This window comes from Doryrhamphus excisus, chromosome 15 (assembly GCF_030265055.1).
Source record: "Doryrhamphus excisus isolate RoL2022-K1 chromosome 15, RoL_Dexc_1.0, whole genome shotgun sequence".
NCBI classification, from domain to species: domain Eukaryota; kingdom Metazoa; phylum Chordata; class Actinopteri; order Syngnathiformes; family Syngnathidae; genus Doryrhamphus; species Doryrhamphus excisus.
The window spans coordinates 4,872,606-5,016,784 of NC_080480.1; the positions used below are offsets into that span (position 1 = coordinate 4,872,606).

Here is a 144,179-nt window from a genome sequence, read left to right on the forward strand (position 1 = left end):
ATTTTTTATGTGCACTCATGTCTTGTTGTGGGTGCTCCTCAGCAGGTGTTTATTTAATTTTTATTTTTATTTTTATTTTTATTTTTATTTTTATTTTTATTTTTATTTTTATTTTTATTTTTATTTTTATTTTTATTTTTATTTTTATTTTTATTTTTATTTTTATTTTTATTTTTATTTTTATTTTTATTTTTATTTTTATTTTTATTTTTATTTTTATTTTTATTTTTATTTTTATTTTTATTTTTATTTTTATTTAGCTCTGGGACTTTGGTTGTAGATGTGAAGGAGTATTAGAGCCATTTCAGGGAAGAAAAAAAAAACAAGATGCCAAAAGTCAGATTATTATGTGAAAAAAATTATAATTTCAAGAGAATGATCTCCTAATATTATGAAAATATTTACTCATATCGGTATACAAATAATCACAATTTTACTAAAAAAAATCTAAATTAATCTAGTTGTATTATTAAGAAAATGAAGTACTAGTATTATGAAAAAAATCATTTTATGAGGGGAAAATGAGCATCATTTTACTGGAGGAAAATAGTCAATTTACTCTAATAATGATTATTAAAAATAATTATTAATAATTGTTTTATTATGATTATAATTTACAGGAAAAAAACATGTAATCTAATAAACTTGATATTCTCGGGCTAAACGAAGTTGTATTATTTCACGAATTAAGTTATTTATTCATTCATTTTCTACCGCTTATCCTCCCGAGGATCGTGGGGGGGGGGGGTGCTGGAACCTATCCCAGCTGTCTTGGCGCGAGAGGCGGGGTACACCCTGGACTGGTGGCCAGCCAATCACAGGGCACATATAGACAAACAACCATTCACACTCACATTCATACTTATTGACAAAAAGTTTTTCAGCAAATACGGAAAATTACGGAAAAGTAAAAAAAAATATTTTAAAAAAGAGAAAAAAAATGCTAATATTGCAAAAAAAAGTAAAGAAAAATTGGTAATTTTATGAGGAAAAAATTTGAATATTCCAAGGAGAATTTACTTTAATTCATTCATTTTCTACCGCTTTTTCCTCATGAGGGTCGCGGGGGTGCTGGAGCCTATCCCAGCTGTCTTCGGGGCGAGACCCTGGACTGGTGGCCATCCAATCACAGAGCACATATAGACAAACAACCATTCACACTCACATTCATACCTATGGACAAAAAGTTTGAATGTGCAGTTTTCAGCAAATATGGAAAATTTGTATTATTACCAAAAGTAAAAAAAAGAGAAAAAAATTAAAGAAAAATTGGTAATTTTATGAGAAAAAAAATCTGAATATTCCAAGGAGAATTAACATTGACACAACTAATTACAAGACAAAAAGCAACTTTATTCCTGGAATTTTTTTTTCTAAAAATAAATTAATAATTTTTTTAAAATCTTGAAAAATTTGCACTTTTTCCACCAGATTTCACAATTTTTTCCGATCTTTCCATGTGGCCCTAACACTCCTTCTATGAATACGGTATGTCTTTGGAATAAAGTCACTCAAGGGGGGCACCATTGCAATTTCTCTTTTTGTTTTGTGTGTGTGTGTGTGTGTGTGTGTGTGTGTGTGTGTGTGTGTGTGTATATGACAGAGTTTCCCGTGCTGCTACAGTACATTGCGTGATTAATGCATCATATTTTTCATCCTGTTGACGTGCTGTGAAAATGGATGCTTTTATTTGTTTGGGCAATAATTCCAAAATAAGAGGGGATAGACGGCAGCACTTGTTGGCTTTTTTTTTTTTTTTTTCTTAAACTTTGTAAACAGTTGTCCGCGAACAGGTGTGTGTGTTCAAAGGTATCAAATGCAAAGGTGATATTCATGATAATAATGTCTTTTTTTTCTGTATGGGTTGTACTTTGTACTTTGTATGAGAAGGGACAATAGTTCATTGTATTTATAAATTAAATTATTGTACTTTTGCAATCTGTAGATAAGTCCTATGTATTGGTGTATATATATACATATATATAGTATATGTGTATGTATATATACATATATATATATATTTCAACAGTCACACGTGTGGATTTAAACGTGAGGTGTCTAAGTTATTGATGTATATATTGTATGTTTGTTGATACAGCTTACTTTATTTTCTATAAGATCAATAAAATGTTTAAAAAAAAATGGGGTGACCCGGTTTGATTCTGGTACAAATAAAGTTTTTTTTTTAATTTAAATGCATTTTTTTTTACGATACAGCCATCATTTAGCTGGCATCGATTCTTTTCCTGTGATCCAAAAAAAGGCGACCCACTTGGGCGAACCTCGGCGGACGTATTCCTGGCGACTAAACCATGAGAGTCATGAAGGATGTCGAACCGGCGCGCTTGTCCTAGATTAGCGGCAGCGGTGAGTTAGTTAGTCATCCAACAACGCCACCGTGCAGGTCCTTGCCGTGACATCCTTCCAGCGCTCCTCCCAGCCAGATGGCCTCTGAGGAGTTGATTGATTTGGCAGATCGGGTTAAGGTGAGCGCCGTGGGCAAATCTAGGACGGCATCCTTCATCTTCACCCACTTCCTGCAAGCGCCTGCCTGCCTGCTTGCCCCACTTCCCTGAAGCCAGCCTGCTCTGTCGCCGAGCAATTTATGTCGGCATCCTGCTCGTTTAACACACCCGTCCGTGGCGATGGAGGCCATGGCACACATTCGCCACCGCTACTAGCACTACTTGGGTGGGTGTCGGCTTTAGTATCTTCTTACACTGGACATCTAATATCCAAATATAGTAGTCATAACAGAAAACTATTGATAATTAATATATAATATAGACTCACAGGTTGGGATGCTTCCTAATTGTTTTTACTTCCTGGTTTGTGCAGTACTTCCTCTTTCTGCAATGGCTATTGTCTCATTAATGTAACATTACTGACACCTAGTGACCAGTGTTGAATACTACAACGCCTCCTTATTTGTATTTTATAGTTCATTTTGCCATTTTTAGGTTGGAAAATGCCTAAATATAATACATAAAATTTGCTTTAAAACACTAAAAGTGATTATCCTATTTAATATATATTTTTATTATTTTTTAAATAAATATTATTTAAAATATTTTTTAAAAAGTATTAAAAATTAATATTATTTTTATTTTTATATTTAACAAATGAATTTATATTCTAATAATTTATCAGAATTGAGTATATATTATAAATGACCCCCCCCCAAAAAAATACACTGCTTTTTAATTACCTTTAAAAAAACTTTAATCGTGATTAATCACACAAAAATATAAGGAATGGTGATTAAGGTTAGTGATAATAAAGATACAGTAAATAGAGAAGATAGATGGAATCATTCATTCATTCATTCATTTTCTACCGCTTTTCCTCACAATATAATAATAATAATAATAATAATAATAACAAAAATGTAGAGAATATGAAATACAAAATATTAAGTATTTAAACTAGCAAGAAAAACAAAGCTGCTGTGTTGACAACAGCGCTATTACGCCCTCTGCTGGTATTAAAGTGTAATGACCACCTAAGCAGACCTAAAAGGATTCCCCCTTGTCGTAATGTTTATATATTTGCTGTTTATATATTTATAGTGTTTGATTTTTCTTTGAAACCTTTAATGTTTTTATCTGCATCGTAAAGCACTTTCACTTTCATGCATTAGTAGTAATAGTAAATAAATATCATAATATAAAGTTATTGGTGTCGTCATTGTTATTACGTCATTCTTTTTCTTATTATTACATCATTTCATTTTTTTTCATTCATCGAACTGTGTAAAATCGCAGTTAAAGACACCTGACTAAACAGGATTATGTATTTAAATTATGTATTTAAAAAAATATTTTGAAAAATGTAACAGTTAGCGTTTGTGCTAAGCTAATTAAACACGGAACAGCGTCATTATGTAACAACACCACAGCTCATCGCGTGATTTGACCGGTGTAAAGCTACCTAATAATACACCACATTTCCTAATGAAGCCTTTTCAAAATAAAAGCAACCAGATGAGTTACAGGGTAAAAGGCATTTATGACTGGTGCTCGTTTCCCTTTCGCGACCGTGCTTCTTCAAGGTGGCTTGACACAGCCATATAGCAGCTGCTTGGACCGGTGGAAGCACGGAGGCGTTGACGCAGCCTACTGCCGCTGCTGGACACAACACAACCCGACGTCGGTTACTTTCGCTACCCTCATACCCGGTTGTCACGACCCCACGGAAGCGGGGCGAAGCGCGGGGCTTTTATCGTGGAGAATCCTGCTTCAAAATATGATCAAAAACGGACACCACAACCACAACCATAGGCACCCCCACCAGGTGAGCACGCCGGCCGGGAAGGACGTGGGCTCGACACCGGGAGCTGAAGCGTGTAGTCCCGAGAAGAGGAGACGGAGGGTCCGGGTGTGGTGCGATGGCTGGTGAGTGTTTTACCCGAAGACATGGTGGAATACGTACACTTATTTTTGACCATTTGACGGTGACATGTCGTGACATTAAAAAAAGGGGAGGGGGGGAAGCTTGGTGCAGTCTAGCTCAATTGTAGCCTCTTTGGCCACTTGATTAGGTACACCTGCATCATCCAATGCAACATCTGCAGCCATGCTGTTTCTCATCACAACAATAGGAAAATACTGTCAATTACATTGTTGTTGTGACACTACACAATAGGCCAATGGGTGGCCAACATGCAGCTCGGGGGTCATATACGGCCCACTGAGGGTGTTTCAACGCTCCTAACGTGCAAATGTAACCCGCAAATGCATACATGTGTAATATGTCATGTTAATAATCTTATACATATAGTGGATTGTTTCAGTTGTTTTCTTAAATATTCTTAGTAAATATTCTTTTTGTAATATTTTGGCTTTATTTTCATAACATTCAAACTTTTTTTCCCAAAAATTTCAACTTCATTTTTTATTTATTTATTTTGGGAACATACCAATTGTATTTCGACTAAAATTACATTATTTGTCCATGATGTTACAATTTTAGTCTCTAAAATGGATACCGTTTTCTTGTTAGAATACGTTATTCCAACCTAATTATTTTTTTGGTTGTTTTTTCAAACTTTTTTTCCACTAATTTAAAAAGAAATTCTCCTAATATAATATTATTATAAAAATACCTTCTTTTTGTAAACATACCAATTGTATTTCTACTAAAATGGCATAATTTGCCCCTAATATTAGTATAAGTTTATTCTCAGAAAATTGCTATATTTTTCTTCTTAGAAGACGTTATTCTAACCTAATTATTGTTTTGGTTGTTTTTTCCTTTAATATTTCAGCTTTATGCTGAAATAAGACGTTATTTTTCATGTAAAATTGCGCTTTACATCAGTTTTATTCTTAATATTTTGACTTTATTGTCATTTTTGCAATGGGCCGATAAAAAACTATCCCCGGGGCTGGATTGTTTCAGTTGTTTTCTTAAATATTCTCTGTAAATGTTCTTTTTTTAATATTTTGACTTTATTTTCATAACATTCAAACTTTTTTCCACTTATTTTTTAATTTTTTTCTCGTAATATAATATTATTATTTAAAAAAAATCTTCTTTTCGTGAACATACCAATAGTATTTCTACTAAAATGACATTATTTGTCCCTAATATTACAAGTTTATTCTCAGAAAATTGCTAAATTTTTCTTCTTAGAAGACGTTATTCCAACCTAATTATTGTTTTAGTTGTTTTTTTCCTTTAATATTTCAGCTTTATGCTGAAATAAGATGTTATTTTTCTTGTAAAATTGCGACTTACACCGGTTTTATTCTTAATATTTTGACTTTATTTTCATTTTTGCAATGGGCCAATAAAAAACTATCCCCGGGGCTGTACCCGGTCTCTAAATTTGTTACAGTTTTCTTGTTAGAAGACGTTATTCCAACCTAATTATTGTTTTAGTTGTTTTTTTTCCTTTAATATTTCAGCTTTATGCTGAAATAAGATGTTATTTTTCTTGTAAAATTGCGACTTACATCAGTTTTATTCTTAATATTTTGACTTTATTGTCAGTTTTGCAACGGGCCAATAAAAAACTATCCCCGGGGCTATACCCGGTCTCTAAATTTGTTACCGTTTTCTTGTTAGAAGATGTTATTCCAACCTAATTATTGTTTTGGTTGTTTTTTCCTTTAATATTTCAGCTTTATGCTGAAATAAGATGTTATTTTTCTTGGAAAATTGCGACTTACACCAGTTTTATTCTTAATATTTTGACTTTATTGTCAGTTTTGCAACGGGCCAATAAAAAACTATCCCCGGGGCTGCTATATTTCATTAGTTCCACCTTTCTTACTGCAGTATTTTACAAAATTAGGCAAGAATATGGAAATTGAAGGTAATGATTAATATTGAATTATTATTAATTATTAATTATCGCCACATGTTTTGCTTCTTATCCCCATCAGTTGTCTCTTTTATAGTTTTTGATGTTATCTGCGGAGTAGATAAGATCATGACTTTCAATAGGAAGTGATGCATTCGCTGTCATCAGTGTGTCGACCGCCATGGTTGTTACATCATCAACACAACGTTCACGATGACCCTTTAAGTTGCACGCCGGTTCTGCTCCGTGGCACAGCAGCAAAAGTCACTGTTTTGATTTTACGCGTGCGAAGGCCCGGGATTCCGGCGCCTTTTCACGCTTGGAATTGTTGTTATGTACGCGCGGCTTTGGAGCTGCTCTTTAGCGGAATGTTTCAGAATGTTTGGGATGCCAGAATATTAACCGCTGGGGTGAGCATGCAAAGAGAGCCAATGTCAACACGGCTCACGCTGTTCACAACTCAACTCAACCGGCCGACCACCTGCACCTGCCTCGCCACCGTGCAAACCCCCCCCCCCCCACGAAGCGGGACGGGTCTTTAGCGTTGTCAGCAGCATTCCAAGGAGAGAGCACACAATCGCGGCATCTGTCGAGGACGCTGCCGCCTTCTCTCCGCTCGCATTGGTCATGTGGGACTGTGGGGGGGTCAAAGGTCACTTGTCGGAGAAACATCAGCAAGGGGGGGTAAAGTCCTCCTCCATGCTGTCTTCTGCTGAGGTGGCATCAGTGCACACAGTCACTCACCTGATGCTTTAATGTGATATTTTTTTTATATATCAAACTGAATATTCTATTATATTTCTTAAATGTGCTATTATGGGGATTATTATTATCTTCATATTGTTTGATATCAAACATTCTATTTCTATTTTTTTATATATTTTTTTCAGTTATTTCTAATGAAATGAATGAAATCCCTCTCTTTTATAATGTGCAAAAATGTACATAAATAAACATAAAATAATGATTTTAATACAATAATATTACATTTTAAATTCTCAATAAATTAATGATGGATGACTGTTTTTTTATGCATAAAATGTATTTCTTATAATGGCCAGATAAGATAAAAATAAATACAAAAATATACAATTCCGTAAAAATCAGTAAATAAACCCATTAAATTATGAAATAGTGTTGTATTTTAAGTAAAAATAACTTTTTATATTCAACCATTTTAATATTAGAAATACATCAATCAAAAGGGGATGTTATCAAAATAAAATTACATTTTTTTTATAGTGGGTAAAAATTGACATAACTCATAAACATAATGTCAAATATTTAGTATTTTATTAAAATTAAAATGCAATTTGGATTTTTTTATGTATTCTAAAAAAATAAATGTATGTATGAGCAAATAAATATAAAGTGGACATAATTAAAATTCTAAATAAAAAAATAAACATTTTTTTTTTAAATCCTGTCTTTAATAATGGGTCAAAATGTAAACAAATACATACACATTTCACCTAATAAATATAGTATAAATAGTTCGAACTAAATATGTAGTATTTTATTAAAAGTACAATGCAATTTGGATTTTTTATGTATTCTAAATACATAAATAAATGTATGTATAAGCAAATAAATATAAAGTGGACATAATTAAAATTCTAAATAAAAAAATAAACATTTTTTTTTAAAATCCTGTCTTTAATAATGGGTCAAAATGTAAACAAATACATACACATTTCACCTAATAAATATAGTATAAATAGTTCGAACTAAATATGTAGTATTTTATTAAAAGTACAATGCAATTTGGATTTTTTATGTATTCTAAATACATAAATAAATGTATGTATAAGCAAATAAATATAAAGTGGACATAATTAAAATTCTAAATAATTATTTTTTAAATCCTGTCTTTAATAATGGGTCAGAATGTAAACAAATGCATACACATTTCACATTATAAATAAAGTATAAATAGTTTGAACTGAGAGGAACTCCTTGTGTATGGGCCAATAAATATGATATTAAAAAAAGAAGACAATATAATATATCAGGGCGTTGAGGAAGTGCTTTTGTTATCTTGAGTAGCTCAGGCCACGTCCGTCTGGGTGTCCACTGACAGGCCTGTTCATAAATAATTCATCATCTCACTGTGACCCGGTCACACTGTGTTGGCTGCTGGAAGAAAAGGACATGGGTGGACTTTTTCTTTCCCGTGTGTTTGTTTGTTTGTTTGTGTCCGTGGTCTTAAGTAAGACCACGTGGTTCTCATGGAGACTCGTCGTCTTCCTTCATTCACAGACAAATGGCTTTTTGACCATTGTTGTTAGATACTGTCGAGTTTCCTACATCAGCACAAGTTGAGTTCAGTGTGTGTGTGTGTGTGTGGGGGGGGGGGGGTTACGCTTGTAAAATTACAGCTGTTGTTTTGCTTTTCTGCTGGTTTTTTTCTATTTTTATTGTAATTTTTTTGGTACCATTTTCTGCAGCCTAATTTTCCCAAAATTACAACTTTATTCATTGTTATTTTTGTTTTTAATGATATTTAACGACATTTTGTTGACACTACAATTACATTTTTCATCTAAAAATGTGACTTTATTCTTGTAAAATTACAGCTGTTGTTTTGCATTTCTGCTGGGTTTTTTTTTTTACTATTTTTATTTTTAATTTTTTGGGAACATTTTCTGCAGCCTAATTTTCCCAAAATTACAACTTTATTCATTATTAATAATATAATATTAATATTAAATAATATTCTTTATTTATTTTTTTACATATATTTTATTATTGCGTTTTAAATATTAAATATATATTAAATATATATTATAATATTTATGTTAAATATATATTAAATATATTATAATATTTATTTTAAATATATATGTAAAATAAAATGTTTTCTCAGAACTAACTCTCCAAAAAAAATAGTTTGATGTACAATGACAGTAATAATATTTTAAATCTATGCAACTAAAATTACTCATTACTTTACTCATAATATTATGCATTTATTCTCCTAAAATTGTGGCTTTTTTCCACATTAGAATAGGACTTTTTCTTAATATTTCGGACTTTATGCTTGTAAAATTACAGCTGTTGTTTTGCATTTCTGCTGTTTTTTTATTTTTATTTAAACTTTTTTGGTTACATTTCCTGTAGCCTAATTTCCCCAAAATTACAACTTTATTCATTGTTATTTTTGTTTTTAATGGTATATATATATATATAGGTATGAAGGTATGAATATATATAGGTATGAACGCTGATTGTATTGTGTTGTGTCTCCCAGCTATGACATGGTCCACTACGGTCACTCCAACCAGCTGCGGCAGGCCAAGGCCATGGGGGATTACCTCATCGTGGGCGTGCACACGGACGGTAAGGACAACGTGTCACTGTGACTGGTTGTTGGGGGGACGGGGGGGGGGGGGGTTCTAAATAGAAGCCCCAGTGGTTGCAAAATAGGGCATTTTGCTTTTTTTTTTAGTGCTTTTACGCTAAAAAAATGTACACATTACATTATAGTATATTCCAATATTCCATGAATAAATAGGAAGTCAATAATAGTCTTCTTTTCTATTATTCAGTCTACTGTATTGGATAATAGGAATGTCAAGATGACTATAGGGGTGTTATTTCATATCTAGAGGGCTCTAACAAGGTTAAAAAAAAACATTTAGAAACCAAAACCAAACCAATTTTCTATGCTCTAACTATGAAAATATTCCATGAATAAACAGGAAGTCAATAATAGTTTTCTTTTCTGTTATTCAATCTACTGTATTGGATAATAGGAATGCAAAGATGACTATAGGGGTGTTATTTCATGTCTAGAGGGCTCTAACAAGGTAAAAAAACCATTTTGAAACCAGTTTTCTGTGCTCTAACTATGAAAATATTCCATGAATAAATAAGGAATTCTACCTGGCGGGATTTCACCTGGAAGTGATTAAACGCATGAAGTAATTAAGGGTCATGTGACGAGACTACAGCTCGTACGCCCGGAATTGTTCTGACGATGTCGTTTGGGTTTTCCAGGCGAGATCACGAAGCACAAGGGCCCGCCCGTTTTCACTCAGGAGGAGCGCTACAAGATGGTGCGGGCCATCAAATGGGTGGACGAGGTGGTGGAGGGAGCGCCCTACGTCACCACGCTGGAGACCATGGACAAGCACAACTGCGACTTCTGCGTGCACGGAGGTACGGCGTCCGCGGACACACTTCTCATCAGGGGCACGCTTCTCATTTGCCGGCTCTCTTGTTTGTTCGCAGACGACTTAACGCTGACGGTCGACGGCAGGGACACGTACGAGGAAGTGAAAGAGTCCGGACGCTACAGGTACGGCTCTCGCCTTTTGTCATGGCGATACAGAGCGAAAGAGCGAAAGTGAAAGAATGAGCGCCACATTGTAGCAATCTCTTGGAGGAATTGTTCTTTGAGCCGCGACCTTGGGAGGCCAAAAATGCAGATTAGACCGTTTCGGGGTTTGGACGCGTACCGACATTCCACACGCCTCGCTACTCTGTTTGGCCATTCTGGCTCAAGGCGCCTTTTGATGCTTTCCTTGTTGTGATTCACGGTCCGACGCCACGCCACGCCACGCCACGGCAATCATGGCTGTTCAGCTGTCGGGGCCACATTCCCTCCGTCTTACGAATTCAGCGATACATCAGGGGGCGGTCCTTAATCCAATCAGGAACAGACGTGTTACCACGCTTCCTTCCGAATAGGTAGATGTCTTCGATGTCCGCCACGGAAAGAAGAATCGCCAGGCTCACGACCTTCTACTACCCCCCTAAAAAAAAAAAATGTTTAAATATTAAATATATGCTATAATATTTATATTAAATATATATTAAATATATTATAATATTTGAATAAAATATTATTTAATATTTATAAATATAAATAATATTTATTAAATATATGTAAAATAAAATATGTGTTCTTATAACTAATTCTCCAAAAATGAAAATATTTTGATGTACAATGACAGTAAAAATATTTAATTCATTCAACTAAAATAATATTATTTTTACTCATAATATTCTCAGTTTATTCTCCTAAAATTGTGGCTTTTTTCACGTTAGAATAGGACTTTTTCTTAATATTTCGGACTTTATGCTTGTAAAATTACAGCTGTTGTTTTGCATTTCTGCTGGTTTTTTTCTATTTTTATTTTTAAAAATTTGGTAACATTTTCTGCAGCGTAATTTTCCCCCAAATTACAACTTTATTCATTGTTATTTTTGTTTTTAATGATATTTCACGACATTGGCAAATTCACTGCTGTGTTTTTGTGCAATGACAATAAAGGATGTCTAGCTATCCATCCATCCATTTATTACTACTTAAAAAAAACATTTCTTTAATATTTCAACTGCATGTCACTACAATAGCATTTTTCATCTAAAAATGTTTTTTTTTAGTTTGACTTTATTCTTGTAAAATTACAGCTGTTGTTTTGCATTTCTGCTGTTTTTTTCTATTTTAATTTTAATTTTTTGTAACATTTTCTGCAGCCTAATTTCCCCAAAATTACAACTTTATTCATTGTTATTTTTATTTTTAATGATATTAACAACATTTCGTTGGCAAATTCACTGCTGTGTTTTTGTGCCGTAACAAGATTAAAAAAAACCTTTCTTTAATATTTCAACTGCATGTCACTACAATGAAATTTTTCCATCTAAAAATGTTTTTTATTTTGACTTTATTTTGATTTTATTTATCTATATTTTTATATCTATATATCTATATTATTATATCTATATATGATTTTCTATATCTATATATCGGGCATCTCTGTGTGGAGTTTGCATGTTCTCCCCGTGCATGCGTGGGTTTTCTCCGGGTACTCCGGTTTCCTCCCACATTCCAAAAACATGCTAGGTTAATTGGCGACTCCAAATTGTCCATAGGTATGAATGTGAGTGTGAATGGTTGTTTGTCTATATGTGCCCTGTGATTGGCTGGCGACCAGTCCAGGGTGTACCCCGCCTTACACCCGAAGACAGCTGGGATAGGCTCCAGCACCCCCCGCGACCCTCGTGAGGAAAAGCGGTAGAAAATGAATGAATGAATGAATTATTAAAATGTATTATTATTATTATTATTATTATTATTATTATTATTATTATTATTATTATTATTATTATTATTATTATAAAATTACAGCTGTTGTTTTGCATTTTTTTCTATTTTAATTTATTTTTTTTTGGTAACATTTTCTGCAGCCTAATTTCCAAAATTACAACTTTATTCATTGTTATTTTTGTTTTTAATGATACTAACAACATTTCGTTGGCAAATTCACTGCTGTGTTTTTGTGCAATGACAATAAAGGACGTCTATCTATCCATCCATCCATTTATTACTACTTAAAAAAAATATTTTGACTTTATTCTTGTAAAATTACTGCATATTTTTCGGTCTAAACTCGCGATTTATACATGCAGACCAGAAGGTGGCGCCAAACTCATTCACCTTGTCGTTGCAGAGAATGTAAGAGAACACAGGGAGTTTCAACCACCGACCTGGTTGGCAGGATGCTTCTCATGACAAAAGCACACCACAGCAACATCGTGAGTACATTGGCTCTCGTGTGGTACGTTGGTAGACCTCTAAGAACTCCTGTCCACCTCTTCTAGGACGCCTCCAACTACCAGCAGCACCCAGACAGCTTTGGGAAGGTTGGTATGGATTGTCACCATGTGATCATGTAGATGTGTCCGAGACCAAGTCACTTATCTGTACTGTGGCGTGTCTGTTTTGGATTACGGGACTCCAATGGTCAGAAGAACCACAGTCCCTGGACGGGGGTCTCTCAGTTCCTGCAGACCTCCCAAAAGATCATCCAGTTCGCTTCGGGCCGGGAGCCGCAGCCTGGCGACACCATCATCTACGTGGCCGGGTCCTTTGACCTCTTCCGTATCTTTCACAGCGGACAGCGAGACATTCAGGGACCTCTCTTCGTTATCGAATCTTTAATGAAGTCTGTAGGTTTATCATATACGTGACATATAGCCAAATATTTATTTTAAATATTTAAGTTATATTATAGTAGTAATATATAGTAATATTTAATATTTTAAGTATTTAAATAAAATAGTAAATGAAAAATATACATTTTTTTAATATACAAGCTAACTGCTTATTAATTGTATAGGAAAAATTCATTTAAATATTGTAAAATATACTCCAATATTTAATATAGTCAAGTTATTTTTCTATAATTAATTATATCAACACATTTTGTGTTTTTGATTAGTTTTTTCACTGTTGGTGTTTTCTTCATATTGATTTGGTCCGTTAAGGGCAGGAGGTGTTCAAAGTGCAGTTTGCGGCTCACAAATGTTTTTTAAATTTTATCGTGGCACATTTAAAAAATGTTGTTTTCCAAGAAAAACACCAATAACAAAAGCCAAAATGGAAAAAGTCGTCAGTAATCTTACAAGAATAACGTCCAAATTTGAAGAGAAAAACATAACGAGTGAATGGTTGTTTGTCTATATGTGCCCTGTGATTGGCTGGCCACCAGTCCAGGGTGAAAGGTAGGACAAAAATTGTGAAATCAGGTGAAAAAGTGCGAAAATTTTCGAGATTTTTAAAATTATTATTTTATTTTTAGAAAAAAAATTCCAGGAATAAAATAGCTTTTTGTCTTGTAATTAGTTGTGTCAATGTAAATTCTCCTTGGAATATTCAGATTTTTTCCTCATAAAATTACCAATTTTTCTTTACTTTTTTTTTGCAATATTAGCATTTTTTTCCCTCTCTTTTTTGCAATAATGCAAATTTTCCGTATTTGCTGAAAATGTGTTTTTATCACATTCAAACTTTTTGTCCATAGGTATGAATGTGAGTGTGAATGGTTGTTTGTCTATATGTGCCCTGTGATTGGCTGGCCACCAGTCCAGGGTGTACCCCGCCTCTCGCCCGAAGACAGCTGGGATAGGCTCCAGCACCGCCGCCACTGCGACCCTTGTGAGGATAAGCAGTAGAAAATGAATGAATGAGTTTCATCTCAATCAACTAAGAACATATTAGTTATGACATGACCCTTGACCCCTGCCAGACATCGGCCATGTGGACTTCCTGCGGGCGGTGCACCAGCTGGCGGAGAAGCCGTACATCATCGTGGGTCTGCACTTCGACCAAGTGAGTGTCGCTTAGACTTCACCGAGTGAATATGGCGCACTCTCTCCTCACGTCTTCTTTCGCTTTGGCAGGAAGTGAATCGCTACAAAGGGAAGAACTACCCCATCATGAACGTCCACGAGAGGACGCTCAGCGTCCTGGCTTGTCGAGTGCGTTTCCCACACGCTTGCACTGTGACTCGTTTACAAAGCCGACCTCCTTTTAAGCGTTTTGTCTTTATAGTACGTCTTCGAGGTGGTGATCGGCGCTCCGTTTGCGGTCACAAAAGATCTGCTGGATCATTTGAAGGTACGAGTGGATCCATTATCATTCTCTGCATGCTCCGAGTCTGCTCTCACCTGAATAGCGACCATGCCTTATTCCGTAGGTGGACCTTGTATGCCACGGAAAGACGCATATATACCCAAGCAAAGATGGATCCGACCCCTATGCCGTAAGAACGTAATCCGTAGATGTTGTACCTGAAGATGGCGAGGCTGTGATGTCATCCTCTTACCCTGCAGGCACAATGACACGTTGTCACGTGCAGTGATGAATATAGAGCATTTCAGCATGGAATATTTATATATTTTTCCTCTCTTTGTATTCAGGTGCCCAGAAAGCAAGGGATCTTGCGCACCGTCGACAGCGGGAACGTCCTCACCACAGACGCCATTGTGCAGAGAATAACTAAAAACAGGTGATCTGCTCTCCCATGTATTTTTCAATAGTTGGACTGATCCTGCAACTTATATATGTCCAAATACGTACAGTAAATGGTAATGGTTTTATGTCATTTGAACATGCATCAGATTACAATTGAATGCATCCCATAATCAGTTCACAGTTCCACATGTCCAAAAGGAGTAGGAAGAAGCAAAGCTTATTAAATCCTACCCCTCCATCTGGTACTTTTACAATCAGTAACTGTTACATTTGTTCACTTCCTGCTTTCCATAATGCAGTTTAAGTTTTTTTTTTGTTTTGTTTTTTTTAAATAATGTACCTCGTACCGAAGTATGAGGTGATATGACCATCCAATGACATAATGTGTACCATAGTAAGTGTCAATATAGTGATATATATAGCACATCATGACTGGTTCAAGACTCTTCATCCTTGTATTTAGCAAACATCAACTGCTTGTATTGTTTCTTGAATTGGCTCATCGTTGTGCATTGTTTGAGTTCCTTACTCAATCCATTCCGTAGTTTGATTCCACGTACTGAAATGCTATGGCTTTTTAACATAGTTTTTGCTGTACATTTAGCGAAAGCAGGAAGTGAACAAATGTAACAGTTACTGATTGTAAAAGTACCAGATGGAGGGGTAGGATTTAATGACCTTTGCTTCTTCCTACTCCTTTTGGACATGTGGAACTGTGAACTGATTATGGGATGAATTTAATTGTAATCTGATGCATGTTCAAATGAAATAAAAACATTACCATTGCCATAAGTTCTTCACATATCTACATGGGTTGGTTCAATAAATGTCAACTATCAAAGTAGCCCCGACATCCTTGTACATTATTTCCAGTATATGGCCCTCGGTAGCGAAACTACAGACACCCCTGCGTGGTATAATTTTTTTTTTTATGATTAAAAACAATTTTATGTGTGCATTCAGGCTGCTTTTCCAAGCCAGGAACCAGAAGAAGGAGGCCAAAGAGATCGCCGTGATCGAGGCCATGCAGCGACACCAAGTAGCGGACCAGTGATGGAGGCCAGGCTGTGTTGTGGATACGGAATGAATCGAAAGTCATGGAGAGAAAAAGAAAAGCGGGATGGAATCATGTGCAGTAGATCCTGCTGCCTGTTTTCCTTCGTCTCGTCTATAGCTCATGTATAGACAAGAAAATGTTTCAAATGCTTCTATATTTTTCTTGCCTGCCGATTATGATTTCAAAGTGTTTTAAGATGGGATTCGGACTTGCAAGGGGCAAGAGGGGGAGGACTTTTAATTGCGGGACTGAACCGTAGCAAGGCAGGGATGTACTTGCAACAAGAAGCTCTGATGGACCTCATGGGATCCTCCGTATCGGACTACACTGACATTTCACTCACCCTCTTCCCTGTTGGAGTTTATTTCCCTGAAACTAAAACCACTACCACTACAACTCCACTGTGGAGAGTTGACGTTTCACTTTCAGGGAACACTTTTTCCCCATCAGGGGTCATTTTAGTGTGTATCAACTCCTCCCGTGGGTCATAATACATTTATGAAAAGGACACATAATGCTCTGATGGTTTTACAATTTTCCCCCAGTATGAAATGGGAGTGAATATTTTATTTTTGGTAGTATATTATACTCATTATCTATCTCGCTGTATGACTTAATGTATATATGTGTACATTAAAAACCGAATAACATGCCTGTATATCCATTTGGGATGTGTAGGCAATAATGTCATACAAACTGGACTGCAGTATATATTTACTGTTGACAATAACAACATGATTTCATCAACTTATCATTTGTGGGACTTTGTTTTATTATTATGTTATGACCTTTAGTCAGGGGCGGTACGTGGCTGAGATTGTGCTCAAGAACAAGTACGAGTCTCAAACACAAACGCACACACAGAAAACGGAATTAAATGAAATTGGTTACTTTCCACCACTGTTTTTGGTTAGTTTTAACCCAAATCTATTTTTATTTCTACTGTTTTGCGTCTCCCTAGCTAGTTTTCTATTTGTTTGTTTTTCAACACCACAGCCAGCTTTACGGCACTTGGTTAGTTTTAACCCAAATCTATTTTACTTCTACTTTTTTGCGTCTCCCTAGCTAGTTGTCTATTTGTTTGTTTTTCAACACCACGGCCAGCTTTACGACACTTGGTTAGTTTAAACCCAAATCTATTTTTACTTCTACTTTTTTGCGTCTCCCTAGCCAGTTTTCTATTTGTTTGTTTTTCAACACCACGGCCAGCTTTACGGCACTTAAAGTGGCGCCCAGGTGCTCCCATTTAACCAAATGAGCATCTCATCATTGAGGAGGTTTTTGCGGTTTGGCTGGAAAACTAAAGTAAACTTTGGCACGCCAGAACGAAATTAAAACCATGTTTTGTTGTGTGAACATACTACCGGCTCCACTACAGGTAGTAAACTACTTCATTAAGTTAATTACCATAATTTCTTGTAATGACATGAATTGAAAAGCCACCGCATTGTTTACTTAACGTTGCACTAAGGGTGTAGCTACAAATTAATCATATTTGTTGCATTAATGTTCATTTAATGGATATATTTTAGTAGTAAACGTGTTGATAACTTAATTACTTCCGTTTCAAAGCAAATAACTTGAAAAGCCATGTAATTGTGTTACTTCCGGTCACGCCAACATGCTAAAGCCAAACCATACTACCTGTACAGTATGTCGCCTTTTATTAGTCGCTTTAGTTTACATACAGGTTTATTTAATGAACACAATTTAAGCCACATAATTAAAAGAAAATACACTATATCAATACGGTGGCTGAATAGAATCAGCAGTGGCCTAAACCTACCCCATTAGGTGTGCATGGGACTGTGCCTCCAGCAAGACATCACAGAGGACGACAAAAAGGCCAAACTGCAGAACTCCAAAATAGAGCAAGACCTTTCTGAACAGGCCAGGATGGAGACTAACGTCGTCAAAATCCTTCTGCTGGGTAAGCTTGAGGTGTATTGAATCTGTTGGTGTGGGGCTAAAGGTTTTATTGTTGTTTTTAGGAGCTGCAGAGAGCGGGAAGAGCACACTCATCAAGCAGATCAAGATCATCCACAGTCATGGCTTCTCCAAACAAGAGCTCATCAGCTTCAAGGTGCATCTATTTCTTTTTTTTTTCTTTTTTTGTGTTTTTTTATATATAATTTTGATCTTTCTGTGTCAACTTCTCTTGACAGCCTGCAGTCCTCGACAACCTTCTCACCTCCATGAAGTTTGTCCTCCGAGGAATGGGAATGCTGAGGATAAACCTGGCAAGCAAAAAGAACAAGGTGTGTTGATTTCACCTCACTGTGTCAACTTCCGTTTTCCCTGTTTGGTTGCAGTACCTTCTTGTAACACAAGATGTCGTCATTTAGCTCTGTGGTGTATGAAGGTTTATTTGTAGAATATTATATTAGATATAAGCACAACATGTTTGAATGTGTTTTCTGAATACTTTATATATGTATTTTACTTTATATATATTTTATATATGTATTTATATTTATTTATATATGTGTTTTACTTCACTTGGCCATTATTATGCCCGAGAATGCTTTATGTAGGCAAAAAAAATGCTTAAATATGCACAGGCCTCAGAGTGAAGATGTGAAATTTGTAATCAATATAAAATAAAATATACAAATATAACCACTGTCCTACATGTTGATTTATATACTATTTATACTAGTGATAATTAGTATAAGGCATTTTTCTGACATTTTTTTTCATCAGATTATTATGTTTTTGTGTTTTTAGAGTCACGCCCGTGCCATCCTGTCCTGTCGTCGGTGTTTGGGGGACGACCACGAACTGCTTCCCTTTGTGGCTCACGCTTTCTGTGCACTTTGGGCAGACCTGGGGGTCCGAGCGGCTGCAGCCAGAGGTTTTGAGTTCGAGCTGAACGACTCTGCACTCTAGTGAGTATGATAGTTTCTTCCAGGGGGTGTAAAAGTCCTGGTATAGAAACCATTCCCTTACACACACTGTGATACGACCTCCAAAGGTGAAATATTGGTGAGACAACACCTTATTGTGGGTATTATTACTTATTCTGTGGGCAAGTCAGACCTGACATTTTTAAAGCTGGCATTCATGGGTCAGTTTAAAAAGAAAGTGGTTGCTAAATATTCATCTTTCAACCCAAAAAGGACAAGCTATACTGTGCAAAGAGTTGTCAAGACTATAATATGGAAATTACTTATGATATCCAATATGTCAGCTATTTATTTATCATAATACATTAAATGTAATGCAGTAATTCCTTGTTTATTCCGGTAAATTGGTTCCAGACTTGACCGTGATAAGTGAATTTTGTAGGGTTGAATATTAATTCCTTATTTATAAATGGAATGTTTTGGTAGAGCGTAGAAAACCCATTTACAACCTTTTATATGCAGTTTTTAACATTGGAGCCGGAGAAAACCCACGCATGCACGGGAAGAACATGCAAACTCCACACAGAGATAGCCGAGGGTGGAATTCAACCCTGGTCTCGTATTTTCCTATCATTAAAGATATTGATGAAGCATAATAAGGAATTTCGTTTGCATTACTGGAGGTCCATATCCGGTTTACATGTGCCCAGACTGTGATGATGTGTCATTTCCATTATTGGAACTGGGAGGATGATACCAAAGCTAATCTAGCAGTCTTCAGTCTGCGGGGGCTCCACAACAATTTCTCCCCTGGAAATTGTTGAATCCGACAATGTCGTGACACCCTCGACTTGACAAGGAGCCGAGCGTGTACCTCTTTGTGCAAGAGGAAATGTGGGACATTAGCTTTGTCACGGACTGCCATCTGTACACGGGAAGTACACTGCCTGGCCAAAAGGTCTCGCTCTTACACACACACACACACACACACACACACACACACACACTTCCTTTGATTACATGTCTGCTATGGCATCCTTTTATGAAGGATTCTGGGCTGTCACATTTTATTTTTCAGATCTCTCTAAAAAAATGTTTTTCTAAGCTATAACTACGATAATATTCCATTTCTAAACAAGGAATGGTACTTTGGGGAAATTCAGTGATCACCACCGGGAATGGAACCGATTCACCAGTTGATAACCACCACTCTAAACTACGTCAGAGTTTCATGTCTATCTTCTCTAATGTGTTTTCGCCGCCCGGTGATGCTTGTGATGCTTTCTCTGCTCAGCTTCTTCGAGAACATAAGTCGAATCATCGCTCCCAACTACGTCCCCACTGAGAGAGATGTTCTCAGAGTGAGAGTAAGGACCTGCGGAATCATGGAGACGCAGTTCCAAGTTAATGATGTCATATTCCGGTAAGGCTCTGAGAAGACGTATCGATTAATTGGTGGCTTGACTTGCTGTTGTAGCAGGAACTTCCATTTTCTATTCCACTTATCCTCCTCTGGAGCCTATCCCAGCTGGCAGTAGGCGATATCACTCTACATCCCTGGAGTGATTAAGTTACTGATAAAGTTGTTACGATAACAATATAGGAAGACATTTTACAAAACAGCTACACGGCGGTCGAGTGGTTAGCGTGCAGGCCACACAACTAGGAGACCACTGTTCGATTCCACCCTCTGCTATCTCTGTGTGGAGTTGGCATGTTCTCCCTGTGCATGCGTGGGTTTTTTCCGGGTACTCCGGTTTCCTCCTACATTCCAAAAAAAAACATGCTAGGTTAATTCTCCATAGGTATGAATTTGAGTGTGAATGGTTGTTTGTCTATATGTGCCCTGTGATTGGCTGGCCACCAGTCCAGGGTGAAAGGTAGGACAAAAATTGTGAAATCAGGTGAAAGTGCTAAATCTTTGAGATTTTTTAAAATTAATTTATTTTTAGAAAAAAAATTCCAGGAATAAAGTTGCTTTTTGTCTTGTAATTAGATGTCAATGTAAATTCTCCTTGGAATATTCAAATTTTTCCTCATAAAATTACTTTTTTTTTCCTTTTTTTTTTTTTGCAATATTAGCATTTTTTTCTTTTTTTTCCACTTGTGGTGAAAATGTGTTTTTTATCACATTCTAACGTTTTGTCCATAGGCATAGGTATGAATGTGAGTGTGAATGGTTGTTTGTCTATATGTGCCCTGTGATTGGCTGGCCACCAGTCCAGGGTGTACCCCGCCTCTTGCCTCAAAGACAGCTGGGATAGGCTCCAGCACCCCCGCGACCCTCGTGAGGATAAGTGGTAGAAAATGAATGAATGTGCACTTGGGGGGGGGGCAAAACAGGAATAATTCTATTACATTTTCCATACAAAGTACAAAAATGTGTCTCGCACACAATAAAACTAAAATAAAGTAAAATTATTCCAACAACATGCATGCTAGGTTAATTGCAGACTCCAAATTGTCCATAGGTATGAATGTGAGTGTGAATGGTTGTTTGTCTATATGTGCCCTGTGATTGGCTGGCCACCAGTCCAGGGTGTACCCCGCCTCTTGCCTCGAAGACAGCTGGGATAGGCTCCAGCACCTCACCCTCGTGAGAATAAGCAGTAGAAAATGAATGAATTTACAAAACCAGCAGGAGAAATGGGGAAAAAAGGCCATAAATTGTAATATAACGAAAAACAATATTATGAAAGAAAAAATACGTTTAAATACACACTGGCAGTATGATTTGAAGTTGTATGACATCCCCATCAGCCTCGTACATCAACAGTGACTGTAACTAGCCACAAGTCCAAGGGAAGTCACGGATAAACAGTAACTCCGGTCATAAATCCGCCAAATGGAAGCGGAACGTACAATAATGTAACATCCTGCCGCGGTCACATAGTCTAGTCCACACTAGAGAGGACATCTTGGACCGCTGCTCTGCTGTTGTCTGTGACAACCTGCTGATGTCACACGTCGATTGGAAGGCTCATTCGTTCTAGCTTGACGCTCGACCCGCTGGATAAATGCCCTGGAAGGTGCTTTGACCTGAAAGGAAACCATTACAGACATTATTTTTTTTTTTTATGTTGTTCAGCCGCCTTGTCAGAGAGGCATCATGGGTAGTTTAATTTATTAATAATGCTGTGGTACAGTGAACACTTATAATATAAACAATTATCGCTTTCAACAGCTTGTACGATGTTTGCGGGCAGCGGAGCGAGAGGAGAAGATGGCTGAGCTGTTTTGACTGCATCCAAGTCGTGCTGTTCCTCGTGGCCCTGAGTAGTTACGACATGTCGCTCCCGGAAGAGCCGACAGTGGTACGTAGTGATTAAAAAAAAAAGATACCGCCATCAGTCGACTGGCGAGCAAACTGTTACCCGCTTCCATTCACTTTTTTTTTTTTGTTTCTCCCACCACTCCTGGAAACGTCTAAGAATCGGCTGCAGGAAAGTCTGGAGTTTTTCACATCGGTCTGCGCTAACCCTGTCTTCAAGAGCACCTCAGTGGTAGGTGGGGGGGGGGGTTTGGAGACACTTTTCATATTATTTAATGGTAATGGTTTTATTTCATTTGAACATGCATCAGATTACAATTGAATGCATCCCATAATCCGTTCACAGTTCCACATGTCCAAAAGGAGTAGGAAGAAGCAAAGCTTATTAAATCCTACCCCTCCATTTGGTACTTCTACAATCAGTAACTGTTACATTTGTTCACTTCCTGCTTTCCTAATATAATTTAAGTTTTTTTAATTCATTTTTATTTTGTTTTATTTTTACTTTAAAAAAAATTTATTTATTTTTTTCACTTTTTTGTCATTTTTTGTGATATGACCATCCAATGACATAATGGGTACCATAGTAAGTGTCAATATAGTGATATATCACATAATCAGTTCACAGTTGCACATGTCCAAAAGGAGTAGGAAGAAGCAAAGCTTATTAAATCCTACCCCTCCATCTGGTACTTTTACAATCAGTAACTGTTACATTTGTTCACTTCCTGCTTTCATAATACAGTTTAAGTTTTGTTTTTTTTTTTTTTTCAAAATAATGTACCGTAGTACGAGGTGATATGACCATCCAATGACATAATGTGTACCATAGTAAGTGTCAATATAGTGATATATATAGCACATCATGACTGGTTCAAGACTCTTCATCCTTGTATTTAGCAAACATCAACTGCTTGTATTGTTTCTTGAATTGGCTCATCGTTGTGCATTGTTTGAGTTCCTTACTCAATCCATTCCATAGTTTGATTCCACGTACTGAAATGCTATGGCTTTTTAACGTAGTCCTAGCATATAAGTGTTTCAAATGTAGTTTTTCCCTGAGATCATATTTCTTGTATCTCTTATAGAGAAGTATTGGATGACATTTTTAGCTAATTGGTTATTTTTAGCTTTATGCATTATTTTAGCTGTTTGAAGATGAACTATATCAAGCAATTTGAAGTATTTGTGATTTTAGAAATAAGGAGTTAGTATGTTCTCTGTAGGCGGCATTATGAATTATCCTTACTGACCTTTTTTGCAGTACATTTAGCAAGTGAAGATTGCTTTTATAGTTATTACCCCATATTTCCACACAATAAGTAAGATATGGTAGAACCAGAGAGCAATAAAGAGTGTGGAGTGAATGACAACACTTTTGACAGACAGGGAAATATAAGTGTCATGGCGGCACTCCCATACGTACAACCTTAATGACTGGAATAAGTCACATTTTTTTAAAGTATACAAATACAATAAAAAAAATCATGTGGGGGTGGGTCGACTGGCTCCATCTGGCCATCCACCCACAGTCGTACATTTTAAGAATCCTTTGTGTGCGGGTTTCGTTTGTAGCCCTCCAAATGATCGTAACGCTTGTTGGTTCCTGTTTGGGACCATGATTGCATTCTGACGTGTTTTTAATTTGCAGCTGAGAGCTGGTGATTTCTGTTAAGTGTGCTGGCTGGCAGCTATTTCTAACCCCCCCCCAAATGAACAACATTTGTACAACAATTTACGCAAGTGCGAGTGACTCACTCTCTCCGTGTGCGGGTTTGGATGACGGACTGTTGCCATGCAGCCTTTTCAAGTGACTTTATGCTTTTATTTTGTAGGGATATTAGGATAATAATGAGAATGAAAGTCTGAACAATCTACCTTTTTAGAGATGGAAAAAGTAATTAACACAGATTATATTTCAATTACTTGAATATCTGCTGCATATAGATCATATAATAAGCTTAAACAAGTGAATGGACTGCTCTTCCCCAGACTATATTTCTCAATGATTCCTCCACCTCCAGATTCTGTTCATGAACAAAACGGACCTTTTCCAAGAGAAGATCCTCCATTCCGGAAGACACCTGAGACTGTACATGGCCAGTTTTAAAGGTACGCTTGGAAAAGTGTTACACCCGCAAACGTAATCCAAATCTGCAGCTTTGAATGTTATAATATCGCAAATGTAATAAATTTCCCACAAACTTCATAAAATGTGCCCACTGTAAACATAATACTGAATTTCCTCCAAATGTAATAACTATTACATTTGCAGGAAATTATTACATATGTGGGAAAGTGAAAATCTGTAAATGTAATAACTTCCCACAAATGTAATATGCGACAAAACAATGATGTTTTGGGTTGTTGTTGTTGTTTGTTCTTTCTTCTTTTAATGAAGGAGAAGGTGTAGATGTCATTTTGAGGATTTTAACAACATAATTCTATTTTTGTGGAAAAAATATTATTCAAAGAGTATCATTTGAATACATTAAAGGAATCTTAAATAATCTTAATTATATTAAATTATAATTTATTTTAAAATAAAAAGATAACATTGTGATAATTTAATAAAATTATTGTTCCTATTATTATATTATTTCTTTTGGGCGGCATAGTGATCGAGTGGTTAGTGCGCAGACCTCACAGCTAAGAGACCAGGGTTCAATTCCACCCTCTGCCATCTCTGTGTGGAGTTTGCATGTTCTCCCCGTGCATGCGTGGGTTTTCTCCGGGTACTCCGGTTTCCTCCCACATTCCAAAAACATGCTAGGTTAATTGGCGACTCCAAATTGTCCATAGGTATGAATGTGAGTGTGAATGGTTGTTTGTCTGTATGTGCCCTGTGATTGGCTGGCGACCAGTCCAGGGTATACCCCGCCTCTCGCCCCAAAGACAGCTGTGATAGGCTCCAGCACCCCCTCCCCCCCCCGCGACCCTCGTGAGGAAAAGCGGTAGAAAATGATTTCTTTTGATTATTTCTTCCCCATATACACACAAAATGTAATAATTTCAAAGAAATTCAGTATTACGTTTGCAGTGTGGCCAAATTTTATTACGTTTGTGGGAAATTTGTTACATTTGTGGGATTATTACATTCAAAGCTGCAGATTTGTATTACGTTTGTGGGCAGTTATTACGTTTGCGGGTGTAACAGAGAGGAACATGGCATGTTTACCCTTTGCAGTAACATTTTGAATAAGTTCATTTTTGGGATTCTACTGACACTTGGAATGGAACCTTGGTTAGTGTTATGAATCCGTTGGAGTGTTAGAGTAGGATTTTGCTCCAAACACTCATAACATAATAGAAAATCAACGTCACTTGCTGAGCACTTGAATGAAGAGCTACCTTTTCTGTCGTCGTCTGAATGATGCTCTCATTGTTCATCTATCTGACTCACGTATCCACGCCTCAACCCCCAGGAGCAGATGCCGATGTGGACGCCGCAGCTCAGCACATCACTTCCATGTTCTCAGCTTCCAACGGCAGAGTGGACCAACCCGTGTTCCATCACTACACCACAGCCACGGACACCGCCAGCGTCCGGGTGGTCTTTCAGATGCTCATCGACCAGATCATTAGGAAGAACCTCGCAGATGCTCAGCTACTCTGATTTTAAATAACACAAGTTCAACTGCCATGTTTTCAATCATTTTTAAATAAAATATTTATTTGTTAATAATGACTTTTGGATCATTGAAGAGGGATTTTTTTTATATTGTGTATTGAGCTTGATTGATCAAAAATAGGACTGAGGTCGCTTATTTTGATTTATTTTTCTGCAGCACAAAAAAAAAAACATAAGACACAATGTGTGGTTGGCTGATGCCGCTCAGTAGTCTGCACAGTCTGACAAATCCACAGAAAGAAAGATGTCCGCTTTGCACTTCAGTGCTGCCTTGTCGCCGGGGAAGAGCTCACAACTTGGCAGGTTGGGCGTGATGTCTGTGATACAGATGGCCTGTTTCATGAGGAATACATTACAATTTAGTCATTTGGCATGCTTTTTTAATTAAAAAATATATATTTTCATCACATTAGTACAGGGTTGTTAACCTGGAATTGACGTTAGACCATCCCATAAATTCTAACGTTTCAATTTCTTAACCTTAAAGCATGTTTAATGAGTTTTTTTTTTTTTGCAGCACAGCACTCCTGTCACATTGACTATAGTGTTTTTGCAGTACACATTGAAAAACACTAGTTTTGAACATAAAGGATCTTTGAATGTTTTTTTTTTCCAGTAGGTCCTTAAAAGCAACAGAGTGGTCCTGTGTTCATTTATGAAGGAAAAAGGTAAACAAAATATTGCATTAATATACTGTATAAAAATATAACTGTAAAACATTTTGATTTAAAGTGAACTGCTGGCTTTATGTAATATTTTTATGTCAATGTTGTACATGCATTATTCTGGTAGTGTATATAATTATAATTTATAAAAATCCACGTTTTGAAAAATTAATATAAAATTGTAAAATCATTTAAAAAATAGATTTTTTTCCAGTAGGTCCTTAAAAGCAACAGAGTGGTCCTGTGTTCATTTATGAAGGAAAAACGTAAACAAAGTATTAAATTAATATACTGTATCAAAAAATAACCGTCAGAGCTGGCTTTATGTAATATTTTGATGTCAATGTTGTACATGCACTATTCTGGTAGTGTATATAATTATAATTAATAAAAATCCACGTTTCGAAAAATTTATATAATATTGTAAAATCATTTTTAAAAATGAAGAAAATTTTAAATTATAGACAAACCATTGTCTTCAGGTTAAAACGCTGCGGTTTGTTTGCAGACGTCTCCATTTCGGCTCTCTTGATGTACGGTGACCTCCGGATACCGGACAGCAAGCCGGACGCCCTGCCCACCGAGTAGTAGCTTGGACCGGCCACCTGCTTGTACCACGCCTCCGTGGGGCAGCGGACCACCAGGGCGGAGATGACTGCTATGGGGAACAGAAGGTTCGCCGTCATGTCGTCGTCGTTGTTGTTGTTGTTGCCACTCGGGACTTCCACTTGTGAGCTTCCTGTGGGCACTTTAGCCTTCTTATAAACCCCTCGTGACCATGTTTCGTCAGTACACACTGTCCCACGGTGGGCAATTTACACACATCTTTGCAAAGAAATGACACCTAAGTGCATCCGTAGATCCTTTTTTGGAGTTCCGGGTACCCAATTCGCCGCCGTCAAATACAAAAATAGGAGTCATTATATTTCTACGTTCTAAAAATGTCTTGTACAACGTCCATAATGTATTATATAGCTAATACTACTAGTCCCATAATGCATTGCTCTTCTCACCCGCCCGTCACTGCAATATGTAAATATCTAATTCCAGTTTAAAAGAAGTAATTTAATGACACATAAGGAGCCGGTCTTTACTTGTGTAGTAGTGATGGGATTTTTGGCTCTTTGAAGGGAGTCGGATATTGGTGAGCAGTTCATTTCAAAGAGCCGTTCAAAAAACTGGCTCATTTGGCTAATTTATTAAGTTTTAAGAAGCCAGCCTGGCCTTAACTCGTTTTTATCTTGGAAATAATCACTGGGAGGAATTAATTTAGATATTCCAACAAAATATGAGTTTGAATTATTCTGAAATAGTGACTATAACATTTTAAAGTCTGATCTGGATTCATTGTAAATATTCCACAGGGTGGTTGATACACCGCTGCTGCTGCTGCTGCGACTCGGTTCCCATCGTTCATGTTAATGAGCCGTTCAAAAGAATATGAGTTTGAATTATTCTGAAATAGTGATTATAACCTTTTAAAGTCTGATCTGGATTCATTGTAAATATTCCACAGAGTGGTGTTACACCGCAGCTGCTGCGACTCGGTTCCCATCGTTCATGTTAATGAGCCGTTCAAAAGAACCGGTTCGTTCGTGAACGTCAAAACACACCTGCAAGGTGGACACTGTTAGCACATTTAGCTATTCTGATGACACAGCACAGAATTATTAATTTTATTACATTTGGGGGGCGGGGGGGGGCGACACCTTTTCCAGTCACAATTTAGTCACGCCCCTGGTTGAGGAGAGTTCCATATCAAACGCCCATTTCTGTGAAAACGCAAGTGAAAGTATAACCTATCCGGTCCCACAGCCTCTCTGGAAAATACCATAATCCATTGCAGCTGACTGAGGAACGGACGTGTACTTGCGGTGCAGGTAAAATAAATATTATAAGTTAAATATTGAAATAATACATTTAATTATTCCCAAGGGTGTCTATTTCGAGAGCAAAGTCGACTGAATTGTTGCTAGCTTACAGTGCTGCAAGAACAGCTTGCTAAAACGTCTCGACAGTTGTCGCCAGGCGTTACTAAGCTCCTACTGAAAGCTCTAAAAGTGGAGTGACATGCTTGGTGACATGTCACATTATTATTATTATTATTAAAATAAAGGCGGCCATTTATTCCCGCTCAAGCTTGCTAGTGCTGGAAGAGTTTTTCGAAACCGGAAGTGACACGCCTTGTCGAAATATATACAACATTCAAGCTAGGACTCCTGTCAGCGTTGTTTATAATCTGTAAATTCATTTTATTATTTTTTCCCAGCATATAATATATGGTTTGCTGTTGTTGCAAGTGTAATTGAGTCAATATCAATAATCTTTATACTAAATACTGTATTTATATAAGGTTACTGGTAGAAATGGGATTTATGGCTCTCTTAGGGTGAGTCGTTCCTTTCGAAGAGCCCTTCAAAAAGAAATGACTCATTTGGCTCATTTTTTAAAATTAAGTTTTGAGAATCCAGCCTTCACTTTTATCTTGGAAATAGATATCCCACCAATATGAGTTAGAATTGTTCTGAAATATTGATTATAATCTTGACATGTGTGGATTAAATTTGAAGTTTGATGGGGATTCATTGTAAATGTTCCACAGAGTGGCGCCATATCATTGTGCTTTGACAGTACCGTGTCTATTTTGAATTACCCTTTGTACCATACTGTGTATGGGTGTAAAACATGGACTTGGACACGTGTAAACATTCAAAAAACAAAACAATGATTTTTTTGTTGTTGCGGGAAACAGCACAGCTTTTAGTGCAAAGCTTTCCACACAAAAATATTGTTAATAATACAGAACAACAAAACTCATCTCTGAATGACTCTCCTCCTCATTTAGGCTGCTGCTGCTCCTGCCCTCCAAGGTAGGGGACATTTGTATGTTTATATTTTTTATTTTGTTTTTGTTTTGTTCCTGTGGAACCGAATAATACACAACCTGAGTAGTATGCCAGTCAAAATACTGTAGCCACATAGTGTTCATTATCAGTGATGGGAATAACGGCGTTTTTTTCAGTAACGGGTAATCTAACTAATTACCTATTAACTATTACTAATTACTTTTACTGTCAGTATAACGCTGTTACCATTTTCGACTGCACGTTACTGAAGCCGCCTAAAAATATAAAATAATAAAGGTCAATAGTTACTTTTACTGGTAACAAGTTACTTTTGTAGTGGAGTAACTCAGTTACTTTTTGAGAAGTAACTATAAAAAAGGATTATGCTAAAGACAATTCAGCCGAAGTCAAGTCACTATAATAAAAACCCCAGTTCAGTTTCAGTTTTGCAAAATGGAAAGTGAAAAAAAAATCTGCCTGGTTGGAACCAGGGTGAGTCATTTCATTTGATGAAATCTGTATTTGTGCTTATTTGTTTTTTTTTTATACTGAAGTCTTAAAGATGAAGTGTTCAAGTTGTGGCCACATTTGTCGGAAGACGGACAAGTTCTGCAGCGACTGTGGCACAAAGTTGTCTCTCCAGTCTGCCGACAGCCAAGGTAAGAGACATTCTGCTCACATCAGGGGTGGGCAAACTACAGCCCAGGGGCCACATGCGGCCCGCTAAGCGTTTGAATCCGGCCCGCCAGTTGCTTCCAAAGTATTTAAACCTTCAACATACAAGCTGGCAACATGACTTTCAAGTAGTCAAAGTCATGTTGTAGTCAGGGATGTTCTATATACTCTTTAATAGTCGGTGTTTTATTGTAATTCTATTTCGTTATTTGATGGGGTCTGATGTTTAAAGTGCTCCTGAAAAAAAGGGGACAGAATGTATGACACTTTTACGGATAAATTATTCATGGTGGACTCTTAGAATTACAAACGTGAAACAGTTGGCATGTATCAAATATAGAATCTGGCCCCTGGACAATTTTGTTAACGAGTCAAAAAGTTTGCCCAACCTTGGCTCACATAGTATGATCCATATTTGCACAATTTGATAATATTGACTTCACATGTGTAAGTTATAAGCCTGGACTACTCTTATGTAACACCTCATGAAGCTATACTGTATTTATAGTGTATAGAGCCACTAATGCAAGGCGGTGTTGAGTTCATTTTGTTGCAATGACACTTCCTCGATCATCGCCAAGAACTTTGAACCTCCTTGTTTCATCCACATGAAGGAAATGAACCAAAGTCCTTGGTGGCAGATATGGAAGAAAGAACTGGTAAATCACAGCAACTCACCAACGAGTCCTCCATCGGGCCAGATGATGATAGAACTGGCAACTCCAAGAAAAAGGTGAAAACCTGCAACATTTCTTTTCAAAAACAGTTTTCTTAAATAATTAAATAATTAAAAAAAAATCCCCCCTGATTAGGTACAACTGGTGAGAAACATTTCAATATTGAACAAAGCAAAATTTGTTCTCAAGTAGAAATCACTCCACACTCTCTTATTGCTCTCTGGTTCTACCATATCTAACTTATTGTGTAGAAATATGGGATAATAAATATAAAAGCAATCTTCACTCGCTAAATGTACTGCAAAAAAGGTCAGTAAGGATAATTCACAATGCTGCCTATAAAGAACATACTAACTCCTTATTTCTAAAATCACAAATACGTAAACTTGCTGATATAAGGCTAAAAATAACCATTCATTCATTCATTTTCTACCGCTTATCCCCGTACTGGAGCCTATCCCAGCTGTCTTTAGGGCGAGAGACGGGGTACACCCTAGACTGGTGGCCAGCCAATCACAGGGCACATATAGACAAACAACCATTCACACTCACATTCATACCTATGGACAATTTGGAGTCGCTAATTAACCTAGCATGCATGTTGTTGGAATAATTTTACTTTATTTTAGTTTTATTGTGTGAGAGACACATTTTTGTACTTTGTATGGAAAATGTTGTAATAGAATTATTCCTGTTTTGTACCCCCCCCCCCCCCCCCCCCCAAGTGCACATTCATTCATTTTCTACCGCTTATCCTCACGAAGGTTGCGGGGACTGCTGGAGCCTATCCCAGCTGTCTTTAGGGCGAGAGACGGGGTACACCCTGGACTGGTGGCCAGCCAATCACAGAGCACATATAGACAAACAACCATTCACACTCACATTCATACCTATGGACAATTTGGAGTGGCCAATTAACCTAGCATGCATGTTGTTGGAATAATTTTACTTTATTTTAGTTTTATTGTGTGAGAGACACATTTTTGTACTTTGTATGGAAAATGTTGAAATAGAATTATTCCTGTTTTTTGCTTTTGTAGAAAAAAAAGAAAAGTAAAAGCAAACAGACTAAGCGTGGCATCTTCCCACCATCGGACAAAGAGCAATGCCTTTCCTCGGAAAGCGTCATGAATTCCCTTCAATCTGGGTTCCCATCACAAGAAAGCTTGTCAGCTTCCTCAGCCGATTTTCACAACATTCCTGCCCAGGATGCTAACATTCAGAGCGAAACGGCAGAGACAAGTCCAATGAACAAATCTGAAGCCGCTTCAGAAGAACGTCTCTCTGAAGAGTGCGATGCACAAAAACTGGGTCAGGATTCAGCGGTACCGACCCTGGACTCTACCTCCAAGGACAGCACCAGTTTGGATGCAATCACAGGGACCACGGCCAGCAGCAACACACCTCAAACCTCTAAAAGAGACAACTTGAAGGCCAAAAATACACAAGTCACCTCAACTAAAAAGGGGCAAAACCAGAAGCGGGCTGGTATTCAAGATGGCCCTCACACCCCTTTCAAGGTAACGCTTAAAGCACCGCGAATATAAGCAGTTAGGATCACATGATCTGTCTGTTTTTATTCCAAGGCATATGCTGAGAACATCGGCTCCAGCGTGGACGCGGTGGAGCACACCGAGATCCAGACGTCCGCTGCACAAACCGCAGATGATGCAGAGTCCAACCGGCTGCTTGAACTGCGGCACGAAAGGTTAGCAATTTTTCAGTCGGCTACGTCTGATCACATGTAATAGAAATGAAAACATCATACTAACAATAATCATTCGCTCTTTTGCTTTTAGGAACGCCAGGAGCACAAACATCACTTCCAAAAACAGAACAACGATTTACTTCCATGCTGTCCTCTCAAAGGATTTCAATCTTGACCCGAATCAAGACAGTGTCTTCATCATAGCCGGTTCTCATATAGGAACATGGGATCACGTTGCAGTTCCACTAAGTGTGACCAGGTACTCAAAGTGGATATAGTGTAGTGGTGGGCAAAACCGTTCATTCAGTAAAAAGATCCGTTCATTTTAGTCATTCCGTTCAATTGGTCGTTAGCCTGTGATCTCCCCACGTGTGCATCGGACCCGGTCAGCCGAGTCGAGTCAATCCGTTCATTCATGATCACGTTCGTTCGTTCGTTCCGACTCAACAGCACAACAACACGTGATGACGTACCTTGAAATCTGAAGTATTATGACAGCTCTCCGGATCCGAGCGCCTTAGCTCCCTGGTCCGGCGTTATTTTTTAAATAAAATATTTTTATATGTAAAATATTATGTATATATTTTTATAAATATTTATAAAAATAATTAATATAAAATTATAATAAGAATAACCAAAAAAATAAGTTTTTTAATGTTTTTTAAAACCACCCCCCGATACAACACTGCAATCCGCTCCACTCAAAATTAATTTTATAAAATTAATTTTTAAATCAAATATTTTTTTATGTAAAATATTATATAATTTATTTCTTTATAAAAATATATTTAAAGAATTAACATATGAAAAAATATTTATTAAAAAAATAATATTTATCAAAAACTTAATTAGTATAAAATTATAGTAAGAATAACCAAAAAAAATGTTTTTTATGGTTTTACTATCTTAACTATACATCTGGTGAGGCTAAGCGGCATAGAAAATTGATTTATTTTTTACTGTACATGTATGAATCAAAGAATAATAGGATGGAGTTTTATGCCAGGGCTAGATAAGCAGCGATCGCAGCTCACTGGTTTTGTATTTTGCTTTGTGCATAGATAGATAGATAGCTAATTAAATAATAATGATATAATAATATAATAGTAATATAATATAATAGTAATATAATATAATAATAATATAATATAATACAAAATAATAAAAACAATAAAATGAAATAATTAAAATAATTTTGAATAAATAATAATATAAGATAGATAGATAAATAGATAATTAAATAATAATAATATAATTATAATATAATAGTAATATAATATAATAATAATAATATAATATAATAGAAATAATAAAAAAGAAATAATTTAAATAATTTTGAATAAATAATAATAATAAGATAGATAGATAAATAGAAAATTAAATAATAATAATATAATTGTAATATAATAATGTAATAATAATATAATATAATAACAAATAATATAAATAATAAATAATTTAAATAATTTTGAATAAATAATAATAATAATATATCTGTCGGTGTCGCTTCCTCACAGGCAAATAAACATACATCTGGACAATTTTTTATATCCGCCGTTCAGAATCGCCACCGGTTTTCTCACACTGACTAAACCACTTCAAGTCTCATTGTCCTCTTTTCTGTTTGTATCCTTTTTGTATAGGGATCTCAAGGAGCATGGGTATTTGGTCGAAGGCAGTGTTGAGACAACTAAAACAGACGTACTATCTGTGTCAGTACCATACAAATATGTTGTCTTCAAGAAAAAAAAGAACAAACATGAGTTTGAGTACATCTACAAAGCAGATTCGACGCAGCACACCAACAGATGCTTGTTTGTCAAAGAGCACCTCCTCAATAAAGAAGGTATGCAACATGTTTTACACATCATTCTCTGCACTTGGAAAATCCTAACAAATTCCCGTTTGTGTTTTTTTTTTTAAAAAAAAGGGGACTGGCATCAATATGATGACATTGTCTGTGTTGAGCCGCCATCAGGCTTAAACTGGAAGACTGTGAAAAACAATGTGACAGAGTTTTTCGGCGGAAAGAAATCATTTATTGAAGGACGAGACATCGCTGGGACAATAATGCTGGAGACTATATTTACTCTTCTCAGTACGTGGAATGATGTCAACTTGACTAGTTTTTTAGTCCAGCTGAAGCAGTTCTTTGAGGTTTATGGAAACCCATTTGTTTACGAGGACAAACCTCTGAGATGGGATTCCTCAAACTACGGAAAGGATGACGTAAGTTCACTCGCTGTGTCGACATTCCGAGTCCTTTTCAATCAAATTTTGATGTGATCATTCAGGTGAAGAAGATGATGAAGGAATTCCTGCTGAGAAATGTGGCTCCTTGGTTAAGGAAGGATGGAAATGAAGGAAGTACGTACGTTAAAGATGGTCTACGAGCGGCTGTGATTATGCTCCACGTGTGCAGAGAACATGCTATCAAACTGGACCATACCGAGCTCCTCCATCTGTGCCTCGGTCTCTGTTTACCCACACTAAACCGAGGTGACTTCCTCCAGTACTGGGACAAGTTTTCACGGGATGTCGCTCTTCTTAAAAAGTAAGTATGAACCTCTTCAACTTACAGCAGTTATGTTTCCTGTTCGTCATTCCTCCACATTGTTGTCCATATTGTAGGCTGCCAGGCATGTTGTTGTTCCTTATAAACACTGTGAAGCAACACGGAGACCCCCAATGGATGATGGTCCTACCGCTCTTTCACCTCCTCGAAGGCTCCATAAAACCCTTTGAGACGCCAACGTCGGAAAACTTGAAATATGACTCGTCCTGGGCAGGTCTGCAAGGACTCGGATTGAATACGCATCGGGAATATACAATGATGAGCAAACAGGACGTCAAGTAAGAAAAAACCCCAACTTTACGTACACATCTTACTGATGAGAATGCAAACCGAGGTAAAACACGCTAACCAGAACGAACGAACGCTAACCGAGGTTCCACTCTATTCTCCATCTGTGGATGACTTGCCCCTCCTTGCAATCTTCAGTGCAGCTGTAGTTTGGAGCGTTTAATAGTAAGTTTGCTCTCGTACTCCCAAAATGAGCGGACGAGTCAGCGTATTTTGATATGAAGGCAAAAAAAATAGTATATCCACTCAGAACTTTTTTCTTTTTAGGGATATATTTATAGGTATGGATTTTAGGGGTGTGTATTGGCAAGAATCTGGCGATACGATACGTATCACGATACGATATATCACGATACTGTTAACAAGGCGATATTTTTTTTTTGTTTTTCTTGTAGTTAAAGATTATTTCCTGGAAAAAACTGAATTACACCAACAATATGCACTTACTAAACACGTTTTTATTCGATTAGAACAGTATGTTATGCTGTATCACAAACTTTCCTCTGTAAAAACTTCAAGTGTAGCATTTGGATAAATAAAGCTTTAACATCCAGCTTAAAATTTACAAAAAGAAAAACAACATAAAAAACAAATTAAATTATGTCTCAAGATCCTGCTGTGAAAAAATGCAGAGTATACAGTCCCTGACTTATCCACCATCAGAACAGTATTTTTGTGGAACAAAGTAACTAATATCAGTAAAAAGTCCTTTTAGGATGCTTGAAATAACCATTATTTAACAAAGTAGTGATATCAATTTAAAAAACAAAATACCTGCAATATCACAGTACTACTTTTGCTAGCATTGCTTGCTAGCGGCAGGTCCTCATGGTGTCCCGTTAAGTGGACTCGCAGATTTGTCGTGTTTGAATAAATACCATATACAGTCTATGATAAATGCCTAAAAATATCCATATCATACTTTTAAATATCGATACAGTATTGTGGAACGAAGATATATCGATATATCGCCAAAATTATATTTTCTTACACCCCTAGTATGGGTAGCCCACCTACCTCATAAGTTGTCTTTTTTTCGTGTAAAATATAAAAAATATATAATTAATATAAAAAATAATTAATATAAAATTATAGTAAGAATAACCAAAAAAATAAGTTTTTTAATGGTTTTTAAAACCACCCCCCCGATACAACACTGCAATCCGCTGCACTCAAAATTAATATTATAAAATTAATTTTTAAATGAAATATTTTTAGATGTAAAATTTTATATTTATTTTTTTATTTATAAAAATATATTTTATAAAAAATATATTTTTTATAAAAAATAATATTTATAAAAAACCTAATTAATATAAAATCATAGTAAGAATAACCAAAAAATAAGTTTTTTAATGGTTTTTAAAACCACCCCCACGATACAACACTGCAATCCGCTGCACTCAAAATTAATTTTATAAAATAATTTTTTAAATAAAATATTTGTATATGTAAAATTTTATATTTATTTTTTATTTATAAAAATATATTCTATAAAAATATATTTATAAAATATATATTATTTATAAAAGATAATATTTATAAAAAACTTCATTAATATAAAATCATAGTAAGAATAACCAAAAACATAAGTTTTTTTATGGTTTTTAACCCCCCCCCCCCGATACAACACTGCAATCCACTGCACTCAAAATTAATTTTATAAAATTAATTTTTAAATAAAATATTTTTATATGTAAAATTTTATATTTATTTTTTTATTTATAAAAATATATTTTATAAAAAATATATGTATAAAAAATATATTATTTATAAAAAATATATTATTTATAAAAAATAATATTTATAAAAAACTTCATTAATATAAAATCATAGTAAGAATAACCAAAAAAATATGTTTTTTTATACTATCTTAAGGTGCATTAAAAACAACAAGTCTATGATAAATGCCTAAAAATATCCATATTCATACCAACTTTTCAGAGCTGTGATTAACACGATGAAAAAACATCGCCACTTGATGGAGGTGGATGCGCTTGCAGTGCGGTCTTGTTTGTACCTGATGTCTGTCAGTGATCTGAAGGAACACAGCTTCATGAACGTCCAACTTTTGGACATTCTACTTGCCTTTACCAACAAGGCACCTCAGGAGATCAGCTACATCAACTACGAGGTATGTCCCGTTAACGGTTGCATCCTTTTGCTACAGTATGGAATACCAAGCTAGCATACAAGCCGTCACTTATTTCCAGTGACGGACACGGGTTTCGTATACATTTTTGTCTTTAATAATCTTGATCCTGGCGGCACGGCGGTCGAGTGGTTAGCGCACAGACCTCACAGCTAGGAGACCAGGGTTCAATTCCACCCTCTGCCATCTCTGTGTGGAGTTTGCATGTTCTCCCCGTGCATGCGTGGGTTTTCTCCTGGTACTCCGGTTTCCTCCCACATTCAAAAATCATGCAAGGTTAATTGGCCACTCCAAATTGTTTTTAGAAAAAAAATTCCAGGAATAAAGTTTATTTTTGTCTTAGTTGTGTCAATGTAAATTCTCCTTGGAATATTCAGATTTTTTTCATCATAAAATTACCAATTTTTCTTTCCTTTTTTTTTTTTTTTACAATATTAGCATTTTTTTATTTTTTTATTTTTTTTTACTTGTGGTAATAATTTTCCGTATTTACTGAAATTGTGTTTTTATCACATTCAAACTTTTGAATGTGCTCTTGGGGGTGGGGGGGGGGTGTACAGCAATGAATCTCACACACAATAAAACTAAAATAAAGTAAAATTATTCCAACAACATGCATGCTAGGTTAATTGGCGACTCCAAATTGTCCACAGGTATGAATGTGAGTGTGAATGGTTGTTTGTCTATATGTGCCCTGTCATTGGCTGGCGACCGCCTCTTGCCCGAAGACAGCTGGGATAGGCTCCAGCGACCCTCGTGAAGAAAAGCGGTAGAAAATGAATGAATGAATGAATAATATTGATCCTGATTTTCATTTTAGGATATATCCAGCATTCTTATACAGATCACAGAGAATCTCCTTGGGAAAAAATACAGGTATTTTATTTTCATTTCAGCTTACAATGGTAATGTTTTGCATCAATCAAACCAATGTGTTCAGTAACCATCCTGTCTTTTAAAAAAGAAATATATCTTCTTTGGTAGTTGTTTTTCACAGGACTATGCAAAATCATGCATGGCAGAGGGGTTGAACCTCTTGGAGAAGATTTGCAAAGGAGTCAAGTCAGCATCATCCTTTAGTAATATTCCTATCCTGTGCATGAAGCTGGTTGCTTCAGTGTTTGACTTTGTCGCTTCCCAGGTATGCAAAGTGGTCCTCGTGCATCTATAGGTGGGTCGTGGAGCTCAAGGACAGTTCTTTTTTTTCAGGAAACTCACAGAGATGGACAACACAAGAAGGAAAAAGACTTGGTGATCTCAAAGTCAGTGGCCACAGTGAGAAACTGGATGAGTTCACGCTTCAAGGGGAGACTGTTCTCCATGGGGTTTGCCTCTTACAAGATTCAGCCCTCAGAGGAGATGAAAGTGAGCATTTTTGTGTTTGGAACTTAATATTAACGCTAGGATAAAATACTGGGGTGCTGATTCCGGTTTCCTCCCACATTCCAAAAACATGCTAGGTTAATTAACGACTCCAAATTGTCCATATGAATGTCTTTGTCAAGACAATAGTGGACCAATTCAGAACTCCTGACATTTGTGGATAATAGCTCTCACCGTGGTTTGCTGGAGTCCTAAAGCTTTTCCAGACTGATAGATCTCAATTAATCAAATTATGTTTTGATGTAGGGCGGCACGGTGGTCTAGGGGTTAGCGTGCAGACCTCACAGCTAGGAGACCAGGGTTCAATTCCACCCTCGGGCATCTCTGTGTGGAGTTTGCATGTTCTCCCCGTGCATGCGTGGGTTTTCTCCGGGTACTCCGGTTTCCTCCCACATTCCAAAAACATGCTAGGTTAATTAGCGACTCCAAATTGTCCATAGGTATGAATGTGAGTGTGAATGGTTGTTTGTCTATATGTGCCCTGTGATTGGCTGGCAACCAGTCTAGGGTGTACCCCGCCTTACGCCCGAAGACAGCTGGGATAGGCTCCAGCACCCCCGCGACCCTCGTGAGGAAAAGCGGTAGAAAATGAATGAATGTTTTGATGTTATGTGCAAACATGGCTGCACGGCGAACGAGTGGTTAGCGCGCAGGCCACACCTAGGAGACCTGAGTTCGATTCCACCCTCAGGCATCTCTGTGTGGAGTTTGCATGTTCTCCCCGTGTATTAGTACTCCGGTTTCCTCCCACATTCCAAAAACATGCTAGGTTAATTAACGACTCCATAGGTCCATAGGTATGAATGTGAGTGTGAATGGTTGTTTGTCTATATGTGCCCTGTGATTGGCTGGCCACCAGTCCAGGGTGTACCACCGCCTCTCGCTCGAAGACCGCTGGGATAGGTTCCAGCATGCCTGTGACCCTTGTGAGGATAAGCGGTATAAAAAATGTATTAATGATTTTTATGTAAAATATAAAAACCCTGTCCACATGGAAACGTTCCTGGATTTATTTATTTTATTTTCTGGCGGATTGTGCTGGAATCCTGAATAGGTGCATCCATATAGGAACAGATCACTGGGCGAAAACAATGTAATACACAAGGCACACCTACGTGACACAACAAACTATAGGAGACAAAGGAACGCAATTTTGGTTCTACCTAAGTGTTTTGTTTTTTTTTTTTGAGGTGTGGAACCACATCATCGCCATCAACTTCAACGATGAGCAAAGCACACAAGAGTGGAGGCAGAAATTATCGAAGGACTTTGAGGGCAAATACAAACAGGTATCTGTCGCCGAATTGTTCATTTTGAATAATCAGTACAAAATATGTAAAATGTCTCATATGTTTGCTTGTAGGAAAGACCTGAGGATCAACTTGAATTCTATTGCGCAAAAATCGAGAAACCCGATGAGTCTCTTGAACATGTCGCGCCGACTATTGAGCATTGTGCTCTCGAGGCTGTTTCATCAGTATGCCAGGTATCAAGAATCCTATTGTGTCGCTCTCCTCATTCAAGGGTTCATGTTTACATGGGGACTGCTATAACAGATCAGACAACCCTCAATTTCGCTGTCCATGCCCCTTTTCCAGAGCAAGTCTGAAGGTCAACTTTTTGAGAAGTTCAAGATGGACGGCAAGTTCATGAAACTCGTTTCAGCCATTCTACACAATTCCTGGCCAAAGAACAGCCAGGGACGCTGTGATGACAATGAAGAGGTGGTCCTCCGGCATCTTCTTTCCTGGACTTCTGCGAGACACGTACTCCAGCTACATGGTAACCACTCGCAACTCGGAATGGCATTTTTTTTTTAATTTAGCTGATGCTGTGTTGTTATTATTTAGACCGCAAACTCGTTGAGACTGAATCAACAGCAGCTCAAGTGCACATCATGTTATGAATGATTATGCCGATCCCTCCTCAGAACCACTAATTATGACACGCCCACTCAAATCAAGTACTGTAAGGGAAGCAAGATCAGATGGTTGTACTTTGATGATCACACCTGGAAAGTTTAACATGTGATCATCCATCCATCTTCTTCATCTTATTTGAGTGCGAGCCGTGAAGGCCAGTGATGGTTCTAGCTGTGGACCTCACGGGCAATCGCCCACTGTGTCATTCTCCAGGGGGCGCCCCAGGGGTGGCATGGCAACAGCAAAACATGGAAAAGACAAACTCAAAGCCATCAGGTGCACAATTTCGAAAGAAGAGGAAGAGGAGAAACGGGTCACAGCATTGGCCAAAGCATTTAAAGGAGACCTTCATTTTTATTCATTTTCTACCGCTTATCCTCACGAGGGTCGCGGGGGGTGCTGGAGCCTATCCCAGCTGTCTTAAGGCGAGAGGCGGGGTATACCCTGGACTGGTCGCCAGCCAATCACAGGGCACATATAGACAAACAACCATTCACACTCACATTCATACCTATGGACAATTTGGAGTCGCTAATTAACCTAGCATGCATGTTGTTGGAATAATTTTACTTTATTTTAGTTTGATTGTGTTTGAATTCAAACCAAAATTTGAATGTGATAAAAACACATTTTCAGCAAATACGGAAAATTATTACCACAAGTAAAAAGAGAAAAATGCTAATATTGCAACAACAAAAAAGTAAAGAAAAATTGGTCATTTTATGAGGAAAAAATCAGAATATTCCAAGGAGAATTTACATTGACACAACTAATTACAACACAAAAAGCAACTTTATTCCTGGAATTTGACGATGAACCAACTCTCCAGCCTAGCAAAAAAAGCATTTGCAACTGAACGGGTATTTAGTCGTTCTTTTGACCCGTTCGTTCATGACCGACACACCACTAATACATTTTTCACTTGACTGTTACCGTGGACTCAGCAAAAGTTTCCAAACTTGATGATGTGGGCCGAGTGGTTATCACATAGGCCACACAGTCAGGACATCGGGAAGACCTGGGTTCGATTCTCCGACTCTGGTTTCCTCCCACATTCTAAAAACATGCTAGGTTAATTGGCTACTCCAAATTGTCCATAGGTATGAATGTGAGTGTGAATGGTAGTTTGTCTATATGTGACCTGTGATTGGCTGGCCCCCCGCGACCCTCGTGAGGATAGGAATAATTCTATTACAACATTTTCCATACAAAGTACAAAAATGTGTCTCGCACACAATAAAACTAAAATAAAGTAAAATTATTCCAAAAACATGCATGCTAGGTTAATTGGCGACTCCAAATTGTCCATAGGTATGAATGTGAGTGTGAATGGTTGTTTGTCTATATGTGCCCTGTGATTGGCTGGCCCCCCGCGATCCTCGTGAGGATAGGAATAATATTTTCCATACAAACTACAAAAATGTGTTTCGCACACAATAAAACTAAAATAAAATAAAATTATTCCAACAACATGCATGCTAGGTTAATTGGCGACTCCAAATTGTCCATAGGTATGAATGTGAGTGTGAATGGTTGTTTGTCTATACGTATGTGCATGGCATTTTTACTGTACTGTATGAATCAAAGAATAATAGGATGGAGTTTTATGCCAGGGCTAGATAAACAGCGATCGCGGCTCACTGGTTTTGTATTTTGCTTTGTGCATAGATCAGCAGATAATGACCGGTCTTGATTAAAACGCTAACGTTCCATTTGTCACATTGCAGATGCCGAGGGAAACCCTGTTGGGAAACTCACCAAGGATGCCAGAGATCGAATTGCTGTCGCCATATCAACATTTACAAGCATTAAGAATCGGTTCATTCAGGGAAACATCCCAATCAAGCTGCTGGAAATCATTTTGGGAAGTAGACACGCCTTCTTGGACCTGCTGAAGCTCGGTAATAGACTTTTTTTTGTGAAAGCTTTCTTGAGACCTGACAAGGAGATACTGACAATGCAAGGTGGAACATGTCATCTCCAGATTGTCTCTCAGAGAATGAACAGCACAAGGATTCCAGCAAAATGAGAAGGCTTCTTCAGTGCCGAGATGCAGAAGTTAAAGCTGTTTACAGTGAGAGGGAGAAAGTGGACGCCATGCTAACAATGATACACAACCTTGACGCGCACATGACAGGTAGGAGTTCATTGTGATGAAACATTTGCGTCAACTGTCTGATTTTATACTTTATTTTCTCCTTATTTCTAAAATCACAAATACTTAAACTTGCTCATATAGTTAATCTTCAAACAGCTAAAATAATGCATAAGGCTAAAAATAACCAATTACATGCTATATATATATCACTATATTGACACTTACTATGGTACACATTATGTCATTGGATGGTCATATCACCTCGTATATCCGTACGTGACAAAAAATATTTTTTTAATTAAATATAAAAAATAAAAGATTAATTTTATTTAATTTTAATTAATTAAAATTAATTAAAATTCATTCATTCATTTTCTACCGCTTTTTCCTCACGAGGGTCGCGGGGTGTGCTGGAGCCTATCCCAGCTGTCTTTGGGCGAGAGGCGGGGTACACCCTGGACTGGTCGCCAGCCAATCACAGGGCACATATAGACAAACAACCATTCACACTCACATTCATACCTATGGACAATTTGGAGTTGCCAATTAACCTAGCATGCATGTTGTTGGAATAATTTTACTTTATTTTAGTTTTATTGTGTGCGAGATTCAATGTTGTACGCCCCCCCCCAAGTGTGCACATTCCTTCATTCATTTTCTACCGCTTAGTCATGGGTATGCTGGAGCCTATCCCAGCTGTCTTCAGGCGAGAGGTGGGGTACACCCTGGACTGACTGGTGGCCAGCATGTTTTTGGAATGTGGGAGGAAACCGGAGTACCCGGAGAAAACCCACGCAAGCACGGGGGAGAACATGCAAACTCCACACAGAGACGGCAGGGTGGAATCGAACCCTGGTCCTCCCAGCTGTGAGGTATGCACGCTAACCACTAGACCACCGTGCCGCCCCCATTAATTAAAATTAATAAATAAAAAATGTGAATGGTTGACATTGACTGTACCACACTGACGCCAGATATTATGTTATTATTATTATTATATTCTTCCAGCAATGCTCCCTCCAGACCCGAGATGATGATGTGGTGTTTTGGGTCAAAATCATACCCAACCATTCAGTTTCTGTAATGTTTGTTTTGAGCTCTTTTTGCCATTAAATTAGTATTCGGCGGCACGGTGGTCTAGTGGTTAGCGCACAGACCTTACAGCTAGGAGGACCAGGGTTCAATTCCACCCTCTGCCATCTCTGTGTGGAGTTTGCATGTTATCCCCGTGCATGCGTGGGTTTTCTCCGGGTACTCCGGTTTCCTCCCACATTCCAAAAACATGCTAGGTTAATTGGCGACTCCAAATTGTCCATAGGTATGAATGTGAGTGTGAATGGTTGTTTGTCTATATGTGCCCTGTGATTGGCTAGCGACCAGTCCAGGGTGTACCCCGCCTCTCGCCCGAAGACAGCTGGGATAAGCTCCAGCACCCCTTGTGGGGATAAGCGGTAGAAAATGAATGAATAATTAGTATTCGCCTTTCCCTCCATTAAATTTTTATATCGTGTGGATACTATCTTGGTAGTTTTTGATTTGTAGGCAGACATTGCCATTTGAGATTCTGTCCTTTTTTTTTAATCCATTTTAGTTGACGTCAAAGACATGGAGCAGAGGCGTTGCGTCAACATCGAGGCCATGCCCCTGGAGCTTTTTTTGCAGGTTCACAAAATCGACCAACTTTCCTCCACGATGGGCGTCGTCACTTACTTCCAAATGGATGAAGACACCAGACAAATGTCAGAGGAGTTTCACAAGTTCAAAGACAGTTATATATTCAAACTTTGTTGGCGGGAACAAGCCACAATTGTAGCCAATGCGGAAATGGAGCGCAGCGGTTCTGTTGAGGATGATGCAGCGGCCGTCGCCGTGACAATCGATGTGCTTCATGCTGAAGTTTTCAAACCGTGCTTTGCTAAGTACAAGGACATCTACATGCGTTTGAAGGACGGCAGTATAAAGATAAAGGACGTGAACCGCCTTTTCGGCGATTATAAAGGCAAGTACGACGAGCTCGAAAAGGACTTGCATATCATGTGCAAAGTTGACATGTCGACGGAGGAGCTGTGGATCCACAGCAGGCTTCAGCAGATCGAGCAGTATCACGAGCTCCATCTTGCCGTGGCTTCGGCTCAGGTCATCATGGAGGTCAAAGAGGCACTTTGTCTTCAAGGAGACTTCAGGGTGCTGGAGACACTCGTGAAAGTTGTAAGTGTCTTGGATGGTCTCATGGGGGAACCTCCAAATGTCAAATGTTCAGATTATTTCATCATCATCATAAAAGCTCTATTACCTACTCAGACAATGTTTAAAGCAACATTGACTTCATACTGCGACTTTGCTTGCTTCAGAGTGATGCAGACTTTCAAGAGGAGGAGCTGCAACGCATCGACAATGACTTGATCGAGACAAAGAAGGATCTGGTGGACATCACAGAGTCTCGCAGACTTTGCTTAAACGAGCTGGGACGGAAGGGCCTTTTTGTAAAATGGCTGCAGGGTTCTCTTACAGGTAACCAACACTATTTCCAACCAAGTTTTAAAAGCAGACCGAGGCCTAACCGTATGATTTATTGCTCTCTGGTTTTACCATATCTTACTTATTCTGTGGAAATATGAGGTTATAACTAAAAAAGCAATCTTCACTCGTGAAATGTACTGCAAAAAAGGTCAGTAAGGATAATTCATAATGCCGCCTACAGAGAACATACTAACTCCTTATTTCTAAAATCACAAATACTTAAACTTGCTGATATAGATTTTTCAAAAACTATTGATAAATTATGTTTTTTTCATGGTTAAATACAGCCTATTATCAGTAAAACAAATATGCATATTTAAGCAAATTGTTCTTATTCATGACCTAAATCAGGCATTTCAAAACATAAAAACTACAACTACAAAGCAGAAGAAGCATTGGAATTGTGAATGTAGTATTGCACATTGGCCACTAGGTGTCAGTAATTGTTCTGTGAGTCAAGCACCAGAGCTGATCACCAGAACAGGCATTTATTTCTGAATTAAATTAAATTAAATTAAATTAAATTAAATTAAATTAAATTAAATTAAATTAAATTAAATTAAATTAAATTAAATTAAATTAAATTAAATTAAATTAAATTAAATTAAATTAAATTAAATTAAATTAAATTAAATTAAATTAAATTAAATTAAATTAAATTAAATTAATTATTGTATGATGAAAAATTGTATGGTCATATCACCTCGTACTTCGGTACGTGACAAATGAAATGAAATGGAAAAAATAAAATAAAATAAAAAATGTAAATTATTGAACCAGTCATGATGTGCTATATACATCACTATATTGACAGTTACTATGGTACCCATTATGTCATTGGATGGTCATATCACCTCGTACTTCAGTACATTATTAAAAAACAAAAAACAAAAAAAACCTTAAACTGTATTATGGAAAGCAGGAAGTGAACAAATGTAACAGTTACTGATTGTAAAAGTACCAGATGGAGGGGTAGGATTTAATAAGCTTTGCTTCTTCCTACTCCTTTTGGACATGTGGAACTGTGAACTGATTATGGGATGCATTCAATTGTAATCTGATGCATGCAAATGAAATAAAACCATTACCATTACCATTGCTAACTTATTTCAGATCTCAATGAGTTGAAGGTGTTTGTTGACTTGGCGTCCATCTCTGCGGGAGAGAACGACATGGAGGTGGATCGGGTGGCTTGTTTCCATGACGCAGTTCTTGGCTACTCTTCCATTCTGTACGAGCTCCCACCAGACTCGGGGTTTCAGGCCTTCAGAGATGTTTTAAAGAAGCTTTGGAGAGCTTTGGACAATGACAAGAACCTGCCCAAAAAACTGGTATAGAATATATTCACATCGATGTTTAACAAAGTGACATATTACTATTAATAAGATGTTATATTGTTTTTTTTTTTCAGCGTGACAGCGCATGCCATTTGGACTGGTTGAAGACCGTAAAGGACAGTCACGGATCAGTGGAGCTGTCTGCTCTCTCTCTGGCATCAGCCATCAACAGCAAAGGTGTCTACCATATCGCTGCACAAAAAGGCAAAAAGGTAAATCACAAACTTGAGCCTTCATTCCGTGGCGAGGTTGTCGGCAAGCGTAGGTTGGCTTTACAGGAACCTACAAAGATATATATGAAGAACCTTTTATGTTTCGGTTGACACTCAGGTGAGCCTGGACACCACCCTGGAAGTTGAGATTCTGGAAGAGAGTGAAGGGGCGCACGAGACACGCCGCTATTCTCTGGAAGACGTGCGGGAGCTGCAGAACAAATTGATGCTCATGTCCGGGAAAGGCGGTCGGGGACAGAAGGAAGTGAATTATTTTGCAGAGGTAACTTTCTTCCGAGGCATTTTTGTGAAATATAAGCTAAAAATTAAAATTAAAATTAAAATTAAAATTAAAATTAAAAGGTTAAGGTTACCAATGCAATGAGGCCGAGATTGGGGTGAGTGTGAATGGTTGTTTGTCTATATGTGCCCTGTGATTGGCTGGCCACCAGTCCAGGGTGTACCCCGCCTCTCGCCCAAAGACAGCTGGGATAGGCTCCAGCACACCCCCGCGACCCTCGTGAGGATAAGCGGTAGAAAATGAATGAATGTGCACTTGGGGGGTACAAAACAGGAATAATTCTATTACAACATTTTCCATACAAAGTACAAAAATGTGTCTCACACACAATAAAACTAAAATAAAGTAAAATTATTCCAACAACATGCATGCTAAGTTAATTAGCGACTCCAAATTGTCCATAGGTATGAATGTGAGTGTGAATGGTTGTTTGTCTATATGTGCCCTGTGATTGGCTGGCCACCAGTCCAGGGTGTACCCCGCCTCTCGCCCAAAGACAGCTGGGGTGAGGATAAGCGGTAGAAAATGAATGAATGTGCACTTGGGGGGGGGGGGAACCAGGAATAATTCTATTCCAACATTTTCAATACAAAGTACAAAAATCTGTCTCACACACAATAAAACTAAACTAAAGTAAAATTATTCCAAAAACATGCATGCTAGGTTAATTGGAATAAAACACTCACAAATACATCATTTGTGCTTGCAAGTGCAACTTGTAAATATCAATTCCATACCAACATTCAATATGGATTTTTTTATTTTTTTTTTATTTTCAGATATTTGCTGGCGTTCAAAGACTAGCTGAGGCTTTCATTGCCCTCTATACTGCTGGAAACCCTCTCTTCAGACAGTGGCAAGCTGAAATCCACTGCTGCTCCATTGAGAAACACAGCATCGTGATGGACTTCAACCAAGGCGACGTTTTCAATCGTGTCACCGTTGAAGGCAGAGTTGAAGAGCGCTTGCCTGAACTCTGCAGGGAAATGGAGAAATGTCTGGAGCTTTGGTTGGATTTTGTGGATGAACAGCGATCCCGGCATTACTATTTGAACTACTTTACCGCCGAACAGATTGTCTACCTATCCAACAACCTGTCTCATCAACATGTGGACAGTGTGGAGGATCAAGTCCTGATGATGCTGTCCTTCATTAAGCCAACATGCAAAGCCTCAGACATACAAGTTGTGTGGCAAAAATTTGAAAATGAAACCCTCCCCAAAGCACGAGAACAAAATGAAGAAGTTGATTTCCAGACCTCTGCTGTAGTGGGAATCTCTGACCTGCACAGAGAATCCCGAGAATTGGATTCTGTGTCCGATCTTGAGGAACAAATGAAAGGATTGCATAGCATTGATCAGATCTGGAATATTTACATGAAAGACTTGAGGCATGTTCTTCCAAATGTTCTTGATCTAAAAAGTCTCGGAAGACTTCTGGAAATACTGGCTGACCTGGAAGATGATGGGTGTGGACGTATTTTTGATAACTTCATAACTAGAAGATCTCCTACGTGCCTAGCAGACGGGAATCCAAGCCTCATCATTTGTCCTCACGAGGAGGTGTTAACCTCTTGCATCTCCATTTATATGGCCAGTGAAGATGAGGCACTCCCGACTTACGACGAGGTCCTGCTGTGCGACTCCTCGACAACGTATGAGCAGGTGGAGATATTCCTGAGACGTTGTCTCATGGCAGGTAGCAGAGATAAGAAGATCTACTGTCTTCTGTACGGGGATCTGCTTGCATATGACGTGAGCTCTAAAGTGGAGAAGTTTTTCCAGCGTAAGAAAGTCCAGAGTACGAAGGACTACAGACTTGTTATCCTTTGTAGCTCAGAAAGAGAACACGCATACCTTCCGTCAGCCTTCAGTCAGTACAGGTTGCACATAGTTCCTCAAAAACCGCTGGCCAGCATCCAAGCGTATCTCCATCGGCATTATGCGGTCCCAGCGGAACAACCCAGCGCAGCAGCTGTATTCAAAGATGGCCTCTGCGTAGGCACCGTCTCGTCTGAAAGGGCTGGTGTCGGTGAGTCGATGTCTATCTTGATGTTTCTGAATGGTGGAAAGATAACAATATTTTCTGATTATTTGTATTTAAATTCAGGTAAATCGCTCTACATCAAGAGGCTGTATGAATCCCTGAAGAAGTCCTCGACAAAGTCCTCGATGAAGAAATGCATTCGCTTGATTGAACCAAGTGTCGATGAGAACGCCATCCTTCAGTCTCTTTTGGAAGTCCTTGCAGAAAAGGCAGAGAAGAAACTGGTCGTGTTCCATTTTGACATTACATCATCGGTAAGGTCAAGGTCAAATTTATTTATATAGCACATTTCCAACAGTTAATTGCCCAAAGTGCTGTACAGCAGCCAAAGTCATAAAAATAAAAATAAAAATAAAAATAAAAATAAAAATAAAAATAAAAATAAAAATAAAAATAAAAATAAAAATAAAAATAATAATAATAATAATAATAATAATAATAATAATAATAATAATAATAATAATAATAATAATGACACTAATAAAAACAGTAAAACATTAATTAATTAATTCATTCATTTTCTACCGCTTATCCTCACAGGGAGTGCTGGAGCCTATCCCAGCTGGGCAAGAGGCGGGGTACACCCTGTACTGGTGGCCAGCCAATCACAGGGCACATATAGACAAACAACCATTCACACTCACATTCATACCAATTGACGAGTGGTTAGCACGCAGGCCTCAGAGCGAGGAGACCAGAGTTCAATTCCACCCTGTGGAGTTTGCATGTTCTCCCCGTGCATGCGTGCGTTTTCTCCGGGTACTCCGGTTTCCTCCCACATTCCAAAAACATGCTAGGTTAATTGGCGACTCCAAATTATCCATAGGTATGAATGTGAGTGTGAATGGTTGTTTGTCTATATGTGCCCTGTGATTGGCTGGCCACCAGTCCAGGGTGTACCCCGCCTCTCGTCCGAAGACAGCTGGGATAGGCTCCAGCACCCCCCGCAACCCTTGTAAGGATAAGCGGTAGAAAATGAGTGAACGAATGTAATCTGGTCACCAAATGTTTGATTTTGAAGTTTGCATTTTGAACGTTTTTATTTCTGTTTTAAAAGGTACAGAAGGGAATCCATGAGTTTCTTTTCAAGTTGCTGATTCTGCGTTATCTAATGGACTCTGAGGGAAACATGTGGAAGTGCAGTGACAGGCATTTGTATGTCATGGAGTTCTTAGAACAAACCGTCAAGCAAAACAGAAATGCTTCAGGTCAGGTAAGGGTTTTGTGAGAGCTTTCATGATGATCTAATTACACCCGTTTGCTTACCCCAGGTTTTTCTTCCTGTTATCTGCTTAGATGAAAAACCCAAAGAGTGCATTCCCTGATGTGTTCCCAAAGATTTTCTGCCGACCCCCTAAAGAGGTTCTGACACTCGAAACAAATCAACAGGAAGGCTCTAATGTGAGCGGCGACGACCCATTAATGGATGACAAAGTATTCAGGAGTGTAGCCTTCCAGCGACCGTACCAGTATCTCACACGGTTTTACAAACGCACAAATCTTGACACGTTCAGGTACACGATCATCATTGAGCCGAACAAAGTCCGTCACAGGGATGCTGAAGGGTCACACGGGGAATGTCTTCAGATGCTCCTCATGTACTGTGGCATAAACGACCCATCTTGGGCAGAACTAAGAAATTTTTCGTACTTTCTCAATATGCAGCTGGCAGACTGTGAGTCGTCACATTTCTGTGATGCCGATTTAACCGGTGATGTCCTTACGGGCTTCAAAACATTTGTGGTGGATTTCATGATACTCATGGCAAAGGACTTTGCCACTCCATCACTCAGGATCTCCGACCAGAGTGCCGGTAGGGTACAAGCGGACCTAACCGATTCCCCGGATGAAGATATTGCCCCCTTCTCAATCAGAAAGAGATGGGAAACAAAACCACACCCTTACATCTTCTTTAACGACGACCATATATCCATGACCTTCATTGGTTTCCATCTGAAACTCAATGCACAGAAGTCATTGGATGCTATCGATCACAGATCCGGAAGGGTCATTAAAGAAAACGTCATGTCGCTGGCATTGTTTCAAGGACTTAAACTTCAGGGAGTTCCTTTCAACACGGACTTTGACAACCTACCCAGAAGTAAGAAAATACAAAGAATCTGCAATGTTCTCGGAATCCGGAAGCCTCTCGATCCGGATGAAACATATGAGCTTACAACTGATAACATTCTGAAGATTCTGGCAATCCACATGCGTTTCAGATGTGGCATCCCTGTCATCATCATGGGAGAGACTGGATGCGGTAAAACGAGGCTCATTAAATATCTTTGTGAGTTGCAAAGGAGGGACACCGATGCCGAGAACATGAAACTGGTCAAAGTACACGGAGGGACAACATCCAGAATAATTTACACCAAAGTGAGAGAAGCGGAACGCATGGCTTCGGTCAACAAACAACAACACGGATTGGACTCTGTTCTTTTCTTCGATGAGGCTAACACCACGGAGGACATTAGCAGTATCAAGGAGGTACTCTGTGACAAGATGGTCGAAGGACAGCGTTTGCAACGTGGCACCGGACTACAGATCATTGCAGCATGCAACCCTTACCGTAAGCACACCGATGAGATGATCAAGAGGTTGGAATCGGCCGGTCTTGGGTACAGAGTCCGGGCTGAGGAAACTGATGAAAAGCTCGGGTCTATACCTCTCCGCCAGTTGGTCTACAGAGTTCAAGCTCTGCCACCGAGCATGATTCCTCTTGTATGGGATTTTGGACAGCTAAATGACCACACAGAAGAAGTATACATTGAGCAGATCGTGAAGAGAGTAGCGGAACAGAGAAACATCACTCAGACGTACTTCACATACATTACTCGGGCGCTATCCGCCTCGCAGAAGTACATGCGAGCGAGGAAAGATGAATGTAGCTTTGTCAGCCTGAGAGATGTGGAACGTTGCATGCAGGCTTTTGTTTGGTTCTATGACAACCATGCTGATTTTTTTGCAAAGCTTCATAATCAAAAGTGGGACAAAGAAGAACAAGATCCTATACTCTGGTCTCTAGTCATGGCCTTAGGAGTGTGCTACCATGCCTGCCTCGAACACAAGGATGAATACAGACAAAACGTTAGCAAAAGCCTACCGACAAGCTACAGGCCAGAAAAAATACGACAAGACATCACCATGATGCAGGATTTACTCCTCGGTGACGTACCGATGGCTGACACCATTGCGAGAAACGGTGCGCTCAAAGAGAATGTTTTCATGATGGTTCTCTGCATTGAGCTTAGGATTCCTCTTTTCTTAGTCGGGAAACCCGGAAGTTCAAAATCTCTGTCCAAAACACTGGTGGCAGATGCGATGCAGGGTCAAGCCGCACGATCCGATCTCTTCAAAAGGCTCAAGCAAATCCATTTGGTTTCATTCCAGTGTAGCCCTCACTCCACACCGGAAGCTATCATTAAGACATTCCGACAATGCGGACGTTTTCAGGAAGGGAAGAATCTTAATGAATACGTGTCAGTCGTTGTTCTGGATGAGATCGGGCTAGCCGAGGACTCGCCCAAGATGCCTCTTAAAATCCTTCACCCGCTGCTGGAAGAAGGATGCATTGATGATAAGCCGCTGCCGCATAAAAAAGTCGGCTTCATCGGCATTTCCAACTGGGCCTTAGACCCCGCGAAAATGAACAGAGGCATATTTGTGTCTCGAGGCGACCCTGATGAGTGCGAATTGATCGAGAGCGCAAAAGGAATTTGCTCTTCTGATGTCATGGTTTTGGAAAAGGTGACGCAATTGTTCCGCCCTTTTGCAAGCGCCTACTTGAAAATCTGCGATGAACACGGCAAAGGATTTTTCGGCCTACGAGACTATTACAGCTTGATTAAGATGATTTACGCCGTAGCCAAAACAACACAACGAGAACCGACCGACGAGGAGGTCGTCAAAGCAGTCTTGAGAAATTTTAGTGGCAAAAACCAAGTGGACGCGGTGTCGGTCTTTACCAGAAATCGTCCCATCGCGTATAACCTGGAGAACATCAACGCTATTGAGTTTGTGAGAGAGAACATACGAGCAGTTGAAGAGGAAGAATGTCGTTACTTGCTGGTGCTTACAAAAAATTACGCGGCGCTTCAGATCTTGCAACAGACCTTCTTTTCAGAGTGTGGGCAGCCGGAAATAATCTTCGGATCCAGCTTCCCAAAAGACCAGGAATACACTCAAATCTGCCGTAACATCAACAGAGTAAAGATCTGCATGGAAACAGGTCAAACGATTGTGCTTCTGAACTTGCAGAACCTCTACGAAAGTCTCTATGATGCCCTCAACCAATATTACGTCTACTTGGGAGGACAGAAATATGTGGATCTTGGACTTGGAACCCACCGTGTCAAATGTCGAGTTCACAAAGACTTCCGGCTTATTGTCATTGAGGAACGAGAGGTGGTCTACAAGCAGTTCCCGATTCCGCTCATCAATCGGCTGGAGAAACACTACCTGGACATCCACACTGTTCTGAAACCAGAACAGAAGAGGATAGTGGAAGAGTTGGAGAAATGGGTCAGGTCCTTTGTGACGGTCAAGGGTCATCATTTCGACGTCAACCGCTCATACGCGTACCTTCCGTCGGACGTCTTCATTGGCTACCATTCGGACACGTGTGCTTCTGTGACTCATCAAGTGATGGAGACGCATAAGGACAATTTGGAAATATCACAGGATAAATACAAAGTTCTCAACGAGGCTAAACTCGTACTGCTCAGGTGTGCCACACCGGATTCAGTGGTGCGCTTGGACTGCACAGATCTCCCCAAAGTGGAGACGAAAGATCTCGCACAGGTTTACTTTGAAAAGCTAAACAACAGCTGCCTGGCTGACTTCGTATCTACCCACACAAGACAGGAAGTCCATCGCTTTTCCACCTTCGCAGAGGTAATGTTCACAAAGTGATAAATGGCACGGCTCGCATAACTCATCGACTAATCGCTTTCGGAACGCGCAGGTTACAACGTTCTCCAGACTTCTCACTGCATCCGACTTGAAGCCATTGGAACAAATGTCGCAAAGTGTCGTTGAGCTTCTGTCGCTCCAGCAGTTTGACACAGAGCAATCCTTCCTGAAGAAAATCAGGTTTGTCGATTAAAATACATACAGTCATGATTTCTTTACATTCTCCTAGTGGGTCTTTATCACAGTTGATCACTGTTGGATGTTTGCACACGGCGAACCCAGCATACTATCTTACTTATTGCGTGGAAATACGGGGTAATAACTATAAAAGCAATCTTCACTCGCTAAATGTACTGCAAAAAAGGTCAGTAAGGATAATTCATAATGGCGCCTACAGAGAACATACTAACTCCTTATTTCTAAAATCACAAATACTTAAACTTACTGATATAGTTCATCTTCAAACAGCTAAAATAATGCATAAGGCTAAAAATAACCAATTACCTAAAAATGTCATCCAATACTTCTCTATAAGAGAGGAGAAATATGATCTCAGGGAAGAACTACATTTGAAACACTTATATGCTAGGACTATGTTAAAAAGCCATAGCATTTCAGTATGTGGAATCAAACTATGGAATGGATTGAGTAAGGAACTCAAACAATGCACAACGATGAGCCAATTCAAGAAACAATACAAGCAGTTGATGTTTGCTAAATACAAGGATGAAGAGTCTTGAACCAGTCATGATGTGCTATATATATCACTATATTGACACTTAATATGGTACATATTATGTACTTCGGTACATGACAAAAAATTTTAAAAATTAAAAAATATATAAAAAAATAAAAAATAATTAATTTTAATTTCATTTAATTTTAATTATTTAAAATTAATACATTTAATAGAAAACCCCAAAAAACTTAAATTATCTTAGGAAAGCAGGAAGTGAACAAATGTAACAGTTACTGATGGAGGGTCATATCACCTCGTACTTTGGTATGAGGTACATTATTAAAAAAACAATAACAAAAAACAAAAAAAAAAACTTAAACTGTATTATTGAAAGCAGGAAGTGAACAAATGAAACAGTTACTGATTGTAAAAGTACCAGATGGAGGGGTAGGATTTAATAAGCTTTGCTTCTTCTTACTCCTTTTGGACATGTGGAATTGTGAACTGATTACGTGATGCATTCAATTGTAATCTGATGCATGTTCAAATGAAATCAAACCATTACCATACTAGATATGTTAAATTCTGCTGATGTTTGGAGAGGCCCAACCTTTCTCAAAGTGTTTTCATTATTTAATGAAAGATTCGGAAGCTACTAAACTTGTAGGTCTGTGAATCTTGAGAATATGTTGCTAGTCCAATGCTTTTTTCCTGTAGAAATGTCCTCACTGTCGACAAGCGAAGCAGCTGTGGTGAAGCCTGCAACAAAGTCGTCATCATCATTCAGAGTGAATTCGCAGAGATACCTCATGGTGCCAATCTCATTGCATCTGCAAAGTAAGAATGCAACACTTCTGGCATGCATTAAAACGATATATTAATACAAAGCTTTACTGCCCCGTTGCAGGTTTTCATCCATGAATGAAATCAACAAGCTGTCCCAGGAGAATTTAGGCTACAGGGTGTTCATCTACTTCATCACCAGGCTGCGAAGGATTGAAGGAGGGACTTCTTATGTTGGATTTCATGGCGGTATGATCGATAAAAGTTGTGCTTTTCCTTGCTTATCCAGTCAACAGTCGGGACACATTTACGGTCTCATTACTGCCCGGAATGTTGACTCCACTCAGGGGTAAAAACTAAGACAAAAGAATGTCCATCCATATGAGTATTGTAGGGTGGCACGGTGGTCGAGTGGTTAGCGCGCAGACCTCACAGCTAGGAGACCAGGGTTCAATTCCACCCTTGGCCATCTCTGTGTGGAGTTTGCATGTTCTCCTTGTGCATGCGTGGGTTTTTTTGTGTTTGTGTTTTTGAACTGTTTGTGTTTTCTTCATATTGATTTGGTCCATTAAGGGCAGAAGGTGTTCAAAGTGCAGTCCGGGGGCCGTTTGCGGCTCAGAAATGTTTTTTTTTTTTTTTCAATTTCATCGTGGCACATTTTAAAAATGTTGTTTAAAAAGTCATCAGTAATCTTACAAGAATAACGTCCAAATTTGAAGAGAAAAACATAATGAGAAAAGACCAACCAGGCTGCACGGCCTCACAGCTAGGAGACCCGAGTTCAATTCCACCCATGGCCATTTCTGGGTTTTCTCTGGGTCCTCCAGTTTCCTCCCACATTCCAAAAACATGCTAGGTTAATTGGCGACTCCAAATTGTCCATAGGTATGAATGTGAGTGTGAATGGTTGTTTGTCTATATGTGCCCTGTGATTGGCTGGCCACCAGTCCAGGGTGTACCCCGCCTCTCGCTTGAAGACAGCTGGGATAGGCTCCAGCAGGAAAAAGCGGTAGAAAATGAATGAATGAATGAGTGGTGTAAAAAAAAAAAAAAAAATCACCAGCCGTCATACAAATTTTGCAAGAAATTATAGATCCTGTTCAGCCCACGACCTGAAGTGGAATTTGGCCCCTTGAGTTTGACACCAATGAGTAATATGGGGACATTTTAATATTTTCAGGCCACTGGACTTCGGTGCATATTGATGAGCTCCGTCAATCAAAACAAATGGTGTCAGACATGAAGACGTTGCAAAACATTACCATCGCTCAAGTTTTTGCAACAAAGTTGAGGTCACCTGAAGGTTAGTGGTTACTTTTTTTTCATTTTAATAGAAAATTCATCAAATCTATCTTTTGTGTTATGAAACTGAAACCAATCAAATACTTGTATTAGATGAGAAGTTGGGGGATATGGATGAAGCTTACGTGGAGGAAGAAGAATCAAGAGAGAATGTGAGTATGCAACGCTTATTTTTTTGGGTGGGGGGGTCTCACGAGACGAAATTTTAACATGGACTCATTTGTTAGCAAAGAAGTATTTATTCATTAATTCATTCATTCATTCATTCATTCATTCATTCATGCGAGAGGCGGGGTACTCCCTGGACTGGTGGCCAGCCAATCACAGGGCACATATAGACAAACAACCATTCACACTCACATTCATACCTATGGACAATTTGGAGTCGCTAATTAACCTAACATGCATGTTGTTGGAATAATTTTACTTTATTTTAGTTTTATTATGTGTGAGATTCATTGTTGTATGCCCCCCCCCCCAAGTGCACATTCATTCATTCATTCATTCATTCATTTTCTACCGCTTTTCCTCACGAGGGTCGCGGGGGGTGCTGGAGCCTATCCCAGCTGTCTTCGGGCGAGAGGCGGGGTACACCTTGTACTGGTGGCCAGCCAATCACAGGGCACATATAGACAAACAACCATTCACACTCACTATGGACAATTTGGAGTCGCCAATTAACCTAACATGCATGTTGTTGGAATAATTTTACTTTATTTTAGTTTTATTGTGTGTGAGATTCATTGTTGTCCCCCCCAAGTGCACATTAATTCATTAATTCATTCATTTTCTACCGCTTATCCTCACGAGGGTCATGGGTATGCTGGAGCCTATCCCAGCTATCTTCGGGCGAGAGGCGAGGTACACCCTGAACTGGTGGCCAGCCAATCACAGGGCACATATAGACAAACAACCATTCACACTCACATTCATACCTATGGACAATTTGGAGTCGCCAATTAACCTAGCATGTTTTTGGAATGTGGGAGGAAACCGGAGAAAACCCACGCATGCACGGGGAGAACATGCAAACTCCACACAGAGATGGCCGAGGGTGGAATTGAATCCTGGTCTCCTAGCTGTGAGGTCTGCGCGCTAACCACTCCATTTTCCATTTTGAGCAAATAACACGAATGGAATTGGATTATTTAGGTCCATGTAAACGTGGCTGATGACTCCTGTGCCACACTTTGGACACCAATGCATGTTTTGCTAGGCTAAATACAACCAAATCAGTCGTTCTGATCTTTGCCATGTTAAAATCAAGTTTAGAATTGATGTACCTTTTTCTTTACCGTGATCTCCTCATTCAGCAGTGCGAAGATGACACGACTTTGGTCATGGACACAACAGCGCTGGTGTGTAGCTGTGTGCAGAGTGCAGTAGGCATGCTCAGGGACAGGGAAGAAAGCGGTTTCCGCAGCACTCAAAGAGTTGACACCCTCCTGAAGCTTCTCAGTGACAGTGACGGAGCAACAGGTAGTATCCACCAGTTTCTCTTCACTATTTAGCCTCGGATTCCATCGGCGCCCAGCACGCTTCCCCACTTTTACCAGGTGACTTCCTCCAAATTGTAAAGACGCGTCTTCACTCAATGCTAGCCAGCGCCACCGCTTTCACATCCGCGACTGGCAACTGGGTCGTCAAGGTGGCTTCTAATACCGACGCCTTACAGGAAGGAGGTACATTCAGGTGAGTGGTCCCTCCCTCTTAATGCAACATTTCTGTTTGTTTTTGTGATGTATTCACCATTGTGGGGATGGGGGGGGGGGCGTTACAGGCGCACTTTATGGAAGAGCATTCAGACGATGGTCGTCCCCAACTTGGCTCAGCTGATTTCAGTCATCGACACAGACCGCAACCTGGACATCTTAATGGATCGAGACTGCAGCGATTCCGTGAAGAGGCTTTGGATTGATATTTTTGGCGATGAGAATTTGCTGGAAATTCCGCAGCCGAGACTCAAGTAAGTGGATGGGGGCACTGTTTGTACTTTGCATAAAAGGGGGGGCGGTGTTTCATTCCAAACAGTAAATACAGTAAATAATGATCTAGTAAAACTATTTATGACCTTTTTTTGTAGTGGTTTAATGGTGGATGACAGCAGAATGATAAATATTATGACTGGAGTATTTTCATTTTGTTATTTTGGTGACATTTTGGTGACTTTAAAGATATTATTACTGTGGTGCTTCGACCAGACGGAAGAGGATTTACGGTTTGGAGGTGCATGTCTGAGTCTCAATGATGATCATTTGGTGGCATGGAGATGTTTGTTTTTTGTCTATTATTGTTCCGGAGAGCTACCCCTCTTATTAGTTGTCAACAGTCTGCTTCAGTTCCTGAAATTTCTCTGCATTTCTTCATGGTAGTCATTTTTAAACTCCTGTATCACTCTGCATGAATTATAAAATAGGTAAATAAATGGGCCTGAACTCTATTTGCAGAAATATGGTATGATTGTTGGTAATGGTAATGGTTTAATTTCATTTGAACATGCATCAGATTACAATTGAGTGCATCACATAATCAGTTCACAGTTCCACATGACCAAAAGGAGTAGGAAGAAGCAAAGCTTATTAAATCCCACCCCTCCATCTGGTACTTTTACAATCAGTAACTGTTACATTTGTTCACTTCCTGCTTTCCATAATACAGTTTAAGTTTTTTTTTGTTTTTTTTTATAATGCACCTCCTACCGAAGTACAAAGTGATATGAGCATCCAATGACATAATGTGTACCATAGTAAGTGTCAATATAGTGATATATATAGCACATCATGACTGGTTCAAGACTCTTCATCCTTGTATTTAGCAAACATCAACTGCTTGTATTGTTTCTTGAATTGGCTCATCGTTGTGCATTGTTTGAGTTCCTTACTCAATCCATTCCATAGTTTGATTCCACATACTGAAATGCTATGGCTTTTTAACATAGTCCTAGCATATAAGTGTTTCAAATGTAGTTCTTCCCTGAGATCATATTTCTCCTCTCTTGTAGAGAAGTATTGGATGACATTTTTTAGGTAATTGGTTATTTTTAGCCTTATGCATTATTTTAGCTGTTTGAAGATTAACTCTATCAACAAGTTTAAGTATTTGTGATTTTAGAAATACAGAGTTAGTATGTTCTCTGTAGGCGGCATTATGAATTATCCTTACTGACCTTTTTTGCAGTACATTTAGCGAGTGAAGATTGCTTTTATAGTTATTAGGCCATATTTCCACACAATAAGTAAGATATGGTAGAACCAGAGAGCAATAAAGAGTGTGGAGTGATTTCTGATTGAGAACAAGTTTTGCTTTGTTCAATTCTGAAATATTTCTGGCCACCTTATGTTGTATATTTGTAATATGAGGTTTCCAGCTCATATTTATTATATCTATTGTGATGCCAGAAATTTATTTTCGTTCACCGTTTCAGTGTCCACATTGTTATTTTTTTTTTGTTTTGACCGTTTCCCCCCCAAACAGCTCAGAGATGACAACAATTCTTGTACGAAACAACTTGACCAAAGGTGGGGATCTGAGCTTGAGGATGCCTTTCAGCTGGAGGATCAAAGACTACTTAGAGGAGCTCTGGGTTCTTTCGCTTCAAAATGAAGGTAATGACCTGTTAAGCGCTGGTACCGTTCGTTACAAAGCGAGATCATCACTCCTATTTCTCTGACATTTTATGTTTTTTTTTATCATGTTAGGTCACACTCAACAAGGATTTAATGATTTCTTTTTAATGACACCACTGGGGCAACACATCGCCAAAGCCAGCCCAGAGATGCAGTTAGAGTTTTTCCAACGTTACCTTCAGGATTTTGTCTCCTTGACAATGAATGTGACCTGTCAGAAAGAAGTCGAGGTTGGTTTATTTGTAATACAATTGTTTTTAAAGCCACAAATGTTTCGAAATAGTATATGTGTGGGAGCATTTATTCACATTCAATTGCTTTTTTTTTAGCTCCTGTGTGGTGCATTAAACAGCTGCATCAACGAGCTGCGCTCGCAGTTCCCTGCCACGGACGCAGTTCCGTCGCTCCCGTGGGTTCACGCTGCATATCATCGGTTCAAGAATCGACTGCAGAACCTCTCTAGAATTGTGTGCCTTGAACCTCAAGTGACTGATGACCTCTTGAAGAGTTCTCATCTCAGCAATGGAGTTGAACTGGTGAGGGTAAAAATAAAAAAAAAAAATGTTCCCGTCGGCAGGTTTTTTTACATTAATGTTATTTCTTGTATCCAAGGTGCTCGATGTGTATGCTGCTCTTGCATGCCTGGAGTACCTGGAACCGAGACACCTGGTGACACTTGCAGAAAAACAAGCCTGGCTCAGACGAGTGAAGAAACTGAAGGTCCCAATTGAGCTGGTCTGCTCAGAAGATGGTGTGAGAAGTTATCAAGAGAGGAGCAAAACCGTTGTCTGCACGGTTCAGTAAGCCAAAATGAAACGACGCAAGGTTTTTAACAGTATAAAGATCCAAATAACTTGTTCCCTTTCTCTTTCTCAGAAATGTCTGGAATCGGATATTTTCTGTGTCCTTATTTGTGGAGCACTTTGGGGCAGTGGAGAACGAAATGACGCCTTTAATTCTGCAGTACTTGCGATTGCTCGATCAGGTTAGAGATGTTTTTTTCCCGCAGTGGAGAACTCATTTTAGTGGACAAAATTAATGAGCTGGGCTGCACGGCGATCTAGTGGTTAGCACGCAGACCTCACTGCTAGTAGACCCGAGTTCAATTCCACCCTCGGACATCTCTGTGTGGAGTTTGCATGTTCTCCGGTTTCCTCCCACATTCCAAAAACATGCTAGGTTAATTGGCGACTCCAAATTGTCCATAGGTATGAATGTGAGTGTGAGTGGTTGTTTGTCTATATGTGCCCTGTGATTGGCTAGCCACCAGTTCAGGGTGTACCCCGCCTCTCGCCCGAAGACAGCTGGGATAGGCTCCAGCGCCCCTCACGACCATGGTGAGGATAAGCTGTAGAAAATGAATGAATTAGTGAATTTAACTTAAATCAGGCTGCACAGTGGACGAGTGGTTAGAGCGCAGGCCTCACAGCTAGGAAACCCGAGTTCAATTCCACACTCTCTGCCATCTCTGAGTTTTCTGCGGGTACTCCGGTTTCCTCCCACATTCCAAAAACATGCTAGGTTAATTGGCGACTCCAAATTGTCCATAGGTATGAATGTGAGTGTGAATGGTTGTTTGTCTATATGTGCCCTGTGATTGGCTGGCCACCAGTCCAGGGTGTACCCCGCCTCTCGCCCCAAGACAGCTGGGATAGGCTCCAGCGCCCCCACGGCCATGGTGAGGATAAGCGGTAGAAAATGAATGAATTAGTGAATTTAACTTAAACCAGGCTGCACAGTGGCCGAGTGGTTAGCGCGCAGGCCTCACAGTTAGGAAACCCGAGTTCAATTCCACCCTCTCTGCCATCTCTGAGTTTTCTGCCGGTACTCCGGTTTCCTCCCACATTCCAAAAACATGCTAGGTTAATTGGCGACTCCAAATTGTCCATAGGTATGAATGTGAGTGTGAATGGTTGTTTGTCAATATGTGCCCTGTGATTGGCTGGCCACCAGTCCAGGGTGTACCCCGCCTCTCGTCCAAAGACAGCTCGGATAGGCTCCAGCAATCCTTTTGAGGATAAGTGGTAGAAAATGAATGAATTAATGAGCTTTTCTCTCTCAGATTCTGGCAAATAATTCTGACCTGAAAACACAGCACACGTTTGAGGCGGTGATCGACTTGCTGAAAAAATGCAAAAATGAAGCTGTTCAAAGGATCTTCAGGTACATTTTTGATGAGTTTGCAACTGAATTTCCCCTTTAAAACTGAGGTTTTGTTGTCATTTATTTTTTCCATCCAGGTTTGAGTCGCTTCCTTGGTGCTTGCTGTGCCACAGCGACCCGCATCATCCGGTCTGTCTGCCATGCCAGCACATGTTCTGTGGCTCATGCATTAAATCGTGGTTGGTTCCATGTCAGATGTACTGTCCTCACTGTAATCAGTCAGTCGATGATGACTTTGCAGTTGTTCCCTCTGAGGACTTAAGGTAGGTTGCAGTGTAATACATTTAAGCCCAAACATATTATCATTGTTGCTGTCACTTGTTGTTTTTGTGCAGGATTCGAATTGACCAACACGTGTCATTCAGGAATCAGTGCAACGCTTTCTTCATCGATTTAGTGTCTCTTGTGTGCTTCAAGGACAACGCCCCCCCGTGTCCGGCTGTCATTGGCCACTTGCTGTCTTTTCTCATGGTGCAAACCAGCGGTGGGAAACTTACTGGCTTCAATACGTACATACATACATAAGAGGGATGGGCATTTAGCTACACTGCCTACATTAATTGGATCGGGCGATATGAGGAATTATGACATCATACCATTTAATCCCATTACATTAAAAATAGCTCTCATAATTTGTAATAATGAATTCCAATGGGAATGGTTGTTTGTCTATATGTGCCCTGTGATTGGCTGGTCACCAGTCCAGGGTGTACCCCGCCTCTCGCCCAAAGACAGCTGGCATAGGCTCCAGCATCCCCGCGACTTTCGTGAGGATAAGCGGTAGAAAATGAATGAATTTATAATTCCAATGAGGCTGCACAGCGGACGAGTGGTTACCGCGCAGGCCACGCAGCTAGGAGACCCGAGTTCAATTCCACCCTCATCCATCTCCGGGTTTCCTCCCACATTCCAAAAACATGCTAGGTTAATTAGCGACTCCAAATTGTCCATAGGTATGAATGTGAGTGTGAATGGTTGTTTGTCTATATGTGCCCTGTGATTGGCTGGCGACCAGTCCAGGGTGTACCCCGCCTCTCGTCTGAAGACAGCTGGGATAGGCTCCAGCACCCCCGCGACCCTCGTGAGGAAAAGCGGTAGAAAATGAATGAATGAATGAATAATTCCAATGAGGCTGCACGGTGGACGAGTGGTTACCGCACAGGCCACGCAGTGAGGAGACCCACGTTCAATTCCACCCTCGGCCATCTCTTTAAGAAGTTTGCATGTTCTCCCCGTGCATGCATGGATTTTTTCCGGGTACTCCGGTTTCCTCCCACATTCCAAAAACATGCTAGGTTAATTAGCGACTCCAAATTGTCCATAGGTATGAATGTGAGTGTGAATGGTTGTTTGTCTATATGTGCCCTGTGATTGGCTGGCGACCAGTCCAGGGTGTACCCCGCCTCTCGCCCAAAGACAGCTGGGATAGGCTCCAGCACCCCCCGCGACCCTTGTGAGGAAAAAGCGGTAGAAAATGAATGAATGAATGAATGAAATATAAGGTTATGAACTATTATGACCACTAGTTGTCGCCAAAAACACCACCAGCACTCCTCTGTTACAATGCCCATCCCATATACACACACGTACTGTACATTTAATTCCCACGGTTGTTCTAAATGTTCATATCTCCTCAGCTGATCAACAAATCCAGACCAAGGTGCTTTCTCCGTTTGATGACTCGGCGGATAAAAACCCTGTAGTTCGCTCGGTGGTGCTCAAACTCCTGCTGAAGTACAGGTGAGGTGTCAGGGTGGTGAGCATCCCATTATTTAATTCATCAGTCGTGTGAGCAGCGTTCCTATTTGTGCTATGAATTTACAGTTTCGATGAAGTGAAAGAACACCTTCAGGAACACCTGCTGGCTGTCGAGCACTGCAACATTTTAGAGGAGAAGGACAAAACCAAACTCTACTGTCTGTACATGAACTGCATGCAGGTAGTGTGCATCTTTTACACTTTATTTTATTATCAGGATGCGGTTTGTCTGTTTGATTGTTTGATTTGTTTATAAATGCTATGTTCTTGTTTTAAGGATTCCATGTTTGAGAGATTTGAGTTCCGTTCCGATACTGACAGACGGGCGTGTTTGCGGCATGAAAGTGACTTCCTGAGGGAGTTTCTTCTGTCACATAATATGTCGGCTGAAAGGGCTACAGTGGAGAATCTACAGCAGCTAGCAAGAGTCCGAATGGACTTGGATGTGGCAGCGGCCATCATTGGTGCTAGTGAGTAGTTCACGATTCGACAATTTTTGCATGTTGCGTGATTAACCATACTTATGTGTTATCCCAGAACCCCAGGACGGGGGTGAGAGTAAAAACGATGACTTCATGGAGGGGGTGGTCAGGTTGTGCACCAACAGCGGGAACAACTGGTATCGTGTCTACTTGATTCGTAAGATTTGCAGCCAACACGGAGTGGAGTTTGCCATGAATCGTCTCAAAATGGAGAACATGCACTGGCTCTATCCCGAAGAAGTGCTGCAACAGGTTTGATACGTTATTTAGTGCACTATTAATCAGTGATGGCCCTTCAAAAACAAGAAAAAAGTGAATGCATTGTTATTTTCAATGATGTGGGCTGATGTTTGGATGTAGATAAACAGCACCTCCTCTGGTAGTATCCAATATTACATGCAATTTTGCCTCATTGCTTTATAGTGTTTCTCAAATAGTGGGGTGGGGCATGGGGCTTTTTAATGCTAACCTACCAACATGTACACATTTATAGTATTCAACATGCAATTTGACTCCCGAATATGCTTATATTAATAATTATATTCATTCAATCATTTTCTACCGCTTATCCTCACAGGGGTCGCGGGGGTGCTGGAGCCTATCCCAGCTGTCTTCGGGCGAGAGGCGGGGTACACCCTGGACTGGTGGCCAGCCAATCACAGGGCACATATATATAGTCAAACAACCATTCACACTCACATTCATACCTATGGACAATTTGGAGTCGCCAATTAACCTAGCATGTTTTTGGAATGTGGGAGGAAACTGGAGTACCGGTAACCACCAGTCCAGGGTGTACCCCGACTCTCGCCCGAAGACAGCTGGGATAGGCTCCAGCACCCTTGTGTGAATATAATTATATATATAATTATTAATATAAGCATATTTGGGAGTCAAATTGCATGTTGAATACTATAAATGTGTACATGTTGGTAGGTCAGCATTAAAAAGCCCCGTGCCCCACCCCACCATTTGAGAAACACTATAAAGCAATGAGGGTGGCACGGCGGTCGAGTGGTTAGACCTCACAGCTAGGAGACCAGGGTTCAATTCCACCCTCGGCCATCTCTGTGTGGAGTTTGCATGTTCTCCCCGTGCATGCGTGGGTTTTCTCCGGGTACTCCGGTTTCCTCCCACATTCCAAAAACATGCTAGGTTAATTGGCGACTCCAAATTGTCCATAGGTATGAATGTGAGTGTGAATAGTTGTTTGTCTATATGTGCCCTGTGATTGGCTGGCCATCAGTCCAGGGTGTACCCCGCCTCTCGCTTGAAGACAGCTGGGATAGGCTCCAGTACCCGCCGTGACCCTCGTGAGGAAAAGCGGTAGAAAATGAATGAATTAATGAATTGGGGAAATTGCCATTTTTGAAAAGGGTTGAAAATATCCAACTTTCTGTAAGACCTTGAATGCATCCTTGCTGAGTTCTGGTTGGATGAGTGCAAGGAAGGGAGGGGCTTACCTACATGCTTGATACTTGATTGAGTATTCTTCATACAGAGTGAAGAAGCCACCTCAGTTGATCATTATCTCGTGTGTGGAGAAAGCTACAAGACAATCAGAGATGCATGTGCAAAGGCAATTGCAGAGGGACGAATGGACGATATCGATGAGATTTGTCAGGTAACACTTTTTTTTGTGGGAGGAGTGGGGGTCAGGATGTTTTGTTTCTGTTAACTTTTTGCTTTTACGTTCCTTTCGCAGGGCTGCACAATGTCAGCAAACAGGGTGAGTGTGTACCTCCTTTTAGCACTCTACAGAGAAGTTACCATCCTCTACAGAAACACCAATGCCGGTTTACACCCAAAGCCAGAGGTACGGTCCTGAAACATTGTAAAAAGCAGTTTTCAGGCAAGTCATAACTTTAAGCTTTCCTCCCACATTCCATTAAGCTTTACTTTTTCCCAACTTCCAGGATTTCCAAAAACTACTACATTTCATCAAGACTTCCAAGGTGCTTCCCAGCCCACAGGTCAAGGTCTTTGCTGAGGCTCTGGTGGCCAACCGACTCGGGCCGCTGTCGGTCAGTCCCGGGATGACAGGGGACGATTACGTGTCTGTGACGCTGACTGTTCACCTGGCTGCCGTCTTGCTTTGCACGGACCAGACCATCGTAGCGCCTCTGCAGAAGCTGGCGACGACACCTCTTAGCATGCAGGTAAAAAATCACCTTTCTTAATGGTACAGCCATCCATCCGTTTTCTATGCTGCTTATCCTCAATTGGGGCGTGAGGGTATGCTGGAGCTTATCCCAGTTGACTTCGGTCGAGAGGCGGGGTACACCCTGGACTGGTGGCTAGCCAATCACAGGGCACATATAGACAAACAACCATTCACACTCACATTCATACCTATGGACAATTTGGAGTCGCCAATTAATCTAGCATGCATGTTGTTGGAATAATTTGACTTTATTTTAGTTTTAGTGTGTGCGAGATTCATTGTTGTACCCCCCCCCCCCCCCCCCCCCCCCCCCCCCAAGTGCACATTCATTCATTCATTCATTTTCTACTGCTTATCCTCACAAGGGTCATGGGTGTGCTGGAGCCTATCCCAGTTGACTTTGGTCAAGAAGCCGGGTACACCCTGGACTGGTGGCCAGCCAATCACAGGGCACATATAGACAAACAACCATTCACACTCACATTCATACCTATGGACAATTTGGAGTCGCCAATTACTAGCCTAGCATGTTTTTGGAATGTGGGAGGAAACCGGACTACCCGGAGAACACAGAGAGGTCAAAGTGGAGAATCAAACACAATGCTTGTGACGCCAACATGCTGACCACTCGGCTACCGTGCGGCCAAAGTTTTATGTAATCTATTACAATTATTATTTGACACACAATGGAAGCAATAACCGCTAAAGCGATGACCCGATGCAAGTGGGTATCTGGTGCTGCAGCCTCGGTAGCAACTTCCTGGATCGATAAAAATCAGCCATTAGTCCTGAGAAGAATCGATTTATCGCAAGACTAGCAACCGACTGACACTCAAGAGCCTTGGTGTTTACTGGCGAAACGATTGCGGCGCAGATTAGCATGACGATGGATGTAAACAACATTATATATGACATCATTCAGCTATTTTTTATGTTTTTCACTTTAGGCTGCCTTCTTGCCGACCATGCCACAAAACAAGTTAGCAGAGGCGATGCAAGCTCTCCCCTATTTGAGGTGGTACTGTAAGTAACAGAAAACACTCTGATTGGGAATCATGTGACTGTTTAAGATCAATTTAATACCTGCAAATCAAATGACATCATATTTATGTTCATGTTTTAGACTGTGCAAATGGTCACCCGTGTACAGTCGGTGATGTATGTTGTTTTCATTCTATTCTATTTTACACTATCTGGATATCGGTGTGTGTTTTCATATTTCAAATACCCCCCCCCCCCCTTTTTTTTTTTTTTTTGGTGACTAGTGCGGCCAGCCCATGCAAACATATCACTGCCTTGACTGTGGTGTCCTGATTGGTGGCATCGACCACAACCCTGTGGAGAATTTTAAAGTTGTTGAAACAACGTAAGTGTCCTGGTTTTCATTGATCATGTCGACCCGCTACAATTTGTTGGGTTGACTGGGAAGCGTAATCTCAGACCATACAATTCCTATTTCTGCTATTCTGTGGAGCCGAACACTGAAACTATGCTGTTTGGAATACTACATATCAACACAGTGTATTTGAATGTGTCATCTGAATGCCTTATATTAGTATACTTCATTTAAGTGGCCAAGTGGCGTACCTTAGCTGTTATTTATAAGTAATATTTATTTGTTTAATTGCTCATATTGTACTGAGCAGCCAGACCTTTCTCTGTGTTACAGTAGGACGCATTTCTGGTTCTATGGTTATCATTACATTTTTCCTCTTTAACATCAGTGACCACAGAATAGTAAAAAAAGATAACACCGGCCTCACACTAGCCACGTTTACATGGACCCAAATATTCCAATTCCATTCGGTTTATTTGCTCAAATGGAAAGAATGTAACCTTTGTATACACCTCATTCCGAAAGAAAAGTGCCAATGCGAATGAATATATAATCGGATTCACAGGGGTGGAATATTCCTTTCCCCAATCCGATTGAGGTATCTTGTAACCGCTCAATCAGAAAGTTGTCAAGGTGCGTTCTTCTTCCTGGTGTTTTTCTTCTTCTGTTGTTTATTGGCCGTTGTCAAAACAGAAGTGTGGAGTAAGTAAGTTTAGATCATCGGTAATCAAAACAGGGCAGTTTGTGTAAATAGTTGAGAAATCCTGGGGAATATGATTATCATTGATATATGATATCAAAAAGTCATTTATTGATCATTGTTTGGTTCCCTTTCAGAGGTGGCAACACTCAGCAAGGCCACATCCTGGGCGACCCTGGTCGAAGGGACAATGCGGACATGCTGGACAGCAACAATCTTTCTCCTGTTTCCTTCACAATCATCCGCATGCTTACTCACATGGCCATGCTGGTTGGAGCCTCCAAAGAATCCAAGGTAATGGTAATGGTAATGCTAATGGTTTAATTTCATTTGAACATGCATCAGATTACAATTGAATGCATCACATAATCAGTTCACAGTTCCACATGTCCAAAAGGAGTAGGAAGAAGCAAAGCTTATTAAATCCTACCCCTCCATCTGGTACTTTTACAATCAGTAACTGTTACATTTGTTCACTTCCTGCTTTCCTAATATAATTTAAGTTTTTTTTTTTTTATTAATTTTTATTTTGTTTTATTTTTATTTTTACTTTTTTAATTTGTAAAATTTTTATTTTTTTTATTTTTTGTCATGTACAGAAGTACGAAGTGATATGACCATCCAATGACATAATGTGTACCATAGTAAGTGTCAATATAGTGATATATATAGCACATCATGACTGGTTCAAGACTCTTCATCCTTGTATTTAGCAAACATCAACTGCTTGTATTGTTTCTTGAATTGGCTCATCGTTGTGCATTCTGTGTTACTTTTGTTTGTAACATTTGTTCACTTCCTGTTTTCCCAATATAGTTTAATTTTTTTTCATTTCAAATTTTTTTTGTTTTTTATTTTTGTATGTATTTTTTATTTTTTCAATAATTTTTTCTTAATTTTTGCTTATTCTTTTATTTTATTTTATTTTATTTTTTGAGGTGATATGACCATACAATGACATAATTATTATGGAAAGCAGGAAGTGAACAAATGAAACAGTTACTGATTGTAAAAGTACCAGATGGAGGGGTAGGATTTAATAAGCTTTGCTTCTTCCTACTCCTTTTGGACATGTGGAACTGTGAACTGATTATGGGATGCACTCAATTGTAATCTGATGCATGTTCAAATGAAATTACCATTACCATCATGGGTACCATTGTTTGAGTTCCTTACTCAATCCATTCCATAGTTTGATTCCACATACTGAAATGCTATGACTTTTTAACGTAGTCCTAGCATATAAGTGTTTCAGGTGGTGCCACTCACACAAAATGTTCACTTTTGAGCTGATTTGTTGAGTACCTGACTTTGGATTATTTGGACGATCCGTGATGATTTCTATGTTTTGTATCTTGTTTTCACAGGCGGTCGCTTCTATCATCAGGCCACCGGTCACAGACCCAGGGCCTTTTCTCCTTGCTCACCTGCAAAAAGATATAGAGCATCTTGTCAAATGTCTGCAGAAAGGGACAGATGATGCAGTGGGTACTGTTCACCTGCTGCTCAGCAGTCTTCTGGAACCCGAGCAGGAGCAAAACTGTAAGAAAAACCTCATTCTGTATCTGGTTCTCTCTACTTTTTTCTTGATTCTGAAAAAAATGCGGGCTGCATAGTGAAAGAGTGGTTAACGCGCAGGCCTCACAGCTAGGAGACTCGAGTTCAATTCCACCCTCGGCGATCTCTGTGTGGAGTTTGCATGTTCTCCCCGTCGTGCATATGTGGGTTTTCTCCTGAAAATGAATGAATGAATGTAACTTTAACCAGGCTGCATGGTGGTGAGTGGATAATGCGCAGGCCTCACAGCTAGGAAACCCGAGTTCAATTCCACCCTCGGCCATCTAAGTGTGGAGTTTGCATATTCTCCCCGCTGTGCATGTGTGGGTTTTCTCCGGAAAATGAATGAATGAATGTAACTTTAACCAGGCTGCATGGTGGTTGAGTGGTTCGCGCGCAGGCCTCACAGCTAGGAGATCCGAGTTCAATTCCACCCTTGGCCATCTCTGGGTTTTCTCCGGGTACTCCAGTTTCCTCCCACATTCCAAAAACATGCTAGGTTAATTGGCGACTCCAAATTGTCCATAGGTATGAATGTGAGTGTGAATGGTTGTTTGTCTATATGTGCCCTGTGATTGGCTGGCCACCAGTCCAGGGTGTACCCCGCCTCTCGCTCAGCTGGGACAGCTGGGATAGGCTCCAGCACCCACCCCTTGTGAGGATAAGCGGTAGAAAATGAATGAATGAATAAAAGTCACATTGGACTATAAGTTGCCAGATGAGCCTAAAAACTGATAAAAAATGATTTATACTCCAGAATATGGTAACTATCAAATTTTGTACGGCTTTATTTTATCATGGCTGCTGGTTTGTACTTGAAACAAATGAACTGACTGTTTCTGTTCATGCTTTCAGTGAGCGATTACCAGATGCTTTCCACCAAAGAGATGAGAAATGAATGGGAGCTCCAAATGAGCAACTCCATCATGGCTAAATTGACGGTACTGTGCCTTCTTGACGATCATAAACTAGACCCTCTGTGAGACTTAATCTGTGCTTGATCTCTCCCTTACGCCCCCCCTCTCCCATGCAGCACTTGGACAAACAACTGAAAGAAATGAAGATATTCATCCAGACTAACTCTCACAACTCCAACGCCATCACAAGGCTGCTGTGTGACAATCCAGGCTTCTTCTTGACGTCACTTCCGACAGATTCTCCCATCCATACGTCAGCCGTGTGGAGCTGCAGGGAGAAAGTGTCTCTGCTGCACTTGACCCACCTGGTGGAGAAGAGCAAGGGCAAGGACAACCTGCCTGTGTTACGGAGGTTTCTAAAACGGGTCAGTAACTGCTTTGGATCTAGATGGATGAAGCGTTTTCATTCATTCATTCATTTTCTACCGCTTATCCTAACGAGGGTAGCGGGGGATGCTGGAGCCTATCCCAGCTGTTATCGGGCGAGAGGCAGGGTACACCCTGGACTGGTGGCCAGCCAATCACAGGGCACATATAGACAAACAACCATTCACACTCACATTCATACCTATGGATAATTTGGACGCCAATTAACCTAGCATGCATGTTGTTGGAATAATTTTACTTTATCTTAGTTTTATTGTGTGAGAGACACATTGTTGTTCTTTGTATGGAAACTGTAATAGAATTATTCCTGTTTTGTCCCGCCAAGTGCACATTCATTCATTTTATTCCACTTATCCTCACGAGGGCGGGGGTGCTGGAGCCTATCCCAGCTGTCTTCGGGGCGAGAGGCGGGGTACACCCTGGACTGGTGGCCAGCCAATCACAGGGCACATATAGACAGACAACCATTCACACTCACATTCATACCTATGGACAATTTGGAGTCGCTAATTAACCTAGCATGTTTTTGGAATGTGGGAGGAAACCGGAGAACATGCAAACTCCACACAGAGATGTCCGAGGGTGGAATTGAACTCGGGTCTACTAGCTGTGAGGTCTGCGTGCTAACCACTAGATCGCCGTGCAGCCCAGCTCATTAATTTTGTCCACTAAAATGAGTTTTATTGTGTGCGAGATTCATTGCTGTACACCCCACCCCCCCACCCACCCCAAGTGCACATTCATTCATTTTCTTATCCTCACGAGGGTCATTGGTATGCTGGAGCCTATCCCAGCTGTCTTCGAGCGAGAGGCGGGGTACACCCTGGACTGGTGGCCAGCCAATCACAGGGCACATATAGACAAACAACCATTCACACTCACATTCATACCTATGGACAATTTGGAGTCGCTAATTAACCTAGCATGTTTTTGGAATGTGTGAGGAAACCGGAGTACCCGGAGAAAACCCACACATGCACGGGGAGAACATGCAAACTCCACACAGAGATGGCCGAGGGTGGAATCGAACTTGGGTTTCCTAGCTGTGTGGCCTGTGTGATAACCACTCAATTACTGTGCAGCGCCCTATAATTTTGTATATATATATATATATATATATATATATATATATATATATATATGTATATATTTTAATTAATAATATCCATTTTGTTGCATTTTCCCAGGTCAATTTCAATTTCAGTCTGTACAGTACAGATAAATGAATAAATAAATATTATCAGTATCTGTAGTATTTCAAATCAGTGGGGGGGCTGGGTGCATGACAACAAAAAGTAACCACTCGTCTGTTGTTATAATATTATATATATATATATATATATATATATATATATATATTTAAAAAGCTATTAGAAGTACCTTTTTGAAAAGTGTATCTTTTTACGGTAGATATTGAATATGAATCTCGCACACAATAAAACTAAAATAAAGTAAAATTATTCCAACAACATGCATGCTAGGTTAATTGGCGACTCCAAATTGTCCATAGGTATGAATGTGAGTGTGAATGGTTGTTTGTCTATATGTGCCCTGTGATTGGCTGGCCACCAGTCCAGGGTGTACCCCGCCTCTCGCCCGAAGACAGCTGGGATAGGCTCCAGCACCTCCTGCGACCCTCGTGACGATAAGCGGTAGAAAATGAATGAATACTAACAACTTGAGCACTTTATCATTCTAATGTTTGTATCAGGAGGCAGAGCTGCGGCTGGTGAGGCACCTCCCTGACATCCTGACTCTGCAGAAAGAACTTGTCAAGAAGTTTCAAAACCTCAACCAAATTACGTGCGACACCATCGTGGGGTTTCTACACAGCTTGAAAGCAGGTATTGAAACCCAATCTTACCTGTAGCATGATCAAGTGTCGTCTGTCATCCCCCCTACAAGAATGGTACATCCCTGTAGAATGCTTCTAAAGTCTAAATGTAAACCCCAGTGAGATGTGAGTGCATCTTTTAGTTTTTAGACACCCTTCTTAATGACATCATGCCAAATTCACAGTAGATGACACTTTAAACTTCTACCTTCTGTGTAGCTTCGCTAAGAACCTGGTATGAGAAACACATCACCACCTTCTTAACTACATGGAATCAGCTCAGATCCTCTCTGGCAACCAAAGGTAAATCCAAAGCCTCCAAAGTAGCACACTTTCCAGTCTGACCCGAATGTCGTCTGTCAGGTGAGATCAAGCTGCCTGATGAGTTCTGTCAGAAGGACCTTGACACCACCAGTGACCTCAGGGTGCTGTTTCCTCAAGGACAAGGCCTTGGCATGTGCTCTACAGCCCTTGTTAGCTACCTCATCAGCCTGCACAATGGCATGATATACTGTGTGGATAAACACATGGGAGAGGAGACCAGGTGAGGGCGCTCTTTGCTCACTTTTTTGAGGGAAGACACACTGTCAGCCTTAGTATAGGATACTTGGTAATGGTCATGGTTTTATTTCATTTGAACATGCATCAGATTACAATTGAATGCATCCCATAATCAGTTCACAGTTCCACATGTCCAAAAGGAGTAGGAAGAAGCAAAGCTTATTAAATCCTACCCCTCCATCTGGTATTTTTACAATCAGTAACTGTTACATTTGTTCACTTCCTGCTTTCATAATATAATTTAAGTTTTTTTTTTTTGGGGGGGGGGTAAATGTATTAATTTTAATTAATTAAAATTTAAAAAAATAAAAATTAATTATTTTTTATTTTTTTATATTTCTTTTTTTTTGTCATGTACCGAAGTACGAGGTGATATGACCATCCAATGACATAATGTGTACCATAGTAAGTGTCAATATAGTGATATATATAGCACATCATGCCTGGTTCAAGACTCTTCATCCTTGTATTTAGCAAACATCAACTGCTTGTATTGTTTCTTGAATTGGCTCATCATTGTGCATTGTTTGTTACTTTTGTTTGTTTGTAACTGTTACATTTGTTCACTTTTTTATTTTTTCAATAATTTTTTCTTAATTTTTGTTTATTTTTTAAATTTTATTTTATTTAATTTTTTGAGGTGATAGGAAGTGAACAAATGAAACAGTTACTGATTGTAGAAGTAAACTGTATTATGGAAAGCAGGAAGTGAACAAATGAAACAGTTACTGATAGTAAAAGTACCAGATGGAGGGGTAGGATTTAATAAGCTTTGCTTCTTCCTACTCCTTTTGGACATGTGATTATGGGATGCACTCAATTGTAATCTGATGCATGTTCAAATGAAATAAAACCATTACCATTACCATCATGGGTACCATAGTAAGTGTCAATATAGTGATATATATAGCACATCATGACTGGTTCAAGACTCTTCATCCTTGTATTAAGCAAGGATGAAACATCAACTGCTTAGTATTGTATTTTATTCAAAGATGTAGCTATCTCACCATGCCAAGGTAAGAGTCAAGGCGAGAGTTGCTGCCACAACCAACCTGTCTTCCCCTCCCCCCAGCTACAAAGTTAGCCCTGCAGATTTGACGGACCTGCATGTGATCCACTATGAGCTGGAGAGGGATGTGATGCCGATGGTTCTTTCCAACACCCAGTACAGCATCGAGAGGGGCCAGGACACTCTCCATGAATATGATTTGCCCAAGATCCAGATGCAGGTTGTCTCCCGCTTTCTCCTGGGAAAACCGCTGATTTATCTGAAGGTGAGTGCACACAAGGAGGCAAAACGGAAAAAGCAAGACGTTCCATCGACGTATGCTTTTCTTTACATAACTACAGGGAATCCCGACACTCGTGAACAGACACGAACGCAACTATCAGACCATCCTGAAAGACGTCAATAAAAAAGTCAAACAAGTGAGTATTTCAAAGTCATTATAAGGAGGTCAAGTTGCTTACCAACTGTGTGCAAACAGGAAACTCTTCCGTCTCTGACCGTGTTGGATCTGGTGAGGGATCTAAACAACTACAGCGAAGCGTGTGAGGCCCTCTCCACTCTGGAATTGGCCCTCGGTTTCCTCGCCACGGATGGGAGAGACGCTGACATGCAGCTGTCCTCCTACCTGGAGGAGGTGCTGCAGATGGGAAACCAGATTTCTGAGCACATCCTCAAGGTCGGCTGTTTTGAGAAGTTGCTACTCTCTATTGCCTTTTCACCCACTTACCACGCTCTCGTCTTCTTTTGCACGTTGCAGGTGTTGAGGCAGTGCTCTTTAAAGCATTGTGTTGCACTGTGGCAGCTGCTGACCGCTCACAAATCAGAAACGATGCTGATGCTGAAGAAGGTAATGCTTTGCACTAGTTAGTTGAAAGTCCTGCACTGTGATGATGCTACCCCAATTTTTTTAAACAGTTTCCAAGTGGCCAGAAACATTTCAATATTGAACAAAGCAAAATTTGTTCCACTCGACACTCTTTATTGCTCTCTGGTTCTACCATATCTTACTTATTTTGTGGAAATATGGGCTAATAACCCATCTTCACACCTTTTTTGTACTGCAAAAAAGGTCAGTGAGGATAATTCATAATGCCGCCTACAGAGAACATACTAACTCCTTATTTCTAAAATCACAAATACTTCAACTTGCTGATATAATTAATCTTCAAACAGCTAAAATAATGCATAAGGCTAAAAATAACCAATTAGCTAAAAATGTCATCCAATACTTCTCTACAAGAGAGGAGAAATATGATCTCAGGGAAGAACTACATTTGAAACACTTATATGCTAGGACTACGTTAAAAAGCCATAGCATTTCAGTATGTGGCCCTCAAACAACAGTAATGTAACAGTAACCGTTACATTTGTTCACTTCCTGCTTTCCATAATACAGTTTACTTTTAAAATCAGTAACTGTTTCATTTGTTCACTTCCTGCTTTCCATAATAATTATGTCATTGTATGGTCATATCACCTCAAAAAATAAAATAAAATAAAAAAATTAACAAAAATTAAGAAAAAAATATTGAAAAAGTAAAATAAATAAAAATAAAACTATATTAGGAAAACAGGACGTGAATAAATGTAACAGTTACAAACAAACAAAAGTAACAAACAATGCACAACGATGAGCCAATTCAAGAAACAATACAAGCAGTTGATGTTTGCTAAATACAAGGATGAAGAGTCTTGAACCAGTCATGATGTGCTATATATATCACTATATTGACACTTACTATGGTACACATTATGTCATTGTATGGTCATATCACCTCGTACTTTGGTACATGACAAAAAATAAAAAATAAAAAAAATAAAATAAAAATGTACATACAAATACACATAAAAGAACAAAAAAATTTAAATTATATTAGGAAAGCAGGAAGTGAACAAATGTAACCGTTACTGATTGTAAAAGTACCAGATGGAGGGGTAGGATTTAATAAGCTTTGCTTCTTCCTACTCCTTTTGGACATGTGGAACTGTGAACTGATTATGGGATGCATTCAATTGTAATCTGATGCATGTTCAAATGAAATTAAACCTCTACCATTACCAAGTGTCAGATTAGAAGCTCTACAATTTCACACTTCTTTCCAATTCAATTCCCCCAGGATCCTTTCGTCGGAGTCTGTCCTGACTACCAGAAGGACCTGGGTGAGAATGAGCGCCATCTGCTGACTGCTTTCTGTCATGAGAGCAGCACTGACACGTTCCTGCTGGAGATGCACGAGTTCCTAATCCTGGTGTTGAAGAATCCCAAAGCACCGGATACCTACAAGCCATTTTGGACGTAAGCCATTTTATTACCTCCTCCAAGCACACACACACACACACACACACCGAGTGGGGAAAAATAGTCCTAATTTAAGCATGTTCGAGGTATAGTGTCCCCACTTTTTTGAGTTAAAGACCCTGTTTGTGTCTCTTAAAAGCCTGAAGGAATCACTGCAGGCTTACATGATGCTCAAGGACTTGGACTTTCCGCCTCACCTGGACCAGCACTTCCCGGACAATATCCGCCTTTGTCACTGTGTCGAAACCTGGAAGTTCATCAACTCCATCAAAAAAGAGTGCAGTCGGCGTCAAATAGGATGAGAGGACGTGGCCCTCTTTGTAAGGTTTCTGCATGCTCACATTGATCACAGTCCAAACTAGTTGACGGACATCTTGACATATCATATAAGATTTTCTGTTATTTTCTTCTTGTATTCTCTTCAGCTGTACTCCACAATATGTACTGTATGTGATGCTCCATGTACTCCATGATTCCTTCAAGTTGCACAAGTTGCCTGTTGTAGTTTCAGCCTCTTCCTGATGTGCCTGAAGACACAATTCTTAAATATCACTTGCCAGGTTTGTAACTTGAAACTTTTCTGTTTGTGAATACAATCCTATCATACTTGACCTCATGTGTAATCTTTATTTGGTGCAGTGGCAGATAAAGTTTAAAGAAGTTTAAAGAAATAAGGAAAGGACTGGTAGGTTTACCCCGGCTTGAAATACCGGTTGTGGGTTCATGCTGGCGCTGTGTGGTGCAGCTCCGTCTCTGCAAGGCACAACGGAAAAACGGAAAAAATCCGTTTTGGGTCTTTTTTTTTTTCCAGACGCCGGAGCGCTCTCTGGTCAAGCTGTGGGTTTCCGCAGCTCGCCGCTGCATCTACCGGAATCAGTGTGAGTGTGAGGCAAGCCGGACTGGATCAGGACTTGAGCCACAGTGGATTCAGTGTGAGCCTGGGGTTAAAATATTCACCAAGCACTTCTCCACTGTATTTTCTATGGGGCATTCTATTTTTTTTTAATTAGTCAATATTTTCCTCTCATTTATTTATTTATTAAACATTTTTTATTTATAATTTTTTATTATTATTTCTTTTTTTAATTATTTTTTCTTTCTCAAAACCACACCATTCAGGTAAAAAAAAAACCCTGTGATATGTAGACACTCCTAATCAAAATAAGAATAAGATGAGAAATTGCAAGAATTTTAGGAGGTTTAAAGGTTCAAAAATGAAACATTTTTTTTCAGTAATTTATTGCAAATGTGAAGTTCAAAGTGAAATCAGCTGATCCAAAATTTAAGTCAACATTCATTCATTTTCTACCTCTTCGTCACGGGCATGCTGGAGCCTATGCCAGCTGTCTTCGGGCAAGAGGCGGAGTAGGAAGAAGCACAGCTTATCAAATCCTACCCCTCCATCTGGTACTTTTACAATCAGTAACTGTTACATTTGTTCACTTCCTGCTTTCCTACTTGACTTTACTTGACTTTACTTTTACTTTACTATTTTACTTTACTTCACACGTTATTTTACTTTGCTTTGCTTACTTTACTTTGCTTTACTTTACTTTACACCCCTATTTTGCTTTACTTTACCTTTATTTACACGCTATTTTGCTTTGCTTTACTTTACTTGACACACTATTTTACTTTACTTTACTCACTATTTGATTTGCTTTACTTTACACGCTATTTACTTTACTTTACTTTACTATTTGATTTACTTTACTTTACTTTACACACTATTTGATGTACTTTACTTTACTTTACTTTACTCACTATTTGATTTGCTTTACTTTACACGCTATTTACTTTACTGTACTTTACTATTTGATTTGCTTTACTTGACTTGACTTTACACACTATTTGCTTTGCTTACTTTACTTTACTTTACTTTACCTTACGAGGTGATGTGACCATCCAATGCCATAATGTGTACCATAGTAAGTGTCAATATAGTGATATATATAGCACATCATGACTGGTTCAAGACTCTTCATCCTTGTATTTAGCAAACATCAACTGCTTGTATTGTTTCTTGAATTGGCTCATCGTTGTGCATTGTTTGAGGTCCTTACTCAATCCCTATGAACGACTATTCCCATGTTGGAGCAAGTCAGTAGTGTCAAATAAGTAAACTAAGTACGGCATTTGAGCCTTTTGTCAAGCACATGCTATTAAGTATGTTGATTCTTCATTCAGCGCTGCGTTCACTGTCGCCCCCAAGATGCATTCATTGCCAGCAGAGACGACGTCACTCTCCACCTTGACTTTTCACCTCTCTATTCCCCGATGCCCGCCGCCCCTCGACGAGGGAGACGCTTCATCTGCCTCCAACTAAGCTCTCCTGCGGTCGCCGCACCATAGCGGTGTTCGATTTCACTGCACCTCTTTTCCCGGCCCCCAGCACAAATACACAACACCATCTCCGGTTGCACTTAATAATATTTATCCTTGCTTTTAATTCCACAGATATGGATTCTGGAGTGGAGTACAGTGGCAGGCAGACAAAGCGCAGCGACCTCCAGCCCCCCCGGCCTTGGCCTGTGTGAACCTGAGACAATTGGCATTCTCTTTGGCAAAATGGGGGCAAAATAAGCAACGTCGCCATTAAGAGGTCCGAGAAACCGAGAAACGCAGGGCTGTATATTTGTCCTTGTGGTGAGTGCACTGCAACGTTGTAGTGAAATGCGAAACCAGCCACAATACACATTTGGTGCTCGCTGTTTCCATGATTGAATGCAGCTTTTTTGTTTCCTTTTTCACCTCCACAAAATGGAAAGCTAAAATAATTTCACCACCGTAAAATCAAGTAGGGCTGTGTTTTTAGTAAGCATGTTTTTGGGGGGCAATAAATAAATAAATAAATGCTTTATTTTTTGTACATACAATAAAAGTAAAATAAAGTAAAACTACTCAACTAGCCGTAAAAGTGGGTCAATCCACTTGGCTGACTGTGTCTGAAATATGCCCATCTTTACTGTTTTTATGTATTAACAGCTACAAATGCAATTTCTTTACTGTTACTTTATTTTTATAACTACAGTTTGCGATTGTCACCTTCTCCTGCTTGAAATCCCAACTTTGGTTTGACTTTTTAGGGAGATTTAGAACACTTTGGTCAAACCCCTAATTTTTGTTACAATTTGGTCTCAAAGTTAGATTGTAGGAAGTTGAAATAGTTGGGCAAGAAACAACATTTTTACGAGAATCAAGTCAAAATATGTAGTGAGTAAAAAAAAAGATAATATTACAAGAAGCAAACAAAGTAAAGTTGTAATTGTAGGAAATTTATTTAGAAAAGTTAGAATATATTTATTTTATTTATATGAAAATATAAATAGAAAATATACATTTACATATATATATGAATATATATATATATATATATGAAAAATATATAAATATAATATATTTATGTTAAAAATAAAATACTACAAAAAGAACATTTATGAATACAGTTAAGTCTCGTTATATCGATATCGGTTATAACGAATTACTGCTTATTACGATACTATTTTCATTTCCCGGCAAATTTCTAGTCTTTTATGATATAATTAGTTCCGTTAGTACGATACCCGGTTATTATGATAATCCGGTTACTACGATGCCCTTTTCATCTCCCGCCAGCCAATTTGGTCTGCTTACATCGATACAAAAGCAGCTTAAATCAATCTTTGCTTAAGGATTTCAATACCAAAAAAGAACACGGCGAACGGCTGCTTCCAGTCAACTTTATTTTTCACACTTCCACCACCAGAGCACAGCACACACACCGATTCCCGCACTTCCTGGTTCACAGGTCATGCTCAACCCGCCCCACATAGCTGACCAAACACATGCCTGCAACAGAAGAACCAACTGACATAGCATACACACCTATTCCAACGAAGACACAAGCGTACAAATACTACATGTATTTCATTGTGTTGTATTCAGATATCTTTTTATTCTATACACACGAGAGAAACCACGAACGCAGTTGGTTCTTGAGCGTGACCTGTGAACCAGGAAGTGCGGGAATCGGTGTGTGTGCTGTGCTCTGGTGGTGGAAGTGTGAAAAATAAAGTTGACTGGAAGCAGCCGTTTGCCGTGTTCCTTTTTGGTATTGAAATCCTTAAGCAAAGATTGATTTACCTGCTCGACATTGTTCTATACTATAGAACAATGTCGAGTGCATTATTGCCCACTTTTAATGCAGTTCGGCACAGGATCGGATATATCGACAGTCCGGTTATATCGATATTTTTTCCGACTCCCAACAATATCGATATAACGAGACTTTACTGTATTATTTAAGAAGAAAGTTAAACTAACAAAAAATGTGTTGTGTGTGTGTGGGGGGGGGGGAATGGTTGTTTGTCTATATGTGCCCTGTGATTGGCTGGCCACCAGTCCAGGGTGTACCCCGCCTCTCGCCTGAAGACAGCTGGGATAGGCTCCAGCACTCAGCCTTGCGACCCTTGTGAGGATAAGCGGTAGAAAATAAATGAATGAATGAATGTAACTTAAACCAGGCTGCACGGTGGGGGAGCGGTTAGCGTGCAGGCCTCACAACTAGGAGACCCAAGTTCAATTCCACCCTCTGCCATCTCTGGGTTTTCTCCCGGTACTCCGGTTTCCTCTCACATTCCAAAAACATGCTAGGTTAATTGGCGACTCCACATTGTCCATAGGTATGAATGTGAGTGTGAATGGTTGTTTGTCTATATGTGCCCTGTGATTGGCTGGCCACCAGTCCAGGGTGTACCCCGCCAGATGGGATAGGCTCCAGCACCCCCGAGATCCTTGTGAGGATAAGCGATAGAGAATGAATGAATGTAAATATTCATATTCAAAGATGATGTGGTATTCTACACTGACCACTAGGTGTCACTAACAAGACAAGACTATATTATGTCTTATTTTTTCTTCTTCTGGCTAATAGGTGTGTTATTTAATGTCAAGGTGTGTGTATATATATGCCTTTATTTTATCTCCACTTCCCTTTCTAGTTTAGATCCCCTCTTATTTTCTCTTTCACTTTCTTTTGTACCTCATTTTCCTGTCTTCCTCTGGTCCACACCTGTTTCCAATTCCCACGTCTCCTATTTAAGTTCAGGTGTGCGTTGTTGGCTCCTTGATTGACTTTTGTCCTCAGTTTGACGTGTAGTCACGGACTAGTTGGCTTCTTCCCTGCTGGAATACCGACCTTAAAACCATGTTCCTGTTCTGCATCCTGGGGGTCACGACCATTCCGACGCCAGCCCGTAACACTGGAACCAATAAAAGGTGATAAATGAGGGATTACCGTAAGTAGGACTGCATGCGGAATACATTTGTGGAACGTATGACACTTCTAAACTGGACTCTTTTTTTAAATATGCTGCGGAAATGTTTCTGTCTTTGAAAAATAGCTTGTTTACGCTAGCTTGTAATGGCTTTCCAAAGTGTATACATAAAGCTTGCACCATCAGCTAAAGGCTAATTGCAGTGTATCTAGAATTACATGATATTTAGCTGGTGATAACAGGAGAGTCACATGGAATGAAGGGTTATTAATGGGCCTGCTGACTAAAATGGATGTTGCTGGAACATTGTGGAGTCAATCTGTTTCATCTCTGCTTTTGTCTTTGGCTGCCAAACAATATTTAAACTCTTTTTAGATCACCTCAGAATCTGCTTCTTATGAGAGGTTCATGTTTGTCGTCAATGTTAGTTATATTTAATTCATTCATTCATTTTCTGCTGTTTATCCTCACGAGGGTCGCGGGAGGTGCTGGAGCCTATCCCAGCTGTCTTCAGGGCGAGAGACTGGGTACACCCTGGACTGGTGGCCAGCCAATCACAGGGCACATATAGACAAACAACCATTCACACTCACATTCATACCTATGGACAATTTGGAGTCGCTAATTAACCTAGCATGTTTTTGGAATGTGGGAGGAAACCGGAGTAACCGGGAGCGGAGAAAACCCACGCATGCACGGGGAGAACATACAAATAGAGATGGCCGAGAGTGGAATTGAACTCGTGTCTCCTAGCTGTGAGGTCTGCGCGCTAACCACTCACCCACCGTGTAGCCCACACTTTGTCTTATCTTCCTTATTTCTACTATATTGGGTAAGTGAGTGTAAAGGTGATCATATAGGGGTGTTACTTTGTGTGGAGGTCTCTAATAATGTTCATTCATTCATTCATTTTCTACCGCTTTTTCCTCACGAGGGTCGCGGGGGGGTCTCAGACATGGCAGAGTGTGGGATTGAACTCGGGTCTCCTAGCTGTGAGGTCTGCGTGCTAACCACTCGACCGCCGTGCAGCCCACACTTTCTTATTTTCTTTCATTATTTCTACTATATTGATTAAGTGAGCTTAAAAGTGATCATATAGGGGTGCTCAACTCTCTTCGGGCGAGAGGCGGGGTACACCCTGGATTGGTCGCCAGCTAATGGACAAATTGGAGTCGCTAATTAACCTAGCATGTTTTTGGAATATGGGAAGAAAACGGGCGTATCCGGAGAAAACCCACACATGCACGGGGAGAAAATGCAAACTCCACACAGAGGGTGGGATTGAACTCGGGTCTCCTAGCTGTGAGGTCTGCGTGCTAACCACGCTACTGCCGTGCAGCCCACACTTTATTTTCTTCATCTAATTCTTCTAATTATTTCTACTATATTGAGTAAGTGAGCTTAAAAGTGATCATATAGGGGTGTTACTTTATGTGTGGAGGTCTCTAATGTTTAAAAAATATATATTTAGAAAGTTGTAAACAGGTTTTCTATGGTCTAACTATGAAAATATTCATTCATTTTCTACCGCTTATCCTCACAAGGGTCGCGGGGGGGTTGGGTCACAGAGATGGCCGAGGGTGGCATTGAGCTCGGGTCTCATAGCTGTGAGGTCTGCGCGCTAATCACTCTACCACCATGCAGCCCACACTAATTTTCTTTAATTATTTCTTCTTTGAGTAGTAGTTTCTACTACTATGAGTGTAGAGTGAGTGTAAAGGCGATTATATAGGGGTGCTACTTTATGTGTGGAGGTCTCTGCTCTTTATTAATATTAAATCCTACTTTGCATTCAAGTAGCATATTTTACTTGGTGCTAATGACTCCTATTTGTTTACCACTTCCCCCTCACAGATTCGAGTATCCTTATTGGGATTGGAAGCAGATGGAAAAAGGTTGTGGTGATTGTGTCCCGCGAGCTGAATGGACTTTTATCACTTGTGACGGGACTCCCTGGAAGTAAGCCGTTAATCGTGTCCGGGCCGAGGGGAGAGAAGAGCGAAGGAGGCGTGGGGGGGCGATAAGCCGGGATGACCTCCGGCCGCTACAGATAACGCAAAGCCATCTCCTCACTGCTGAGGCGACCAAGGTCAGACGAGAGAATTTTTTTTTTTTTTTGAAGTAGATCATCATAAGCTGTGATTCCATATGCTAATTATTACCGTAGCATCTTTGTAAACAGAAGAATGACCAATTCCTGGCTATTGATGGATAGCATCGGATGACAGGGATACTAATTTCGGTCTTGTTGGCGTTCGCCTCATAGCCATCAAGAATTGACCCCAACGACCTTGAGAGTCAGGCCGACTGTCTCAGAATTTGACACATCTCCAAAAAATATGATGATCCGTGTTTGTCTTTATCAGAACCCCAATAGTAAATCTGTCACTAGGCAACATGGAAGGGAAGGAATCTTCTCTGGGTGGGGGTGGGGGGGTCAAATGGGTTCTTAATGTTTTTGGTTTTGAACTTGTAGATCAGCCGTGGCGTGGTTCTGCTTTGCATCAGCGTGTGATGACTTGGACTTTGATGACCGCCCCCACCCTCTCCGTGTCTTCCCTGGGGATAAACAGATGATGACTTCATGTCAGGGAGGGCTGTAATCAGCTGTCCCGAGATGATGTCAATCATTTTGTTTGGTTTATGTCAGAGACAGGCACGGGACGGGGGGGGGTCCAAACCTTTTGGTCAATCCTAAAAAAAAATGACAGCAAACGTATGTCCTTCCTTCTAGATGCTTCCCATCGCCTCCAGTTATCGAACAATGAACAGTGACGCCATCTGATGATGTCATACGTTGGAAATGATCTATGGGTTGTTTTTGACTGTCTTTTGTCTTTTGGATATTTTTCCTGGCCTTCACAATAACCCTGTCGGTGGTCTTCCTGCTCCTCATTATGTTCCTCACATTGGAAAGCCAAAGCTGAAATCTCTGAGATAGCTTTTTGTTGCCTTCCTGTAAACCGCCATGTTGAATAATCTTAATTTTCCGGTAATTTGACCACTAATTTGAGGACCCCATGTTGCCCATTTTCACAAAAGATTCATTTTGTGCTTCAAATAACCAATGCCAGGTAGATATAGGTATTCAAATCAACAAAATGACATTATAGTAGAATCAGCTTTGTGCTTTACTTTTTATACCCCATTTTTGCTGGTTTTGTTTTTTCCAACTGTTTCAATTTTCTTTGTACATAACCTTTGTAAATGTTCTTTTCGCAACGTTAGGACTTAATTGACATCATATAATGCTAGGCGTTCACTGGGCCGGTGCCAGTTGGCGCCAGTTCGCGCCAGTTTGTGCCAAAGATGATGTGATTGCCGCGTAGTGGAGTCGTGGTTGTGGTGCCAAATTAATGTTCACTCAGCCTTATTGCTGTTATTTATATTAGTGCAACTTGGCTCGTGCCATTACATTCCAGTGGATTCCAATAGGGGGATTGTTTGCGACATTTGGTTCCACTTGGTGGACACTTGGTATCGGCGTGACAAAGATTTTAAACATTTTTGAAAATTTCTTGCCGCCAAACACAATTTACGGGCCACCACGAGCCAGTTGAGAGGCAGTTTGAGCCACTGCACGCCAGTAGGCACCATATTGGCGACACTTGGCGCCACAGCAAATTGCTTTGGCGCCAGTTCGCTCCAAAGATTATGTGATTGGCGCGTAGTGGCTTGCTGTGGCACCGAATTAATGTTCACTCTGCCTTATTGCATAACGGCCTCATTGCTGTTATTCCGTTATTTGGCTCGCGCCATTACATTCCAGTGGATTCCAATAGGGGGATTGTTTTTTACGACATTTGGTTCCACTTGGTGAACAGTTTGTATCAACGCGGCAAATATTTTAAACATTTTTGAAATTTTCTTGCTGCCAAACTAAATTTTTGACTCAGTTACGGGCCACCACGAGCCAGTTGAGAGACAGTTTGAGCCACTGCATGCCACTAGGCACCATATTGGCGACACCAGGCACCACAGTAAATTGCTTTGGTGCCAGTTCGTGCCAAAGATTGTGATTGGCGCGTAGTGGCTCGCTGTGGCGCCGAATTAATGTTCGCTTGGCATTATTGCATAGCGGCCTCATTGCTGTTATTCTGTTATTTATATTGCTGCAACTTGGCTCGTGCCATTACATTCCAGTGGATTCCAATAGCGGGATTGTTTGCGACATTTGGTTCCACTTGGTGGACACTTATTTTACAAATATTTTAAACATTTTTGAAATTTTCTTGCTGCCAAACTAAATTTTTGACTCAGTTACGGGCCACCACGAGCCAGTTGAGAGACAGTTTGAGCCACTGCATGCCACTAGGCACCATATTGGCGACACCAGGCACCACAGTAAATTGCTTTGGTGCCAGTTCGTGCCAAAGATTGTGATTGGCGCGTAGTGGCTCGCTGTGGCGCCGAATTAATGTTCGCTTGGCATTATTGCATAGCGGCCTCATTGCTGTTATTCTGTTATTTATATTGCTGCAACTTGGCTCGTGCCATTACATTCCAGTGGATTCCAATAGCGGGATTGTTTGCGACATTTGGTTCCACTTGGTGGACACTTATTTTACAAATATTTTAAACATTTTTGAAATTTTCTTGCTGCCAAACTAAATTTTTGCCGCTGTTACGGGCCACCACGAGCCAGTTGAGAGGCAGTTTGAGCCACTGCACGCCACTAGACGCCATATTGGTGCCACTAAGTGCCACAGCAAATTGCATTGGCGCGAACTGGCACCAACTGGCGCCAGCCCAGTGGACTGTTAGCATAAAAGTGAGACATCATTTTAAGAACATCCGCATTTGTCTGAAGGTGCGACCGTTCCCGATCTTTCCCAACTGGCGTGTCGTATTCCCGTAAGTGAGCTTCTATTAACAAACACAAAAAAAAAAGAGTAGCAGCGGTCAGGGATTTGGAAATGTTGTCGACTCCGAGGAAGCCCGGCGGAGCCTTCTGACGCTCCGCTGATGGACTGTTTGCTTGGACGGGCGCTCCCGCCATTGAGAGGTGATGACGGCCGAAAGGGAAGTTGTCCGTCAGAGCCGGGGGCCGGTGTTGCCGGTGTCTAGCAGGTGTGAAGGTGTCACCGCCTTTAACGTCTCGGTCATGTGGAGCAGCCGAGGGGGGGGGGGTCGTCTTTGTGTGTATCTGTATCCGGATGGCGGGATAAATCTCAGAGGGAGGAAACTGCGTATCCCTTCTTTCAGTTTTTCGGTGAATCTGTCAACGCTGCAGCTCGTCAGGGCCTCAGCGCTTCGTTATGAGGAACTGATATGTCAGCTCGATTCTGTGAAGTGAAGATGCATGGATGGAAAGACCAAGGAAGTGAAGTTACCCTCAACTCTGATTTCCCACCCTGACTGCAATGATGGCGGCTTTATTGCTTTATTGTCCAACTCTGATGTGTTTATATTATGTCTGATTATATGTAAACTGTTTTTTTCTACAGTAAATCTCCACTTCCGGCATAGAAAACTGATGGATGGATGTCCACTTCCTGCCTGATTAGAAAGTGACACACTGGATAGATTTACTCCATAGACTTTGTCTCCAATCCATCGACGACTCACACAGGTACTCACACAAAGTTGCCATTTTAAACCTTTAAACCTTGAAAATCCAACTGTAATGGTTTAATTTCATTTGAACATGCATCAGATTACAAATGAATGCATCCCATAATCAGTTCACAGTTCCACATGTCCAAAAGGAGTAGGAAGAAGCAAAGCTTATTAAATCCTACCCCTCCATCTGGTACTTTTACAATCAGTAACTTACATTTGTTCACTTCCTGCTTTCCTAATATAGTTTAAATATTTTATTTTATTTTATTTTTAATTAACATTTTAACCAGAAATAAATGCCTGTTCTGGTGATCAGCTCTGGTGCTTGACTTACAGAACAATTACTGACACCTAGTGGCCAATGTGCAAAATTACATTCACAATTCCAATGCTGCTTATGCCTTGTAGTTGGGATTTTATGTTTTGAAATGCCTGATTTAGGTCATGAATAAGAACAATTTGCTTAAATGTGCATATTTGTTTTACTGATAATAGGCTGTATTTAAACATGAAACAGCGATCATTTATTAATAGTTTTTTTAAAAATCACGATTGAAAAGGCACAATGTTTGATGTAGTGAGGAACAACTGTACATCCATTGTTATGTACCAAAGTACGAGGTGATATGACCATCCAATGACATAATGTGTCAATATAGTGATATATATAGCACATCATGACTGGTTCAAGACTCTTCATCCTTGTATTTAGCAAACATCAACTGCTTGTATTGTTTCTTGAATTGGCTCATCGTTGTGCATTGTTTGAGTTCCTTACTCAATCCATTCCATAGTTTGATTCCACATACTGAAATGCTATGGCTTTTTAACGTAGTCCTAGCATATAAGTGTTTCAAATGTAGTTCTTCCCTGAGATCATATTTCTCCTCTCTTGTAGAGAAGTATTGGATGACATTTTTAGCTAATTGGTTATTTTTAGCCTTATGCATTATTTTAGCTGTTTGAAGATGAACTATATCAGCAAGTTGAAGTATTTGTGATTTTAGAAATAAGGAGTTAGTATGTTCTCTGTAGGCGGCATTATGAATTATCCTTACTGGCCTTTTTTTGCAGTACATTTAGCGAGTGAAGATTGCGTTTATAGTTATTACCCCATATTTCCACACACTAAGTAAGATATGGTAGAACCAGAGACACTGAAAAATGAAAGAATGCAAGAACCACTTCCACATTTATTGAGAATATATATTTTAAGGGGGCGGCACGGCGACCAGGGTTCAATTCCACTCTCGGCCATCTCTGTGTGGAGTTTGCATGTTTCCTCCCACATTCCAAAAACATGCTAGGTTAATTGGCGACTCCAAATTGTCCATAGGTATGAATGTGAGTGTGAATGGTTGTTTGTCTATATGTGCCCTGTGATTGGCTGGCCACCAGTCCAGGGTGTACCCCGCCTCTCGCCTGAAGACAGCTGGGACCCTCGTGAGGATAAGCGGTGGAGAATGAATGAATGAATATATTTTAAGGCCTATATTACTATTTAATCCATAATATCAAAAATCAACAGATGAAACATTATGCAGTACCCCTGTTGACCTCCTGATGGCAGTCTGGCTCCATTTGAACAGCCTGGGGACCAGCCAGGACAAGTACAATAAGCTATTAAGATGTAAGACCAGATGTAGCATTCCCCCCCCTTGAAGAGACGCAGGGAAATGGTTCATGCTGTAATTAGCATCTGACCGGGCCTGCATGGTTCACATGCAATCTTGACTATATGCACATGTGCAAACACATACACACACACTAGAACAAACGTAGCACACTGTGCTATCAAACTATATTTCCCAGGGCATTGCTGAACCAATCAAAATCCATTTTTCCCAAGCAATAATCTTCCCGTTCAATCATGTCATGCCCACCCACGCACTCACGCTTATCCACTTTGGAGCGCTTCCATGATTGACAGGCGTGAGGGGTTGGAGGTTATCAGTGGTACTCCCTACTCTAAGATGATTTTCATGATAGCCGTGGAAAAGCTCCACAAAGGTTCTTGAAGTTTGACACACTTTTTTTGTTTTAGCCTTTAATAGCTGATCAATGTTTGCGCTACTCAATATGTACTTATTGGTGTGAAATTCACTTTATGGGTTTTTTTCTAATGTCCATCCAAGCATGGCCTGATGGCCATTTGCGGCCTTCAGCTGCTGCATAATACACCAAATTTAATGACCAAAAAAGTAAAAAAAAAAAAAAATCAGCAATAATTTTTACGAGCATAAAGTCAAATTTTAAAAAAGACATAACTTTTTAGACTATTTTAAGACATTTTAGTAACATCAAATTGAAGTATACAAGTAAAAAAAATCACGAGAAGCAAACAAAACAGAAAAACAGAAAAAGTTAGATTGTAGGAAGTTGAAAAAGTTGGGCAAGAAACATTTTCAAAATAATAAATAAATAAATCCAGTCAAAATATGTAGTTAGTAAAAAAAAAAAAAAAAGATATTACAAAAAGCAAACAAAGTAAAGTTGTAATTGTTGAAGTTTTTTTTCAAAAGAATAAAGTCAAAATATGTAGTTAGTAAGTATATAGTGTATATATACAAGTATATAATTATAATATGGTTATAGTATATAATTAGTGTGTGTATATATATTTTTTCTATTTATATATATATATAAAATAGATATATTCTTTTAACTTTAACTTTTCCCCAAAATAAATGTCCTAAATTTCCCTACAACTTTGTTTGCTTCTTGTTATATTATCTTTTTTTAACTACATATTTTGACTTATTTATTATTTTGAAATATATATATGTATATATATATATATATATATATATATATATATATATATATATATATATATATATATATATATATTCTATTTATATTTTTATATATATATACAATAGATATATTCTAACTTTTACATATATATATTTTTCTATTTATATTTTTATATATATATATAAAATAGATATATTCTAACTTTTACATATATATTTTTCTATTTATATATATATATATATATATATATATATTCTAACTTTTACATATATATTTATTTTAAAAATAAAATACTACAAAAAATTACATTTCAGAAGATTTTTTAAGAAAGTTAAAATAACAAAAATGTATTTTTCAATGTAGTCTTTTCACCCACAACACAAAGTTGAGATGCAGTTTTTTTCTTGAACGCCACACAACTTCTCAGCATCTCCACATGTGCTGCTTTACAAAATATCAAAGCGGAAAAGTTGCATCCTTTTGTTTTTCACTATGTGGCCCTCGCTGGAAAGTTTGGACGCCCCTGGTGTGCATGAACACAATCCAGCGGGTTGTCTTTTTCTTTTTTTTTTATTGCTCATATTATGGACTTAAAATCATTTGTTTAACAGTAGTTGAAAACCTCCTTAGCTTCTAGCGGGCAAGAGGGAGGCTGAAAGTTGGCCAGTGATAAAACAGCACTGTGGGCCTAAGGTGCCATTAGTGGCCGAGGAGCAGCTGGAAGCCATTCCAAAAACACGGCGTGTTCAAAACCACATGGTTTCAGCAAGGGAGGGGGGGTGTTGGGGGGGCAGTTTGACACTGTTCTTGGCAATTTACAACTAAAAGCTTCGCGTGGCCCCCGTCTGACTTTGGGAGCCAACGGGGGAAGGCAACATTTGAGCGTGGAATTAAAGATATTGGGACGTTTGGGCCAACACGTGCTACTGTATGGGAGGTGTTTATGGTCTTATGCGGTCCCGCATGGGGAGCAAAGGAAGGACATCTGCTTCCTGCATCTGAATTCAATCCAAGCTAACTTTGCTGCTTGATTTGAGAGATGTTCATATTTTCTCTACTGTGACATGACAAAAAAAAACATATCTTGACTCCTCGGGTTTGCTTTTCTCATTGATCTCATTTTACGTTCAAATCCCTCCTCGGGTTGTGCTTACAATTTCACAGCTTCACTGTATCACCATCTTATTCATATTCATCCATAAATCACGTTGTTTGTTGTTTGCATAATGTTAAAAAGCATATCTAGATGGTCCTAAACAGGTTTTCTGTTTTATTTGTCTTATTTTCGTTAGTTTACTATATTGGGTAATATGAGTGTAAAGGTGACTGTAGGGGTGTTATCTCATGTCCAGGGAACTCTAATAATGTTAAAATGTGTATTTAGAAGGTGCGAAACAGGTTTTCTATGTTTTGTCTTATTTTCTTATGTCCACTATATTGGGTAATATGAGTGTAAAGGAGACTATAGGGGTGTTATCTCATGTCTAAGGAACTCTGATAATGTTAAAAAGCGTATTTAGAAGGTCAAACAGGTTTTTATGTTTTGTCTTATTTTCTTTTATGACTACTATATTGAGTGATATGAGTGTAAATGTGACTATAGGGGTGTTGTCTAGTCTAGGGAACTCTGATAATGTTAAAGCGTATTTAGAAGGTCCTAAACAGGTTTTCTGTTATGTTTTATTTTCTTTTATGTCTACTATATTGGTAATAGAAATGTAAAGGTGACTATAGGGGTGTTATCTCATGTCCAGGGAACTCTAATAATGTTAAAATGTGTATTTAGAAGGTGTGAAACAGGTTTTCTATGCTTTGTCTTATTTTCTTATGTCCACTATATTGGGTAATATGAGTGTAAAGGTGACTATAGGGGTGTTATCTCATGTCTAGGGAACTCTAATAATGTTAAAAAGCGTATTTAGAAGGTCAAACAGGTTTTTATGTTTTGTCTTATTTTCTTTTATGTCTACTATATTGAGTAACAGGAGTGTAAATGTGAATATAGGGGTGTTATTTCATGTCTAGGGAACTCTGATAATGTTTAAAAAGCATATTTAGAAAGTCCTAAACAGGTTTTCTATGTTTTATTTATGTCTTATTTTCTTTTGTCTACTATATTGAGTAATAGGAGTGTAAAAGTGACTATAGGGGTGTTATTTCATGTCTAGGGAACTCTAATGTTGTTAAAGCGTATTTAGAAGGTCCAAAACAGGTTTTCTATTATAGTAGACATAAAAGAAAATAAAACTTATTGGCTAATAGGAGTGTAAAGGTAACTATAGGGGTGTTGTTTCATATCTAGGGAACTCTAATAATGTTGGTGTATTTAGAAGATCCTGCACAGGTTTTCAGTTTTATTTCTTATTTTCTTTTATGTCTGCTATATTGAGTAATATAAGTGTAAAGGCGACTATAGGGGTGTTATCTCATGTCTAGGGAACTCTGATACTGTATTTAGAAGGTCAAACAAGTTTTTATGTTTTGTCTTTTCTTTTACGTCTACTATATTGGGTAAATGTTACCCAATATGTTACACTATAGAGTGTAAATGTTACTATAGGGGTGTTATCTCATGTTTAGAGGGTTCTAATATTGTTAATAAAATGTGTATTTTGAAGGTTGTAATATGCATGTATCAAAATATTACATTTGATAAACAACAAACATCAAAATATGTAGGAGTTTTTTACTTCCTGCAGTGGCTGTTGTTTCATCAATGTAACATTACTGACTCCTAGTGACCAGTGTAAAGACTACATATCATTGCATATAACATGCGTCCCTTCAACAAATGACAAGGTTGTTAAATTCACCAGCTCTAATAGGCTTTAATATATCAGATCTGCTGTGTTGTTATCCAATCCGATGCAAGAATATTTCACTCTTACGTCCCGATACTGGCTCTTAACTCTGCATTGAAACAAGGGTGGTTAGATTTCAACTTAATCAGCTTGTTTCCAAAATGCTCCTAATAGCACATAAATGCACCTCGTTCGCTTAATCGTCCAAACGACTATTGCGTCCGCAGCTCAGAAAATGTGCATGCTATCTCGATGATGTCTATCTCTCTCCTGTTTGCAGTCCATTACCTGAAGGTTACAGTGGTTGCAGATCTGCCATTGGCAGCATTGTTCTCACTAACTGGAGTGCTTGGACTTCAAACTATCACATCATCCATAATTGGGTGATACCAAGTAAGGCCTACCGCACCCGCCTTTTACGCGTGGAATCTATCACTTGAACGAGGCATTAAATAAGTCACTTTTTTTTAAGGACTCCTAATTGACACGAGCTTGCCGACCTTGTGGAGTCAGTCGTCCCTTGCAGCTTCACTCTGGAAAATATGCATGTCCAAAATACACATTGTGGTATGTAGTACTCTACACTGGTCACAAGGTGTCAGTAATGTTACACTGATGGGGGAAAAAAAAACCTATTTATAAGGTCAAACAGGTTTTTGTTTTGTCTTATTTTCTTTTATGTCTACTATATTGAGTAATAGGAGTGTAAAGGTGACTATGGGGGTGTTATTTCATGTCTAGGGAACTCTAATAATGTTAAAAAGCGTATTTAGAACGTCCTACACAGGTTTTCTGTTTTATTTATGTCTTATTTTCTTTTATGTCTACTATATTTGGTAATGGGGGTGTTATTTCAAGACTAGGGAACTCTTAACAATGTAGAAAGGCGTATTTAGAAGGTCCCACACAGGTTTTCCGTTTTATTTATGTCTTATTTTCTTTTATGTCTACTATATTGGGTAATAGGAGTGTAAAGGTGACTATAGGGGTGTTATTTCAAGACTAGGGAACTCGTAACAATGTAGAAAGGCGTATTTAGAACGTCCTACACAGGTTTTCTGTTATGTCTTATTTTCTTTTATGTCTACTATATTGGGTAAAGGTGACTATAGGGGTGTTATTTCAAAACTAGGGAACTCTAACAATGTTAAAACGCGTATTTAGAAGGTTCTACACAGGTTTTCTGTTTTACTTACTTATTTTCTTTTATGTTTACTATATTGAGTAATAGGAGTGTAAAGGTGACTATAGGGGTGTTATTTCATGTCCAGGGAACTCTAATCTTAAAACAAGTATTTAGAAGGTTAAACAGGTTGTTTTGTCTTATTTTCTTTTATGTCTACTATATTGGGTAATAGGAGTGTAAAGGTGACTATAGGGGTGTTATTCCATGTCTATGGAACTCTAATAATGTTAAAGCGTATTAAGAAGGTCCTAAACAGGTTTTCTGTTTTATTTATTTTTGTAATGTCTACTATATTGAGTAATAGGAGTGTAAAGCCTCACTATAGGGGTGTTATTTCATGTCTAGGGAACTCTAATAATTTAAAAGCGTATTTAGAAGGTCAAACAGGTTTTTGTTTTGTCTTATTTTCTTTTATGTCTACTATATTGGGTAATAGCAGTGTAAAGGTGACTATATGGGTGTTATTTCAAGACTAGGGAACTCTAACAATGTTGAAAAACATATTTAGAAGGTCCTACTTGGGTTTTCTGTCTTAATCTTTTGTTTAATGTTTACTATATTGAGTAATTGGAGTGTAAAGGTGACTATAGGGGTGTTATTTCATGTCTAGGGAACTCTAATACTGTTAAAAAGCGTATTGAGAAGGTCAAACAGGTTTATGTTTTGTCTTATTTTCTTTTATGTCTACTATTGAGTAATAGGTGTAGGTGTAAAGGTGACTATAGGGCTATTATATCATGTCTATGGAAATGCGTACTGGCGTTGTCGTTAGTTTTTGCAGTACCTGACAGATTTCATACTTTTCCAGTGCTTCTTCTGATCCTGTGCCATTTGAAATCCAATATCTGTGAACTCGTATTACAACCTTTTTTTTTCATCTCGGTGGATCCATGGCCCACCCGCCGTGTCTGACCACTGACCTGTTGCATCTTCCCTGACAGATGCCGTCGTAGTAAAGCCCGCAGAGGCCTGTGCTAAAACCAAAAGTGTATTTCTCTCTCTGTAGAGTCATGCTGATTTACATTTATGGACCATGGCAGGCTTACTGGAGACAATCCCACTGCATCCGTAAAAAGCAGACATCTCCTGTACATTAACCTTTTTTTATTGTCTTCCCATTTATACCAAAAGAAAAAACACACATCATGACGAAGACCTGAGTATGGCTTCCTTTATAGCGGCAACAACTCAAATGTGGTGGTGTCGTAAAGTCTGACATTCGATTCCTGGCTAATTATTAACGGTAAATTTCACTTACAAATTGGCGTCCTACAGAAAAGCACTTTCACACAGGATACCGACAACGATTCATCGGGTTTTGCTACAAGTCACATATCCAGGAAGTGGTTGTGGGTTGGAAAACAATTTTCCGCATAAGGTGTTTCCAGAATTCTCTGCAAAACACAATCTTTGACAATACAGTAGAACCTTGGTTAGCATCACTAATCTGGTCTGACTTAAATGGAAATGTAACCAAACCAATATTAGCACAACTTTTATAGTATATGTATATGTAATTACATTAATTTTGGATTCATTAATCATATTATATTATCATTATCATTGTTTGTCATTGAGCCCTTAAATTGGCAGGCATATATTTTTTTTGTTCGCAGTCACAAAATTTGGTGACAATGCCAATCATGACACGACGCGCAAAAAAATTCTCAAGAGGACATATTCCAAAACAAACAGGAAGTCGGCCATTTTGCTCAATCAGTAACTGTTACATTTGTTCACTTCCTGGATTCCTAATATAATTTAATTTAAAAAAAATGTTTTTTTTTTGTCACATACTAAGGTAATATCTTTATAAGTTCTTTCTTTCTTTCTTTATTATTATTATTTTAAAGTTATTTACAGGCCAGAAGGGACCCTTGAAACTTATCAGGAAAAAAAAATATAACATGATGGGTAACCTCTGAGAAGCCTATCAGGATGATAGGGTGGGTAACAGAAGCCTATCTGGATAGTATTTTTTGTATTAGAACAATTATATATATATTTTTTTTTGGGGGGGGGGGATCTGTTTACGTTCTTCTAAATAGCTTTTTAACATTAGAGCCCTCTAGACATGACATAACACCCCTATAGTAAAATATAACATGATGGGTAACCTCTGCGAAGCCTTCTAAATAGCTTTTTACATTATTAGAGCCATCTAGACATGACATAACACCCCTATAGTGAAGTAGCGAAGTGGCGAGAGGCGACCGTATTGTTTTATTATGTCATATTAGAATAAAAGACAATTACACAACATGATTTATGGAGCATGTGATTCAGAGATATATTTCACAATATTTTCCCCCCACAGATGTTTGTTGGGATGGACTGTAGCTCGTATACGTGGCCTTCAAAGCTTCATATTAATGTTCCAGTTTGTGCTAGGTGAAAATATGTGGATGATAAAGGTTATTTTTGTTCGATGAACTTTATGGTGGCCGTTTGTTGTCAATTGGGGGTCAGCACCAAAACCCAAACAGGTTGGCTTCACTTGACGGTGTACAATAGAGGAGGTTGTCTTCTGTATCGCTGTAATAATATCCTCGCCGATGCAATCCGTCTGTTTCAGACTTTTATTTGGTGTTACGTGTCCTGGTGTTGTGCTTGCGTTTCACTTCCATTCTCATGATTTGCGCTACAACGGTTGCATTGATTCCAAGCTCCACTTTCCCACACAAATTGTTGTCCCTGAATGTGCAGAAACAAACAATTTATTGTGCTAGCGAGTGATTCTGCAAGTTCTCTTTTTAAAGGGAAATAAGGTGTTTGGAGAATAGGCTTAATAAGTACAGCTGGGGCAGCAGCTGTCGTGACCTTGAACACAGCGATAGCGCTTGTCACACGGGGCGCCGGTGTACGGGAGCAGGCACGTTGCCAGCCACCCCGGGATTATTAGCCAGGACACACGGAGCAGTGAATGCGGCAATTTACACCCGGTGTTGTGGTGTTGTCAGCCTTACGAGGTGAGTGACACGAGGCAGACCGTGACGAAAACAGGTGGAAGGAAAGGTCAGCAGAGAGCAGGCCCTCTGGAAGAGGCTGTTATCCAACAGGCCGAGCGGGAAAGGAAATTCAATTTCCTGCAGCGCTACTGTTCAATTAGCCGGAAATGACCATGCTTTTATTTTTAATTTTTTTAAAAGATGCATTTCTGTGATGGCAGAGATGGACAGCAAATCATCAGTGAGGGGCTACCTAATGCTAGATGCAACCTCTCTGAACACTTCACATGTAGCAGTTTGGACTGCACGGTGGACAAGTGGTTAGTGCGCATGCCTCACAGCTAGGCGACCCGACTTCAATTCCACCCTCGGCCATCTCCAGGTACTTCGGTTTCCTCCCACATTCCAAAAACATGCTAGGTTAATTAACGACTCCAAATTGTCCATAGGTATGAATGTGAGTGTGAATGGTTGTTTGTCTATATGTGCCCTGTGATTGGCTGGCCACCAGTCCAGGGTGTACCCCGCCTCTCGTCCCGAAGACAGCTGGGATAGGCTCCAGCACCCCCTCCGACCCTTGAGGAAAAGTAATAGAAAATGAATAATAAATGTAACTTAAACCAGGCTGAACGGTGGTCGAGTGGTGAGCGTGCAGGCCTCACAGCTAGGAGACCTGAGTTCAATTCTCCCCTCAACAATCTCTGGGTTTTCTCCGGGTACTCCGGTTTCCGCCCACATTCCAAAAACATGCTAGGTTAATTAACGACTCCAAATTGTCCATAGGTATGAATGTGAGTGTGAATGGTTGTTTGTCTATATGTGCCCTGTGATTGGCTGGCCACCAGTCCAGGGTGTACCCCGCCTCTCGTCCCGAAGACAGCTGGGATAGGCTCCAGCACCCCCTCCGACCCTTGAGGAAAAGAAATAGAAAATGAATAATGAATGTAACTTAAACCAGGCTGCACAGTGGTCAAGTGGTTAGCGTGCAGGCCTCACAGCTAGGAGACCTGAGTTCAATTCCACCCTTGACCATCTCTGGGTTTTCTCCGGGTACTCCGGTTTCCTCCCACATTCCAAAAACATGCTAGGTTAATTAGCGACTCCAAATTGTCCATAGGTATGAATGTGAGTGTGAATGGTTGTTTGTCTATATGTGCCCTGTGATTGGCTGGCCACCAGTCCAGGGTGTACCCCGCCTCTCGCCCCCAAAACAGCTGGGATAGGCTCCAGCACCCTCTGCGACCCTTGTGAGGATAAGCGGTAGAAAATGAATGAACTTGATTCCTTATGTGGAAAAATTTGGTTAGAGTACACAGAATGACACTAACCAAGGTTCCACTGAAAAAACAGCATAATTTTTTGTATGCTGTACATTTGACTTGTATTTATCAATTATTCCCAAATTAGAATTGGGATTCTAATTAGGGGAAATTAGATGTTTTCTGCAAAAGGGAGGACCAAAAATGATTGGCCACTGTCCTTCATATGGGCGGATGGTCCATGGACCCGTCTTGCTGTGTGGCCTCAGGAAACTGAAAGACTAAAACCCAAATAAAAGCCGATACGTGAATTAAACACAGAAGTAAAGTGATTGGAGTATTTGAGTGTTTTCCTTATCCTTGACAGTAATTCACAACTAGCCACGACTAGCCCGGTCCGATCACCTTTCAGTCACCGCCGCATTTCAGATGACTGACATTATATAGCGCACTGTTTCTCCCGTCGACTGACCATCTCCTGTCACCAGAGCGCGTGCCATAAAACCGGCAGCTCGGCCGAGGCGTCGGAGAAAAAGAATAAAATAAACACCCTTGGATTATGATAATTGGCCGTTGGGGGCAAAGCTCTCAGGCAGCAGCGAAGACACACTCAATTAATCAAGTCTTCTGGCAAAGCCTTTTATAACAAGCACAACAATAACCTTTTACCAGATGGGAATCATTTTCCCAAATTAAAAACAGAAATAAATAGTGCCTTACGACAACACAACCCTTCTGGTTTGTTATATGCACTTTAGCCTCCAGATTCTCTAGTTAAGACGTACGCAATCAAGTCAGCGCCATCGTAATTTCACCTGAAATCTCATATTACTGTCATATAACTATGGTAGTTTTTTTCATGATAAGCAGTATTTACCAGACTATCATTAGTTTTACTACTTTGAATGCAAATGTGTGCAACCCATACACTTATTTTGATTCTTTATTAGCAGCAAAAAAAATGGAAAGTTTTTTTTCTGACTGTACAAACAGCTTTTATCATAAAATTCGTACTTTTTATAACAATATCCTGCTAAACCTGGCGTGTCCAAAGTGCGGATCGGGAGCCATTTGTTGCACACAGCTGATTTTATTGACTTTATTGGCCTCTAAAAATGTAATCGTAAAACAAAACCCCAACAACAAAAATCAAGAATAAAGTCAAAATATCAAGAGAAAAAAGTAGTAAATTTACGACAATAACTTTGGGTCATTACAAGGAAAAATGTCATTTCAGTTGCAGGAAGACATTTTTGAAGTTGTGATATGAAAAGCAAACAAAGCAAATATGAAATATTAAAGAAAAAATCTTATTTTTTAAATTTGTTATATTATAAGAAACAAACAAAAGTCAAGTAATTGTTAGGTTGGGGGGGAAAGGTCTCTCAAAAAATTATAAAAATATTATTTTTGACAAAGATTGTACAACAGCAGAAATGGAACAATTTTACAAGAATGAAGTCAAAATCTTATGAGAAAAACGATATATTAATATAACGAGAAAGAAGTCACAAACGTGACAATCTTTTTTTAATGGCATGAAAATATGAAATATTAAAGACAAAATCTTATAAAAAAAATTTAATATTATGAAAAACAAACAAAATAAAGCAATTGTTAGATTGGAGGGGAAAGTTATAATATTATGGGAATAAAGTCAGAAAATTACAAAAAATATATTTTTTACAAAGAATTGTATATGCAAGTGGAAAATAAAAAAAGCAAGAGCAAAAAGGAGCAATGACCAAATTTCATACTAATACTTTTTCACCTTTTTCATTTATAGCAGTTATAGAAAACTTGTTTATGAATTTCCAAATACTTAAAAAAAAAACATTAGTGCCCTGTAGACCTGAAATAACACCCCTATAGTCACCTAACTTACCACTTCCACACAGAATGGGAGGAAAACATTTTTTTTATTCATGTCGTACATGTCGTGACTGACTTCATGGAGTGTTAAGGTAAAGTAATGTAAGGTAAACCGATCATGTGTTAATTATTTCTTTTCTGAAAAACTGTTATAGCGAGGGAGTGATAATCGAATCGCAATATTGCAAGGGACCACTGTATCACAAGTTATAATATTGTGGGAATAAAGTCAGAAAATTCCAAAAATAATATTTTTACAAAGATTGTATATACAAGTGGAAACTAAAAAAAGCAAGAGCAAAAAGTAGCGATGACCAAATTTCATACTAATACTTTTTACCTTTTTCATTTATAGCAGTTATAGAAAATTTATAAAATATTTTATTTTATAAATTTATAAATATTTCCAAATACTTAAAAAAAAGAAAACATTAGACCTGAAACAACACCCCTATAGTCACCTAACTTACCACTTCCACACAGAATGGGAGGAAAACATTTTTTTTTGTACATGCCGTGACTGACTTCATGGAGTGTTAAGGTAAAGTAATGTAAGGTAAACTGATCATGTAGTAATTATTTCCTTTCTGAAAAACTATGTTATAGCGAGGGAGTGATAATTGGAACCGCGATATTGTGAAGGACCACTGTATCACAAAGTTATAATATTGTGTGAATAAAGTCAGAAAATTACAAAAAATATTTTTACAAAGATTGTATACGCAAGTGGAAAATAAAAAAAGTAAGAGCGAAAAGGATACTAATACTTTTTCACCTTTTTCATTTATAGCAGTTATAGAAAACCTGTTTATGAATTTCCAAATTCTTAAAAAAAAAACATTAGACCTGAAATAACACCCCTATAGTCACCTAACTTACCACTTCCACACAGAATGGGAGGAAAACATTTTTTTTACTCATGCCTTGACTGACTTCATGGAGTGTTAAGGTAAAGTAATGTAAGGTAAACCGATCATGTGTTAATTATTGGGAGTGATAATTGTAACCGCGATATTGCGAGGGACCACTGTATCACAAAGATGAGATGCAGTTTTTTTTCTTGAAATATATACTGCATACTGTACTGTATACTGTACTCCTAACTTTTCAATCCAAGCGGCGCTTGCATCCTTTCGTTTTTCACGATGTGACGCTCACGTAAAGTTATTATGCCTATCTCTGATCTAACCTGGCAGGAAGTCGATAATATTGCAGTACGGCGCGTATGACCGGTAGGAAACAAGCGAGGTGTGAGGGCCGAGCTTTATTTACAAAACAAATATTCACCTCGAACGTGGAGCTGTGGGGTGCTCTCACGGAACACACTCCACACTTGAGGGGGTCACAGCGTGACTCTGTCAACATATACGGACGTAATTACACGTCAAGTTGTGCCCCCCCCACCCCCTATTAATGGTCCCATCCGGCCTTGACAAGTGCCACCTTTGTTCAGTCGGCCAGGATGCGTTCAAAATCACCTGCTTGATTGGACGTGATAAGTTTTGGTGTCTTCAGCGAGTAAAAACCTCCATGAAAAATCTCTGAATCGGCGTCTTTGTCCGCTTCGACCGATCGGAATCATCAAGGCCGATCCAGTACCCTTGTGTACCGTCGCCATGGGAACAAGGACTGCGGCAGCCCGGCAGTTGAACTGTTTGCTTTGGCTGGGAATCAAAGTGCCCGCGGAAGGTGGGGATGGATGGGCCCGGGGGTGGGAGGTGATACGCCTTGACATGGGATGGGTGAGGTGATACACGGTGGCTTTGTCCTCCCAAACAGGAAGCCCCCAGAGCGCCCCGCCGGGCCTCATTCCCTGTGGGAAGGCATTAGGTTTTTCCTGACCACCCCTGCCTTGTCATCAACCCAACGTGGTCTTCCTGATTTTGACAAGATCTGCGTGTGTCGCCGGCCTCAACATTCAGACGTCCAACATTCAGTTTCGCAACTGCAATAAAGTTAGACTCACTTTTATTGGAGGAATCTTCAACAATAATTTTAATGCTTTTATGAGGCTATACTTTAGCATTTTAATTTTTGATGAATGCAGTCTTTTTGAGGACATGTTAGGCCGTAAGATTTTTTTTTGGGGGGGGGGGGGGGGGCATTCTACAAATATAATTTAACCAGAAAAAGGAAAAAAAGAACATAAAAAATGGAATGATCATCAGTAATTAAATAATATAATTATATTATTATTATTAATAATAATATTAACAATTATTATGATAATAATACAATATTGTTATACTTATAATATGATTATTAATAATAATAATAATAATAATAATAATTATTATTATTATTATTATTATAGTTATATACAACATTATTATAATTATAATATAATAAAATTATATATTTATTAATATTATTATGGATAATAATAGTAATAATAATCATAATTATTTTTATTATAATATACAATATTATTGTAATTATAATATAATACAATGATATAATTATTATTATCATTAATAATAGTAATAATAATGAATTATTATTATAATAATATACAATATTATTGTAATTATAATATAATATAATAAAATAATATAACTATCTTAATAATAATAACAATAATAATAAATAATTATACTAATAATTAATATAATGTCAAAATATGAAGATAAACAAATTAAAAATTGCAATCTGATGAGAGTCGCAATTTTAATATCAAGATATTAACGGAAACATTTTTTTGTCATAATATTTCATAATATTATGAAACCAAGAATTTTAGTGAATTAGTTTGCGGAAAAAGTTACAATGTAGCAAATATAAAACTAAAATATTAGTTAATAATAATAATAATAATAATAATAATAACAAAAGTTATAATTACAAGAAAACGAAAAATTACAAGAAAGTTTTTATAATTGAAAAAAATAAAACAGCAAAAATGTAAAAAGAAACTAGTGTCATTTTTATGAGAATAAATTTAATCTACTAATTCCAAATGTGAATGGTTGTTTGTCTATATGTGCCCTGTGATTGGCTGGCCACCAGTCCAGGGTGTACCTCGCCTCTTGTCCAAAGACAGCTGGGATAGGCTCCAGCACCCCCCTGTGACCCTGGTGAGGATAAGCGGTAAAAAAATGAATGAATAATCCCTAGCACTATGCAAACACTGACTGTAAGTCTTGTGGATTCAAACTCCTATTGGACGGCCAAGGTCATTTATCACTGTCAAAGCCGCAACTCACTTGGAGCCGTCTCAGCCAATGAGATGCCTGTTTTGACAGGCGCGCTGGAGGCAGGAACAGCTGAGATTCGGACAGGCGCTGTAGGGGGTTCCATGTAGCGTACGAGGTCCCCACATCCCCGGGCCCGCTCACATTCAGGTGTAAAACCCCTTGACCAGCACAGTTGGGTTTAACGCTGCTCGGGGCTTGCAGCGCCACGTTGTCTGCTGCAGCCCCCCAAGCCTCCCCGCTCGCTACTAAAATAGAGATGGGGGGGGGGGGGTCTTAACCTCACACCAGGACGTGGCCTCACAACTTGCATTGAACAATACAAATAGTAATTAGTTTTGCAACTGCAATAAAGTTAGACTCACTTTTATTGGAGGAATCTTGACCAATAATTTTAATGCTTTTATGAGGGTACACTTTTGCATTTTAATTTTTGATGAATGCAGTCTTTTTGAGGACATATTAGGCTGTAAGATTATTTTTTTTTGGGGGGGGGGGGCATTCTACTAATAATAACTATAAATAACTAAAAATAATAATACTAATAATATAATTTAACCAGAAAAAGAAAAACATAAAAAATGGAACGATCAGCAGTAATTAAATAATATAATTATAGTAATTATAATAATAATTAGTATTATTGTTATAATATATATATATAATAATAATAACTATTATTAATTGTATGATATTATAAATAATATAATTATAATAAAAACAATAATTATTACATTATATTATTCGATTATATTATAAATAATATAATAATTATAATAAAACATTATAATAATTATAATTATTATTTAATATTATAAATAATACAATAATTATAATAAAACATTATAATAATTATTGTATAATAATTTTTATTATATTATTATATTATTATAAATACTATAATAATTATAATAAAATAATATAATTATTATATAATAATAATTATTTTTATTATAACAATGTCAAAATCTGAAGAGAAAAAAATAAAAATTGCAATCCGATGAGAAAGAGTCGCAATTTTAATATTATGACGATATTAAAGAAAACTGTTTTTGTCAAGTCATAATATTATGAAACCAATAATTTTTTGTAAATTAGTTCGCAGAAAAAGTTACAATGTAGCAAATATAAAACTAAAATATTAGTTAATAACAATAATAATCATAAAATTTATAATTACAAGACAGTAATAGTAATTTTTCAATAGTAGAAAAAAATAAAACAACAGCAGTAATGGAAAGAAACTGGTGTCATTTTTATGAGAATAAATTTAAATTACTAAGAAAAAAAGTTGTATAAAGTTTTAGTAGTTGAAAAAATTTGGAAAAACTGCAAAAAAAATATTTGTAAAGTATTAGTAATTCCTACTAGCAGGTAGGCTTTTACTATGTACATATGACAAAAAATAGCTGCTCTTTAAAAATGAAAATATTGGTAATATATATGTGATGCTTTACAAAATATCAAAGCGGCAAAGTTGCATCCCTCCATTTTAACGATGTGGCCTTCCCTGGAAAAACACCCCCACTCTAAATGATGTTTCATGCTGAGTGGGAATCTCTTTAGTACCTACATGCGGCCGGAAAGATTCCATGCTCCATTGACTTTTTTCACAAGTGCATTCCCGCGCTTCTGTTTGGGAATGACTTCCATTGCTGTTTGACGCCACTCAAAGGCAACACAGTGACAATAATAAAAAAAAAAAATCCCCAAAAATCCTTGTTGGATATCGGAGCTTTTCTTTTTTTCCTACGGTCTCATTAGTGTCACAATTGATTTCCCGTCTTACGTTGAGTCCGGGTCTCCTTAAGGGAACGCTGCACCTTGGAAGCAGATCTGTCAACTGGAGTGATGGCGATGGGAGCCTTTAGTACACGCGTGTACTTGTACAGTGTGGGGACATGCATAATGCATGTGGCTTAAACCAAACATCCACTCCACTGGGGGGGCTATCGTGGGCTCTTTCCTGACTGGGATGGGGTATTAAATTCCTGGAGGCCCTCCTTGCCCCAGCGTATGCAACAAAGCATGTGCATACAAGCATTATTATTAGAGGGAGTCCAAAGTTGAAACTGGTAACACTAGGCTAGGTGGGTCAACCCTAGTTTGACTAGGTAGGACAGCTCTAGTCCGAGGGGTTGGTGCCGAATCTGGGGTATTTATATTGTAAAAGTAGAGGCATGCCCATACAAAAACGGTTTTACTCTTTTCTTATTGGATCCTACACTCAGACAGTCAGGACTAGTGCTGTCCTATCTAGTCATTGAACAAGAGCTGAGAAAACCTGAGGCCAAAGGTTTTCATGTCTAATATGTTTTATTTTCTATTATTATTTGTGACTCTAGGGGTGTTATTTCATGTCTACAGGGCTCTAATAATGTATACTTTTTTACAAGATTGCTAGCGTTTTTTATGTCTAATATGCCTTCGGTTTTCTATATGTCTACGGTATTGGGTAATAAGAGTGTAAAGGTGACTCTAGGGGTGTTATTTCATGTTTACAGGGCTCTAATAATGTATACTTATAAGATTGCTAGCATCCCTTATATGTATAATATGTCCTATTTTCTGTAATTTTGTCTACGATATTGGGTAATAAGAGTGTAAAGGTGGCTATAGGGCTGTTATTTCATGTCTACAGGGCTCTAATAATGTATAATTATTTACAGGATCGCTAGCATCTTTTCTATGTCTAATATGTCCTATTTTTTGTAATTGTGTCTCTTCTATTTTGGGTAATAAGAGTGTAAAGTTGACTATAGGGGTGTTATTTCATGCCTAGAGAGCTCTAATACATCCACATTTTAGGAGCAGCCGTGGAAAAGAGTGTAAAAAAAGATTGTGTTACTTCTTTTGTGTATTTGTCTCATTTGTGACCAATCTGTGCTGCCTGTCCTCACCATGATATTCATAGACATTCATATATATTATATATTATATATTCATAGACATAAACGTCATTATTTGCTTAGCTAGCTTGATTATTGAGTGAATGCAGTTTTCTACGCTTGGGCTGAAAGGGAATCATACCCAAGGTGCCTTCTTTGAGCCCGTTTGACGGACGTTTTAGGCTTTATGTGCATTATATGACCGCTTTGTGCTTTCAGCCAACTGTGGGCCTTCCTTAAAAACTGAACCCCTGGGTGGGAGGAACTGCCTTTTTATTTGTGTGTTTATGTCTGGCCTGGCTCGCCGCCATGACTGAGGCTCCTTCTGCGGATGCCAAAAGTTTGACACTCTCTCGGCTACACTTTTATCTCAATGAAGCGGCTCACCGGACGTTATACCGTTAGCTATCCTGTCTAAATCATGGCCTCATAGGAAGCGACCCGATGGCTTCTAGGGGGTCCTCGGGAGGGATTTAATTGCATGGTACGTGTTTTCTGCGTGTCAAATGTCTCCCTCTGTCACCTCAAGGTGACTTTCCGCACAGCCCTAATTGTGGCGCCCTACGCGCAGCACGAGCTCTGCGTGTCAGGGGCGACCTTGACGGCTCGTTGTGAATCATTTTGGTTCACGGTTCTTAAAATGAATTGCAATCGCAAGAAAACCTGAATGTGGATTTGATGAACGTGGATCTTAATGAAGGAGTCGGAAGATTTGGAGGGAATTGCTGTCGTGTCATATTGAACAGGAAGTGCTTGACTCAATTGTAGTTCACGCAAAAAAAACAGTTGTAGGCTTTTGAATGACATTTGCTGTAATGACCATCCCAATGCGGGACTTGTTTTGGAAAAAGTTTCGACTTAACATGTTTATTTTTTGTTACTCATGGTAGTTATTATATGTTTAATAATGTTTCAAGAAACATATTTAGCACCTACAAGCACAAAAATGTTTATAGATAAAGTCAATATAAATATATAGTATTCTATACTGGTCACTAGGTGTCAGTAATGTTACATTGATGAGGAAATAGTCTATATCCTACTTCCTGTATGTCTTATTTGCTTATTATTCATTCATTTTCTACCACTCATCCTCACGAGGGTCACTGGAGGTGCTGGAGCCTATCCCAGCTGTCTTCGGGTGTCCAGCCAATCACAGAGCACATATAGACAAACAACCATTCACACTCACATTCATACCTATGGACAATTTGGTGTCGTTAATTAACCTAGCATGCTTGTTGTTGGAATAATTTTACTTTATTTTAGTTTTATTGTGTGCGAGACACATTTTTGTACTTTGTATGGAAAATGTTTTGTGCACATTAATTCATTTTCTACCGCTTATCTTCACGAGGGTCGTGGGGCGGGGGGGGGGGGGGGGGCAGCCAATCACAGGGCACATATAGACAAACAACCATTCACACTCACATTCATACCTATGGACAATTTGGAGTCGCTAATTAACCTAGCATGTTTTTGGAATGTGGGAGGAAACCAGAGTACCCGGAGAAAACCCACGCATGCACGGGGAGAACATGCAAACTCCACACAGAGATAGCCGAGGGTGGAATTGAACACGGGTCTCTGAGTTGTGAGGTCTGCGCGCTAACCACTCGTCCGCCATGCAGCTCTTTGCTTTTATTATGTCTAGCATATTGGGTTGGAGGAGTGTAATGGTGACTATAGGGGTGTTATTTCATGTTTAGAGGGCTCTAAAGAAACATATTTATCATTTACAAGCACAAAAATGTTTATAGATGAAGTTAAATATAAATATATAGTATTCTATACTGGTCACTAGGTGTCAGTAATGTTACATTGATGAGAAAATAATCTATATCCTACTTCCTGTATGTCTTATTTGCTTTTATTATGTCTAGCATATTGGGTAGGAGGAGTGTAAAGGTGACTATAGGGGTGTTATTTCATGTTTAGAGGGCTCTAAAGAAACGTATTTATTTTTTATTTAGCATTTAGCATACTGACACTAGGTGTCAGTAATGTTACATTGATGAGATAATAGTCTAACATTGGGGAGAAGGATGTATAGGGGTGTTATTTCATGTTTAGAGGGCTCTAATAATGTCAAAGCATGTTTTTCCTTGCCCTAACTGTAAAAATATTCTATTTATAATCAATAATCCTTAAAAATCAACTCACTGATCATAACTGTGATAAACGAGGGATTACTGTACTGTAAGTGAGGTCACCCAGTGTGGATTGTGCCCAAAATGTAATGGAAGCCATGCTACCATGACGTTTTCTAGTGGTGACAAATGGCAGTTTTAGTTGATGGCGGACATTTTTTCCTGAAACTTCGTCCCCCAAAAATGTGCACCATGAGTGTTTTCTTAAGTTGTGTGAGAAATTTCAAGTCAGTCTGACTTACGAGTTGAAACGCCGGTGTTCCTGAGCATCTCCAATGATGCAATGGTCTGAGCTGCTCTGTTCTCCGCAGCTATTTATAGCCAAGTGATAGTCGAGTCTGTAGTGTGATGGAACCTCCTTATCAAGCTCCCAGTACCCAGGATGCGGGTGGGCAGCCACAGCCGAGCGACTGTACTCGCTCAGACGGCATTTCAACACCACAAAGCTTGTTTCCTCTTGTGCCAGTAGCTTCCACCCCCTCCTGTATGCATCACTTCCCAATAAACACGGCATATCTCTGATGGATGGAGACCAAGAGAAATGTTATGGGAAGAGCTTTGATGGGTCTAATCGGGGCTGCGGAGATACGTAGGTCTTCCTCTTTGGTTTTTACAAGGTATCACTCTGAATAGTTCACAGTTCCCTGGAGATGTTCAGGATTTTTCTGGAAAAATACTCTCCCGAAGTTGCATTTTTTTTAAGAATCCGAACAGCACTCCACAATTGATTTGACAAGAATACAGTCAAAGTATTTACTTACAAAAGTCAAAATAATAAGAAGATAATGTGGTCAATATATAAGGAGAATAAAGTCAAAATAATAAGAAAATAATATGGTCAAAACATTTGTAGAATAAAGTCATAATAAGATAATATGGTCAAAATACTAGGAGAATAAAGTCATCATAATAATATAAGATAATATGGTCAAAATATTAGGAGAATAAAGTCATAAAAAGAAGATAATATGGTCTAAATATTAGGAGAATAAAGTCATAATAATAACATGATAATATGGTCAAAATATTAATAAAATATAGCCATAATAATAAGTTAATATGGTCAAAATATTAGTAGAATAAAGTCATAATAATAAGATAATATGGTCAAAATATTAGTAGAATAAAGTCATAATAATAAGATGATATGGTCAAAATATTAGGAGAAATTAGTAGAATGAAGTTCTAATAATAGAAGATAATATGGTCAAAATATTAGGAGAATAAAGTCATAATAATAACACTAAAAAGTTGTAATCCTATGAGAAATTGGCTGCATTAGATCAAAATAAAGCTGAAATATTAAGAGAAAATATTCAGAGAAAAAAGTGTAATCTTGTGAGGAACAAACAAAATCTGAATTTTATCAAAATGAAGTTGAAATATTAGGAGTAGAATAAAGTCATCTTCTGAGAACAAATAAAAATAATAGTTCTATGTAAAATGAAGTAATATGTAATATGAGGTGGGAAAACTCATTTTAATATTTATATATTAAAAGTCATAATAAAGAAAATCAAAATAAAAAAAGTTATAATATAAGGACAAAATGAAAAATGAAAAATCCATGTAGAGTTGATTATCTGCGACGTGGCCCTCGGTGGAAAAAATGTGTACTCCCCTGTTGTCAGACCCTCCAGTCTCCACTGTAAACGACATTCCTATTCCCTGTACTGTTATGGACGTGTTTAGTTTTGTTGAACGTCTGTTGTGAAATGTATCACATGATCACATGTATCACATGATTTAATTGCACGCCGTTCCTGCCACTGTACGGCTAAACTTTGCAGAGAAAACAGGAACGTGATCTTTTGTTTGCATAACTCCAATTAGCCCTTAATGAATATTGTCATTTCAAGAGCAGGACTCAAATCAGTCTGGTGAATTAAGGAGACGCTTTGTGTGTGTGTGTGTGTGTGTGTGTGTGTGTGTGTGTGTGTGTGTGTGTGTGTGTAACACGGCTTTCACGGCTCCGTTTCATAAATAAATGGAAGGGCGACGGGGCGACTAACATGACAAGACAACATCTGTTTTTCTAGGGCCTCCAGTCTCAGCCTCCAGACAAAATGATATTTTATTTAGGAGCCGATATTTCCTCCCTAGCAGTGTCCAGGATGGAGGAAAGCATTGCCTTGCTTGTGGCCTTGGTCTTGGTCATTAGAGAATTGACCCAAAACTGTAACTTCATCCACGTTGAAGACAACGCATGAACACCCCCACTTTTTCGCCCCCCCCCACCCACCCGGAATGACATATTAGAAAACGTATAATGTGTTGCTGCAGCGGTGGGAAAAAAAAAAAAAAAAAACTCCAGTAAATGTCAAGTCTGTAAATAACCACCCGTGCTCCATTTTTTGGGGTCCTTGGCGTCTCACGGCCACCTCACGTTCTCCTTTCCAGACACACACAAAACCAGAAGTAGTCTCCGGGGCTGAATGAACACCGCATGAAGGCTGGCTTTGTCCTTTGTGGCTACGCTATCGTGGCTTAGCATCGCCCGCCTGGCCTGGCCTGGCCTGCAAATGGCACCCCGTGTCACCCGTAAGGTGTCGGGCCAAACGTGCTGGCGACACTGACATCAGCCTCCTTTTTTATTGTTGTTTTTTTTTTTTTGTACATCCCTCTGCTTCTGTGCCAAGGGTGCCCATTTTTCACTTTTGATATTTTGTAAAGCAACACATTCCGATATGATTAAAAGTTATTTATAGTATTTATAGTATAGTATTGATTTCAAGACAAATCCGCATCTCACCTTTTAAGATACTTTTTTTTAGCAACTTTCTTCTGAAACAACCTTCAGGATAATTTGTCTAATATTATGATATTAAGATACTTTTTTGCAAGAATAATTTGTATAATATTATGACTTTTTTTCCCCATCGTATTATAGCTATTGTTACTGTTGTTTTGTTTACCTCTCATTGTATTACGACTTAAAAATGACTTATTTTAATATTTTTAATATTAATTTAAAATAGTTTAATATTTTTATTTTAATATTTTTAACATTTTAATATTAATTTCAAATAGTTTAATACTTTTATTTTAAGATTTTTAACATTTAATATTTTTAACATTCATTCAATATTTTTAACATTTAATTTTAACATTCTTTAATATTTCAACTTCAAGCTACTAAAATGACTTTACTGACGAATTTGATGTTTTACTTTATTTAATAAATGTTTATATATTTATTTCTAAATGTATGTTTTTATATTCTTGAATTGTTTCATTAATTATGCTTAATTTAATTTATATTGTTTCTCACAATATTACGACTTGCTGCTGTTTTTCTTAATAGAATCCAACATTTTTCTTGAAATATTTACTTTATTGTTATTGACTTTTATATATATATATATATATTATTGACTTTATTTTTGTAAAAATACTTTTTTTTTCCCTCACAACTTTTTCAACTTTCTTCTCAAAATATTGGGAATTATGATTTTAATTCTGTAATATTTTGACTTTACTCTTGTAACATTCTAACTTTTTCTGCAACATAATTTTCCAAAATGTATTATTTTTGGTTTCTCATAATATTATGTCTTGTTTTCTTTAATATTTCAATTTTATGCTCCGAAAATTACGTATTTTACTCATAAAATTGCAATGCTATTATTGTAAAATTATTATTTCTTCTATATTTTTTCTACTATTTATTCTTGTAAAATTACAGCATTTTTTTTTTTTTACATTTTAGTTTTTGCGTTAAATGTGACTTTGGACACCCCTGTATGTATGGTCTTAGATTGTTGTTCATGTTCCTACGTATGTGTCTTGGCAGCTTGCGTACGCTCGGTGGAAACGTGGCGTTGTCCTGTTGCGGGGGCAAGGTGGCGTTGTACAAGTCAAGCAGGCATAACATTCCCTGCTCCGGACACTTTTCCCCACCAAGAATAGCAAGAAAACAGTCTCCAGTCAAGGCCGCATCCTGTAATTATTTGATCACCTGACACTCTGTAAACAGTGGCTTTGCATGCTTGCATTGACGTTAAGACAAGCAGTATGTTCTTATATACATGCTTACGTATATATCCCAACCGTCCTGCCTTATACTTGATGGTGGTAGTAGCATTATTTTCCAAGGAATATTTATTACCTACTGAAAGTGACATAACACAAACATTATTGTCTACATAGCAACACAAATGAGGAACAAGATAATTAGGTCAAGCAGTGTTATGATCTAGGGCTGTATGAGTGCTGCTAGTACTGGGGAGCAGCGGTTCCAACATGTACTTTGATCATTATAATGTAATAATAATAATAATATATTATGTTTTTAGGGCGTGAGCGCTTTCGCTGTCATGAAATTTGGTGACAATGCCAATCATGACACGACGCGCAAAAAAATGTTCCAAAACAACCAGGAAGTCGGCCATTTTGCAAAAAAATTCCACCCTATTCCCCCAAAACTTTGATGCATCGTCACCAAATTTGGTGTCGACCTTTTTCATTACAGGACGCACTAAAAAAAAGGGGTGGGCAAAGTACGGCTCGGGGGCCACATTCGGCACGCCAAATGTTTAAATACGGTCCGCATGTTCTTTCCAAAGTATTTCATTGAGCCAACCTTTTAATGGTTTAGGTAGCTTTTTTTATATCAATTTGGTTATTTGATGTGGTTTGCTGTTTACAAAGTAATGGTTTAATTTCATTTGAACATGCATCAGATTACAATTGAATGCATCCCATAATCAGTTCACAGTTCCACATGTCCAAAAGGAGTAGGAAGAAGCAAAGCTTATTAAATCCTACCCCCCTATCTGGTACTTTTACAATCAGTAACTGTTACATTTGTTCACTTCCTGCTTTCCTAATATTGTTTAAGTTTTTTATTTTTTATTTTTTATTATTTCTAGGTTCTAGGCCCCGTTCAAGGCTACTTGCAGTTGTTTAGTGTTGATCTTTGAAAAAGATGCGGAATGTACTCATCCGCAAAATAAGACGTTTTAATGGCTTCTTTTTGTTTTTGGAATGTGGGAGGAAACCGGAGTACCCCGGAGTACCCAGTAGGCCTGCGTGCTAACTACTCGGTCGCGGTGCAGCCCTTTGCTTTTATTATGTCTAACATATTGGGTAGGATGAATGTAAAGGTGACTATAGGGGTGTTATTTCATGTTTAGAGAGCTCTTCTTTTTCGCCGCTTGCTCATAGAAACGAAGCCGCCATGCATTTGTTTGACTGGAACGATTGTTCTCAAGTATCACACCTTATTGGTAACACGCAGGTGACGGGGGGTCACGGTCCCGGTTGGGAGGTGAGACGCTCTGGATCCTTACGGCTTCCCCATCGGATCGCCAAACACCTGACCTTCCTAGCGAACATTCAGCAGCAGAGTAGCTCGTAAGGATTTATGGGAAAAGGTGAGAGGCTCTGGCATTTGCCTTGCCCCATGACCGCCCCCCCCTCCCCGGGGGGGTCCCGCTCTCCCCTGTGTGTTGACAGTCTTACTGCGTACGCGGCGTAGAAAGATTGGGTGTTCTTTTCTCCCAATTGTTCTGACCCCTATAAAGCGTGGCCTGGCTACCGAGGAGCTTTTCCTGCTTGGAATATCGCACCCTTAAATAGATCTCGGAGGCATTGGGGCCTCTTGACGTGCGCCTCCATTGGGCCGCGCGGGAGCTCCTGGTGGAGGTTCATTAGCTCCGCATTGATTGTTTCGGCTTCCATGTTGAGCAACAGCAGGCGTAAAATGACTCTATGAGAGGATATTGAACGTCCCTAAAGGCTCGTTATGGCACAGACGAGCAGGCTGATGGAGGCGGAGGTGCCTCGTGTAAAATGACCACGTCTCAACCATCGTCCTTGACGAATGATGGCTTTAATTAACAACAACGAACAACAAAATGACCTTTTTTTGTTTTACTTTTTCACAAAACTTTCTTCTGTTTGTATAATAATAACATTGTGACTTTTCCCCCCATCATATTATAAAATTGACTAATTTAATTTATTACTTTATTGAATACATTTTTATATATTCATTTCTAAATTCATGGTTTTATATTCATTAATTGTTTCATTAATTATACTTTTTATATCCGTTTTGTATATTTTATTATATATTATATACTTTTTTTTTATTAATTATACTATTGAATTACATTTTTTTAATTTAATAAATTTAATATTGTTTCTCACAATATTCCAACTTTTTTCCCCTCATTATAATCCAACTTTATTCTCAAAATATTTTTACTTTATTTTTGTAAAAATACTGTTTTTTCCCCCCATAAGTCTTTCAATATTGGGAATTATGACTGCAGTTCTGTAATATTTTGACTTTACTCTGCAACATAATTTTCCAAAAATTATTGTATTTTTTTGTTTGTATAATATTGTGACTTTTTTCCCCCCATCATATTATAGTTATTGTTACTGTTGTTTTGTTAACTTGTTATAGTATTATATACGTATTATAATATTTCAACTTTATGCTAAAAAATGACTTTATTGACTAATTTGATTTATTACCTTATTTAATACATTTTTATATATTCATTTCTAAATTTATGTTTTTATATTCATGAATTGTTTCATTAATTATACTTTAATTTAATTTTTTTGTTAGTTTATCACAATATTATGACTTTTTTCCCCCCTCATTAGAATCCAACTTTTTTTTCAAAATATTTTGACTTTATTTTAGTCAACTGACTTTAGATCTGTAATATTTTGATTTTACTCTGCAACATAATTTTCAAAAAATTCTTGTATTTTTCTTATAATATTATGTCTTGTTTTCTTTAATTTTTTAACGTAATGCTACTAATATTATGTATTTTCCTCATGAAATTGCAATTCTATTATTGTAAAATTATTATTATTTTCTTTAAATTCAAACTTTCTTTATTCTTGTAAAATTATAGCATTTAAGGAAGCTCTCTGTAGTTAAGTAAACTTTCAAGCATTTTATTTGTACTTATTTTTACAATAATAGTGCATAGAATTGCAAGCATCGTGTGTTTTTATATAGGAGCTTAAGTTATGAAATGCATATATTATTAATGAAAACACATTGTCCTTTATGAAGATGTCTAAAAACACATGTACTGAATTATAGCCAGCAGATCAAGCCAACCAAGTATCCACATTTATTCTAAAATCAAATTTTTTTTTTCAGGTTTTTGCAGCGTCACAGACAAGTTTGATTCATCTCACGTGAACGGCGACAAAGTGAGCGGGGGGGTGAACCACGGTAAGAGAATCTACGTCACTGTATCCAAGTTAAACAAACACAAGTAATATTTTTCATGAAGTTTCTTGGGGTAATGAAACATTTATTTTTAGCTAGCATATATTGAAATTCTTGTAACATAATAATAACACAACATAATGTGCGACTTCAGCTGCTGGGACAGAATGAAATACATATAAAGTAGGTTATTATTGCCATATTTCACCAGCATAATCAATAAAAGAGAAGACCGACTATTACAGTACTTGATGACATCACTATATACTTTATATAGCATACTATTATAGGAGTTGCACATTACTTACAGACACTTTTTTAGAAAATATTATGTCATAAAAAGCATCTGGGATACGCCCTGGACTGGTGGCCAGCCAATCACAGGGCACATATAGACAAACAACCATTCACACTCACATTCATACCTATGGACAATTTGGAGTCACCAATTAACCTAGCATGTTTTTGGAATGTGGGAGGAAACCGGAGTACCCGGAGAAAACCCACGCATGCACGGGGAGAACATGCAAACTCCACGCGGAGATGGCCGAGGGTGGAATCGAACTCGGATCTCCTAGCTGTGAGGCCTGCGTGCTAACTACTCGGTCGCCGTGCAGCCCTTTGCTTTTATTATGTCTAGCAGGAGTCTAGGAGGAGTTTAAAGGTGACTATAGGGGTGTTATTTCATGTTTAGAGGGCTCTAAAGAAACATATTTATCATTTACAAGCACAAAAATGTTTATAGATGAAGCCAAATATAAATATATAGTATTCTATACGGGTCAACTAGGTGTCAGTAATGTTAGATTAATAAGACAATAGTCCATATCCTACTTACTGTATGTCTTATTTGCTTTTATTATGTCTTGCATATTGGGTAGGAGGAGTGTAATGGTGACTATAGGGGTGTTATTTAATGTTAAGAGGGCTCTAATAATGTAAAAGCATGTTTTTCTTTGCTCTAACTAAAAGAATATTCTATCTATAAACAAGGATGTCTTATTTGCTTATTATGTCTTGCATAGTGGAACGGCGCTCAGCGCACAGACCTCACAGCTAGGAAACCAGGGTTCAATTCCACCCTCTGCCATCTCTGTGTGGAGTTTGCATGTTCTCCCCGTGCATGCGTGGGTTTTCTCCGGGTACTCCAGTTTCCTCCCACATTCCAAAAACATGCTAGGTTAATTGGCGACTCCAAAATGTCCATAGGTATGAATGTGAGTGTGAATGGTTGTTTGTCTATATGTGCCCTGTGATTGACTGGCCACCAGTCCAGGGTGTAACCCCGCCTCTCGCCCTGAAGACAGCTGGGATAGGGATAGTCTTGCATATTGGGTAGGAGAAGTGTAAAGGTGACTATAGGGGTGTTATTTCATGTTTAGAGGGCTCTAATAATGTAAAAGAATGTTTTTCCTTGCTCTAACTATAAGAATATTCTATTTATAAAGAAGGAATCCTTAAAAAACAGCTTTGTGTTCAATATATTTTGATATACAAGTCGACTATAAAAACGATGAAGCCAAATATAAATATATAGTATTCTATACTGGTCACTAGGTGTCAGTAATGTTAGATTAATAAGACAATAGTCTATATCCTACTTACTGTATGTCTTATTTGCTTTTATTATGTCTAGCATATTGGGTAGGAGGAGTGTAATGGTGACTATAGGGGTGTTATTTCATGTTTAGAGGGCTCTAATCATGTAAAAGCAGCTTTGTGTTCAATATATTTTGATATATAAGTCGACTATTTGTGTTTAAAAAAAAAATGGTGGTGCCAAAACGACCTCTCCCCGAGCAGAGCTTTTCTACCTGTCACTCACACTGGGACTTTCTACAACCCAAAATAGGCCTTGAAAAAGTTGGGTCGTCTTATATTTGAGTTGGTACCGACTATGGCTACGTTAGGGTGGTTTTCCGGGCGAGGTACCGATCCCTTATCCATATCGCTGTCACAGTTGACTAACGACGGAAAGGCCAGTGAAGTGGTCGTTCATGTAACAGTGGCTCATTTGTCAAGGTCCTGCACGTCGGAGGTGATGATAAACGTACGGGAAGGGACAACCCTTTACAAGGAGAATCCATCAGTCAATCACGCCGGTAAAAGGCAGCGAGCGTGACCACGGGGAGTTATAAAAGTAGTCCAGTGTCTGGACGAGATGGGAGGGACAATTTTCATGTTCCTGCTTGTGTAAATACTACATATGCAGCAACGGGTATTAGGGCTCCGTCACAATCCCCGGCTATTTGGCAAGTCTGTTGCTAATGGAAGCGCGGTCTTGACTGGACGTCACCAGCGCCAGGCCTGAACAAAGAAGCCCTTTCTGTGGGCTCCGAGGTGCTGAAAGGTCCGGCCCAGGGTGGCAGGGGCTGGGGAAAGAGGGTGGCTATCGAACTTGGCGTCGCAACTAAATCTCATAGACAAACGTGAGGCGTGTTGTTTGCCGCCTCGTATCGTACATCGTCAAATACTACCATCCAAAATAACTACTTAGCATTCCATATTTATTCAATATTGAGGAAAATCTTACTCGATATAATTCATAGCACATGTTCCTGTGTACGTCAGACAATTAAAGACACACAAACCCCTCTGTCTTCACAGTTACTGGGGAATTAATTAGCAGGAATATCAAGATACAGTATGTTATGTTTCTTGTATAAATATGCAATTTTCCACAAGTATCACTTGTGTTGATTTAAGTAAATGTATTTGACTCGCGTGTTTAGCTTAGCCAGATGGTTTTTACTGCTGTTAGGGTCAGCTGTCACTTTGTCCTACGGGGATTGTTGCAGTAGCTACTTTTCATCTTTTAAGACGGCACCGTACTGTAATATTATTATATTATATTGTAACGTAGCTGCGGAGAGAACAGCGGTATAGCCCCAACCCGTACACAATCTACTCTTCTATTTATATAGTATATATACTGCATATGTGTATATATACAGGTATATGTATGTGTGTATACTGTACTTACTGTTATTTTTGCCGTAAAGTTTGTACAGGAGCACTATATGAAATCATATATATATTAGAGCAATAACAATATTAGAACCCTACACACATAAAATAACACCCCTATAGTTTTTGTTGTTGTTATTTTTTCAAATCTCCTACCCAATAGTCAAATATTGTTTTATATGTATATACACAGTATATTTACACAGTACATAAACAGTACATATATGTGATATTTAATAATAATGATGGGAATGTAATGTATAGCTCCTATATATTGCATTTCTGTAGTGAGATCACATAAAACCTGTTTACAACCATCTAAATCTACTTTTGAACAATATTAGAGCCCTACACACATAAAATAACACCCCTATAGTTTTTGTTGTTGTTATTTTTTCAACTTCCTGTTCCTGTTCATATATATATATGATATTTTTGTATTGTAATTACTTGAAAAAAAATCTCCTACCCAATAGTCAAATACTGTTTTATACGTATATACACAGTATATTTACACAGTACATATATATATGATATTTAATAATAATGATGGGAATGTATCTGTTTGTATCTGTTGTATGTATCTGTTTCAACTGTCTAAATCCACTTTTAAACAATATTAGAGCCTTGCAGACATGAAATAACACCCCTATAGTTTTTTTGTTGTTATTTTTTCAACTTCCTGTTCCGCACATATCACCAGTGTGAGCTTTCTGAATCCCTTACTATTTGTATTTCACTACATTTAGCCATTACTATGTTTGGAATTATTATGAAATCATATATATATGATATATTTGTATTGTAATTACTTGAAAAAAAATCTCCTACCCAATAGTCAAATACTGTTTTATATGTATATACACAGTATATTTACACAGTACATATTTATATATGATATTTAATAATAATGACGGGAATGTAATGTATAACTCCTACATATTGCATTCTTGAAGTAAAACCTGTCTACAACCAGCTAAATCTACTTTTAAACAATATTAGAGCCCTCCAGACATGAAATAACACCCCTATAGTTTTTTTGTTATTTTTTCAACTTCCTGTTCTGCACATACAGTGAAGAAAATAAGTATTTGAACACCCTGCTATTTTGCTATTTCTCCCACTTAGAAATCATGGAGGGGTCTGAAATTTTCATCGTAGGTGCATGTCCACTGTGAGAGAGATAAACTAAAAAGAAAAATCCAGAAATCACAATGCATGATTTTTTAACAATTTATTTGTGTGATACAGCTGCAAATAAGTATTTGAACACCTGTGTATCATCTAGAATTCTGACCCTGAAAGACCTGTTAGTCTGCCCATTAGAAGTCCACCTGCACTCCATGTATCATCCTGAATCAGATGCACCTGTTTGAGGTCGTTAGCTGCATAAAGACACCTGTCCACCCCATACAATCAGTAAGACTTTAACTTGTAACATGGCGAAGACCAAAGAGCTGTCCAAAGACACCAGAGACAAAATTGTACACCTCCACAAGGCTGGAAAGGGCTACGGAGCAATTACCAAGCAGCTTGGTGAAAAAAGGTCCACTGTTGGAGCTATCATTAGAAAATGGAAGAAGCTAAACATGACGGTCAATCTCAATCGGAGTGGAGCCCCATGCAAGATATCACCTCGTGGGGTCTCAATGATTCTAAGAAAGGTGAGGAATCAGCCCAGAACTACACGACAGGACTTGGTCAATGACCTGAAAAGAGCTGGGACCACCGTTTCCAAGGTTACTGTAGGTAATACACTAAGACGTCATGATGTGAAATCATGCATGGCACGAAAGGTTCCCCTGCTTAAACCAGCACATGTCAAGGCCCGTCTTAAGTTTGCATATGACCATTTGGATGATACAGAGGAGTCATGGGAGAAAGTTTTATGGTCAGATGAGACCAAAATAGAACTTTTTGGTCATAATTCCAATAAGCGTGTTTGGAGGAAGAAGAATGAAGAGTACAATCCGAAGAACACCATCCCTACTGTGAAGCATGGGGGTGGTAGCATCATGCTTTGGGGGTGTTTTTCTGCACATGGGACAGGACGAGTGCACTGCATTAAAGAGAGGATGACTGGGGCCGTGTATTGTGAGATTTTGGGGAACAACCTCCTTCCCTCTGTCAGAGCATTGAAGATGGGTCGTGGCTGGGTCTTCCAACACGACAACGACCCGAAGCACACAGCCAGGAAAACCAAGGAGTGGCTCCGTAAGAAGCATATCAAGGTTCTAGCATGGCCCAGCCAGTCTCCAGACCTGAACCCAATCGAAAATCTTTGGAGGGAGCTCAAACTCCGTGTTTCTCAGCGACAGCCCAGAAACCTGACTGATCTAGAGAAGATCTGTGTGGAGGAGTGGGCCAAGATCCCTCCTGCAGTGTGTGCAAACCTGGTGAAAAACTACAGGAAACGTTTGACCTCTGTAATAGCAAACAAAGGCTACTGTACCAAATATTAACATTCATTTTCTCAGGTGTTCAAATACTTATTTGCAGCTGTATCACACAAATAAATTGTTAAAAAATCATGCATTGTGATTTCTGGATTTTTCTTTTTAGTTTATCTCTCTCACAGTGGACATGCACCTACGATGAAAATTTCAGACCCCTCCATGATTTCTAAGTGGGAGAAATAGCAAAATAGCAGGGTGTTCAAATACTTATTTTCTTCACTGTATGTATCACCAGTGAGTTTTCTGAATCCTTTACTATTTGTATTTTACTACATTTAGCCATTATTATGTTTGGAATTATTATTGAAATGATGCATTTTTCTTACATAACAAATGGATATATTTTGTACTTGATAGAGTGAAACACGGTCACTTCATGGACAACCAAAACTGAATTTTTAATGATGTTGTAACAGCACGACAACGTGTCCCTGGAGCCCGTGTGTAACCGTCAGACTTGACAAAGTAAAGGTCGCAGGTTCTCATACGTCACAAAGCGGCGAGTTAAATTGGCCTTACAGTACTCCAGAACCAAGCGAGCCATCGTCAGATGGATTGGCGGCGACAACGGCGGAACACACGTATGCCTAATCTCTCGTCCTTAGCAGGATTTGCCTCCAAATGACTCCCTTGCCTGTGGTCCTTCTGTTTGTTGCCGTGCGTAGACTTTAAATAAACACAGCTTTGATAAGTTAGGGGCCAGACAGTCACCTTTGACCCCTAGCAGTTCCGATCGGGGTCCGAGGGACGTGAAGTTCAACAGGTGACACGGCACGGCTTTAAATTAACGCAGGAGAGATTTATAAACACCGCGAGTGGATGAGGGAGTGTTGCTGGGGAAATTGACTTTGTCCAGAGTGTGTTGACCGAGTGGGGTTCAGAGGTCAAGAGGGACCGGGACCCGGAGGAAGCTTGGAATGTTTGATTCTGACCATGTCCTCGAGGATGGACACGGTTTATTATTCATTTACCAAACAGAATATTTGTTTCAAATACACATTTTATTTGTCATTATTGCATATTTGTAATGGTGGTTGTATTTGGCGACACCTGGTGGCCACAATAATTCATTGCATTGAGTCGGTGATGCAGTGAGGCACGTGTTTTGTTACAGAATATTTGTTTCGAATACACATTTTATTTGTCATTATTGCATATTTGTAATATTGGCGACACCTGGTGGCCACAATAATTCATTGCATTGAGTCAGCGATGCAGGTAGGCACATGTTTTGCTACAGAATATTTGTTTCAAATACACATTTTATTTGTCATTATTGCATATTTGTAATATTGGTTGTATTTGGCGACACCTGGTGGCCACAATAATTCATTGAATTGAGTCGGTGATGCAGTGAGGCACATGTGTTTTTATTACAGAATACATGTATAATGTTTTTGTGACATTTCCAAAAGCAAATATAGTATAAATATTTGCGTGGTTAGCCAGTCGGCTATAGAATGAGCGCCAAAGAACAAATGATGGCTGGAAGGAGGACAGGTCTTTCTGCATCATCACCAGACTTGGGATTGATGGCACGTGTCCAAATAAACACGCTTAGACATTGTAGCAGGGAGGATTTGTGGGTGTGTGCGTGATATGACACCGATATAAATCGTCCTGATTATTAATGGTTTTCAACGTATGCATGGCCAATGTAATTACCCCCCCCCCCCTTTGCATTCCTTACCTCTGCTGTGCTAAATGTGCTGATAGACGTTAAAGTATGTCTTAGAGCCGTTGGCACAATCAAAGTTATGACTTATGGATGCATTGATATGAAAGTATTGGAATATTTGGAAGCCAAATATATATAATATGTACTATCTCTATTTGCAGATTAATCATATACTGTAAGGGATACCATTCATTGGCGATAAGCATGATTTATTTTTGATAAATAAATGGATAGATTTTTGTTAATTTTGGAAAATATTTTAAAATATATTCATGTACTTTATATTCATTCACATGTGTTTTTACTTTTCATAATTTAATAAAAAATTATATGATGTATATATTCATTCAAAAAAAATAAAGAAATTAAATGATGAAAAATTACCATATGTTCAAATATAAAGTGATGACATTAAATCATACAAAAATAAATTAAGATATATTTGAGTATATATATATATATATATATATATATATATATATATATTTTTTTTTTCCATCACTGAATAAGAAATTAAAATGTAAAAAAATGAAAGAAAATCTTTGGGACACTTTCTAATGCAGATGAACAAATACATTTTAATAACTATATAAACATAAATATAAGAAAGACATTAAATGATGGGAAAAAAAATATGTGTTTTTATTTTCCATAAATTCATCAATTACATAATGAAAAATAAAAACTAGAAATTCAAATGTTAGCAATTCAATAATAAAAAAGATAAAAGTAATAATTTAGGAATTTTTTATTTTTCATTATTTAACAAGAACTTAAATGCTCAACATACAATATTGTCATTCAATAATTAATTGAGAAACTTCCACAAGCAGATAAAAATATTTATATTGTGTCTAAAATATATAGTATAAAAATCATATACTATATATGTGTGTGTGTTTATATATATATATATATATATATGAAAAATATACTTTTTTATTATTTAACCAGAACTTACATGCTCAACATACAATATTGTCATTCAATAATTCTTTGAGACACTTCCAAAAACACAAACCTACAACTGTCATTTACTTTCTAAAAAAAATGAATATATAAATAGAAAAATAATAATAATACATTTTCACCACCGCAAGATTGCGTCACTGAATTTGTAGCAATTCCATCAGGTAAGTAAACGCCCCAAAAAGCTTTGTCTCTTCTTCCAAACATGAAACCTTTACTAATCTCTGTCATGGTTATTAATGGCGGTCCGTGTACGTGTACATGTACGTGTCCAGTACGTATGTTGGTCCAGTATATTCTGGCTTGTGGCCATACGGGCTTCTACTTGGGCGCCTACTTTACCTTACTGTGCTGATGACATCCAGCAACGGCTGTGATTTACGGCCTTTCCCACGCTGAGAAACATGCCCTTGGTGTTTCTCTTTGCCGTGGTGCCGCTAGTATAAAGTATAAAGTATAAAAGGGTGCAGATTACAACGTGAATAATAATAATAACAATACCTGGCTGGAAAAAGTGGACAGTGTGTGTTTTATCCCTCAAATGAAGTCGCTGTTGAAGGCGGATGTTGATGTTATTTCACAGCTTGCCTTGAGGAGAGAGCCGTGTCCATTAATTACCCATGTGAGTGATGAATGGGAGTAATTACCCACTCGTCTTTTGTGATACATTTCATCCACTCGCATACAGGATTCTTTTTTTTTTCGCTCACCTGTTAGCGAAAAAAAAAAAGAAATCCATCTCTTTTCATTTGCTTATTAAATGGACGTTCCTTATGGTGCGTGAGAAGAAAAAACACAAATTTGGTGTGTTGGGTTTATATGGATTTGTTGGCTAGAAAACGGGCCTTTTTTAAACATCCAAAAATTCCCGGGTACAGGCACCCAGGGACTCCGAGTATTGATGGACAACCTGCTTTTCCAGTCAGTGGTGACTTTTTTGTATATTTTCCCAGTGAGTGATTTGCAGAAAGACATCCTTGTAAAGGCCACCAGCATTGCTCTCCAAGGGCGCTTGGGCCGCTGACACGTCATGTCTATCATCTCCAACCAAGGCTTTCCCGTCAAACCACTGCAGCTTTTTACAGTATTAAAAGTAAGCCTGCGAGGGGGGGGGGGGTATAAACAAAGATGTCTTTTTTTATGAAAGTACCTTTAAATGCCATGTACTACAGTACGCTGTAGGTCGTGGACAAGAACTTCGCCTACTATCATTAAAAGCTCTTATTTATTCTTATTTATATATTCAACTATAGCAACTACTCCCTCATTTATCACACTTTAAGTGACTCCGGACCCGACCGTGATAAGTGAATTTTTGTAGGATTTTGTAGGATAGGAAAAAAAATTATGTACTTTATATTCAATAATTTGTTTTTACTTTCATAATCTAATAAGACATATGATGTATATATTCATTCAAAAAAATAAAGAAAAATTAAATGATAAAAATTAAAGTGATGACATTAAATCATACAAAATAAATTAAGATTAAATTAAGATATATTTGAGTATATATATATATTTTTGTTCATCACTGAATAAGAAATTAAATTGTAAAATAAAAATAAATATATAAATAAAAAAAACATAAATATAAGTGACTTTAGTGACTTTAAGTGATAAGTGAATTTACACCAAGTAGGATTCCTGATTCATAAATATTTTTAAAACTATTCATGTACTTTATATTCAATAATGTGTTTTTACTTTCATAATCTAATAAGACATATGATGTATATATTCATTCAAAAAAATAAAGAAAGAAATTAAATGATAAAAAATGACCATATGTTCAAATATAAATGTTTAATTTGTCATTAAGTGATGACATTAAATCATACAAAATAAATTAAGATATATTTGAGTGTGTATATATAGTATATATATTTTTTTCATCACTGAATAAGAAATTAAATTGTAAAATATAAACATAAATATAAGAAAGACATTAAATGACATTAAGTGATACGTGAATTCACACCAAGTAAGATTCCTGATTCATAAATATAAAAAAAATCAAGTACTTTATACTCAATATTGTGTTTTTAATTTCATAATCTAATAAGACATATTCATAAAAAATGAAGAAATTAAATGATAAAAAATTACCATATGTTCAAATATAAATTTTTTATTTGTCATTAAGTGATGACATTAAATCATACAAAATAAATTAAGATATATTTGAGTGTATATATATATATATATATCACTGAATAAGAAATTAAATCGTCAAACATGAAGAAAAATCTTTGGGACACTTGCTAATGCAGATGAACAAATACATTTAAATATAAAAAATATGCCAAAATTGGCATAAAAAATAGATAAGTAATATAGGTAATTTTTCTTTTAAAATTACCTATATTTTGAAAATATATTTTCGATGCACTTCTTCCTATTGCTATTAATTTTTATTTATTTCACATCCAGTATATACATCATTTTATTTTTTTATTTGTTGGATTAATAATTGTGCAATTATTGTCAAGTAAATATTATTAATAATGCCGTCTATATGTACGTAATTTGAGTGTGTTTTTGTTTTAAAAATTGTATATGCATTGTTAAAGGCTATTTGTAAGTAGCATTTTTACATTTTTATGTAATTACATTGAGGTGTTATATTGTAAAATAAATGCAGAAACAACAGACATTAAATTACAAATTTTATAACAAAGAATATGACATTAAATAATATAAATAATAAAATAAAAATTAAATATTTTATAAATAATAAAAATTCAATAATATAAGTTAATTTTTGTTTATATTTATGATTAATACTATAAGCTATAATAGCAAAAACGAACTCCTGAGCACTGTCAATAATAGAATATGATATTATACCCTATAGTTCCATGAAATCTACATTCATTTGATTTGAAAGATTTGAAAAGAAAAAAAAAACAGCTGAGAAAGTGAAAGCCCTCATTGTTTCCCCCCCGGTAGCAGATAAGGCCAAAGGTTGCCATGGAAACGTAGCCACCTGGAGCCAGAGTCCAATTTAGGCCAAACCGCAAAGTCAACACCAGCGTGCGCTACGGTCGACGGAGAATACAAAAAATAAAGTTGTTCTTGTCCGGGGCTATAATCACAAGTGAAAATATATCAAAAGTGAAAAGTCAGCACTTTTTTTTTTTTTTTTACTGTACAGGTCATGTGACTCACTGCTGCTACAGTATTTACATTCCAAAAGATTCACTCCTTTTTTAACTTAAGACCGCTTTTAAATGCAGAAAGTCTCTTCTTACCACAAAAAAAATCACTCTGGAGTCTCCATCCATATGCATATATGTATGTATATGTGTATATATAAGTATATATGTATATATGTATGAGACGCTGCAGTACAAGTGGCTGTTTTTCTTATCTGGCTGTGATTATGATGCAGCGGGTTGACATTGATCAGACCGCTGTGGTCCAATTACGCCCGAAACGACCGCACGTCTGCAGTCGGAGGCCAATTAACACGAGCCGCCGTGATTTCCTTGCTTATGTCATCCATAGCATGAAATGCTGCTTTTCATGTAAATATGCAACATACGTCAAGGCCTATTTTCTTTCCAGACGCTCCAAAAAAACAGCTGGTTATTCTATTTTTTTATCACATTTTTAATATCGTTTTTAAGTTAAAGGTCGGCAAATAAAATCATTAAATCTTACAAAATGTCATAACAAATATATAAATTGATAATGAAGTGGATATAAAATAAAATACATTTTTTTATTTTATTTTATTTTACATCCACTTATATATGGATGAATCAATTTATGGATGGATCAATTTATATATTTAAAATATTTTTTTATTTTATTTTATTTTATATCTACTTCATTATCAATTTATATATTTGGTATGATAAAATAAATACATAAAATATTTTTTTTATTTTATTTTATATCTACCTCATTATCAATTTATATATTTGGTATGGTAAAATGAGATAAAAAATATTTTTTAAAATTTAATTTAGTTAATTATTATTTATTTATTTTATTTTTTTTAAAGTGATTTAATTGTATATTATTAAATGTTTTAATGTATTTCTTATAGCTCCTATTGTCATCTAATCAATAAATCATTGCAATATCCTGGTTGAATATGGATTATTATTGGTCAAAAACTGCATATTTAAGAAAATTTCACGTACCATTAGCCAAAATGAAATGTTTTCACAAATTAAAAAAAAGTTAAATAAAGTAAAATTCAAGTATAAGGCATTCAGAAGACGCATTCAAAGACACCGCGATGATACTAAATAACTAAATAACTATATGTTCTGCCCCCCCCCCCCCCCCCCCTCCCATTTTGTTAACTCAATGCGGCCCACAAGTCAAAATATTTGCCCACCCCTGCTTTATTATGTCTACTATACTGGATAATGGGCATGTAAATGTGACTATAGGGGTGCTATTTCATGTCTATAGGGCTCTAATAATGTTATCAAGCATATGTATAAGGTTGGTATATACGTATATATATATATGTATGTATGTATGTGTGTGTGTATATATATATATACGTATGTGTGTGTGTGTATGTATGTATAAGGTCTATGCTCTTACTGTGAAAGTTAGATTTCTAAATAAGGAATCCCATTTTGGGTCCGCCATAAACGAGGGATGCGAGTACTGGAAGCTCCTCCTACTCTTAGTTGGCCAGATAGAAGAAGACTTAAGATGAACTACGGAATTGTGGGCATGTTTGTGTGTGGCCCTCAGGGTGGGCCTACATACGAGTGGGGGGGGGGGGTCATCAGTAACGGTGACGCATGCGCCGACAGTGAGGAAGTGTTTTCATGCAATGCAGCACACATTGTAAAGTCTTATCGGCCACCCAATAAATCCTGAAACGCACACGGCTACTTAACGAAGTTAGAGGTAGAAATGTAAATGGGGGGCAAAGAAGCGGGTGTAATCTATCGAGCTAAAGTGTGTGGGGGGGGGGGGCAGACACAAGGCCCCAGTCACAAGGGGTTCATTGGAGGCGTTTAAAGAGCCAGTGTCATAAAAGCACCGGGTGGCTTGGAAAGACCTCTATTTATACGTGCGAGAGGTAATGAGGTGAAATTATTCTGCGTGTGACGAGGATGGCAAGGTGACCACACCGCAGCACGCCGGCCGGCGGACGTTCTCGTGCCCCGGCCTGCGGACCCGTGCCAATGTTTTCACTCCAAATAAGAACGATGAAATGAGTGATTTCAAATTCATTCCAGTTGGGGTTTGCTTTGCACCCTGCAGAGAAATGTTGTTGACTGACTCCTTAAAGATCCCTCCCATGATACATTGAAATGATCTTAGATACAGGATGCCTGAGGATTTCTTAATATGACCCCAGAAAACGGCAGAAAATGGCAGTTGAAAAAATTTTGAAAAAAAAAAAAAAACGAAAGGCTAACCTCTTACCATTTTTTCCAAAAATTTACACCTCAAAAAAGTGGTCTTTTTCTGCATTTCTGGGTCCTGCTGGGACCCCCGATGAGGGTGTGGGAGGTTTCCGCTTCATTCCAGAGCAGAAAACGGCAGAAAACGGCAGGTGAAAAAATTTTGAAAAAAAAAACCGAAAGACTAACCCCTTACCTTTTTTGCCAAAAATCAACACCTCAAAAAAGTGTTCTTTTTTTGCATTTCTGGGTCCTGCCGGGACCCCCGATGAGGGTGTGGGAGGTTTCCGCTTCATTTCAGAGCAGAAAACGGCAGATGAAAAAATTTTGAAAAAAAAACAAAACGAAAGACTAACCCCTTACCTTTTTTTTCCAAAAATCGACACCTCAAAAAAGTGTTCTTTTTTTTGCATTTCTGGGTCCTGCCGGGACCCCCGATGAGGGTGTGGGAGGTTTCTGCTTTATTTTAGAGCAGAAAACGGCAGGTGAAAAAATTTTGAAAAAAAAAAACCGAAAGACTAACCCCTTACCTTTTTTTCCAAATATCGACACCTCAAAAAAGTGTTCTTTTATTGCATTTCTGGGTCCTGCCGGGACCCCCGATGAGGGTGTGGGAGGTTTCTGCTTTATTCCAGAGCAGAAAACTGCAAAAAACAGCAGATGAAAAAATTTGAAAAATAAAAAAATGAAAGACTAACCCCTTACCTTTTTTTCCAAAAATCGACACCTCAAAAAAGTGGTCTTTTTTTGCATTTCTGGGTCCTGCCGGGACCCCCGATGAGGGTGTGGGAGGTTTCCGCTTTATTCCAGAACAGAAAACGGCAAAAAACGGCAGATGAAAAAATTTGGAAAAAAAAAAACGAAAGACTAACCCCTTACCTTTTTTTCCAAAAATCAACACCTCAAAAAAGTGGTCTTTTTTTGCGTTTCTGGATCCTGCCGGGACCCCCGATGAGGGTGTGGGAGGTTTCTGCTTTATTCCAGAGCAGAAAACGGCAGAAAACGGCAGGTGAAAAAGTTTTGAAAAAAAACAAAAAACGAAAGACTAACCCCTTACCTTTTTTTCCAAAAATCAACACCTCAAAAAAGTGTTCTTTTTTTGCATTTCTGGGTCCTGCCGGAACCCCCGATGAGGGTGTGGGAGGTTTCTGCTTTATTTTAGAGCAGAAAACGGCAGGTGAAAAAATTTTGAAAAAAAAAAACCGAAAGACTAACCCCTTACCTTTTTTTTCCAAAAATCGACACCTCAAAAAAGTGGTCTTTTTTTGCATTTCTGCGTCCTGCCGGGACCCCCGATGAGGGTGTGGGAAGTTTCCGCTTTATTCCAGAACAGAAAACGGCAAAAAACGGCAGATGAAAAAATCCGAAAAAAAAAACGAAAGACTAACCCCTTACCTTTTTTTCGAAAAATCAACACCTCAAAAAAGTGGTCTTTTTTTGCATTTCTGGATCCTGCCGGGACCCCCGATGAGGGTGTGGGAGGTTTCTGCTTTATTCCAGAACAGAAAACGGCAAAAAACGGCAGATGAAAAAATTCGGAAAAAAAAAAACGAAAGACTAACCCCTTACCTTTTTTTCCAAATATCGACACCTCAAAAAAGTGTTCTTTTATTGCATTTCTGGGTCCTGCTGGGACCCCCGATGAGGGTGTGGGAGGTTTCTGCTTTATTCCAGAGCAGAAAACGGCAAAAAACGGCAGATGAAAAAATTTGAAAAATAAAAAAACGAAAGACTAACCCCTTACCTTTTTTTCCAAAAATCAACACCTCAAAAAAGTGTTCTTTTTTTGCATTTCTGGGTCCTGCCGGAACCCCCGATGAGGGTGTGGGAGGTTTCTGCTTTATTTTAGAGCAGAAAACGGCAGGTGAAAAAATTTTGAAAAAAAAAAAACGAAAGACTAACCCCTTACCTTTTTTTCCAAAAATCGACACCTCAAAAAAGTGGTCTTTTTTTGCATTTCTGCGTCCTGCCGGGACCCCCGATGAGGGTGTGGGAGGTTTCCGCTTTATTCCAGAACAGAAAATGGCAAAAAACGGCAGATGAAAAAATTCGGAAAAAAAAAACGAAAGACTAACCCCTTACCTTTTTTTCCAAAAATCAACACCTCAAAAAAGTGGTCTTTTTTTGCATTTCTGGATCCTGCCGGGACCCCCGATGAGGGTGTGGGAGGTTTCTGCTTTATTCCAGAACAGAAAACGGCAAAAAACGGCAGATGAAAAAATTCGGAAAAAAAAAAACGAAAGACTAACCCCTTACCTTTTTTTCCAAAAATCAACACCTCAAAAAAGTGTTCTTTTATTGCATTTCTGGGTCCTGCCGGGACCCCCGATGAGGGTGTGGGAGGTTTCTGCTTTATTCCAGAGCAGAAAACGGCAAAAAACGGCAGATGAAAAAATTTGAAAAATAAAAAAACGAAAGACTAACCCCTTACCTTTTTTTCCAAAAATCGACACCTCAAAAAAGTGGTCTTTTTTTGCATTTCTGGGTCCTGCCGGGACACCCGATGAGGGTGTGGGAGGTTTCCGCTTTATTCCAGAACAGAAAACGGCAAAAAACGGCAAATGAAAAAATTCGGAAAAAAAAAAAACGAAAGACTAACCCCTTACCTTTTTTTCCAAAAATCAACACCTCAAAAAAGTGGTCTTTTTTTGCATTTCTGGATCCTGCCGGGACCCCCGATGAGGGTGTGGGAGGTTTCTGCTTTATTCCAGAGCAGAAAACGGCAGAAAACGGCAGGTGAAAAAATTTTGAAAAAAAAACGAAAGACTAACCCCTTACCTTTTTTTCCAAAAATCAACACCTCAAAAAAGTGGTCTTTTTTTGCATTTCTGGATCCTGCCGGGACCCCCGATGAGGGTGTGGGAGGTTTCTGCTTTATTCCAGAGCAGAAAACGGCAGAAAACGGCAGGTGAAAAAGTTTTGAAAAAAAAAACAAAAACGAAAGACTAACCCCTTACCTTTTTTTCCAAAAATCAACACCTCAAAAAAGTGTTCTTTTTTTGCATTTCTGGGTCCTGCCGGAACCCCCGATGAGGGTGTGGGAGGTTTCTGCTTTATTTTAGAGCAGAAAACGGCAGATGAAAAAATTTTGAAAAAAAAAAAACAAAAGACTAACCCCTTACCTTTTTTTCCAAAAATCGACACCTCAAAAAAGTGGTCTTTTTTTGCATTTCTGCGTCCTGCCGGGACCCCCGATGAGGGTGTGGGAGGTTTCCGCTTTATTCCAGAACAGAAAACGGCAAAAAACGGCAAATGAAAAAATCCGAAAAAAAAAAAACGAAAGACTAACCCCTTACCTTTTTTTCGAAAAATCAACACCTCAAAAAAGTGGTCTTTTTTTGCATTTCTGGATCCTGCCGGGACCCCCGATGAGGGTGTGGGAGGTTTCTGCTTTATTCCAGAACAGAAAACGGCAAAAAACGGCAGATGAAAAAATTCGGAAAAAAAAAACGAAAGACTAACCCCTTACCTTTTTTTCCAAAAATCAACACCTCAAAAAAGTGGTCTTTTTTTGCATTTCTGGATCCTGCCGGGACCCCCGATGAGGGTGTGGGAGGTTTCTGCTTTATTCCAGAGCAGAAAACGGCAGAAAACGGCAGGTGAAAAAATTTTGAAAAAAAAAAAAAAAACGAAAGACTAACCCCTTACCTTTTTTTCCAAAAATCAACACCTCAAAAAAGTGGTCTTTTTTTGCATTTCTGGGTCCTGCCGGGACCCCCGATGAGGGTGTGGGAGGTTTCTGCTTTATTTTAGAGCAGAAAACGGCAGGTGAAAAAATTTTGAAAAAAAAAAAACGAAAGACTAACCCCTTACCTTTTTTTCCAAAAATCGACACCTCAAAAAAGTGGTCTTTTTTTGCATTTCTGGGTCCTGCCGGGACCCCCGATGAGGGTGTGGGAGGTTTCCGCTTTATTCCAGAACAGAAAACGGCAGATGAAAAAATTCGGAAAAAAAAAACGAAAGACTAACCCCTTACCTTTTTTTCCAAATATCGACACCTCAAAAAAGTGTTCTTTTATTGCATTTCTGGGTCCTGCCGGGACCCCCGATGAGGGTGTGGGAGGTTTCCGCTTTATTCCAGAACAGAAAACGGCAAAAAACGGCAGATGAAAAAATTCGGAAAAAAAAAACGAAAGACTAACCCCTTACCTTTTTGTCCAAAAATCGACACCTCAAAAAAGTGTTCTTTTATTGCATTTCTGGGTCCTGCCGGGACCCCCGATGAGGGTGTGGGAGGTTTCTGCTTTATTCCAGAGCAGAAAACGGCAAAAAACGGCAGATGAAAAAATTTGAAAAATAAAAAAACGAAAGACTAACCCCTTACCTTTTTTTCCAAAAATCGACACCTCAAAAAAGTGTTCTTTTATTGCATTTCTGGGTCCTGCCGGGACCCCCGATGAGGGTGTGGGAGGTTTCCGCTTTATTCCAGAACAGAAAACGGCAAAAAACGGCAGATGAAAAAATTCGGAAAAAAAAAAACGAAAGACTAACCCCTTACCTTTTTTTCCAAAAATCAACACCTCAAAAAAGTGGTCTTTTTTTGCATTTCTGGGTCCTGCCGGGACCCCCGATGAGGGTGTGGGAGGTTTCTGCTTTATTTTAGAGCAGAAAACGGCAGGTGAAAAAATTTTGAAAAAAAAAAAAACGAAAGACCCTTACCTTTTTTTCCAAAAATCGACACCTCAAAAAAGTGGTCTTTTTTTGCATTTCTGCGTCCTGCCGGGACCCCCGATGAGGGTGTGGGAGGTTTCCGCTTTATTCCAGAACAGAAAACGGCAAAAAACGGCAGATGAAAAAATTCGGAAAAAAAAAAACGAAAGACTAACCCCTTACCTTTTTTTCCAAAAATCAACACCTCAAAAAAGTGGTCTTTTTTTGCATTTCTGCATCCTGCCGGGACCCCCGATGAGGGTGTGGGAGGTTTCTGCTTTATTTTAGAGCAGAAAACGGCAGGTGAAAAAATTTTGAAAAAAAAACAAAAACGAAAGACTAACCCCTTACCTTTTTTTCCAAAAATCGACACCTCAAAAAAGTGGTCTTTTTTTGCATTTCTGGGTCCTGCCGGGACCCCCGATGAGGGTGTGGGAGGTTTCTGCTTTATTCCAGAGCAGAAAACGGCAAAAACGGCAGATGAAAAAATTTGAAAAATAAAAAAACGAAAGACTAACCCCTTACCTTTTTTTCCAAAAATCGACACCTCAAAAAAGTGTTCTTTTTTTGCATTTCTGGGTCCTGCCGGGACCCCCGATGAGGGTGTGGGAGGTTTCTGCTTTATTTTAGAGCAGAAAACGGCAGGTGAAAAAATTTTGAAAAAAAAAAAAAAAACGAAAGACTAACCCCTTACCTTTTTTTCCAAAAATCGACACCTCAAAAAAGTGGTCTTTTTTTGCATTTCTGGGTCCTGCCGGGACCCCCGATGAAGGTGTGGGAGGTTTCGGCTTTATTCCAGAGCAGAAAACGGCAAAAAACGGCAGATGAAAAAATTTGAAAAAAAAACAAAAAGCGAATGACTAACCCCTTACCTTTTTTCCCAAAAATCGACACCTCAAAAAAGTGTTCTTTTTTTGCATTTCTGGGTCCTGCCGGGACCCCCGATGAGGGTGTGGGAGGTTTCTGCTTTATTCCAGAGCAGAAAACGGCAAAAAACGGCAGATGAAAAAATTTTGAAAAAAAAAAAGAAAGACTAACCTCTTACCTTTTTTTCCAAAAATCGACACCTCAAAAAAGTGTTCTTTTATTGCATTTCTGTGTGTGTGTGTGTGTGTGTGTGTGTGTGTATGTATGTATGCATGTATGTATGTATGCATGTATGTATGTATGACTGTATGTATGTATGACTGTATGTATGCAACCCATTGGCTCGATGTTGTTTTGCTCTTCCAGAGAAGTCGCAATGTAATGTGCCATTTTCCGCAGAGCATGGTATATTATTGAGATGGTGGCTTCCACCCTCACATTGTGTAGTCAGCCAGGCAGGTCATGATCTTGGAGTGATATACCAGGTTGTGGTCCATACTCGGTATCACCAACAGGTGGTGCGGCTTGGATATGAGCACGTTTGGTCTGGTCATCTGGGCCTAACCAAACTGCATACTGATGTGTTGTCCTGTGGGTGGGACCTTTTTGATTGGATAGGTCGTACAGGTGGCATTGTTGGATTCATCAGGAAAGGAGGTTCATTCTTATGGGAGGGTGTGCATGTCCCGTAGTGTGTGGAATGCTAGACCTAGACCCCTTTGGGACGTACGTATGTATGTATGTATGTATGCATGTATGTGTGGATGATGTACTCCAAAAACACACGTACACAAACATTTTTATTTTATTGAAAAATGTTTCACCATTCATTTATAGATTTATTATGTTTGTAGTATGAACACAAGAATCGGAAAAATTCTAATAAACACAGAAAAAAAAATTCAACACAAAAATGCAAATACATATATTTTTTTATAAATATACCAGAACAGAAAAAAATACCAACACAGAAATAAAAGTAATTAAATAAATAAGAATGCACATTAACACAAAAAGTAATACAAATTATAACACTGACAATACTTAAAAAAAATTATACCAACACAGAAAAAATAGATAATTAATAATACTTTCACATTGTTAATATTAATGCAGTGATGTTAAAACCAAAATGCAATTTCCATATCATTTTAATGCTTTCTTTATTGACTGTGAACTGTTATAAATTACTATATTTACAATGAATACAGCGTGCAGGACTGCAATCTATCTGTGGCTATTTTCAATAGCATAAATGTCCATGTGAATGCCATATTTATGGGCACTACCTGTTTAAATGAACATTAAAAAGGTCAATTTGTGACACAAAACTGACTTTTTAACAATGTTATAACAGCAATATTAGTCTTATGAGCATCAAATGTGAGAAAAACAAACAAAAGAAAAGCAACCCTAAACAGGCTTCGCCGCACATCTTAAAACAAACCCTGGTGGTTTGCCAACTTTCTGTGAGTCAACAACAGACCGGATTTCTACACTTGGGACAGTTGGGCTACGTAAACATAACATGAACATTTGTCATCAGGATATGTCAATCATGATGTCAGAATACCTGAAAAACTTCACCTGCGTCACAGGTCACATTTTCACAAGCGAAAATAACGCTTGAAAGAGACAGGGAGTCATTGTTTGGCTTTGCTAGCTGCTTGTTGTCGTTTGCTTGTGAAAACATGGCATCCTTTTTGCCGCAAACGCTACTACTTTGTTTTTTTTAAGTGCAGCGCTGTAATGACAACAGTAATAATAAATCTATATTTTACTACATTTTTAGACATTATTATATTAAGACGGTAATCTAGTAAATTAGTAAATACTTTCCTTGAGGTTACTTAAATTTATATTTTACAATTGAAGTAATTAATTGATAATTTTGTTTAACAATAAATTTATACTTTATCATTTCAATTTATAATTTAAAACAATAAATCTATAGTTTTCTACATTTTTAGACGTTATTATATTAAGACAGTAATCTAGTAAATGAGTAAATACTTTCCTTGAGGTTACTTAAATTTATGTTTTACAATTGAAGTAATTAATGGATAATTATGTTTAACAATAAATTTATAGTTTATAATTTAAATTTATAATTTAAAACAATAAATCTATATTTTACTACATTTTTAGACATTATTATATTAAGATGGTAATCTAGTAAATTAGTAAATACTTTCCTTAAGGTTACTTAAATTTATGTTTTACAATTGAAGTAATTAATGGATAATTATGTTTAACAATAAATGTATAGTTTATAATTTAAATGTATAATTTAAAACAATAAATCTATATTTTTCTACATTTTTAGACATTATTATATTAAGATGGTAATCTAGTAAATTAGTAAATACTTTCCTTGACGTTACTTAAATTTATATTTTACAATTGAAGTAATTAATGGATAATTATGTTTAACAATAAATTTATACTTTATAATTTAAAACAATAAATCTATATTTTACTACATTTTTAGAATTTTTAAAACAATAAATCTATACTTTAATGTTTGGATTTATATTTCAAATTTTGATTTATTTGATTATAATATCATCACAGTTTCATGATTAAATATGGACCATTATTAGTAAAAAATTGCATATTTATGCAACTTTTACATATTTTTTTCACCTAAATAAAACATTTTCAAGCATAAAAATGGCTACATTGAAGTACAACACATATATTGAGACATAACAGACGTGATGATACACTGGTCACTAGGTAACAACAGTTGCTACAGAAAGTAGCGGACAGAAACAGGAAGTAAAAAAAAAACCAATAACAAGGAACTGCTAATATTTGAGTCTATATTATGTCTTACTTATGTCTTATTATGTCTGTTAAACCAGATAATAGGAGTGTAAATGTGACTATAGGGGTGCTATTTTATGTTTAGAGGGCTCTAATAATTTTAAAAACTGTACTTGGAAGATTGTAAACAGGGTATTTTTGCTCTAACTACCATAATATATATGTTACTTTGTGGAAATTATATTCATATTATTACAATATTCATCATTAAAAAAAAAAATACAAGGGGGGGGGGCAGAAGGACAGAAGGTAAAAAAACAGACATGTCCTGGGAAAACAGGACATATAGTCACCCTAGCCTAAGAAGGGGCGCTAACTCCTGCTTACACGGCTGATGTCATGTGATAATAAACAAGGAAGTGCCACATCGGAGCGTTTTTCCATTTAGCCAGCGTTTGGATGACGTCTCTTCCAATAATACGAGCACATTCGCACGCCGCCGTCACGCCGCCGCAAAAGCTTTGCTAACATGGCGCTAACGAGTGGAGGCGGTGCATTTTTATGTCGCTGTGGAAGTCCAGGTCTTTTTCTGAAAGGCATGCTATTTTTTTTTCCAGGTGTGTGTTTTTAGTCTTTTTTTATACGCGGCACAGGCGGGCGGGCGGGCGGGCGGGCGAGCGAGCGTGCCCAACCTGTAAACGCTAAACGGAGAACGTGTCAGGACAATAAAAAGAGGACCACCGGTCAGTTAGTGTTGTTGTTGGCTTGAATGGTTGAGTATTTGTTGAACTTGGTATTGCTGAGTTAGACAGGAGAGACCCGCTTATCGCGGTGGTGATGTTCAGGGACTAGCAAATACGCCCGTAAAAATGGCTTGTCATGTATTTATGAAAAAATTTTATTTTTTTAGGGGGTCTTCCACTTCCGTCTTGAATGAAATCCGGCATAAATATAATAGGAAGACATTAATCATTTTTCTTCGGACATTTCCCAGCAGACCTGAGAGGTCCAGGAAAGGCAGGCCTTCACTGAAGGCTATGATCAGTCCAAGATTTCCCCTAGAGTGGTGATTTCGAGGCGCTCCGTTCATCTGCAAAGCCTGCAGTTTGATGGATTGACATAACCTTCCCTGACGTGATACCGTTTCCAACGCCAAGCCTCAAGTATACTTTTTTATTATTGTAGCTGGTGTTGACAAAAGAAACATGAATAATTATCCAATGCCTTGTTTTGGTATCTATGTTCCTGGAAACTGACAGATTAGGGGCATTCTGTCTCTTGGCCTCAATCCTGACATCTGTACTGGCCTACTTTCATTGTGCATCTGTGCTATCGTAGCTGCATCACATTAAGACTCCAGGGTTGCCTGGACGGGTCCAAACAGGTTAAGATGGGGGTGTGCAAACTTTTGGGCCCAACATCGATATTGATATTTTGGAAAGCAACACATGTGGATATGCTAACAAGTTCAGCTAGGTGAGGGTTAGGTCTCTTATTGCTATTTTTATCGTTTTTATTTTATTTTTTCCGAATATTTAAACTTTCCTCCGAAACAATCTTTGTAAATGTGGTAATATCTTTATTCCCTTAATATGAATTTATTTTATTTTAGATTTTTTTTCAGTTTGTTTCCCATCATACCCTTATTGTATTCAAAATACATAATTTTTCCTCATAAAAGTATGAGTTTATTGTTTAAAAGTATTACATTTTTCTCAGTAAAAAATGACTCTTCTCTTAATATTTGTACTTTTGAATTTTATGCTACTAAAATGACATTTTTTCTCATAATATAATTATATTCTCGTAAAATTACACTTTCTTTTTTTTACATTTTTGACTTTGTTATTGTACTTTTAAATAACATATTTTTATGCTACTAAAATGACATTATTTTCCCTCATAATATAATAACTTTATTCTCATAAAATTACACTTGTTTTTTACATTTTCGACTTTATTGTACTTTTAAGAAATAACATTTTAAATTATATGCTACTAAAATGACATTTTCCCTCATAATATAATAACTATTATAAAATTACACTTTTTTAATATTTTCTGACTTTTATTGTACTTTTAAGAAATAACATAATTTCAATTTTATGCTACTAAAATGACATTATTTTCCCTCATAATATAATAACTTTACTCTCATAAAATTACACTTTTTTTTACATTTTCGACTTTGTTATTGTACTTTTAAATAACATATTTATATGCTACTAAAATGAAATTATTTTCCCTCATAATATAATAACTTTATCATAAAATTACACTTGTTTTTTACATTTTCGACTTTGTTATTGTACTTTTAAGAAATAACATATTTTCAATTTTATGCTACTAAAATGACATTATTTTCCCTCATTATATAATAACTTTATTCTCATAAAATTACACTTTTTTTTACATTTTCGACTTTGTTATTGTACTTTTAAATAACATATTTCTATGCTACTAAAATGACATTATTTTCCCTCATAATAACTTTATTATCATAAAATTACACTTGTTTTTTTACATTTTCGACTTTGTTATTGTACTTTTAAGAAATAACATATTTTCAATTTTATGCTACTAAAATGACATTATTTTCCCTTATAATAACTATTATAATAAAATTATACTTTTTTTTTTATATTTTCTGACTTTGTTATTGTACTTTTAAGAAATAACATATTTTCAATTTTATGCTTCTAAAATGACATTATTTTCCTTCATAATATAATAACTTTATTCTCATAAGATTACACTTTTTTACATTTTCGACTTTATTGTACTTTTAAAAAAACATTTTTAATTTTATTCTACTAAAATGACATTACTTTCCCTCATAATATAATAACTTTATTATCATTAAATTACACTTTTTTAAATTTTCAACGTTGTTATTGTACTTTAAAAAAAACATATTTTCAATTTTATGCTACTAAAATGACGTTATTTTCCCTCATAATATAACAACATTATTCTCATAAAATTACTTTATTCTAATTACATTACACATTTTTTGCTCTTAATAAACTAAAAACAGCCGCGTGCAGCGAATGTCCCCCAGACCGCATTTTGGACATCCCTCTCCCTAAGAAAGCTTGTGTTTTTCTTACTCCTGAATGGATGGATTCTGCTGGTGTGGCCCTGTTTCATTGTCTCTCGTACGGCTCGTATGGCTCGCCCTGGTGATTCGATGACGTCGAGGAGTTACTTCCTCCTTCCTGTCTGATGAATTTTGTGAAGATACAAACATTCCAAGATTGAAAATCGGGTAATTTGATCCTCCTACCAGTGACACTCATGACACCAGCTGGGTGTGGCGCGTGGGCGTCCAGACGTGGTAAAATACTCTATTTTTAGGGGGGGCATTTAAAGGCATGAGGTCAGCATTCATTGGCTCAAACACACACACACACACGCACACACACACACACACTGGGCTGATTCATTGCCACTACTGTGTGAGTCCTGGTCTGACTGGTCAGTTCAGACGTTGTGGTAAAAGACAAACACCAGGAAACTCGTGCGTCCTTTTGGCTTCTGGGGTTGCTTTCACACTGTCAGGGTTTGATGCCCTACAAAAAAATCTGATGCCGCTTGTATTTGTGTGTAGTACTGCAACAATTATTTTGGTATTCGGTTAGCAGTTTTTTTGTTGTAAATGTCTTCTGATTTCCGCCTCTTGAATGTTTTTGATTTATTTATTTTTTTGCCTCTTTTTGATTATTTTTGCCTCTTTTCTGATACTGTATGTTACAGATCAAGGGCATGACCGATTACTCGATTAATGGATGATTAATGGTTTCAGATTAACTGATCGCGAGTTAAAGCCATTATTGTGCGCAACGCAAATGGAATCCGTCCCGTTCAATGTTCTCTGACATCACCTTTTCCCCAACTCAAAAAACACGCCTTTTGGTCGGATAGCCGCCACCCCAGGACTGCATTTGTTTCTTATATACCGTATGTTGAATTTACGAATACTTAACATCGGAAAGTGGTTCGACAATTGACAACAATCGAAAATTCGACACAGGTTATACAAATAAGCTAACAACCTCGTACGAAACTGTTGATGGTTCGGTTTGCCGTTTTAAGGAACCTCAATTGAAGACGCGTTCGGGATGTAACCATTTTGATGTTCATTTAATGTTCCATGTCCCACGCAGGATGAGGAGCTTGGTGATTCAGGAGGAGATCCCAGCAGGGTATTCGGTCCGGACCGGATGCATCCTGGATGCCAGACTAGTCAGGAGGACCGAGGACATGCGTTGGTGTCCTTCTGGTGGAGCTCAAAAAGGTGGTTTGGAGACTGAAGTCAGGGTTTCCAGACCTAGGTAAGCAGAAGAAAAGGAGTCAGTTCATTTGACAACTGTATCGTACCAAAGACAGATCACAGTGTTCAGTCTGTAAGACCCAAATGCTGACATTTACACTATTTGAACTTGTTGGTTCTGCAGAATCAAAGGTCGGAATTGGAGTACCAGTGGTGTCATTAGGCCTATTTTAGGGGGCTTCGGTCCCCCTAAAATGTTCTTAAGCCCCCCTAAATAATTTGATATTTTTTTATTGATTTTTTTTTACAAAAAAATTATATAATAAGGCAAAAGCAGGCTAATAAGCAAGCCAATAAGCAGTCTAATACAAGCCTAATATTACTACTAGTAGTAGTAATAATCAGAAGAAGAATAATTCTGATAGTAATAATAATAGGCTAATTAATAATATCATCGGGTGGTTAGCGCGCAGACCTCACAGCTAGGAGACCAGGGTTCAATTCCACCCTTCAATTCCACCCGTGCATGCTAAAACATGCTAGGTTAATTGGCGACTCCAAATTGTCCATAGGTATGAATGTGAGTGTGAATGGTTGTTTGTCTATATGTGCCCTGTGATTGGCTGGCCACCAGTCCAGTTTGTACCCCGCCTCCAAGACACCAAAGACAGCTGGGATAGGCTCCAGCACCCCCTGGGACCCTTGTGAGGAAAAGCGATGGATGAATTAATGAATGAATTAATGTAACTTAAACCAGGCTGCACGGTGAATGAGTGGTTAGCGTGCAAGCCTCACAGCTAGGAGACCCGAGTTCAATTCCACCCTTGGCCATCTCGGGATTTTTTGGTTACTCCGGTTTCCTCCCACATTCCAAAAACATGCTAGGTTAACTGGCGACTCCAAATTGTCCATAGGTATGAATGTGAGTGTGAATGGTTGTTTGTCTATACGTGCCCTGTGATTGGCTGGCCACCAGTCCAGGGTGTACCCCGCCTTTCGCCCGAAGACAGCTGGGATAGGCTCCAGCACCCCCTCGGACCCTTGTGAGGATAAGCGATAGAAAATGAATGAATGAATGAATGTAACTTAAACCAGGCTGCACGGTGAACGAGTGGTTAGCGTGCAGGCCTCACAGCTACGAAACCTGAGTTCAATTCCACCTTTGGCCATCTCTGTGTTTTACTCCGATTTCCTCCCACATTCCAAAAACATGCTAGGTTAATTAGCGACTCGAAATTGTCCATAGGTATGAATGTGAGTGTGAATGGTTGTTTGTCTATATGTGCCCTGTGATTGGCTGGCCACCAGTACATAGGTTCTAAATCCGTT

The 144,179-nt window shown here is 38.3% G+C and overlaps 4 protein-coding genes and 1 long non-coding RNA gene across 11 annotated transcripts; 4 read left to right on the forward strand and 1 right to left on the reverse strand.

Annotated features, from left to right (window-relative positions):
- Positions 1-4,094: 4,094 nt before the first annotated feature.
- On the forward strand, positions 4,095-16,943 carry LOC131103678 (ethanolamine-phosphate cytidylyltransferase-like). Of its 2 annotated transcripts, none has more exons than XM_058050137.1 (13): positions 4,095-4,394; positions 9,558-9,646; positions 10,307-10,468; positions 10,541-10,607; positions 12,769-12,853; positions 12,920-12,961; positions 13,067-13,199; positions 14,347-14,429; positions 14,501-14,578; positions 14,652-14,717; positions 14,797-14,862; positions 15,020-15,108; positions 16,038-16,943. In XM_058050137.1, the coding sequence occupies exons 1-13, from the start codon at positions 4,246-4,248 to the stop codon at positions 16,126-16,128; spliced, it is 1,200 nt and encodes a 399-aa protein (XP_057906120.1). In that variant the 5' UTR covers positions 4,095-4,245; the 3' UTR covers positions 16,129-16,943. The 2 variants fall into 2 exon arrangements, with proteins under 2 accessions (XP_057906120.1, XP_057906119.1); XM_058050136.1 differs by having other exon boundaries at positions 12,920-12,960; positions 13,051-13,199; positions 16,038-16,942.
- A 395-nt stretch (positions 16,944-17,338) lies between these two features.
- Positions 17,339-25,913, forward strand: LOC131103679 (guanine nucleotide-binding protein G(o) subunit alpha-like). The gene is made up of 10 exons (XM_058050139.1): positions 17,339-17,509; positions 17,926-18,061; positions 18,123-18,214; positions 18,297-18,389; positions 18,859-19,019; positions 20,272-20,400; positions 22,162-22,291; positions 22,409-22,480; positions 24,273-24,360; positions 25,674-25,913. Exons 1-10 carry the CDS (start codon positions 17,471-17,473, stop codon positions 25,862-25,864), a joined length of 1,131 nt encoding a protein of 376 aa, XP_057906122.1. The 5' UTR covers positions 17,339-17,470; the 3' UTR covers positions 25,865-25,913.
- A 115-nt stretch (positions 25,914-26,028) lies between these two features.
- LOC131103389 (neuropeptide B-like) lies at positions 26,029-27,535 on the reverse strand. Its single transcript, XM_058049643.1, has 2 exons — positions 27,015-27,535; positions 26,029-26,212 (listed from the first exon to the last, which is right to left on the reverse strand). The coding sequence occupies exons 1-2, from the start codon at positions 27,228-27,230 to the stop codon at positions 26,084-26,086; spliced, it is 345 nt and encodes a 114-aa protein (XP_057905626.1). The 5' UTR covers positions 27,231-27,535; the 3' UTR covers positions 26,029-26,083.
- A 686-nt stretch (positions 27,536-28,221) lies between these two features.
- Positions 28,222-78,920, forward strand: rnf213a (ring finger protein 213a). 6 transcript variants are annotated; one of them, XR_009119567.1, is made up of 69 exons: positions 28,223-28,424; positions 29,390-29,414; positions 29,945-30,049; positions 30,680-30,798; positions 31,783-32,262; positions 32,329-32,450; positions 32,542-32,709; positions 34,094-34,296; positions 34,381-34,679; positions 34,745-35,004; positions 35,082-35,303; positions 37,258-37,447; positions 38,286-38,341; positions 38,450-38,606; positions 38,675-38,830; positions 40,039-40,137; positions 40,212-40,334; positions 40,447-40,630; positions 42,498-42,671; positions 42,755-42,907; positions 44,460-45,076; positions 45,220-45,379; positions 46,502-46,719; positions 46,800-46,937; positions 47,056-47,220; positions 48,018-49,269; positions 49,348-49,538; positions 50,342-50,497; positions 50,581-54,180; positions 54,251-54,378; positions 55,595-55,714; positions 55,785-55,909; positions 56,841-56,963; positions 57,056-57,114; positions 58,276-58,441; positions 58,519-58,654; positions 58,743-58,928; positions 60,437-60,567; positions 60,661-60,818; positions 60,918-61,124; positions 61,201-61,388; positions 61,465-61,573; positions 62,651-62,751; positions 62,829-63,014; positions 63,087-63,235; positions 64,389-64,491; positions 64,576-64,690; positions 64,787-64,979; positions 65,047-65,243; positions 66,493-66,615; positions 66,697-66,807; positions 66,908-67,150; positions 68,103-68,178; positions 68,279-68,313; positions 68,421-68,521; positions 69,329-69,485; positions 70,559-70,733; positions 71,604-71,689; positions 71,782-72,030; positions 73,764-73,896; positions 74,106-74,189; positions 74,250-74,430; positions 75,523-75,724; positions 75,801-75,878; positions 75,938-76,135; positions 76,217-76,306; positions 77,577-77,755; positions 77,898-78,318; positions 78,398-78,920. XR_009119567.1 is itself a non-coding variant. In XM_058049219.1 (68 exons), exons 3-68 carry the CDS (start codon positions 29,953-29,955, stop codon positions 78,058-78,060), a joined length of 15,300 nt encoding a protein of 5,099 aa, XP_057905202.1. In that variant the 5' UTR covers positions 28,222-28,424; positions 29,390-29,414; positions 29,945-29,952; the 3' UTR covers positions 78,061-78,369. The 6 variants fall into 6 exon arrangements, 5 of the variants coding, with proteins under 5 accessions (XP_057905202.1, XP_057905201.1, XP_057905203.1 ...); XM_058049219.1 differs by lacking the exon at positions 78,398-78,920 and having other exon boundaries at positions 28,222-28,424; positions 58,279-58,441; positions 77,898-78,369; XM_058049217.1 differs by lacking the exon at positions 78,398-78,920 and having other exon boundaries at positions 29,390-29,427; positions 77,898-78,369.
- Positions 78,921-82,380: 3,460 nt separating this feature from the next.
- Positions 82,381-116,835, forward strand: LOC131103022 (uncharacterized). Its single transcript, XR_009119535.1, has 4 exons — positions 82,381-83,014; positions 84,868-85,102; positions 88,461-88,585; positions 116,763-116,835. It is a non-coding gene; the product is annotated as an uncharacterized LOC131103022 (long non-coding RNA).
- Positions 116,836-144,179: the final 27,344 nt, after the last annotated feature.

Excerpts from the sequence above, each read along its gene's own strand:
- LOC131103678 (XM_058050136.1), top strand. The coding sequence starts at position 4,246 with ATGATCAAAAACGGACACCACAACCACAACCATAGGCACCCCCACCAG. Across the intron at positions 13,200-14,346 it reads CGGGTCCTTTGACCTCTTCC|ACATCGGCCATGTGGACTTC; the intron begins GTATCTTTCACA and ends GACCCCTGCCAG. Across the intron at positions 14,863-15,019 it reads ATGGATCCGACCCCTATGCC|GTGCCCAGAAAGCAAGGGAT; the intron begins GTAAGAACGTAA and ends CTTTGTATTCAG.
- rnf213a (XM_058049218.1), top strand. The coding sequence starts at position 29,953 with ATGAAGTGTTCAAGTTGTGGCCACATTTGTCGGAAGACGGACAAGTTC. Across the intron at positions 50,498-50,580 it reads ACAGAAATGCTTCAGGTCAG|ATGAAAAACCCAAAGAGTGC; the intron begins GTAAGGGTTTTG and ends TTATCTGCTTAG. Across the intron at positions 60,568-60,660 it reads TCTTTCGCTTCAAAATGAAG|GTCACACTCAACAAGGATTT; the intron begins GTAATGACCTGT and ends TTATCATGTTAG.
- LOC131103679 (XM_058050139.1), top strand. The coding sequence starts at position 17,471 with ATGTTTTGTTGTGTGAACATACTACCGGCTCCACTACAG. Across the intron at positions 18,215-18,296 it reads AAGAGCTCATCAGCTTCAAG|CCTGCAGTCCTCGACAACCT; the intron begins GTGCATCTATTT and ends TTCTCTTGACAG. Across the intron at positions 24,361-25,673 it reads GTACATGGCCAGTTTTAAAG|GAGCAGATGCCGATGTGGAC; the intron begins GTACGCTTGGAA and ends CTCAACCCCCAG.
- LOC131103389 (XM_058049643.1), bottom strand. The coding sequence starts at position 27,230 with ATGACGGCGAACCTTCTGTTCCCCATAGCAGTCATCTCCGCCCTGGTG. Across the intron at positions 26,213-27,014 it reads GTTTTAACCTGAAGACAATG|GCCATCTGTATCACAGACAT; the intron begins GTTTGTCTATAA and ends CTCATGAAACAG.